The following is a 144,179-nucleotide window of genomic DNA, read 5'->3' as shown; positions in this document are numbered from 1 at the left end:
GTACCAAAATTAAATAAATATTCAACTTCTTTATAAACTATCCATAGGCCAATCTTTCTGCAAGGGGACCCCTGAGTGAGACATTGTACTAATAACAGTATATAAATATGCACATATATACATATACGTTCATAGCCAAATTAATAATGTTAAAAGTAAATTTAGACTCATGAGAGTTCAAATAGCCACATTATAATCAGTGTGTAATTATAAGGGAGCTCTGAGATTAAGGTAAAAGTCTCATCAGAAACTTCATTTTTTTATGTATATTGATTTTATTTTAAATTTTATTTTTAAATTTTATTTTTAATTTATATATTCACTTTACATCCCAATCATAGCCCTCTCCCTCTTGTTTCCTCCCTCCCACACTTTTATCCTTATCCCTCCTTCCCTTGTCCTCAGAAAAGGGGACCAACCTACCAACCCACCCCAACACATCAAGCTGCATCAGGACTGAGCTCCTCCTCATCCACTGAGGCCAGGCAAGGCAGCCCGGTTAGGGAAAAGTGATCAAAAGCAAGCAATAGAGTCCACATCATAGAAAGCACCCGCTCAACTTTCTAGGGGACCCACATGAAGATCAAACTGCCTACCAGTTACACATGTGTCGGAGACTTAACTAAGGGAATCATGCCTTAGAAAGAAGAGCAGATGATTGATCAGCCCAAAAGAATCTCCTAACCCAAAAGATTCATCTTAGCTGAGCCATAGCTTTTTCTTTAAAAACCCATTTGGTAGGCTTTCAGAAATTTCTGCCATGGACCAGCAGCACTGACATCAGCTCACAGATGTGAAGGGGATCGCTGCCTCCCGGCCAATGTCTTAGTGTCTCTCCTACAGGATAAGCAATATACCCACTAAGATGGAACAACCTGAACCACTGAAAGCTTCATGCTCTAAATGCCTCTTGATCTGTAAATGTTGTCTTCCTGATGTATATATAGTCCTATAAAAGGCCAAAAGAAAATGCGCCCCTACTGCTGTCAGAGCAAGGCAGTGTCTTGTCTGTCCTACGGGAACCATTAAAATGGTCAACCTGTACTTCTCTTTCTAGAATATTTACTACGTGTCACGACAAGAATTCCGCTGTAGGCTGTAGGCAAAAACATTCTATCATTCACAGTTAGTCCTGGAGAAGGTAAAAGGGGATCAGAGTCCCGAGATTGTATTTACAATTGGAAATCGTGACCTGGCATACAGTAGGAAGCAGTGTAATTGCTTATGCGTGACTATTGCAAACACTTTAAAGTGTGTATGGAAGCTCTAACTGGCTATCTCTGGGGTGCCCAGAGATTTCTGTATCTTAGAAATGTTGTAAATAACTCAAATCCAATCTTCTCCCAGATAAACTCTATGACCACAAAGTTTTTTAGAGCCCAACAATATTTAATGTCTGATGAAATTAGTAACGTTTATAATATCTCAGTGGGGGGGGGGGGGCACTAGAGAGATGGCTCAACAGTGAAAAGAACTGACTGACTGCCCTTGCAAAAAAATCCAGGTTCAATTCACAGCACTCACATGGCAGCTCACAACTATCTGTAACTCCAGTTCTAGGAAATCCGATGCCCTGTTCTAGCCTCTGCAGGCACTGTAAACACACAGTACATGGACACACATGATGGCAAAAACAACCTTATGCATTGAATAAAAAATTAACTCAGCTGGAGGAGTTGGTGTGCTAAGTGAGGAATTACATACTTGCAGACCGAGGTCTGCATGGCACACAGCCTAAAACAGACATATAGAGGGCACAGAAAAGGCAAAAGACAGAACAAAGCAATTTTTGCCCCTGTAGATGTATTGCTTCCTTTCCTATCATCACCCTCCCAAAGCATAGTTTGACCCAGTGACCCAAGTGTAGGCAAAATCTAGAAAAGTCTATCGGCTGCTCCAAATTGGCAAGAATTACAGTATTTGTGAAATCCAGTCCCGTAATACCCTTGAATTTGCTGAAAAAAAAAAATGGTCCTTTCAAGAAGTCCTCTGACTCATCAAACATCTTAGGTGCTCATGAACCATCGCTGTTTATAGAAAACTACATGTTTAGGCAGGTGTGACTGAAAATTCTTCCTTGTAAGGACAAATCTAATTCCTTGCAACCTGTTGTTTAAAGGTGTGTTGGCTACTGTTGGCTGTCTGCTTGACTGCATCTGGGAGCAACTAAACCCAAGCAACTGGACACACGTGTGAAGGATTTTCTTGATCAGGTAATTTGAGATGAGAAGGCCCACCTTAAATCTGGACCACACCTGCTGGTGGAAGCCCACATAAAACGACCTGTAAAAAGGAAGCTTCTGCTTTTTGTCTGCTTTCCTTCATCCTCATCTTCCCTTTCCCCCAGCTTCACCTCTCCTGATGCTGAGGCAGTCCTTTGCTGGTATTAGAACATACCTCTTCAAGATTGCAAGGTAGACCAGTTTGTTTTGAGGGTTTTTTGTTTGTTTGTTTGTTTTGTTTTGTGTTGTGTTGTTTTGTTGTTATTCGAGACAGAGTTTCTCCATGTAGCCTTGGCTGTCCTGGACTAGCTTTGTAGACCAGGCTGGCCTCAAACTCACAGAGATCCACCTGCCTCTGCCTCCCCAAGTGCTGGGGCTCAAGACATCCAGCTTTGTGAGCTGAACAACTACAAGATTTTTGGCCTTTCTGTTAGGAGAGAGCCATTGTTGGACTGGTCAGACCACAGCCTGTAAGCTGCTCTAATAAATTTTCGTTCCATAGACTTAGATTCGGTCTATCAGTCTGTTCCTCTAGAGAGCCCTGTCCAATACACCAGTTGTATCCCTTGAAACCATGTAGAATAAATCTACATTCCTTCTCTTAGCAGCCCTTCTAATATTTAAAGATGATTATCTTAACCTTTAAAGCCTTCTTATGAGCTATACAATACTATCTGTAAATACCCAAATATCATTTCCCTATTGGTTTCCAGTTTCTCCTCAATTGTTGTGTTCTGGTTGCTATATTTATTTTAGGTTGTGTTCTCTGAAACTGAACACCTGACAAGAGCAAAAGAATGGGATCCTCCCTCTATTGTAGATATGTTACCTAAGACTGTGTTTGTTTGTTTGTTTGGGTGGGTGGGTGGGTGGTTAAATCAATGTGAAGCTGATATAATCCTTTTGAAATAACAAAACCAAAATTCAAAACTTTCATCACCAAGTAATGTGGTCAAACTAACATCTAGACTTTGCCTATCCCCCATCCAAAGCCCATTGGAGCATAGAAGAGGCACCAAAAAATGAATGTTTCTGTTTTATTGTTGTTGTTAATTTGTTTGTTTATTTCCTTGATGGTGCCATACATGCACATGATGAGTTTTGATCCCTCATGACCCCTATTATCTTATCTCATCCTCCCTCCTTTCTTCCCAACAAGTTCTTCATGCCATTTTGTGGATGTGACTCACTGAGCATGTGCTACTTACTGGTGCATAGGCAACTTATCAGTGGTTATACTGCTGATGGAAATAGCACCTCCTTTCCTGGCCACTGTTTGCTGTCAATAGTTCCTCAAAGAGTTGCAGGAACTCATGAGCCCTCTCTCCTTCCATGTTGAAAAGTAAGTGGGCACAATGTTATGCCAGTAGCTACAGGTCAGTAATTCATACATCCATCATCCATGCTGCGTCCAGAAGAACTGTTCAGCAGCGGTCTTCTCCAATCTTCAATCCTATAATCTTTCCACCCCCTCTTCTTCAATGTTTCCTGAGCCTCAGTGGTAGATATTGTGATCTAAATGTCCCTTTCAGGGCTGAATACTCCACAGTCACACATTATGATTATCTGCACTTTGTGAGTCTCTGTGCTAGCCACCATCCACTACAAAAACAAGCCACTCTAATAAGGGCTGAGAGATGTATTAATCCATGAGTGTAAGGACAAGTATTTTGAGGGCAGTCTGAAAGCACATTCATTCAGGGAAATGATAGTAGAAGGATCTCTCACAGGACACATGACCACCCACCACTCAGCCACAAGGTATGAGTTTTTCCCCTATGGAGCAGGGCTTAAATTCAATTATATTTGCTTAACTCCATGACAGCCATGTTGCTATTGCACCAATGGGCTTGCCAGGCTGCTTGTTATTGTAGTTTACAGGGTTCTCAGCTGAATAAAATTGTTGATGCCTTAACCTTTCATGTAGGATACCTGTATTCAATTTTTATTGTCCTTATTATATTTTGGTAAACTTATAAGATAATAGGTTTCCATATGAGTTTTTCAAACATTCTTAGTGCTATATTCCCCCACCCCCCACACTTTACCCTTCTTCCCTACCCTCATCCCCTCCTGCCTTAAACCTTTGTCCCCTGCCCATTATTCTCATTCTGCCTCCATAATAACTGTGTTCTGCCACATGCTCTCTTAAGGTCTTCCTGCCCTCTACCCCCACAGTAGCCTCTTCCTCGCTTCCTGGCTTCTACAGATCTCCAATTTAAACCCACAGGTCTACGTACTTGAAGCTAGGATGTGGGTACAATAAATAATGTGTGACATTTGTCTTTTTAGGCATGGGTTGTGTCGCTCGGTATAATTTTCTCCAGCTCTACCTGTATACCTGAATTTTTCACTTTTATTTACAGCTAAATAAAATTGCCTTGCATAATGTACCACGTCCCAATTATCCATTAATCAGGTGCTAGAACTATAGAATGATTCCATTTCATGCCTCTTGTGAATAGAGCAGCAACGGAGTAGACATACAAGTGTCTCTATAGTGGTGTGTGAGTCCTTTAGCACATGCCCAGCAATGGTATATCTGTATCATGTGGTAGACATATTTCTAGCTTTTCTAGAACACCTCTACACTGGTTTCCCTAGTGGTTATATCAGTTTTCACTTCATCAAGAGAAAGTAAGGTCCATCTTTCTCCCATATCCTCGTTAACATACATTGTCATTTCTTTTTATTTTTTTTTTTTTTAAATCACTTTATTTGCTCAAAGTTCTTTTTAAAAGCTCCAGACCAAAACTGGTCAGCTTAAACTAGTATGTAACTTAGCAAGTTAACTATGCAAGCTTTTATCCCTGGAAAAGAATATATGATGTGCTAAACGATTGCCTAGCGTATCTTTTCTAGTTAACGGTAAAATGTAAGGAAGAATGCAGGCCTGTCATTAGAATCATCTGGAATGAATCAGACCTACACTGATGAACCGCAGTCATCCCAAGGTACCTCAGCTTCCTGCCTAGAAATGAAGGTACACTCTCACTCTTGCAATGACCTTCTATGAAGTGTCTGACACAATGCCTGTGAATAGGAAGAAGATAACTAAGGGTTGGCATATTCTCCTACAGTGCAGATTACTCCAGCTTATACCTCATCTCCATTAGTAGAAAGAAACTTACATTTGCTTGTCTTTATGGGGCACTCCTGGAAAGGTTGAAGTCTGACATTCCCAGATAGCCTTTGAGCTCGGTCTATAACAGGGGACTCCCTTTTTCAGTGGGGTTCTCTCTTTGCCTGTTGTAAGGAGTATAACATAGACCTCAGGGAAGATTACAGGCCCTACACTTTCCTGGTAGAACCTGTTCAGCAAGTACCTGGGCAGGCCTAGAAACACCCCCTACTCTATAGTAGGGAGATTCTAGCCTTAAGCAAATGACCTTTAATCATACCTAGAAGTTCTTTCCTCACCCCTAACATAATTAAGTATTGTGTTTTCCTCCTTGTGATAGGACACTGTGCTACTGCATGTAAATGACATACTGTATCACCGTGTGTAGATTAAGTATCCTGGCACTCCTAGCTCCAGCAAATCAGACACATTCGCCCTCAAACCCCTCCCCATTGCCCAAGGTTTACAAACAAAACTAGGCAGGTTGGCATGCTAGCTCTCTGATGCTCATGCCATTCTTCCACCATGACCATCCGAGCCTCCATTTATTCCAGGGAAGAACCGCTGTTGAATGCCTGAGGCTTGCCTGCTGACAAAGGCAGTCAAGTGAGTGATGGCAGAGCTGCCTTGGCAGCTGCTTAAGCCTGCTCCATCACTGCTGGCTTGGTGCTGACCACCTTCCTTCCAGCTAGTTTTGGGCTTCCACCCATTTACCCTGCCTTGGTTAGCACGTCAGCTTAATGATGAGCTGTAAAAACCCTTTTGGTATCATTATGAGTTGCTGAGTCTCCATTGCAATCTAATACCAGCAACTTCACTATAAAAGAGCTAAACTGTAACTCACCACCTCCTGTGAGCACAAGCCTTACCCTAAAGGACTCTAGCCATTCCTGAGAGAAATGGGACCATTGACCTTGAGGTCCCTCCATTTTTTTTTTTTTTTTTTTTTTTGGCCCAGAAGCAAGCAGCTCTTGGATGCAGAAGCCTGGCCACCAACCAGATGTTGAACGACAGTTTTCATACTCTACATGTTCCCAACTTCTAGCCTGAGTAGATAGCCACATTTTTTTTCTTGAATACTGATATGAGCATCTAGCTTCAAACTTGATTGCGAATCATTTAGAAATAATCAGATTTCCATTCTGGCCTCTCACTTTCACAGGGGATGTTTGAAAATTCCAAGTCATAAGTATCTAAGATTATCTATTACAGATCAGGGAAAAACAATTGCCCTGCCCTCCTCAGGTGCCAGACAAGCACACAGAACTGATGCACCAGGTCTAATCTATTTGGGAAATAGGTTGACATTGACATTTCTTATATTTTTAATGTTGACCCAATTTTAAGCTCTATTTCTCTCCTTAAGTAATGGTATTTCAAGACACAGCTATAGCAGGAAGGTTCAGACAAGGCTGATGGGAAAGGCGGCATCTAATATATCCAATTTCTGGCACATGCTTCAGCAAGCTAGAGGAAAATTTTGTGGGTCTCCAGTGTACATCCTGAGCAGTAAAATTAAGACAGTCAGTCCACTCCCACACTGCTTTAGACAGACTAAGGTAATTGTTAACCATTATAGCTTTAGCAACTTGAATGGGAGAAGATGAGAATTCTGATGAAGATTTATTTACTGCAAAGCATCCCAAATATCTCATTAGCCTGTTTTTCATTTTGTAAACTTTCCTTTCATTAGAAGTATCATGCTCTGCACTTCAGGACAAAGCAATACTGACTCTGGGCTGGCACAACGGAACAGAAGGAGAAAGTTATGTCTGAACTTCACTTCTGGGTATCACAGGCCAACCTGAGTTTCTTCATCTGAAAAGTGAAGACAATTGCCTCTGAATACTGAGGTCAGATGTAGGATTTAGGTAGCCTGTTTTGATTCTTCAAGGCTCATATTGTCATCTCCAAAACAAAGACCATTAGCAGAATAAATTTTCCACAGATTGTGCTGAGTATTAAATGAGTAAATACATGCAAAGTGATTAGAAGTAATTGGATTAACTGCTCCATAAGTATTTGTTGCCACCATCATCATCACTATATATTTAATGGCACATATAAAGGGCGCCTTCCGTAGCATCATAAGAAGTAATCAGTACGGTTGGGAAAAACGTCTCTGCTCACAACCAGAAACTTTGCACTAGGATCCAAGAAAATTATAAGATGCAATAAACATATTCTATTATACAAACAGGGAGTCTGGACTTCAAGAAAGGGATCATATAGAGCAAACTTCTTTCCACAGTCAATCAGACAGATAGAGAGAGCTGTTTCCCCCAAAATTTGAATAGTTAACACATAAAAATCCCAAAACTCCTGAAAACTGACCACGGCATTTTTGTCCCCATGTTTTTCTGCTTCTTAAAATCAACTGCCTACAAATAAGTTGCACACTACTGACTAGTGTCTGCTCATCCTTGCAGTGTCTGTGGGCTCAGGGTAATTGGAGAAGGTGATGCATTGAATGCATAGGATGCCTCCCCCAACAAATCTTCCTCGGAGTCCCAGTTCATACTGGGACATTTCATCTCCATCTTAAAACAGCAGTGTGCCTCTGAATTTCACTCACTGATTTGAATTAAGCAAGCTCTGGCTCCCCTGGATAATTTTTTTTTAATTAAAAAGAGATTCTAGGACTGGAGAGATGGAACAATGGTTAAGAACATTGGCTGTTCTTCCAGAGGACCTCAGTTCAGTTCCAAGCACCCACATGGCAGCTCACAACTGCCTGTAACTGCAGTTCCAGAAGATCCAACCCCTCAGACAGACATGCAGGCAGAACACCAATGCACATAAAATAAGAATAAATAACCAAAAATTTAAATAGATTCTTCTCTCATATAATACATCCCGATCACAGTTTCCCCTGCTTCTACTCCTCCCAGCTACACACACACACACACACACACACACAAATACACCCTCTCCTCCAGATAAATTCCCCCTCCATTTTCAATTAAGAGAAGAACAGGCTTCCCAGAGACAACACCCAAACAGAACAAAATAAGATACAATAAGACAAAACAAAAGCCCTCATATTGAGACTGAACGAGGCAACCCAATAGGAGGAAAAGAGTCCCAAGCGAAGGCAAAAGAGTCAGAGACAAACCTGCTCCCACTGTTAGGAGTCCCACAAAAACACCAAGCTAACAACCATAACACATATACAGAGGATCTAGGGCCAACTCATGCAGGCCCCGTGCTTGCCATTTGAGTCTTTATGAGCCCACGTGAGCCCTGCCTAGTTGATTCAGTCGACCAAGTTCTTCTGGTGTCCTCAATCCCTCCAACTCCTACAATCTTTCCTTCCCCCCCCCCCCACTTCCAAAGGGTTTCCAGATCTCCAAAAGGAGGGGCCTTATAGAGACCTCTGATTTAGACTCTCCACACAATGTCTGGCTGTGGTCTACACCCACTTCCATCTGCTGCCAGAGGGAGCCTCTCTGACAACTATGAGAACAGCAGAATATCATTAGGAATCATGTCACTGATTTTTTTTTTTTTTTTTTTTTTTTTGTCCAGCCATGTTTGGTTCTTACCTGAGGTCTCTGGGATATGCATTGTTCCTGGTGATCCAGGTGGTCTAGGGCATGGACTCCCTCTCATGGCATAGGCCTCAAGTTAAAGCAAACATTGGTTGTCCACTCCCACAAATTCTGTGCCACCTTTGCCCCAACACATTTTTTCAAGCAGGACAGGTTGTAGGTGGAGGGTTTTGTGGCTGAGGTGGTGTCCATGTTTCTTTTTCCATAGCCTGCAGAGTACTCTCTTATGCCAAAAAGACTAGAACATGGTGGTGAAGGCTCCATGCAGGCACCAGCTCAATCTCTCTATGCTCGGTAAGCTGTGTGGAAGTTGTCCTTGGCAATAGGCCCTGCTGTCAGTTTTCAGAGAGTAAACTTTTGTTTTAGCAACAGCCTAAGTTGTTTGAGGATTTCCATGGGATCCCTTTGGCAAACCACTCAACCAAATGCTACGCAGTCCCATCACTTGGAAGCTTTGCCTGGCTACAAATATGGCCAATTCAAACTCTATAACCTTCATTACTAGGAGTCCTCAATAGTGTCACCCTTATAGATCCCAGGAAGTGTCCACATCATCCCCAGCCCCCAAATTCCACCTGTCTCTCTCCATACTCACTCCCTCCATTTCCCACATACACACACTTGATCCTTCCCACACTCACCCACAGCTCCTCCCAGTCCACCTGCAAAACTTATTCTAATTCCTTCTCCCATCGAGGTCCATGTGCCCCAACCCCCAGAGTCCTATTCTTTATCTAACTTTTCTGGGTCTGTAGATTGCAGATTGGTTATCATTTACCTAATAGCTAATGTCCACTTTTAAGTCAATATATACAATATTTGTCTTCCTGAATATGGGTTAATTCACTCATAATGATGTTTTTTTCTAGTTGTGTCCATTTGCTTGTAAATGTCATGTCATTTTTGACAGCTGAGTAGTACTCCACTGTGTAAATGTACATATTTTCTTCATCTATTCTTCAGTTGAGGGACATCTAGATTGTTTCTAGCTTCTGGCTATTATGAGTAAAGCTGCCATGAGCATGGTTGAGCAAGTGTCATTATGGTAAGATGGAGCATCCTTTGAGTATATACCCAAGAATGGTATATCTGGGTCTTGAGGTACATTAATACTCATCTTTGTGAAGAAAAACCAATTGATTTTCACAGTAGTTGTAGAAGTTGGTACTCCCACAAGCAATGGAAGAATGTCCCCCTTGCTCCACATCCTTACTAGCATGAGCTGTCACTTATGTTATTCATCTTAGCCATTCTGATTAGTGTAAGTCAGAATCTCAAAGTAGTCTTGATTTTCATTTCCTTGGTGCTTAAGAATGCTGAACATTTCTTTTATGTGTTTCTCGGCCATTTGTTATTCTTCTATTGAGAATTCCCTGTTTAATTCCTCACCCCATTTTAATTGCACTATGTGGTTTTTTTTATATCTAATTTCTTGAGTTCTTTATGTGTCTTGGATATTAGACCTCTATCAGATATGGAGTTGGTGATAATATTTTTCCATTCTGTGGGTTCTCTGTCTGATTCATGATGTCCTTTAAAGCTTTTCAGTTACATGAGGTCCCATTTGTTAATAATTGATCTTAGTGCCTGTGCTTTCAGTGTTCTGTTCAGAAAGTTGTCTCTGAACAGAAAGTTGAATTTACACCCTGGACTTCAATGTGATTCCATTGATCAGTGTGTCTCTTTTTATACCAATACCATGTGGTTTTTATTACTATAACTCTGTAGTGCAATTTGAAATTAGGGTTGGGACTTCAGGAAGTTCTTTTACATTTCAGGATTGTTTTAGCTATCTTTGGTTTTTGTTTTTTCCACATGAAGTTGAGAATTACCCTTTCAAGATATATTTTAAAAAGTGTTGGAATTTGAATGGGATTTCATTGAATATATAGATTGCTTTTGGCCATTTTTCTTATGCTAATTCTATTGCTCCATGAGCATGGGAAATCATTCCATCTTCTGATATCTCCTTTGATTTCTTTCTTCAAAGACTTTCTTGAAATTTTTGCATACCAATTTTTTCACTTGTTTGGTTGTGGCTATCATGAAGCGTGTTGTTTCCCTCATTTCTTCTCAGACCACTTGTCCTTTGTATACAGGAGGGCTACTAATTGTTTTGAGTTAATCTTGTAGCCAACTATTTTGTGGAAAGTATTCATCAGCTGTAGGGGTTACCTCATAGAACTTTCAGGGTCACTTATATATACTATCATACCATCTGCAAAAAGCAATACTTTGACTTCTTCCTTTCTTGATCGCCTCTTGGATGTACTTACTTCTTTTTGTTCTCGAGCTTTCAGGTGTATTGTTTAGTTGTTAGTATAAGATCCAATTTTTTTATGTAGAGATTTAGTACTATGAACTTTCCTCTTAGCAGCATTTTCATTGTGTTCCATAAGTTTGGGTGTTTTGTGCATTCATTTCTTTAAATTCTAGAAAGTCTTTAATTTCTATCTTAACCCATTTTTTTCACTCAGTAAAGAATTGTTCAGTTTCCAGAGTTTGTAAGCATTTTATTGCTTGTATCTATTGAGACTTGCTTTATGTTTGAGTATGTGGTCAATTTTGGAGAAATTTCTGTGAGGTGCTGCTGATAAGAAGGTACGTTCTGTTATATTTGAGTGGAGAGTGTGTGTGTGTGTGTGTGTATGTATGTATGTATGAGTGTATGTGTCTGTATGTGTGTCTGTGTGTACGTGTTAGTTTCACTTGGCTTACAATGTCAGTTGGCTCTAGAATTTATCTGTTTAGTTTTCATCTGGATGGTCTGTCTGTACACTGGTGAGAGTGGGATACTGAAGTCTCTTGCTTTCAGTGTGTGGGTCAATGTATGATTTAAACTATAGTAGTATTTATTTTACAAAAGTGGGTACCCATGTGTTTGGGTATAGATATTAAGAATTGAGATGTCATCTTGAAGGACTTTTCCTTTGATGAATTATGTAGTGTTCTTCTCGGTCATTTTTTTTATTAATTTTGTTTTGAAGACTGATTTGTTAGATATCAAAATGGCTATATCAGCTTGTTTCTTAAGTCCATTTACTTGGAATATCTTTTTCCTACCCTTTATCCTAAGACAATGTCTATACTTTATGTTGATGTATAGTTCTTGCATGCAGCAAAAGAATGGAACCTGTTTTCACATCTATTCTTTTAATCTGTGTCTTTTTATTGGAGAATTGTGGCCATTGATACTGAGAAACATCAATGACCAATGATCATAAATTCCTGTTATGTTGTTGGTAGTAGTGAGAAACAGACAGACACAGAGAGGAGGAGAGCTTTTCTTCTTTCATTTTTGCTGGCATGAGATTATTTATTTTCTATATTTTTCTCTTCTTTTTTAAATATCTTATTTATTATAATTTGTTCACATTATATCACGATTGTTAAGCTCTTGCTCTTATCTTCCCATTGCTACCCTCCCTCCCTCTTCTGTCCTATTCCCGTCCCCTAGACTTCTGATGGGGGTGGCCTCCTCTGCCAGTCTAGCCATGGCCTATCAGGCCTCATCAGGATAGCCTGCATCCCCTTCATCTGTGTGCCCACAAGCCAATTCTACCAAGGAGGAATGATCAAATCATGAGCACCAGAATGCATGTCAGAGGTTCACCAGCAGTCCCACCCCCACACCCCTCACCCATAGAGAATTAGCTGTCTGTCGGCTATATCTGAACAGGGACTAGGTTCTCTGCATGCATTTTCCTTGGTTGGTACATCAGTTTGTGCAGGCATCCCTGTGTCCAGATGGTCTCCCTGTGGATCTCCTGACCCCTCCAGGTCCTTCCATCCCCCTACTCTTCCCTACAACTCTTATTGATCTGCCCAGAATCTATATTCGAGTTCCAGTATCTGTCCCAATCTCCCGCGGGGTGGACTCTCTCAGAGAACATCTATGTTTGGCTAATATTGACTTACAAGTGCATATATACCATGCATGTCTTTCTGGATCTCAGTTACCTCATTCAGGATAATTTTTTCTACTTCCATCCATTTTTCTGCAAATTTCAAGATTTTCTTGATTTTAATAGCTGAATAGTATTCCATTGTGTAAAAGTACTACAGTTTCTTTATGCATTCTTAGGTTGAGGGACATCTAGGTTGTTTCCAGATTTTTCCTATTATGAATAAAGCTGCTATGACCATAGTTGAGTAAATGTCCTTGTTGTATGGTAGAGTGTGATCAGGAGTGGTATGGCTGAGCCTTGGGGTAACACTATTCCCACTTTTCTGAGGAAGTACTTGATTGACTTCCAAAGTGGTTGTGAAAGTTTGCACTCCCACCAGCAATGGAGGAGTATATTTTCTATGTTTTTATGGGTGTAGTCAACTTCCTTCAGTTGGAGTTTTCCTTCCAGCAACTGCAGTAGATCTGGATCTGTAGATAAATATTCTTTAAACCTCCTATATTCTCCATCTATCATGATTGAAAGTTTTGCTGGCTCTACTAATTTGGTCTGGCATCTTTGATCTCTTAGTCTATAGTAAATCTGTGCATGCCCTTCTGGCTTTTAGAGTCTTCAGTGAGAAGTCAAATGAAATTGTAAAAGGTCTGACATTTCACATTACTTCCTCTTTTCCCTTTGCAGCTTATATTATTCTTATTTTGTTCTTTATGTTTAATGTTTCAATTAATGTTTCTTATCCAGTATATTTGGTGGTATGTAAGCATCTTATACTTTAGGTTAAAATTTTTTTCTTCTACACTTTTGTGAAAAATATTTTCTGGGCCTTTGAGGTGGCATTCTTCTCCTTCCACTATTCCTATTGTTCTTGGGTTTGGTCTTTCATAGTGTCTCAGATTACCAGGATATTTTGTGTCAGGAATTTTTTCGATTTAAATTTTTCTTTGACCGATGTATCCATTTCTTCTATCATATTGTCAATGCCTGAGAGATTCTCTCTTCCATCTCTTATATTCTGTTGGTACAGCATGTCTTGTTACTGTTTGAATTCCTAAATTTTTCATTTCCAGAATTCCCTCTGATTTTGTTTTCTCTATTACTTCCATTTCCATTTTCAGGTTTTAAATAGTTTTATTTATTTCCTTCAATTGTTTGATTGGTTTTTCTTGGCTTTCCTTAAATTATTTATTAATTTTCTCCAATTGTTTGTGTTTTTCTGGCTTTCTTTGGGGAATTTACTCATTTTCTTCCAATTTTTGCTTTTGTTTTCCTGGATTTCTTTAAAGGATTTGTTAATTTTCTCTTTAAGGACCTCCATCATATTGATATAGTTGGCTGTGAGGTCTCTTTCTTTTGCTTCAGCTATAGTAGAATACTCATGGCCTGCTGTGGCAGTAAAGCTCACCTCTGGTGAAGACATATTACCCTAGTTCATATTGGCTGTGTTCTAAGCCTGGCATCTAGGCATCTGGTTTTAGGGTGATTATAGGTCTTGGTGCTGATTTTTGGCTTTGTCTATATTGGGTGGGTGATTTGTTCCTTGGTTTCTCTTTCCTCTCTGAATATTCAATATGTTGGCTGTATGTTGCTCGTTTTACTGGCCTGATTAGTGTGTTTATGAGAAATTCTTGCATATGTGAGAGGCTAGGGAAAGGGAAAGGGAGGTCAGGGGGAGATGCTCAGTTGCAACACCATGAACAACCCTGAGAATTGGGTCTTAGGGAGTAGAGGTAAGTGGATAAGGCCCTTGAGCAGCCTACCTTGTCATCTGGTAGGTGTGGCTTGTGATTGAGCAGAGGGTGTCTGCCCGAGTTAGAGGCTGGGATACAATGATGAGGCAGGAAGGGAAGAGCAGGCAGGAATGGTCCGTGGTGTCCACAGGAAGTGTGGACAGGAAGGAGAAAAAGTTGGAGCTGTTGTTCTGTTGCAATGCTAGGGTTGGGTCTGGGGTAACAGAGAGAGTCCCCTTGGATAATTTTAAATATCTCCTTTCATAGCCCCCTTTAAGTTTATTTTTGTATAATTACGAGGTAAATGAGTTCCATATTTAGCCCTCTTTAGTTGATTTGATGTTGCTTACTACCAGAGAGAAATAGTCTGCCCATCTTCTTATTGGAAAGACATAAATGTTCTAGCCTGTTTCTGTCATTTTCTTTCTTCCTCACACAGAGACAGATCTGACCTAAGAAATTTTGTTTTTCAAAGCAAATTTCGCTTCATGAGCTAAGAAGAAAAGAAACTCAATTAACAAAAGAAACGGAATTCAAAAATGGAAAAATAAAAAAGGAAAATACATTAGTTCTAAGTTGAGCACAAAGTATTGATATTTTTTCCAATGGGCCCCTCCAGCAGACCCATGGAGAAATGAAGCTAAAGTCAGTTTGCATGAGAACAAAGGAAAGACAGGGAAGACACCACACTTCGCATTTTCCCAGCTTTGTTCATGTGTTATCTACTCTCACAGGCTCAGATCTTGATACTAAAAAGGGAAACACCTGTGTAATCTAAAACTAAAGAGAAAATAGGCTGAAACCCTGCTTCAGACTGGCTCACATCAAGAACTCGAAGAAGGAAATAAAAGACAGAGACAGACATGATAGCCATGGAACTTACCAACTACTGGCTACCGCCTGAAAGTAAAAGCTGTATTCCTTCTGAGGGCAGCCAGCCTGATAGCATGAGGCTTGAAACAGGAGAATGAACCAAAAAAAAAAAAAAAAAAAAAATCATGAATTAGCGGGCGTTTGGTAGAACTAGGAATCACATTCGAGACAACCCCTGGGGGAGTCCACTGGAGTGCATAATGAGAACACGGCTTATAATGACCAGAGCAATCAGAATCTAAAAATATGTTATTACCATTGCTATGATCCTCTCAAGCTCTAAGCTCATATGACCTGGGAAAGGATATCTCCATTAGAAATACTCCCACCTCAATGATAAAAGAAAGAAAGAAGTAGGACATGACTGCTCCCAGGTACGGTGGAGGAGAAGGGTTATTGTAGGTCTGAGGCAGAGCCTAGCCAAAGGCAGAGACACACACATGGCAGAGTCCAGGCTGAACAAGACCTTGAGCTGGGCCATGTAGAGGGAATGAGAAGCGGAGAGAGGAGAGCCAGGAGAGTAAAGGGTAAACAAAAAGACCAATCAAAATGGCTAGATTATTTTTTAAATTTTATTTTGTTATTAATTTATTCAGATTACAACTCAATTGTTGTATTCCCCTGCTTTTCCCTCCCTCCCGCTTTCACCCTACTCCCCTCCCCTAGGTCTATGACCAATGGGGACCTCCTCCCCCACTATATGGTCATAGGCTATCAAGTCTCATCTTGGTAGCCTGCTTATTCTTTCTTTGAGTGCCATCAGGCCTCCCCACCAAGGGGAAGTGGTCAAATATGGGAAACCAGAGTTTATGTCAGAGTCAGTCCCAGCTCTCTACATAACTGTGGAGAATGCCCTGTCCATTGGCTAGATGAGAGTAGGGGTTTGATGTTTACTACCTGTATTGTCCTTGATTAGTGCAAAAAAAAAAAAAAATTGACTAGATTATATAGAGAAGAGCAGCTGAGGAAAAGGCAATTCAACCCCTATGCTGGAGAAGTTTAGGGTAGGGGCCATTATGTGTCAACCAAACTGTGTTAACAGGGAGGAACTGAGTAATGCTGGGAGAAGTTGCAGCCAAGTCTGTTTTGATAGGCACCTCAGTTAGGCATCTGTTTTACCACGTTCTTTTCTTCCTTTGTAATTTAAACTTCGCTACAGTGTTGCAAAGAGGATCTCTAGTGCTATCCAGACTAACTCTGCTCTTTTTGTAGTTGCTTGGGGAAGGCAGATGGCTTTGATTCTTGGTACTTAGAGTTTAGTTATTGAAATTATTGTACTGCTGAGATTCCCGATTGAAGAGTGTTAAGAAGTTGATACTGAATTGCCTGTTTTCTCATTTGGTTTCTCTGCAGTTGATCACACAGACTTCAGAAAGACTAAGTCAGGCTTATAGGTAAAGTGGGCCTGGGACAGAATCTCTGTGTAAACGCGTTGTAAGTGTTATAATATTCATAAAGAAGGAGAGCTGCTTTGGAGTATTAAAAAATCCTCATTATTATCAACCTTGACCTCAGTTCCTTTATAAATTAAAAATGATCTTGCAAATAATTTCTCTTTATATCTACCCCTACCCTGCATTCTCATGAGGGTCAAAACAGATTGTTTGAAAGCTTTTTTTTTCCCCTTTAAGGAATCATAAATAAATGATTGCTTGGTCCACTGGAAAAATAGAAACAAGTTTGTGGATGTGCTAAGACAGATTACTGCTTCCCTAGATGTTGGTATTCAAATCAATTAACTTACCCAGTGTGCAATTCTAGTCCTTCATTCTTCTGTCGTCACATGAAATAAGAGGGAAAAAATAAGATAGCCCAAACCCATCCAGTTAGTCTGCTAGCAGTCACAGCTCATATTAAAGGTTGCTGTGTACTAGAATCCAAAGTCATGATTTCTCTCAGAAAACAAAGGAAATATACATGAATACAAAATTGCTTTTGTTCCTTTTCTTGTCAATGCCACCAACTTAGTGAGATGTGGCCACACACAGAAAAGCATGATGAAAAAGAGGCTTTTGGTGAACATAGAAAGAAAGAAATTAGATTAGAGTCTGTGGATGGTGATGACAAAAGTGGAACCTCCTTTTAAAGCCCACTTCCTTGGCAGGTTCATGCTAACAGAAGCCCCACCTCCAAAGTATGTTTTCGTATCACTTAGAGAAGTGGTTCTCAACCTCTGGGTCACAATCAGGGATCTCATATCAGGTATCTCGTATATCATATATTTATATTATAATTCATAATAGTAGCAAAATTACAGTTACGAAGTAGCAATGAAATAATTTTATGGTTGGGAATCACCACAACATGAGGAACTGTATTTAAGAGTCAGCATTAGAAAGGTTGAGAACCACTGACCTAGAGGAAGTGATGCTGAGGTAATGTGAATAAATTTTGAATAACTTGGCTTAATATGTTATGCAACTAAAAAAAAAATCCCTCAAGCCTATGAATCTTCACAAAGCAATTGTTACCTGCTTTTGGGTTTGGCATTCTCTCTTCAGTTACAGATGAATAACCTCTTCAACCTAGTTGGGGTTTTGTTTGTTTGTTTGTTTGTTTTGTTTGTTTTTGTTGTTGTTGTTGTTTGGTTGGTTTTTTGTTACTCTGGGAACCAGGATCATTCTAAAAACATAGTTCCCCATTTCAGACTTCTCTTTCTTATCTCAGTTAGAACACAAATTGCATTTCAAGAATGGTATGGGGGGGGCAGGGCAGGGGGAGGGGCGGAAGATGGGGAGGAGGAGAGTACCTTTGAACCCCTAGGAATACCTCCAAGAAGATGCTTAAGCCCTGTGCGTGGGGCTCTTCTACCATTAGCCTGGACAACAGAAAACCTAGCAAGAATCAGTTGCCTCCCCTCAATTAATGTTTTTCTACGTACTTGCCATCTCCCAATGAGAACAACCCCTGCTGTCATTTTTGTGCTCCCACAAAATGTGTTCAGCTCCTCTTTTCTGAGGAATAGGGAAAAGGGGATAGGGAGAAGAGGGAAGAAGGGTGGGGCCGGGAGGAGAGGAAGGAGGGGCTACAATCAAGATGTCAAATTAATTAATTAATTAATTTAAAAAGAAGAACCAAATCAAGTTTACTGATGTTTGACCTGCTATGGTTTCAAAGCAATTTCTATTAAAGGACTGATTTGTTAATTGACTATTTGATTGATTGATTGAACAAGTCCTGCAAATGAAAGCACCTTGTAAACCTCCGAACACTAGACAAATGTAAGACATTATTAGGTGTAATTCCATGAATTAGCTTGGAACATGAGGTAATTAGGCAATTATTCAAAGTCAAAAGGTAATGGACCTTGTAAATGGTCTTATTTCATAGCATCCTGGGCTTTTATTTATTTGTTTAAGCCAGACAGATGCCACAATTTAAACATCCTAAAATAACCACACTCAAACACAGACTGTACAATAAATATAGTGACAATATTTTGTTAGTTAATTTAGTGTTTACATTCAGAGGCACTGTGATGGAATGATGGCCATAATTTAACGTCCTCCTTTGGTACAGGATAGTTGATGAGAACATCAGTAGTACTAAAGCCAAGAAAAAAAAATCAGTGAAGGGGTTCTTTTGTCTTTAACTGTTGCCGAGTATGTCAGGATACCCAAAGAAAATAAATGGATTGAGGTTTTTTTTTTTCTATTAGTTAATATAATAGAATTGTTACATAGTGTCTTCATACTGGATAAGTCCAACATGGGTGTGGGTTTACAAAAGTGTCTTGACAGAAATATTATAAATCAGGCCGAGAAACATCGTTGTAAGACAGATACACACCTTCCCAGGATCACAGATCTAGAGACAGAGAACTATCTGACAAGTGGAGAAGATCAAAACAGATGTCATAGAGGAGATGTACTCCTTAATAAAGGGTAAAGCTTGGCAAAATGTCAACCCAAGAGTAAAACTAGAAGAGAGTAGGAACTTCAGGGAGGCAAGATACATACAAATTATCTTAAAGGTAAGACGAACTACCATGGTTGGCATTGTTCTTCATTTGCATAGTGTCAACATCATCATTCCTCCCTTGACACTGGCAAACCCATTTGAGATTACCTGCATTTAATGTAATATTGCACTGATTTTATTATTTTAAATCTATCTCCTCTTTAATGGCTACAACAAATGTCTTGAGGTAATGTGTCAAATACTACATCTGGATAATATCCCTGAGAATCTATTCAAACATTGAAATATATTTTGAGTGAACTATAATTACATTTTCTTCAGTTTTTATTACAATTCAAATAAAGTCCCAGGCCATTCTGAAAGTGATTTGTGCCTAACAAGGTGAAGGACAGTGGAGCGCCTTACCCCAAAGGGGATTAACAGGATTGTTTGAACTGAAAGGAACTCAAAAGCAAAAGACTTCTACATCCCTTTCATGGTGGTTTGAATAGGTATGGTCCCACAGACTCATGCATTTGAATGCTTGGCCATAGGGAGGGGCAGTGTTAGGAAGTGTGGCCTTGGTGGAGGAAGTGTATTGCTGTGGAAGTGGCTTTGAGGACATAAATGCTCAAGCTATGCCCAGTCTCCTGTTGTTGCTTTTGGATGAAGATGTAGGGCTCTCAGCTCCTTCTCCAGCACCATGTCTGCCTGCATGCTGCCGTGCTTCCTGCCATGACAGTAATGGACTAAACCTCTGAAACTGTAAGCCAGTCCCTATTACGTGTTTTCCTTTATATGAGGTGCCATGATCATGGTGTCTTTTCACAGCAATAAAACCCTAATGAAGACACTCTTTCTAAACATTTTGCTAAAAGGAGGATGTAAATTTGTATAATTTCATTACCAAGATGGTTTCAGATCATTGGAGATACTCCAAAAATGTGCTAACAAAGAGCTTTACCAACTGTTCTATACTACCATTAATTTCCCACATAATTATGTTCTCAAATTTTGTTGTTCCTAGAAGCTTAGGTCCTTTTTTTTTGTTGTTGGTTTGTTTATCTTGCTATGTCCCTAAATTATTGTTGAGTGGGCTATATGAACTTTTAGTTGTTTTTCATTTCCTGAGTTTCTCTGCATCTACTTGAAACATCCATGTTAAATTTCTTCATTGTTTTCTTTTTATTAGTCTGTTTTTGTTATGAAGGTCCAAGTCAATAACTAAAGAGAATAGGAGGAAATTTGTTTTTCCTCCCCTATTAAAGGAAAACACAAATTTTTATAGGGTCACATCTTACTAATGTGCAAAGCTTATACTTGCTAAACTCTGCTGCCTACACTTAGCTTCTTTATATTTTAATATCTGAAAAAATGTACACAAGTGTGCAGCATTTCTTAAATCCATCTAATTCTAAAGTATCTTTTTGATCTGTAGTAGAAATAAAGAGTTGGTTTGATAGAATGTAGAAATTGACATTCTACAAGATATTTATAGGTATTTCTTTTTAAAAATGGCAAAAGATAAAATATCAAAGTAATTAAGCAAGTTTTTGTTTTATCAACAGAGATTTTAGTCTTGAATATGTTCTTGCAAATTGTAAAACTCCAAAGAAAAATACTTACATTTCCATAATTATTTTACAATTAAATATTGTATCCCTCCTAATTCTAAGAATGTTGTTTCAATATGTATCATTTTACAAAGAGATAGCTAAATACCTGCCAAAATAAAGGGTTATGCCTGAGTGGGGAGATGGCTCATCAGAGACATGGCTCAGTGAGAAAAGTACATGCTGTGCCCCTCTGGCCTCTTCTTCTACAGAGTTCCCTGAGCCCTGTGGGGAAGGATTTGATGAAAGCATCCTGTTTAGGGCTGAGAGTTCCAAGGTCATTTACTCTCTATATGACGTCTTCCTGTGGGTTTCCGTATTTGTTCCCCTCTGCTGAAGGGGGAAGGTTCTGTGATGATAACTGACCACGACACTGATCTGTGAGCATAGAAGAATGTCCTTAGGGGCCATTTTATTGCTCCATTCCTTTAGCAAAACAGTAGTATCTGGTTTTTTCTCTAGGTCCCTGGCCTATCTAGTCTCAGGTTCTTGGCCACATGAGCAGTGTTGGGCATAGGTTTCATCTCATGAAGTGCACATTAAATCCAATCAGATACTCGTTGGTTGTTCCCACAAGCTCTATGCCACTATTGCATTAGCATATCTTGTAGGCAGGACACCACTGAAGGTCACTGGGTTTAGGACTGGGTTGCTGTTTATGTTTCTCCTTTGGTAGCATGCAGAGAACTTTCCTGTACCAAAGACACTAGCATGTGTAGGATGAAGGCTGTAGGTAAGTACCATGTCAGCGTCTCCATGGTCAACGAGTTGTGTAGATGTTGTGTTGGACCCTAGAGTCCACTCGGGTAGGGGGTCGTCCCGAGAGACCCCTCTAGGACCACAGTGTTGATGCAAAAGCACAAGGTTTATTGCTGATGCGCGTCAGAGGGCCTCAGCACTCACTCACTCGGGAGGGAGGCACACCGAGTCACTGTTACAGACTGCTTTTAAAGTCTAAAACCCGCAAAGGTTAGGAGGGGCTGCGTGCCCTATGTTAGGATTGGCTCTGGTGGTCGCTAAGGGTGCTTGTCTAAATGTTATTGGCTATTGCAGGGGTCATTGGTCTTGGGGGCTATTCGTGGCAGGGAGGGGTGTTGGGAAGTTTCCAGAGAATTTCCAGATGGTACTTTTCTGAGAATTGTTTACCTTAGTTGAAATTGTTTATCTCGGTTGGCCACCTTGATCTCAGAAACTGAAACTGGCCTTCAATTCTTTCTGGGTCACTTTCATAAGCTTGTCTGGGTCACATTCCCAGGCTGAGGCTGAGGAAGAGAGAGCCTTACAGTTGTCTTTAGCAATAAGGTGACACCATTCATTTTTGGAGTGTAACTAACAGCTGTCACAATAGCCTGGGTTGTTTGTGGGTTTCCATGGAACCTCTTTGGACAATAACTCAATTAAATGCATCACATTTCTGGTACTGGAAGGTTTGTTTGGTGATGAGAAACGCCCATTTGGGGCTTTGTCTCCCCTGTTATTTGGATATATCAGTTAAATTTCTATCATATATGGATATAATTTTGGAAGCTTTTACAGAAATAGGTTTCCACACAACACCTTAAATGGCCCTTACTTTTAGCTCCCTGTTTTCCCTCCCTCACTCCCTTCTTCCTTCCCCTTCCCTATTTAGTCCCCCTGTTCCAGCCTCCCCAGTCATCTGTAAGCATCCATTCTATTTCCCCTTCCTAGGGAGATCCATTCCTTCCCGCTCCCAGTTCCTTATACTGACCTCTGAGATTATATGGATTATTGTCTGCTTATCAATGACTTAACAGCTAACATCCAATTACAAGTGAATGCATACCATATTTGTCTTTCTGGGTTGAGATTTACTCACTCAGACTGACTTTTCTTTCCTAGCTCCATCCATTTACCTCCAGATTACATGATTTTACTTTTTAATTGATGAGTTGTATAAGCATTGTATAAGCGTACCATATTTTCTTCATTCATTCTTCTGTTGAGGCACATCTAGATTGTTTCTAATTTCTGGATATTATGAATGAAGCATCAATGAATGCAGTTGAGCAAGGGTCTCTGTAGTAAGATGTAGAGTCCTTTGGATATATAACCAAGAGTGGTGTAGCTAGATCTTGAGGTAGGTTGATTCTTAGCTTTCTGAGAGGCCACAACATTAATTTCCATAGTGGTTATACAAGTTTGCTCTCTCCCAGCAGTGGATGAGTGTTCTGCTTACTCTGCATGCTCACCAACATGAGCTCCCATTTGTTTTATTGGTCTTAGCCACTCTTTTTTTTTTTTTTAACTTTTCTATTTAAATCATTTGTTCAGATTACACCTCAGTTGTTATCCCCTCACTTATATCTTCCTGTTCCCCCTCCCTCCCTCTTTCACACTAGGCCTGTGACAGAAGGGAACCTCTTTCCCCTCCCCTAGGCCTGTGACAGAAGGGGACCCCCTTCTCCACCATATAATCACATCCGGATAGCCTGCTTCCCCTTCCTCTTTATGACCCTAGGCCTCTTCACCAAAGGGAAGTGGTCAAATAGAAGGCACCAGAGTTCATGTCAGAGTCAGTCTCTGCTCTCCCCACAACTGTGGAGAATGAGTTGTCCACTGGCTAGATCTGAATAGGGGATCTAGATTTACTGCATGCATTGTCCTTGGTTGGTACAGTAGTTTGAGCTGACCCTCCTTTCCCCTGCCCCCGGATCCAGATCTGCTAGCCTTGATGGTCTTCTTATAGGTCTTAGGCATTCTGATGGGTGTAAAATGAAATCTCAAAGTAGCACCTTTTTAAAAGGTGGAGGAAAATACTTATAGTAAGAATGCTTCATTTCTCCTACCAATTATTTGATATAAGTCTCTTAAATCTATTAATAAAAATATTACTTTAGGCTAGGAGGTTCTTATTGTAGAAATAGATTATCAGACCCTCTGCTTTTTTCTTCCCAGTCCTTTCCAGCCACAAGAACAGGTTTTTCTGCCTCTTTCCTACACCTGATTGCCAGTAGGCACACTGTTTCCATGGATTAAAGGTCTGCCAGAATTGAAAATATGTAAGATAGACAGAAACCATGGGATGCCTAATTGAGTGCCCGGACTTGACTCCTCTACTAATGAAAGAATTCAATTTTAGTGAGACCAAGACATGTCCCAGTAAACTAAGAGTACTCCCAGGCACATAACATGCCATGAGAAATGAAAGCAGGAGTATTCCTGAAATGAGCTGCTTATTATATAGAATGCAGAAAAATTGGGTACAGTGTTGAGATACCAAAGGGAGGGAGACAGTCCCCAACCTCAAGTAGACCCATAAGAAAAGTACAGAAGAAAATCTTCCAGGTAGAACTCCAGGAAGCCAAGTTCCCTGGAAAGAACTCTCAAATCTAAATTGAGAATGTGAGTGAGGGGCAGGATGGGGAAAGGAAAAGCCTTCAGATACTAATGCTTATTTGATCCGTGTCTTGGTTACTTTCTATTGTTGTGACAAAATGCCATGACCAATGAAACATAAAAGAAAACATTTAATTAGGAGCTTATGGATCCAGAGGGTTAGAGACCACGGCCACCATGTTAGGGAGCATGGCAGCAGACAGGCAGGCATGGCATTGGAGTATCAGCTGAGAGCTCACATCTATATGCATAAGCACAATACACAGAAAGCTACGTGGGAATGGTATGGGTTTTCAAACCTCAAAAGCTGAACGATACCCCTCTTTCAACAAACCATACTTCCAATACCTTCTCAAACAGTTTCCACCAACTGGAGACTAAGTAGTCAAATATATGACCCTCTGGGGTCATTATCTTTCAAACCACCACAATACCTATGAAAGAAAAAATGCAAGAAGGCAACAGTTAGGAAGAGGTGCATTAAGCTGAAGTGTGGCTAACCCACCATATTTCACCAAACCCAGGGGGAACTTCCTGAGGAAAAACTGCTGTTGGCCTAGCATTGAGCAGATATGATCTGCCCAAGTGTCTCCTGCCATATGCCACAACTACCTGGAGTATTCCTTTTTTTAAAAGAATGAAATGAAATAAAATAAAATAAAAAATAAATTGTAGCCTTTGTTCCAAAGTTGAGGCTGATTCAAATTATGATGCGTTTCATGGCTCTCAGAATGACAAGGTATTCATTGAAAGGAGCCTGCAGCCATGCAGCTCCAGGATCATGGCTCCTACCACAGTACAGGTCTCAGTTCTGCTATCATAGAGCTAGAATTACTACCAGAAACTTCCCAGACCCTCCTACAAACACACTAACACTAGAGTCTCATTGCATGAGACAAATGAAACACCTAATTTATTTGGTCCTCTGTATTGGAATTTCAGTTCACTGTGCTTCTTTGAATTGTTGACCCAGATTCTTTCCACTTGAGACTCCTTAATAGTAATTTGAGTGTCTGCAGAGACGCAGTCATTGTTCTGGGCTGAGAGCATTCTGGTCAATGAAGAAGCACCACAGGAGTAATATGGCCACCAGTCAAATACAAACACTGGCTTCTTTAGGAAATTCAATAGTGACAACAACTTGAATAATTGCCTACCAAAACAGAAATAGCAGAGTGGACCATGGTCTGTTCAAAAGGGCTAGTACATGGGTGCAAAGACTGTTTATAGAAACATTAGCAATATAGTTCTATTGTAAATTCTTAACTGGTTGTAATGCAAGTGTTTGTCTTAGGAAGCATATGGACTTCAAACTTCTGCCACATGAAATGAATGCAGTAAGTATGTACTAGGGCAAATATTTGTAACAGAGGAACCTATTGTACATAATGATTTACACAGGTCATACAGAAGTTGACATCCAGGTTGATGTGATGTAGTAACTTAGATATTAACAACAACAGGAAGCCAATACCACATTTGGCAAAGAACTGGAAGTGCAGAGCATAGGCAACTCCATCATGCTCCAAAGCCTGAACCAATGATGAACTGATCCTGTGTGAGCTGGAGCATGGGATCTGTTCACCTGCTATGATGGACTGATCCTGTGTGAGCTGGAGCATGGGATATGCTCACCTGCTGTGATGGACTGATCCTGTGTGAGCTGGAGCATGGGATATATTCACCTGCTGTGATGGACTGATCCTGTGTGAGCTGGAGCATGGGATCTGTTCACCTGCTATGATGGACTGATCCTGTGTGAGCTGGAGCATGGGATATGCTCACCTGCTGTGATGGACTGATCCTGTGTGAGCTGGAGCATGGGATATGCTCACCTGCTATAAGAGAATCACTCAAGGCAAAACAGAGGAAGGGAGAATACCCTGGCTTCTCTTTCTCCTTACCCCACTCACTACCACCCCCATCACCAATGTCTTCCTCTAGTTAAACTAGTCCCACGGGCAGAGGCCATGGAGGAAAGCTGCTTACTCGCTTGCTCCTCCAGTCCCCAGGGGTTGCACTGTCCACAGTGAACTGGACCCTCCCACATCAATCATTAATCAAGAAAATTTCACACAGACTCATCTCCTGTAGGCTAATCTTACAGAAGCATCTTCTCAACTGAGATTTCCTCTTCCCAGATATGTCTAGGTTTGTGTCAAATTGACAAAACCAACCAGCACACAGAGGGAACCTCGCATAGAAGTGTGGTGCATAAAACCTTCATAGGTCAGTTATACCATGAAAGAATACCACAGGTAAAAGACAATAAAGGGGTATTTTATTTTATTTACTTTACTTTATTTTATAGGCGTGTCCTACTATGGTCTAAAACAGAGGAATCCATGTTTTAGTTTCAGTATCATGTCATATGGAGGTAAAAACAACATATAAGAAAATTTCTTGAACTAAAAATGACTATGCCTACAGAAGACCTATGATTGGCATATAAATATGAAATTTTATTCAGATATAAGGCAAGTACATACCAACATACATGTATACATAATCTATGTGTTAAGTGAGTATGACATGATTGTGGCTGAACTATATAGTTTGAAACTATACAGTTAATAAAACTAATTTCCTTCACATCTGCTATGCAATGTCTGGGGGCAGCAACATACACAACAGAAGCTAACTTACATGTATGTTGTTATTTAATTATTGTTAACTTGTTTTTTGTTTGTTTGTTTGTTTTTCAAGACAGGGTTCCTCTGTGTAGCCTTGGCTGTCCTGGACTCACTTTGTAGACCAGGTTGGCCTCAGACTCACAGAGATCCGCCTTCCTCTGCCTCCCGAGTGATTATTGTTAACTTAATCAAAAGCTTCAAGCAAATTCAATCTGAGAGTTAGGGAACACCGATGAGCTGAGAGCTACTTGGTGGCCACCAGGCACACAAAGAGTCTTTTTAGTTGTAGTAGTCTCTCCCAATGTCTGTGGTGCCTGGGACTATGCAGAAAGCTCCCAAAAGGCTCAAGAAGGTTGTGCATCTGTCACACTGATCATGTCAATGTGGTCAATTCCATCAGGCTACTGGGTGTTGACACCTGGTTAGGAAGTTGCTACAGACTGGATGCTAAAAGTAATCCAAAGTTCCAGATGTTAAAGCCTTGGTCTACAGCGTGTGGCACCATTGGGAAATTGTAGACCTTTAAGAAGTGATGCCTACAGGGAGGTTTGGGGTAGGTCTTCAAAAAAAATTGTAGATCCTTGGTATCTTTCTCTCTTTCACTTCAGGCCATGAGGTTAAAGCACTACTGCCACATGATATACTGCATTCCTATAGGCCCCAAACAACAGTCCAGTGGACAGTGGACTGAAACTGCCAAAGAGCCAAAACAAACCTTTCCTCTCCTTAAATTGGTTGTCTTGGGACACTGTGTAACACAGAAATTCTTTGGGTCAAGATCCCTGTGTCATATAACAATTCCCAAAAGTACTTAGAAATGGTGGAATGAATTCTGTGGAGGAGAAGGATGTATTCCTCTCCAGTTATAGGAGGAACTGGGTTTCTAACTGAGGTGCCTGGTTGTCAATAAGAACTAAGCCAAAAGGAAAGCCCCTACCTGATCCCGCCCCTCCCTGATCCCGCCCCTCCCTGATCCCAGCCCCTTGTGGTTTTCTTTTTGTTGTTGTTGCTTGTTTGTTTTATTAATTTATTCATATTACATCTAAATTGTTATCCTATCCCTTGTATCCTCCCATTCCTCCATCCCTCCCATTTTCTCCTTACTCCCCTCCCCTATGACTGTGACTAAGGGGGACTTCCTCTCCCTGTATATACTCATAGGGTATCAAGTCTCTTCTTGGTAGCCTCCTTTCCTCCCTCTGAGTGCCACCAGGCCTCCCCATCCAGGGGACATGGTCAAATATGGAGCACCAGAGTATGTGTGAAAGTCATACCCCACTCTCCACTCAACTGTGGAGAAGGTCCTGTCCATTGGCTAGATCTGAGTGAGGATTCGATGTTTACTGCACGTATTGCCCTTGGCTGGTGCCATAGTTTGAGCAGGACCCCTGGGTGGTTTTCTTGAGAAGCCACACTGATGCTGCACTGTAGGTCACTGTGGGGAATGGCAAACCCTGGCTCCCCCTTGTGTGTGTGTCCTCCCCTTCATTCCCACTTTCACACAGGAGATGGCATGGTAAGCGCAGCCCCAGGAAACCTTGAGCACTCAAAACTAAAGCAGCCAGCAAACAACATTTCCTTTATGCCTTAAAAAAAAATTCTCCTATGCCCCCCCCCACCAGTGTAAGAATTTAGGGATGAGTGAACAAGAACTACCATTGGGAAATCTCATCTGAGAGAGAACTTTTAGTCAAAAGAATACATTTATCTAAGGCAACCTGCAGGTCTGCCTTGTTTACACTTAACATTTTAATAGTTGGAAGGTTAAGGTTGGGGAGCAAGAATCGTCGCTACTCATCTAGAAGCAATTGATTATGTTTTTGTGATCTTTCTTCTCCTGGGAGTATTTAAGGGGGTCTGTTATAATGTCAAGCCCTGATCTTTTTCTTGAAAGGAGGCAGAAGACATAAGAATTAACTCAATAGAATGACACTGTGGCACAAGAAAGCCAGCCTACCCATCTGCCCGCAGGGGAGATGAGTACAGACAAGGCTGAAAAGGACACAAGGCATTTGAGGACTCCAATTTGATGAAAAGCTCGTTCTGCAGAAAAATAAAGGCAGATTCTGAAGGTCCTTCAGGCGATGGCTTCCTACCACAGGCCGGAGTGCTGCAGATGCTTTCTCCTGGCGATGGCTTCCTACCACAGGCCGGAGTGCTGCAGATGCTTTCTCCTGGCGATGCCTTCCTACCACAGGCCGGAGTGCTGCAGATGCTTTCTCCTGGCCATTCTTTACCTCCCATTCACATCCCCTTCTCCGCAGGATACAGATAATTAACCATCACGTGGGGGCTGAGGCTCTTGAAATCATCCTTTAGTGTTTCCTCCAACTGACAAGTTAACAAGATTCTGCGGTGTTCTAAACCAACTCAGCGTAAGGGCCAGAAAACTCATACACTGTTGATAATCTTTCTGTCCTTAAATGTGTCGTCTTCAATCCTGTGCTCCCATTTAAATAGCCAATTCTATACGAATTATGCCTTTGGAGAAAGTGATTTCCAATTTGAGGGGTAACAGGGCACTTTAAGGCAATTGATCTCAGAGGGAGCAAAATAGCTCAGGGCCCAGAGGTTTTTAAAAGCAAAAGCAACTGCTGAGGCAGCCTTGAGCACTCAGTTCCAGTGTGAATACAAGGAAGAATGCCTCCATAGGAAAAAAAAAAAGAACATGGGGAGGGAAATGGGAGCGCAGCATCCAAAAGTACCTAACCACCCATCTTTATTCAGAACCTGAAGTTAAAGTAACATAATCTCAGAAATCAGAGGGGGAGAGTGGGGTTATCAGACCCAGCTTTCCCAACCTAGGCTTGAAGTTTTGTACAATCAGATGTTCTCAGCTCTATGGGCCCCATTGGATTCACCTTGGAAGCTTTTCAAAGAGAAACCTGATGTATGTTTCCTGGCCAGATCAATTAAACAAAAATATCTGAGAGAAGGGGCAAGCTCTGAGCAGTTTGAAAACCTTTGTCAGGTGATCTCAGTGTGGCAGGAGGCTGAGAGCCCACGAGACTCCAGCAGCTGGATCTGATCAGATTTGGCATCTCCAAGGACAGACATCTTCATGGTAATCCACTTTCAGAACATTTTGATTATTTTAAAGCTTTGCTTTACTCTTAAAGTATAGTCAAATCTTTTTATTCAAAGCTGGAGCCCTCATTCTTAGCACAGTTCCAAATCCTATACCTACAGGAATGGCTTAAGTTGGAGTCTGGACTTAGAGGTATCACTCCCACCTAGCACAATGAGTTCCCCAGCTTTCTAGATGTTTCCTTTAGACAAGATGGACTTGAGGCAGGGTTTTTCTGTGTGTCCTCAACTGACCTTAAACTCGTTTTGTAGCCCAAATTCACCGCATATTCACAGCAATTCTCATGACTGGGCCTCCCAAGAGCTGGGGATTGCAGGCCTGAGCTACCACAGGCAGTCAGCTGTTTCCTTTAAAGAGCCCTCTGAGGCATTTGTTGTGAACTTAAATTGACCCCGCCCCTTTCCTTTATATGCCATTAGTAAGCACACACCCTCTGCCCATTCGTCCTGCCTCGGGTAACTAAGGAACAGAGGACTGTCAGAACTTGTTGTATCATCTTTGTCTGCCGGCTTCTCTAAGTCCATTGGACCGTTCACTTAGGAATGGCTCAGAAAGCAAAGGCTGTATGTAGCAGCAGGAGTGTCAAGACCGACTTTTGGCTGAATGGTGGTAAATGATGGGCAGTCACTACTCGACCATCTGGTGATGTGACTCAGAAATCGCCTGTGCTCAACACATGCCATCTCCAGAAAGGGGTACCGAGGGGAGATACCCAGATGGGTCCCTGGGATGGTCTCACCTCAACACAGATAGAGAAAAACAGAGGAAAATGAACTTAACAGGTAAGGATTTCTTTTTACGTTTCAGAGAACTGTGTGGGAAACGGGGTAATAACAGGCACCTGTAATTTCCACACAGGAGCGGGGAGGGCAGAAAGATCTCAATTTTGAGGTCAGCCTGGGCTACTGGGAAAGACTATGTCTCAAAAAAAAAAATACTTTTAAAAACTCAAGTCATTAAATTAAAAGATGAAAGACTACTAGGGAGGACGCAGATGAAATGAAAAGCATAAAAATAAGAGAAAATAGCCTTTGTGTGTATGTCTGCGCCAGTTGTCCTGTGCACACCAATTTAGTCCATCAGCCAGCTTCCGTGGGCTACCTAATTAAAAGGGAAGATGGCGGATGGCTTCAGGAGTAAAAGCTAAGACAGGGGAAGAAGTTGCCTTCGAGCCTAAAACGGATACTATAATTTATATTTTTATCTTCTCTTTGGGTATCTGTTGGCAAAGGTGAGGTACTCAGGTTATTGGTCTACACTGGCCCCACCTCTTATGCTACTCATTAATGCTTTTGTTTTCCCAGTGTGTATGTATTTTGGGGGGGCCACAGGAACATGGGTCCTTGTGTACCACCACACACCTGTGGGGCTGAGAGGACAGTTTACAGGGACTCGGTTCTGTCTTTGCACCATTCGAGGCCTGGGAATCAAACTCAGGTCCTCAAGCTTGGCAGCAAGCGCCTTTGTCTGCTGAACCCCCTCGCTGGCCCCATGTACATTTTACATACCCGTAGCACACTAGCACGCACCTCCCTCTTCACAGATAAGAACGTAAATCCTATTATTTGCATATGTTCTTATGAAATTTTGCGTGTATTTTTTACGTCTTGTTTTCCCAGCGTTTGTCCTTTCCACTGAGATTGGTTTTGTTTTGTCACTTGGTTCTCTCAGGGTCCTGGATGCTAACCCCTTGCTGGCATTAGAAACTTGATCTATAGTTTGTTAACATCCTAATCTTTCTAACAGTGTTCCCTGGAAGTAATAGAAATCAACTTTTTTCTATAGATGTCACATTTGAATTTTTATTTAATAAATCCTTCCTGCCTTAAGGTCAGAAAGCTAATGCTTCACTTTATTTCCAATTCACTCTTTGTTTTGACATTCATATTTATAACTTTAATCCATCTGGAATCTACCTTTATACCAGGTATAACAAGCTCAACATTCTCTCTGTGTTGATCCTGTTGGGTTTTTTTTTTGTTGTTGTTGTTGTTTTGTTTTGTTTTTTTATTGCATCTTTTCCTGCTGTCTTTTTCTCTACCCTATGGGTCAGGGTGCCACCTCACTGTATTTTTTCCAGTCTTTGTTTGTTTGTTTGTTTGTTTTGTTTTGTTTTGTTTTTCATGGGGAGGGCATTGTTGGCTGGTTAGTTGGTTGATTTTTCAAAACAGGGTTTCAATGTGTAGCCCTGTTAGCAGGCCAAGACACCCTGTGGACCAGGCTGGCATGGAACTGAGATATCAACCTTGCTCTGCCTCCAAAGTGCTGGGATTAGAGGCATGCACCACCATCACCCAACCTTATTTTCTTCCAATCTGTATATGAGGTTTTCCTTGGCTCTGCTCTCCATCACTGATCTGTTTGTCTCTTTTGTACCAGTGTAACACTGTTTTCCACCACAATTTTGTAGGATGCCTTAGCATTTGCCAGGTCATGATACCCCAATTCTCTTTTCCAAGATTGATTTGTTGCATTAATAGAAAGTAGAGTTGTAGTTACAGTAACAGCTACAGTGCTGTAGTTACACTAACAGCTACAGTGCTGTAGTTACAGTTAACAATACTTTACTACATCCACATCTCTACTGGGAGAGTGAATATCATATGTTTATTGTTTGAAATAGTTGCCTTGCTGGCCACAATAGAACACACTTGTGATTTTAGATGCCTGCAAACTGAGACTGAGGGAACAGGTGAGTTCAAAACCAATAAAGATTTGCCAAGACACTGCCTCAAGGATTAGTGGAAGAGAGAGAGAGAGAGAGAGAGAGAGAGAGAGAGAGAGAGAGAGAGAGACAGACAGACAGACAGACAGACAGACAGACAGACAGACAGACAGACATTTTAAATCACTTTAAAAATGACTGGCTTACTATTTGTGAACTTCCATTTTCCTATGTGAACTTCTGTTTTTGTTTTTCAAGACAGGGTTTCTCTGTGTAGCCTTGGCTGTCCTGGACTCACTTTGTAGACCAGGCTGACCTCGAACTCATAGCAATCCACCTGCCTTCGCCTCCCGAGTGGTGCACCACCACACCCAGCTTTCCTATGTGAATTTTAAAGCAGACATCAAGTTCACAAAAAAAGAAATCTAACTTTAAAAAGTGTAGATTAAACTAAAGTTACTATATATTAACTTAGAATCACACACAGACACACACGCATGCATGCGCGCGTGCGCACACACACACACACACACACACACACACACACACACTCCTTCCTGTCTTGTCTTGCCCAAGGAGCATCTTTCCATGTATTAAGTGTATTTGCAATTCTGTTAGTTACAGCTTGCACTTGTATTTCACGGGGTTCCTGTTCATGTTTGAATGAGTTAAGCTCAGTCTGTCTTGAAGGATTTCCTGGATAGGGATGCAGAAATGATGCCGGTTTTATGGAAGCCCCTCTCTGGTTAGTGTAAGACTTTCCCCAACACATTAACATCATGCAGCATCCAACACCAGCTATTAACAAGACAGCTAGCTACTCCAACTGCCCACTCTCCTGTCTCCTCAGGGTCCCCTGCTACCTGTATCTGTCCCCCATCTGCTTTATGTCCCAGTTCTGCAGCAGCTTGCCCCATCCCAGAACTAGTCACCCAACACCAAAGCACCTAAGAGCCAACATGTTTTTTTTTTTTTTTTTTTCTTAGCCAGTTAATGCTCAGTTTCTTTTTTGGCAGCCAGTACCTGCAGGCAGCAGATTTCAATTGACATAGAAGAGAGGTTTGAGGCAGACATTAGGAGGGCGTGTCTGCCAAATACCTGTGACGTCACTCCAGCCAATCAAGCATTCACTCAGCCTGATCAGAGAAAAGTGGTAGCCTTGCTGTCTAGAGACCAATACAGTGTCCTCTATAGGTATTTCATATCTGTCATTTGGAGATTGTCTGTCTCTGAGTGTCTTGTTTAATCTCACAGTCTCACCTGTCCGTGCCCCAGTTTCCTGTAGACAAGAACTGTTAGGGTAATAGTCATTCACTGCCTTCCGCCGGAGATATGTAAAGACAGCAGCGTAGGTCCTCAGGCAGGAACATGGGGCACACCCGATCTTCTTCTAGGTCACATGGGGTGAAGGGAGCAGGCTGGCACCCTGTGGCACACTTAGGCACAGTGTTTCTAGGCTTCATGGAGCAGCCAGTACCCAGGAAGTCTCCCGCCCTGGCTGAGGACTTCCCCTGCGTGTGCTCTGAAGATCGTATTTATCACTCCAGATTCACAACTCTTTCTTGAAAGTTAAGTAGAATTTTCAGTGAGACACTCTAAGGAGGGGAAGTTGTTAAACAGCATTTCAATTTATTTAGCATTTATAGTTCTGGTCAATGTTTGCTTAGTTGTTGCTAGAAAAATATTGAGCCTATAAACGAGGGAGTGTTTGATTGTGAATTGATGACATGCCCAAAAGTTTCAAAGTTGCTTAGCGCAGACTTCCCGAGAGCTGCAGTATGCTGCCACCTTGTGGTAGCTGTCCACTGTGGTTTGAAAATTAACTGCTTGTAGACCAACTGGCGGGCTCAAGATCACCCAGAGTTCAGTCTGGTGAGCACCTATTCTGTTGTCTGATGCTGCAGGATTAGGCCAAAGAAATGCCTGCTGCCTTTAAGATTTCTACAGAGGTGACCCGCTGTTGTCTTCAGAAAAGGCCAACTTGAGCCCACCACTTTTTGAGGACAGGGAAAGAAAAGAGCATCAATCCCAAACCATTAAATTCACGTTATCACGCCGTGGTTCTTTTTAATTATTCTTATTGTTTTGGTATTTGTTTGGCCATTCTCTTTCTGCATTGCATTTAATTTTATTCCCCTTCCCCTCTCTTGTGTTACAAGTGTGTTGATCTTGTCAAACAGCATTTAGTTTTGCCAATCAGCTTTTCTTACGTCACAGTTGTATTGTATAACTTCTAGCACTGATTTCAAACATCTTTACCCCCAAAAGACTCTCTTCCCGTCAGCCCTCACCTATCATTTCCTTCTTTCTCACAGCCACTGTCAACCACTAACCTTCCTTCTGCCTGACTAGATACTTCTACTGTATCCTAGACAGTTCATAGAATTGAGATCATACAGTATGTGGCCTTTTTAAAGGCAAGCACCTTCACTTAAAATGGCATCTCATGCTTCATGCATGTTGTAGAGTATGCCAGTGCTGCTTTCATCTGTGGAGACTGGATATCCCACAGTTGGCTTGCCTGTCCTTACAGAAGCAGCCATCAGTGGGGCTGTCGGTGAGCTCCATGCCCTTGAGTCTATTGTTAGGGGTCTAAGGGCTGAGTTGTGGTGTGAATGCAAGTTTTGCTTTTTGAAAACTATCCAACCTTTCCACAGAGATTGTTCCATTTAACATTTCTACCAAGAAGAGACTTGATACCCTATGAGCATTACAGGGGGAGGAGGTCCCCCTCAGTCACAGTCATAGGGGAGGGGAGTAAGGGGAAAGTGGGAGGGAGGGAGGAATGGGAGGATACAAGGGATGGGATAACAATTTAAATGTAATATGAATAAATTAATAGAATATATATTGAGAAAAAACTGTTTCTAGCAGCAAAATGAAACGGGTGTGCAGTGACACCTCTTCGCGCTTTTTTTCTGCCCTTACCTGTCCTGATTTGTAGTGAAAGATAGCATTTTTCACATGGTTATTGGCATCCATTATCACCTCTGGAGAAATTTGTCTGCTTTAATTTAATTTAATTTAACAATAAATCTTTATGATTTATTTATGTTATAAACATGAGGCTTTTACTACATGTACTATTTGCAAGTATTTCCCAGTGTGATCTGTTTTGTTTTTATTTTCCTGATAATATCTTTTGAAGAACCTTTTCTTTTCTTGTATAAAATTTAGTTACCTGAAGCTGGAATGTTGGCTCATGACTCCAGTAAGCACCAGGCACAATAAATGAAACGTGAGGGGGGAACCTTTAAAGTTAAAAAAAAAAAAGTCTAATTATGTAGTTCTTTTATTACTTGTGCTTTATGTCTCAAATACAAGAAACCACACCTTATTTCTTTTTTTGTTTGTCTGCTAAAATATATATATATATATTTTCATACCATATGCCATCAGTATACAAAGCCATTTATATCTATCTATTTGCAACAAGGAAACTAAAGATTAAGAAAATGATTTCATTTTTAATAATATCACAAAAAAAATAATATCACAAAAACAAAGTACTCAGGAATAAATTTAACTAAATAGTAGGTCTCGTATAGCAAAAACTACAAAACATTATTGAAACCCTAAGTCAGTGCAAGACTTTTTTAATTTTTTTAAATTTTGAGACGGGGTCGTGCTCTGTAGTTTTATCTGTTCTGGAACTAACAGTGTAGATCGAACAGACCTTAAACTCATAGAGATACTGACTGCCCCTCCCCCATCTCTGCCTCCCAAGTGCTTGGATTCAAAGCGTGAAAAAACATCATCCTTCCTTCATCCTTCATCCTTCCTTCCTTCCTTCCTTCCCTCCCTCCTTTCCTCCTTCCTTCCTTTTAATCATTCTTCCTTTTCTTCCTTCTTTCCTTCCCTCATTCCTTCCTTTTGGCTTTTTGAGACAGGATTTCTCTGTGTAGTACAGCACTAGCTGTCCTGGATTTGTTTTGTAGACCAGGCTGGCCTGCCTCTGCTTCCCTGAGGAAAGACATTTCTTGTTCATAGATTGGAAGACATGTTAAGATGTAAATATTTCTCAAAATAGCACATACAGTCAATGGAATATCTACCAAAATGTTGGCTACAATCCTTGTAGATATGAATGAAATGAAATCCTGAAATTCAGGTGGAAACCTAAGAGACCTAGAACAATAAAATCTTGAAAATGGGCAAAGTTGGAGGACGCACATTCCTGTTTCCTCCATTTACTGGAGAACTACAGGATTCAAGGCCTGCACTAGCAGAAGAATTAGTTGATGGATCAATGGGGTAGAAGTAAGTAATAACTAGACACATCATTGACATTTTGGGATAAGCCTACAAAGATAAACAGGGAAAACAGTATGGAAGGAACTGTTTCCACATACAAAAGAATGAAGTTGAGGAGCTGGAGAGATGGCTCAGAGGTTAAGAGAACTGACTGCTCATCCAGAGGTCCTGAGTTCAATTCCCAGCAACCACATGGTGGCTCACAACCATCTATGTTGTGATCTGATGCCCTCTTCTGGCCTGCAGGTGTACATGCAGGCAGAGCACTGTATACATAATAATAAATAAATAAATCTTTTTTTAAAAGAGTGAAGTTGAACTCATACTTTATATTTTATGCAAAATTAGCATAGGTAAAACTATAAATCACTTAGAGATAGCATAAAGAAACTAAGATGTGTGTGCCATTTGTTTTGTCCTATTCTGGTTTGTTTGCTTTCATATATTACTATTGTTGATGTTGTTGTTGTTGTTGTTGTTAATTGTTTTAGATGCCTGCTTATATGAGAGGAAGAAAGGTTGCAGATATAGGGAGGTGGGGAAGTTGGGGAGGATCTGGGAGGAGCTGAGGGAGTTGCAAAACTCTTCTGTTAGCACCAGTAGGTTTAGTTGAGTTTTTAATTAAAAAAGAAGTACCTCATTTCCTCTTTGATTCCTCCTTCTAATTTCTCCCACAGGCCCCTTGCTCTCTCTCAAATTCATAGGCTCTTATAGATAGATAGATAGATAGATAGATAGATAGATAGATAACTAGATAGATAGATAGATAGATGATAAAAGATAGCAAACTAGGTAGGTAGATAGACAGACAGACAGGCAGACAGATATCATGTATGTAAAACATATATTCATAAATACAACCTACTAGTTCTCCCTCTCCAAGAAGTTATTAGCTACATGCAGTGCTTTGTTAGGGAGTGGGACCTGTGACATTTTCTCCTTCTGCCTTAATATCCAATTGCTCCAGTCTTGTTTATGCAGCCATCTCTAGGACAGGCTTTTTACAAAGGACTTTCTGGTGTTATAGGTCTTAGAATCTTTCCAACCCCTTTTCTATGATGTTCCCTGAGCCACAGATGCAGGAGCTTTAATACAGGTATCTCTATTAGGAGTTGGCTCCCCCACAATCCACCGATCTTAATTACTTCATAATTTCTTTATGCTTTGCTTTTAAAGGTTACTTAATATCATGCAACTTAGTCCCTATACACATGTTATTTTCACTATCCTTTGGCTCAATTTCTCATTTTATGGCCATATTTTATTGATCCTCTGGCTTTTATCAAGGCCTAACACACATCCCCTGCTTTACAAATGTGAGCTCTTGAAAGGAATGAGTGTTTAAGCATAGATTTAACTAAGGCGCTAACTCTTTAACCAGATTAATTGATGTTATGATTTGATGGTAAAGTGCCACCCACAGGATCATGTATTTAAACACTTGGTCCCTGACTGATGATTCTATCTGGGCAGGTTGTGAAACCTTTGGGACATGGACCCTAACTGAAAGACACAAGGCCATATAGACAAGAGTAGGGACTTACAGCTGGTCTACTTCCAGTACAAAGCCTCTGTTTTCTGATCTGGACTATAAGACAGGTCCTGCTACCCACTCACATCACCACAGACAGACTCTCAGCTGCCATCCCTGCAGCCAAAATAAATGCTTCCTTCCCTACATGATTTCTTCCTAGGTATTTGATCAGTGACCAAATAAAAGATGATTAACACAGTTATATATTTCAGAGCATTACTATTCATAGTTTTTGACCTTTTTACCACATTTGCTTTTTTTTTTAAACTCTATTTGTATTTTTAATTGATATTTTGTGGTAATTATACATATTTTATTATAGCATTTCAATGTGTGCATACAGTCTATAAAAAATTAAATCAGTAGTTAGCATGTCCATCACCTCAGATGTTTATAATTTCTTTGAGGAAGGAATAGTCAAACCCCTTCCTACATCCATTTGAAATATTTAGCTAATTTTTGTCAACCGTGATTATCCTACGTTGCTCCTCTTTCTCTGGAACTTCATGCTGTACCTTTTCACCATCCACTCTTCCTCTCTCTTTCCTACCTTCTTCCCTGCTCTGGTTCCCACTACTCTCCTCTCTGTTTCTATAAGATGAAATTTTATCTTCCACATGTAGGAATTAAGGTGTGGTATTTATCTCTGTGTGTCTGACTTATTTCACTTAATACTTTTCAGCTTTATCCATACTTCTCGAAGTAATAGGTTTTCATTCTTTTTAAAGATGAATAATATTCTTCAGTATATATACCATACTCATTAATTGATGGACAAAGTGTCTCCTGTAGGTTGGCTATTGTAAATAATGTGCTAATAAATGTGCCAGTTGGTTTTTATTGTCACCTTGACATAATCTACAGTCACCTAGGAAAGGGGAACCTCAGTTGAAGGATTGCTTCAGTCAAATTGCCCTGTTACTATGTCTTTGAGGAATTGTTGTGATTGATGATTGATGTGAAAGGGCCCAGCTCACTTCCATCAGCACCACCCCAAACAGGTGGGGCCTGGGCTGTGTAAGAGAGCAAGCTGGAGAGTGAGCCAGTAAGCAGAATTTCCTCCATGCCATCTGCTTCAGCTCCTGCTTGATTTCATACCTTCAGTGATGGACTGTGGCCTGAAAATACAGAATGAAACGAACTCCTTCCTGCCCAAGTTGCTTTCCATCAGAGTGTTTTATCGCAGCAACCAAAAACAAACTAGAGTAGTCAGCATTCTAGTGGCCATATTTCTCCAAGACATTGATTTCATTTCCTTTGAATATATATTTGTGGTTATAGAAGTGCTGGACCACAAGATTGCTTTGTTCTTAAGGAACTTGCCTGGTGCTTTTTGTAGTGTAGTAACTATAATAATTTACATTTGTACCAACAGTTGGAATTACCCCTTCTGCGGCAACTCACCAGAACTTGCTATGTTTCTCTTTGTGGTACTAGCTATTCTGACTGGGTAAGATAATTCCTTGCTGTATTTTACTTATCTTTCACTGCTAACTAGTGATGGAAGGTATTTTTTATATATTTGTTGGCCACATTATATCATCTTGAGTAATGACTGTTGTGTTCATATCAACTAATATCTTCAAATTAGAGGTAGGTGTGTGTCTCTGTCTGTCTGTCTGTGTGTGTGTGTGTGTGTGTGTGTGTGAGAGAGAGAGAGAGAGAGAGAGAGAGAGAGAGAGAGAGAGAGAGAGAGAGAGAGTTGTTTCCTACATCTTACCTTCCAACATCTTAGATATAAGTACAGTATCTTCCTCCACTGGGAATGATGATTTGTTTGGCTAGTCTGCAGTAGGAAGAAGTAACATTTCCTAATCAGATGACTGTGTAGCTTTCCTTATTTGCTGTTATAGCTACCTGTTTATTTCTGCCTATGTGTAGTTAACCATATATAATATATAACCCTATGTGTATTACATAACTACATATTTAAAACATTATTATAATATGATGTTTTTTATCTGTGGATCTACATCCCATAGGGCTAAGAACTTTAAAAACATGTCTATGTTTGTTAAGAGCTAGCCATGTTTTCTAAATACATTTCTGTTTACAGTTTGTTGCTTCACATTTATTTCCCAAAGATACTTCTAAATGGACTTTCATCTTGGAGTCCTGAAGTTTCATTTGTTAAAAAGTGCATTAACATAAAAGAATCCTAACTAGAACTCAAAAGATGATATATTACATCCTTTTTTCTATACATTTAAGAGCAGAAAGCACATGTTTTATTTAAAGGACTACGGCTTATAAAAGGAGTATATGGAAATCAGATTTGTTTTTTCTAAAATATGTAATTGAAGTAGTAAGTCATGGAGTAGATATATAAAAAACTGAGTAATCTTTTTGTAGTCTGTCCAACTTTTCTTCATTTTTGTTGTTTGTTTGTTTTGGGTTGGGGGTTGTTGTTTTGTTTTGTTTTATGTGACAGGGTCTTGCTATGAAGCCCTGGCTGGCCTGGAAATCGCTATGTAGGCCAAGCTAACTTCAAATTCACAGAGATCCTCCTGCATCTGCCTCCTGGGTGCTAGGATTCTAACTTCCCTTTCCAAACATTTTGAGTAGTCACCATTTCAAACCATTCATGATAAAGAAACAATTGGATTAAAATGATATTCAGCAGATGGTCATTAGCTCAGCAAGTAATATAGCCAAGAGGGAAGGAAAAGAACACCAAGATCATCCTGTCTCTGTCTCTGTCTCTGTCTCTGTCTCTGTCTCTGTCTCTCTCTCTCTGTCTCTCTCTCTCTGTCTCTCTCTCTCTCTCTCTCTCTCTGTCTCTCTCTCTCTGTCTCTCTCTGTCTCTCTCTCTCTCTCTCTCTCTCTCTCTCTCTCTCTCTCTCCTCTCTCTCTCTCTCTCCCCCCCCCCGTATGTGTATAAATATGGACATGTACATGCATATGTACACATATGTGTATGGAGGGTCTTAAGACAACTTTTAAGAGTCCTTTCTTTGCTCCAATCTTGTGTTTTGACACAGAATCTCTCTTGTTTTGGACAGACTCTGTACTGTAGGCTGGCTAGCCTATGTGTTCCTGGGAGATCTCTCCCATCTCTGTTCACCAGTTCTAAGTTGGAATGCTGGGGTTACAGATGTGTTCCTCATGCAGACTTTTTAATGTGGGCCCAGAGGGTTGAACTCAGGTTGTCATGCTTGTGCAATGATTTCCCTACATGAAAGACTTCAAGTAAATAGAACTAGAATGCAGTTTGGATCTGCTACAACCTATACACTAAATTTTTTTTCCTAAGATTTTGCAGCTGTATCCTACAAGCCCAGGAACATTAGAAGGAATATGCCTTTGCATTAAGAATATCAAGGGCTATGGGCAAAACATTCCCAAAAATTACTTGTGTGTGCCAGCAAGGACAGCCATCTTTAATATAGGCTATGTGTGGATCCCAGTCTTCATGCAGATCAGCCCTGCTCACTTTGTTTTAAAGCACATTTACTAGAAGACTAATTTGTTTTCATGACCTGTTCAAATAAAGAAAGCAGAGAGAACAATATAATCAACTATCATATTATACAAGTCAGCGTGCATTCTATAACATAGATCTTTTGCCTTGTTTTTGTTTTTCAAGATAGGGTTTCTCTGCGCACAAATATCATGAGATTTGATTTTGAAATTGATTATAGTAACGGCAATTATAAGTATCAAGAACTATTCAAGGGAAATCAAAACCCACACTAAAACAATCTTTTTCCACTTCCTGACCCTTGTCCCTATGAACCAGAGATCACAATAGCAGTTTTTCATGTCATTAGCTATGTGCCAGATTAGGGTTAGAATCAAAGACAGTGCTCATGAGAAACACTGCCTGCAATGTTACAGGGAAATGTCTGTTTCAAAAGAAACCTAAATGACCTAGATAATCTGCATTTAGGCTGAGGGAGGTGTCACTGAATCTGAGAGTACATCAAACTGACACCCTTCTTTCACTACTTTGGCAATGCTTGATTATGCTCTTAGGTAAGAATAAATGCTGATATAAAGTGTGAGTGGCTGCAGAAAAATACAGTTCTGGAATCTCTGAGTGAATTCTTTTCATATGAAAATGTTGGATCCCTAAGGACCTATTTTGCACACCGTAGCTGTTTAATAATGTCACACCCTTCTCTTCCTACTCCCTAAATGTCCTCAATTTAGAAGACTGCACATAAGTTAGGTTTGAGAATGCTGAGATTCTATTCTGTGTGACCTTGAGAAAATTACCTGCATGACTCAGATTGTCATTTAGGAAACACTGCTGGTTACATAAGAAAGCTTCCTGCAGTACTCCTGCACCAAACACAAGAACTATGTGCCAGTTCCTTTTAAATTGGAACTAAAAAGATGAACTTTTTCGAGTCAGAGACTAAACATAAGGCAAAGGGGAGTTCCATGTCCTCAAGGTCCCATGCACTCTCTAAACTTGCTTTTGCCCCAGATTTTTTGTTTTTGCCTGTTCCTAGGTCTTGTGGATTTCTTGTACAAAATTAAAATCTGAAATCAAATACTTAGGCCAGCCCTAAGTGAGCAACCTTTGAAATGTTGACAACTAATTAGCAAAGCTGTAAGCATAGCTGGGCAGCTCTTGTTCAGTTCACATGAGCTTTGGGCTTCAGCAAAAAGGGGACAGAGGGAGGAAGAGAGGCTAAGGAGAAGAAAACCATGCCCAGGAATGGACGCACCTACCAGAGTTCTGGTACTCATTATAGAGTCAATGCCTGACGCCCCGGCTTTCCCAAACCATGGCTATAAAGGGAACATAATTATACTTAACAGAAGCCACCTGCATTCTGAAGTCATCTTAAATTTAAAGCTCGTGGGAGACTTAATTAAATTTAATGAAAACCATGGCTTCTAAACAAAGATGTATTGTAGTCCCCTCATAGTTATTTCTGAGGAAATTAAGTAGCAACCATGAAGACTCGCCTGAGTTCTCACAGTTAACACCCAGATCTATAAATAAGACACTGCTCTCTCCTATTCATTAGCTAATAACATTGTCAAACTACTCACCTGTTCCTTTAGGAAGAAAGCAAGCCGTCACTAGACAGGGAAAAAAGAAAGGAGGAGAAATAAGATGTTATTCTGAGTGTGAAACAGGGTTATCAGCCTGACTCCCTTCCCATCTCTGGAGCCTTCAACCACCACTCCCTCCTTTTCTGAAAGAACTGTGTATTATTCTCCATGAGTGTAAGTGTCCATTTTATGTCAATAAGCAGTGACATCTATGGAGCTTGAACAAGCCATCGTTTGTAACCAGGCAAGGCCTCAAGTGGAGGGAATGAGATACCAACCCAACTACAAAACCTCCAACCTATAGTTTGTCCTGCCTATAGGGTGTTCTGGCACCAGCATCTATCATAAGCATCATCAGAGAGGCATCCTTTAGCAACTGATGAGAGCAGAGGCAGAGTCCCACAGCCAAATATTAGTCAGAGCTCAGAGAGTCCCTCGAATGAGGGAGAGGAAGGACCAGAGGAGCCAGAGGGGTCAAGAACACCACAAGAATACAACTCGCAGAGTCAACTGACTGGGACTCATGGGGGCTCACAGATATCAAAGAGTTTGTAGGGTGTGACCTAGGTCATCTGCACATATGTGTTAGCTTGGTGTTCTTGTGAGATTCCTAACAGTGGGAGCAGGAGCTGTACACTTTTGGAAGCCTGTTCCTCCTACTGGGTTACCTCGTCCAGCCTTGATGTAAGAATATGTGTGTGGTCTTACTGTAGCTTGTTATGCAGTATTTGGCTGATGTCCCTGGTAGGCCTGCTCTTTTCTGGGGGAGGAAGAGTGGAGGAGGGTGGATCTGGGGGAAAGAGGAGGTAGAGGGGAGAGATTCAGTGAAGGGGGAAGGGGAAACTGCAGCGGGAATGTGGAACATGGGAGAAGAATAAATAAAAAAGGAAAAAAGTGATGTCTAAATCACAGCATTGAGAATATGTGGCTCAGAGTGCTCTCATGGTAACTGTGATTGGCAATTCATTGGTCAGTAAATACAGTGGTGACCCTCCTGGTGCATTTCAGGAGGCTGTGGTGATACAGGGCAGAGTAACTAACCCTCACTAGGGTGGAGCTGACAAGGAAATAAAGTGGCCTAACCTGTATCCACAAAGACAGTACAAAAGTCAAAGACAGAATTCTCAAACATTACATTGCATCACAGTCCCCTGGAGAGCTTGTTAAAGCATATTTCTGGACCTTACCCCGCCCCCAAGTTTCTGATTCAGTAGGTCTGGAGTGAAGCCTGAAACCTCTCCTTTCTAACAAGTTCCCAGGAGATGTTGGTGCAACCAGCTCAGGAACTCTATTTTAGAACCACTGGTCTAAAATAACAGTCTCAGAAGTTTAGGAAACTGATGCACTATTTAGAAAGTTGTTGGCTATTGGACAAATCTAACCCAAAAAGACATCGAGAAAACTATGACAAGAAATAAAGTGAATAATGGTTGAGCCCCAGAGATCTGCCCCACAGAGGAAGGCCCTTTGCCAGCATAGGCCTAACGTCTTGCCCTGGAAACAATATGGGCAAAGATGAGAAGAATCCCATTGGCATGATCTAACTGTTGGAGTCAGGCCAGGACCAGGCCCCTTAGGCAAAGCAGGAAAAAGGTTGGGTTGCAGAAGGGCCCTAAGTTAAGGAAATATCAGAGAGAGGGAGGGAGAGAGAGGGGGGCAGGGAGGGGAGGAAAGGAGGGAGGGAGGGAGGGCCACAAGGTGAGAAAATGTCTCCTACCTAGAAGAACCAGAGCTATCTACAGGTACACTACAATGTACATTTCCTCCTTTGGCATTGGAGCTTTAGTAGAACACAGCTTCATCACTCAGAGGTAAACCCGTGTCCTTGGGGCTCCAGGTCTTGGCAATTCAGAGTATCTTAATCACTGAAGTCTACTTTCATGCACCTACGTTCAGATCACTGTCCAATGCTATCTTTATGAAACATGAAGCACAAGACATTGAGGCAGTGTTATCAGATTTCCATATTCCTTCGCCTCTGACTCTTAACTTGATGAGATGGAACCAAAGACCCAACAAGAGAATGCATCCAGGTATCACTCCAGTTGTCCAGAAAGCTGAGTCTTAGCCATTCTTGATACATCATATTCCCTTGTGGAATGTATTTAAGTCAACTCTATAAGACAGAAAAGCTTTATTCTCCCCTGTTTTATTAACTAAAAACCAAAGTCACCGGGCACGGTGGGGCACACCTGTAATCCCAGCACTCAGAGAGGCAAAAGCAGGCAGATCTCTATGAGTTTGAGGCCTGCCTGGTCTACAAACTGAGTTCAGGACAGCCAAGGCTAACCTTGTCTGGAAAAAACAAAAATAAAAACAAAGTCAATAGATGATACCCGGTACCACATCAGCACAGCACTGAGTTTCTTAACACAACACTGTGCTTTCCAAGGGCAGTCAACCCCCACCGCCTCAGGACCAATGAAGTTCTCCAGCATTGGTGGCAAGCATGCACAAGTTGACAACCACTTGTCAGGTGTGTCAACAAAGGGATTAATACATTCATTGGATGGACTTCATGCATATGATTCTATTGACCTGTGGCTTTAGAATCCCCAAAACTACAACAATACAAATCCCAGGTATAGTTCTTGCCCAAAGAGATCTTTACAAAAGAATTGTCTTTAACCTTCTTTTTTTTAACTTTTCTTTTCCTACTTAACTAAACGCTTTAAAAACAACTGTCCTTTAGACGTCAGTTCTATACTCCTTACTATAAAATCTTACACTTTTATAAAATCATTAACAATTCTGCTTGTAAAATTAATTTGGTTTTGGAGAACATTTATACTATTTTGAAAAATAAACTGGATGGATTAGTTTACATCCCCATCCATCAGTGTATCAGAGCTCTTCGTGTTCCGCACTCTCAGAAGTATATAGTCTTTGTATCAGTGATCCCAACTGGGGCTATGGTATCTATCATTTTAATCTGCATTTCCATGATAATAAGTGCTTGTTTATATGTTTATTGGCCATTAGTATTTTCTAGCCAGTTTACATTGAATCACTTGTGTTTTATTAAGTTATTGTGTTTATTACATATTCTGCAAGCTAGACATCTGTCAGATGATCAGTTGTATATGATTGGCCATCTTTCAGCATTTGATTGCTGTGGAGAAGTCTTCTATTTTTGTTATAATGCCATTTGTCAACTTTTATGTTTATTTTCTATATGTATTTGGGGGATTTATTCATAAAATCACTGCCTAGCCCAATGTCATCAAGTGTTTCCCCTAAATTTTCCTCTCATAATTTCATGTTTCCTGTTTTGGTCCATTTTTAATTGATTTATGTGTAGCACTACAGAGCGAGTCAAATTTCAATGTTTTTATGGATACCCATTTTCACAGCTCCATTTATTAAAGAAACTGTCCTATCTCCAATGCATGTTTCCAGCACCTTTGATGAGAATTTGCTGGCTAAAAACACATGTCCCTATTTCTGGAATCCATATTCTGTTGGGCTATGTATCTGTTTTTATGCCAGCATCATGGTGCTTTGATTGCTATGGCTCTATATTTCAGTGATGTCTCCAACTTTGTTCTTTTTGCTAAATATTACTTTGCCTATTCATGGTCCATTCTGTTTCCTTGTGAATCCTAGAATCATTTTTTTCTAGTTCTGTGATGTCATTGTTACTAGAATGGCTAATGCATTGAGTCTTTGTATAGCTTTGAGTATATGGGCATTACTCTTCTTCCAATCCATGAACTTGGAAGATCATTCCACCTTTTTGTACTTTCCTCACTCTCTTTCCTCAATGTGTTGTAATTTGCATGGTATACATCTTTCATTTAGTAACTTAAAGCTATTTCTTGGGTTCCTTCAGTGGCTACTTGAATGGGAATGCTTTTATGATTTCTGTTTCAGCAAATTTCTGACTGTATGAAGAAAAGCTAATAATTTGTGTGATGGCTTTTTTCATGTAACTACTACATGTCTGTAATTTGTTTTCATTGACTTTTTTAGTAAGAGCAGAATCATCTGAATTTTCTTTCCATCTTATTTTCATGTCTTTCATTTCTTTCTCTTGGGAAGTTGCTCTGGCTTAAACCTCTACTATGATATTGACCAAGAACAATGAGAGTCAACCTCATTCTACTGTTCCAGCACATGCACAGAATCTTTCTGCTCTTCCTCGGTCAGTGCAGTGCTTTGGTCAGGGTCTTCACAGTCGGCCTTGTGAGTTTGAAGTGTGACCCTTCTCTATATAATATGTTCAGAGATTTTTAATCAGGAAGAAATGTTGGAATTTAACAAATGATTTTCTCCATCAACTCAGATGATAATACAACTTTGTATACTTAATTTTATTGATAAAAGTGCTCCACTTACATTGCTTTTCATATATTGAACCATTCTTGTATCCCTGGAATGAAAATATCTTGGCCATTGGTTATGACCGATTTGGAGTGCTGTTGAATATGATATGTTAATATTTTGTTAAGAATTTTTACATCTATTGCTGTCTTAGTTATTGACCTATAGTTTCCTTTTTCTTATGTTCTTCAGTTTGGGTGCAGAATGCTTGCCTTACACAATAAATTTGGAAGGGTTCTGTCTCTTTTCATCCTATGGAATAGTTTGAGAGAAATCAGCATTTCTTCTTTTCTTAAAGTGTGGTAAAAATCCAGCACTGAAAGAATATGACTCTGACCTTTTCCTTGTTGGGAGACTTTAATTACTGACTCAATTTCATTACTATTTATTGGTATATTTAGGGTTTTTGTGTCTTTTTGATTCAAGTTTTATTGATAATCAGCATCTAGAAAACTCTTTCATTTCTTCTAGATTTTACAAAATAGTATATAGTTTTCCATAATATCTTCTAATTTTGTATTTTTGCTAATTATAATATCTCATTTCTCATATTAATATTATTTATTTGGAAAGTGGTTTCCTTGTTTTATCAGTCAGTATACTTAGATAGTTGCCAATTTTTACTTATCTTTTATAAAAACCAACTTCTTTTATTTATCTTTTGGTCTTTTAGCCTCTTTTATTTACTTTTTCTCTGATGCTGATATTTCTTTATCTAATTTTGTATATCATTTATCCATGATAATAGTTATGTTGTTTATTTCAGTCCTTCAAAAATTTTGGTGTTTTTGCTTTTTTGTTTTTCAAGACAGGGTATCTCTGTGTAACAGAGCCCCAGCTGTCCTGGACTCAGTCTGTCGACTAGGCTTGCCTCAAACTCACAGAGATCCACCTGCCTCTGCATCCCAATTACTGGCACTAAAAGCATGCATCACCACATCCAGCTGAGTTCATCAGTGTTTATGTATAAGCACTCTTGCTAAAAAGTTTCTTTTTAGCATCTTATATTTCTTTTTCATAGTTTAAAAATTTCTTTAATTTGCATTCTGGTTTACTTGATTACCTATTATATATCCAAAAATGTGCTGCCAGGCACCAGGAATTTGTATATATTTTCAAATTTCTTTCTTTCTTTCTTTCTTTCTTTCTTTTTTTTTTTTTTTTTTTTTTTTTTGTCTTTTCATTTTAGTCCATTGTAATCATAGCAATACATAAAATATTATTTCAATTTGAATTAATAGGCCTATGGGTATTTACTTGTTTTCTAAGATTGGATGCTCTAACATTAATTAGTAAAGGTCTACACTCATTATGGTTCTTGTTGAATTGATCCTTTGATGACATACAATGACCTCTTTGTCTTTTCTTCCAACTTTGTCTTAAACTCTTGTCCTGTGGGATAGAAGTAAAGCTACACCCATACACTCCATGGTCACATTTATTTGGAGTGAATTTCAGTATGCTGTGGAGCCTTATTTTTTATTTAATTCTTCTAGTTTGTATCTTTTGATAACCTTAACTAGTCAGTTTACATCTCAGGTAATTAATAGGTAAGAATTCTTTCCACCCGTGTTTTACCTCACTTACAGCAATTTTGAACGTTTTTCCTTATTCATTTTTGAGGTTTAATGAGTTACCGTTTGGATGATGGTTGATTCTAATTCTGTTTTATGTCTTCTCTTCTGGTTGAATTTACAGTTCATACTATTAATGATTTTTTCCCCCTGGGTGTAAAACTCCCGTAAGCATCTTTATCATTATTGTTGTGTTGTGTATGTGCGAGTGTGAATGGCATATGCAGTGTGCACACATGCTGGTGGGGATACAGACACTAGTGCATATGTAAAGTCTGGAGGTTGGGGTAGGTTGCCATTTTGTATCACTCTCCACCTTATTTTGTTTTTATTTTTCATTGTATTATTTCTTTGTCTGTTGCCTGTGTGAGTTTATCTCACTTGTTTTATTGAACATAAGACCCACTATAGACCCTTTTATCATTATGTTTTTATTATTTAAAAACAATTGTTAAATTTAAATATATTTTTATAATATTCTTTCCCTCTTCCAAATCCTTCCAGATCCTGTCCCCTCCCTACTCACCCATCCTTAGGTTCTTTTACAAAAAAGCAAACAAACAAAACCACAATACAACAAAACCCTCCAAAACTAGGAAAACAAAACCACATCAAAAAAGGAAAACCAAACCGTAACCAAATACGCACACACACACACACACACACACACACACACACACACACACACACACACACGTACATAGAGGTTATTATATGTTGGTCAGCTACTTCTGAACATGAGCAGCCTGTCCAGGAGTGGTTAATGTTCCCATGGTCACTATATTTTGAGACTAGTTCTCTCACTGAACATGGAACTTACAAATTCTGATTCATCTAGACTGGATGGCCAGGCAACACCCCCCCAAATCACACTCATATCATCCCCCACCCCACCCCACACACACACATCACTCCAAGTCTGGGATTACAGGTGCATGTCACCAAGCCCAGCTTCTCATAGAGGTACTGGGAACCCTACCCTGTCTTTTCACGCTTGCCCTGCATACCCTTTGCCCACCAAGCCATTGCCCTAGGCCTCTTGTAAGCAGCTTTCATAAGGTTGATCTGGATCTCAAAGCTTCATTCAACTTTTTAAAAATTTTATTAATTTATTCATATTACATCTCAATGGTTATCCCCTCCCTTGTATCCTCCCACTCCTCCCTCCCTCCTTTTTTCCCCTTACTCCCCTCCCCTATGACTGTGACTGAGGGGGACTTCCTCCCCCTGTATATGCTCATAGAGTGAGTTAACCCAGAAGCAGAAAGAGTCCTGTTTTCTGTTTTCTTGTTTGCCTATTCACTTGGTTTCCAGTGTTTGTGCTCATATAATGTGCATGGAGGCCCCTATTAGGCAGTGGAAATTTCCTTCAGAATGATCCCCACAAGTTCTACTACTAGCAAGGGCCTCTGGCCTTGGCAACACCAGAAATGGAGGAGCCTGATGCAAGTACCTGGTGACCAGTCAGGAGTATGAGCTGAGGTGCTATATGCAAAGAAGCAGTGATGGAGAACCAAGTCTCCCCTCTGTAGTGTTCCCACCCAGGACTGACATTGGTGCATTCTGAGACAGTATGGAGACAAAGCAACTGTGCAAATACAGTAACCACAGGAAATTCAGTATTTCTCTCTGTTGCTTCAGTAGCAGAGCATGCCTGGGAATGGGATGTTAGGTGGATCGAAGCAAAGTTCTTCTTTCAGATGGACATGCAGGTCTGGAGATGGATCAGTAGTCAAGGAACTCACCTCACTTGCTGCCACTGTAGTGGACAGCTAAAAGTAGGACCTTGGGCAGAGCTGGGCAAAGTCGCAGTCTTCCCTCACTTAGACTTGTGTGTCTGGAGCTAGGACAATAGCCAGAGCCTCCGAGATGCTTACATTCTCTTCCGCACTCTCCTTTTGGAGGGCCGGGGCTTGCAACCATGGTTTTCCCTTTATTGTCCTTCAGAAGCAGGCAACTGAGTGTGTCTCAGTGGGGAGGAGTTTTGGGAACTGCACAAGTTTTCCTTTTCCATTCCTGACACTAGTATGAGTCCACACAGAGCTATTCTGACATTTGGTCTCAGGGCTATAACACCCTGATCTGGTTCTTGAGGGTAGCACCCTACATTCACTGCCATGTTGCAGAACACATCTCTGCTGGGCCAAACTGACTTCATGGAGAAATCTATTCAATGAGCCTTTGTACAATGTCTGGGGTCCCAGAGACGAGGATGTTCAGGGTTCAGAGATGAGAATGTGCTACAGAATAATATATATTGACACTTTCTTCTCGTCATAGTTCTCTGCTACAGAGGGCTCATTGTGCAGTGATGTCAAATTCCCTTTCTAGTTGCTTATTAAGTAGAATGTAAGTCCGGGAGGCCTATACTTTGCAGTAGCAATGGTTGCTAAGAACCATATTGACACTATTTGCTTGAATTATCTCATTTACCGTTCCCTGCAAAGGAACATCCATTTCCCCAGATGTTGGCACTGGGCTTCAGGTCCCAGGGTATTAGGCATATCTTAGTTAGTTGTCCAGATTTCTGAGTTTCCCATGGGCTCACTCCCTCCCTCAATGATTGTCAGCATTTTCCCCCCACAGTCTTATACCTCAGAATACAGCTGGGCACTGCTTCTTCTTTGGGAAGAATAGACAAGTGTGGGCAACCTCTGAATATTGCTTTGTCTTTGGAACCTGAGACTTTTTAATGCCTAACTGATAAAGCCGCAGATCTACATATAGCAGCTCAGTATTTGTGATATTATCATCTCTCTTGTAAAATAGGTAAAGAAAATGAAAATGAGATTTCACATAGAACTTGGAGTTAGCAAACTATCCTTTGGGTCTTTCCATGTTAATTTATAGCAGTGATAACCTAATTAAAACCAGGAGAGAAATTTTCTTTGTCAGCTACAAGATTTTTATCACTAAAATACCAAAAGCATATTAGTTTGAATATGCAATGAGGAGAAGGGTGAAGATCTGGAAGAGGAACACCTCTGATGTGTCACGAAAACATGCTTAATGGATCCTTAATACACAGAGAAAGCATTACCTGTGTAGAGCTAGGGTGCGTATTTACTTTATAAAGAAAGCCAGGAATTAAGAATGTCAAACTTGAAGAAGCATGTCTGGCCAGAGTGGTTGCATAATAGTGGTGGTCTCCCTTTTCACTTTTCATTAGAGCAGTGCTTCTCAGCCTTCCTGATGTTGCAACCCTTTTATATAGTTCCTCATGAAGTGGTGATCTCCCAACCATAAAATTATTTTTGCTGCTACTTCATAGCTGTGATTTTGTTCATACAGCTGTTATGAACTGTAAATATCTGTGTTTTCCAATGGTTTGGCCCCCATAGGGGTCGCAACCCACAGGTTGAAAACTGCTGAGTGGGTGTTCTGTAAACTCCGGAGTCACTGAGCTCCACCAGCTCTCAGCAACAGTAATGGCTACTGAAAGCCACACTCATCTTAGCTAAAGAGCCAACTCTAAGGCAAGATCAAGATGGAAAGCCATGTTTGGAAATACTGCTTGATATGCCTTAGAACAGAACCAATGGAAGCCTGGTAGCCTTGGCCTTGACCTGTCCCTCTTTCCTTTCCCAGCACACCCACAACATTGCACTTCTCAAAATTAAACTACCATTAGGAAACCGGAGTTTCTTTTTTAATTGTCAATTATAAGAACAAAAAAGTTCTTATCTGAGGAAATATATTTAACTCCTGGGGAGATACCCACTAAGTAACTCTAAAATTCCAACTAGTACATGAGAAGATACTGAGAACTTAGAGTAATAATTCTAATTTGCTTATAAGACACTTTCTACTAGAGATAATGGTCTTTAAGAAGTACCAATAAAAAGAAGTTAAAAAAAAAATAAGAAGTACAATAAAACTGGACTTATTCATTGAGTGTTATCATCTATTTAAAATTGTATGTTTTCTTTATTCACATTTAAATCTGCTATGCAATACATTAGTTTAATTAAGTATTCAGTCAATTAAATTATCAACGGTCTTAAAAAGTGCTATTTAAGAAACAACATGGGAGGCTAGAGAGATGGCTCAGTGTTTAAGAACATTGGATGCTCTTGTGAAGGATCCAAAACCACCATCTCCACATACTCCACACACATGCACACTGCACGCACACACACACACACACACACACACACACACACACACACACACACACGCGCACACACATATTCTCTCTCTCTCTCTCTCTCTCTCTCTCTCTCTCTCTCTCTCTCTCTCTCTCTCTCTCACACACACACACACACACACACACACACACACACACACACACACACACAGAAAAAGGAGAGGAAATAGCCCCCAAATTAAGTTGATGCATGAAGCCTAAGGGGGATGTGCTTTGTTCCTGTCTTAACCCATCCAAATAGGCTGGTGTACTCTCTAACAGGAGAAAGAGGGAGGGATAGAGAGAGACAGAGACAGAGACAGAGACAGAGACAGAGACAGAGACAGAGACAGAGACAGAAAGAGAGCCAAGCTGGAGACACAGAGGGAGACAGAGCCTGGGGTAGTGTGTAATAAGCCAGAGAGGACAGTATATATCAAACTCCCTCTAATCTCCCAGTCCTGTATCTTCTAGGGGGACTACTTCCTTGTCCAGATGTCCACCTCACTAGGATCACATTTTTGGTCAACAACAGCCACTCTGTGATAAGAAGATTATGGTATTCTTGTTTTGCTTTTCTTGAGAATCATTCATATGAGTCTTATGGGCACATTATAATAACTTTGCACCTACATGCACTATATAATAATCAAGAGTAAGCTGGGTGTGGTGGTGCAGGCCTTTAATCCCAACACTCAGGAGGCAGAGGCAGGCAGGTCACTGTGAGTTCAAGGCCAGCCTAGTGTATAAAGTGAGTCTAAGACAGGCAAGCCTACACAGAGAAACCCTGTCTTGAAGAAAACAAAAAATAAAAATAAAATAAATAATCAAGAGTAGTGAACATGTATCTCTAAAAATGGCAATTTTCCATATTCGTGTGTACACTCACATGTATACATGCATGTGTGCCTATTTGCATGCATGTGTGTGCCTGTGGAGGCCTCAGGTTGTTGTCAAGAATCATTTGTTTGTTCTTGCACCTTATTTAATGAGGCCAGGGTCTCCCAGTCAGACCCAGAGTTTGCCTACATGGCTAGTCTCGCCAGTCAGCCTGCTCTGAGAATCTCTCTCCACCATCTAGGATGGAATTACAGGCAACTGCCATACCACCCAGTGTTCACATGGGTTCTAGGGATCAGAATTCTTAACCCACATGGTTATGCATCAAGTTAACAGTTGTGCCCCCTTCTGGGATGTGTGTGTGTGTGTGTGTGTGTGTGTGTGTTAGAAACTTGGGACTCTTCCGGTAATTTTGAAATGCCGTATAGCTAGCAGTACCTTACAATGACATGGAAGCTGAACAGTTCCTCCTCTCATTTTTGATGCTCACTATTCCACTCTGTTCTTCTGTAATATCAGCTTATTAGTTCCTACCAACAAGTGAAGGGTGTGATCTGTGCCATTTGTTTGGTTACCTGTCTTCATGCCATGTCATTTTACTGATGCAGATGATACAGTGTATCCCTCCTTTTCTTAGATCACTTTTTTATTCATAAAAACATGTTCATTTTACTCAATAGGGGCTTAAAAGGGGCAGTCATTATATTCAGCGTATGGCCTTAGCAAACCAGCAAGTCAACAAGGAAGCAAAGAAATAACAAAACCTAAAAAAAAAAAAAAAAAAAAAAAAAAAAAAAGTAAAACCAAAACCCAAAGCAAACAAACTCAAACCAAAAACCAATGAAAATCATTAAGCTAAATAACATTTTCTTGCTGCAGATTTAGCAGCACAGACCTACAGCTTTTGGTTGGCCTTGGAAACACGGTAGAAAGCCCAGACTATCACTGTTCATAGCAGAATATGAATACATACGTGTGTGTCACGTTTTCTACACTCAACGAGGCACTGTAGGTCGTACTGTAATAAACTGGCAGTGCAGATATCATCTTGATATGATTTTATCTCATCTGGATACCTAGTAGTGAAAAATTGGAAATCACAAGGCAGTTCTACATTTAGATTTAATTGACTGTCCAGTTCTCCAAAGTGACTGTACTTATGTCTATTCCCTAGTGTGTTGAGCTTTCTCCACATCCTACCAGCATTCGTTGGAGTTTATTTGGTGGTAGCCGTTCTTGCTGAGGTAGATAGTACATCATTGTAGTTTTGATTTATAATTCCCTGATAGTTGGTGATACTGAATATTTTCTCATATTATGTTAGCTATTTGCATGTAATTTTCCTATCTGTTCAGATCACTAATATATTTTAACTCAATTTTTTTTGTTCAGTTTTTCAGTTCCTTTTATTTTTGGATGATTCTCTTGTCAGGTGACAAGTGTAAAAGTCTTTTTTTTTTTTTTCATTCTATAGAATGCCTTTTAGCTGTTTAATATTTGCTGTGCAGATGTTTCTGAGTTATATATAGTCCCGTGTCTAGTTTTTGTTGCGTGAATATGCCTTTAAGGCCTATCTAGAAAGATTATTGCATATATTAATGCCTGAGGTGTTTCCCATGTTTCTTATAGTAATTTCTTAGTTTCACATAGAATGTTTAGAACTTTGCTCCATTTTTCAGTTGATTTTTGTGTATAACATAAAGAAGGCATATTATTCCACTTTTCTGTACACATGCACCCATATGCCTCCCCGCAAAAAAAACCTTGTCCACTTTCAATAGAAATAAGATGATCGTGGAGATCTTGTTAAAGGTTAGCTGGCCATCTGTGTGTGGACTAATCTCCGGGCTCTCTGTTAAGTTCCATTTGTCTGTGTGTCGCGTTCTATTACTTGCAGTTCCATGAGTATTCTCACACTGCTAGCTGTATCTTTACACTCAGTGTTACTTCAGCTGTTATGATGGTTACTCTTAATTTCATGGAACTGAGAGAAATTAATAAAGGCCACTTCTGCATGCATTTGTGAAACTGTTTCCAGAACGAATTTGATCACAAAGTCTCTGAACTAATGCTATTGAGAAGTGCTAAGCAGCCTCTCAAGTGGGCAGTGTTGCCTGGGTGGGAGCAATCCTAACAGGGTAGGAGAGTGAACACAACTGCCCTTGAGGAGGCCGTCTTTATGGGAGCATGCTTCTGCACTTGCCACCTCATCTGCCTACTAGGAACTTTTATGTAGTTCCCACAATTCTCTCACTGCACCCCACTATGTGTACCAGGAACAAAATCACGCTGCACACCTGCTCTTCTCCCGCTTCAGTTTTGACGTCCTAGGAAGGACTATATGAACAGTGCCCAGGAAAAACACTGCATCCTAAGTCTCTAATAAACCTTGACTGTAGACAAAAGTAATAAACAAGAAATAGAAGTCACATAGGTTCACTAACACGCTTATATATTGCTTATTGGAGACTGTAAGAACTCACGGTGCACTCAGTATTAAATAATTCTAAAATGTTAAGGGACGCAAGACTAATAATATGCTTCCTTATCTGGATATTAGTTCTCTGACCTTTAAGACTGACAGGGAGGTAGATAAGACACCAAAACACAACTTCCCAAAGACAAGGATGGAGCATCTAGGGTATATAATCAACACTTTCATTAACGCACAGTGGTATTTGACTTGATAAGCTACTGCTACTGGGACTCCACTGAGCTTCCTCCAAGCTCACCATGAGCAGGAATTTAGTATAATTGCCAAGAGCCGCCCTGTTCAGGGAGCTCACTAGGCATGTGGGCTGTCTAGGAGGTGATCTGGTGTTTGCAAGGTCTTATACCACGATGTACCCCAAAACTGCTTCCAGCCTCTGACATGCTGTCAGGAGCCATTGATTTGGTAAAGTCCAGGAGGCATGAGAGATCTCTGGAGGTGATCCGATATTTGCAAGGTCTGTATTGTGATGCACCCCAGAACTGCTTCCAACCTCTGACTACCCTGTCAATTGTGCACTACTGCATCTCTCTGAAATCTGGCATTAGAGCCGGGCATGGTGGTGCATGCCTTTAATCCCAGCACCCAGGGAGGCAGAGGCAGGTGAATCACTGTGAGTCTAAGGCCAGCTTGGTCTACAAAGTGAGTCCAGGATAGCCAGGACTACATTCATGGCCAGCCCCATCTACAAAGCGAGTCCAGAGAGAAATGAAGGAGAACAAAGGAGAAAAGGAAGGAGAACAAGAGAGAAATGAAGGGGAACAGAGGAGAAAATGAGGGAGAACAGAGGAGAAAAGATTGAGCAGCTTAACTTCAGTTGAAGTTAAGACGCCTGACTTCATCCACCTTTTCTCCTGATCCTCTTCTCTTGAACGTATGTGTGTGAGTGGTTTATTTTCTCTCTCTCTTACTTCTTATTTCTCTATAGATTAGCAAATAAGTTAGCAGACTCAGGGCTATCAGCCTTCTATGGCTAATAAGCCTAAGTTTACACCAACTTATTGGAGAGGCCTATCTACAGATCAAAGAGCCTCCTTTTACGACCCCCATGCAGTTTCTAGCCAGAAGCTGCTTTTACAGCCTCAGCCATAGGAAAAAAGATGGTCAGTTTAAGTTCTCCTCAGCTGCAGTACAGCCAGTCCCTAGAGAAGAAACCTTGGGCTCTTTTCCCATTCCTTCCTTTTTCTTCTTTCAATCCTGATCAGTTGCCTGAGCCATCAGCTCTGGTCATCCAAGAGATAAAGTGAACTAGAAGGGCATCCGCCATCCAACCCCAGAGAAACTACCCTGGACCCTCTCCAGAGCACCAGCCGGGCATTAACATATAATAAAGGCCAGCATTGTAAGACTGCCTTTATTAAAATTAAATTGGCAAAGAGCGGGATACTCTGCACTACAGTTTTTAGTCTGTGGGACCCATTTCCTCAGCTGCAGTGAGGACAACAGACTGTGAGCCTACATCAGGAATCTCTTTGCTGTTTGGCTCAAGGTCACACGGCCTCTTCAAGGCAAACCATAATCAATTACTTGTTGCCTCAGGGTATCTCTTGAAGAATATCTCAGCCTCAGAGCTGCCTTCAAAGAAAAGCTGAGGCTGTGTGACTTCCTTTGCACCAAGCCCATTTCCCCTGACAGATGAAGAGCCACATCAGCTTTCTACTTCTGAAATCTCCACTGCAAAATCTAATTTTCTAAGAGTCAGCAAAGGAATTCTGAGTGCAACAAAACTGAAGCTTGTTCCAGCCCAGCCCAACACCCACACAATCCCTTGTCCCTCTGCAGACAAGCCACCAAAGCACACTCCCAGGCACACTGCATCAAGGGAACTGTAGGGAGAAACAGCAGTGTGATCATGCGTGCTAGAGACTCTCTGTAATTTCGGGCTACTAATGAAGTAAAAATGTCCTATCTTTGGTGGATTTTAAAACATGGTGAAAATATATAGTTTCATGCTGAGGGATTCAAAGAATTATCTGAGAGCGCGAAGACTTTGTTCTTAAGCACAGCACTGTTCCAACAGTGGAAAGTGAGGCACATACTAGGAAATTCATGAAATACAGGGTATCAATGAAGAGAAAAGAAATAAGCAGACAAGTATTAACGTGGCTTTTATGCATTCAATTTTCCTTTCAACAAACCAACGCTATTACAAATTCTAAAGAAACCAGACTTGGTTGAAAATTTTTTATTAGATACAGATCTATGAACAGAACAATTACTTGCTAGCTAGATTACAGTTCCTTGTAAAAATAATATGTGAAAATTTTAGTAGAAAATGAAAAGACAAAAATTATCTGAAATCTGAAAATGTTAAGTGATTTCTGCTGCGTCTTGCTCCTGATCACTTCACAGAACGCTGGAGCACAGTTGGGTAGACAGTATTTAATTACTCCATTTTTATTAAGAGCACAGTGGGCCCTTCAGAGGTTGGCATAGTCTTTAAGAATCATCTGAAGTTTCTGGCTCAGCATGATGTTCCCTCTGGCCTTCAGTCTGCCACTGAAGAAAGCCTGTAAGCAGGAGGAGAGAGCACCAACGTTACCTTTACACTTGATTCTCTTTCAGAGACAGCTGTTCAGAATGACAGCACCTGAGTTAGTAACTAGACAAGGAAGGCAGCTTCAGTCTAGCTAGAAGAGTTTAACAGTTATAGACAGCTCACATAATTTTAGCTGTCTAAGAGAAAAGAGTCCTGCATGTTTAGAAAAACCATAGACCAAATTATCTGACTTGACAGGCCTGGCAATTCCATTTGAATCTACTCTTGTGGCTTCACTCTATTATTGCGTGTGGATTTGAGGATACATGGATACTGCATTCTTTCTTAATACTATTCCACTCAGAAAATGAAAAAGAAGACTGAAGATGCTAATTACGTCTCCACCACACAGCGGCCATAAAATGTTAAAATAAGATAGCTCCACATGTGGAGCACGGGTGACAGTGCAGGAACACTGGGGCTAAGCCCAGGCCCCGCCACTTATTAGCAATGTGAACCTGGGCAAACCACTTAAGCTATCTGAAGCTCCAGCCCCTACATCTCTGAGAACTCAGAAGAGCAGCACTGGAGTGACACACCTTGTCATGTGATGCACAGGGTGTGTGGTGAGAGTGTATGACAGCAAGCAGAAGGCTGACATGCTAAATGAATTCTGTAAACCCTCCACATTTTAACATTTCTAAGTCTCTTGATAGAATCTAGGTTTGTCTACATGTAAAAAACATTATCTGCAAAATCAAACATTTTAGTTCTCTCCTGTCCTCTATGTATATCTTTAAAAAAAAAAAAAGGTTTGAAATTAAAATACAATTACATCATTTCTTCCTTTCCTCTCTCTATCTAGTACACCATTTGCTCTCTCTTTCTCTCAATTTTATGAACTCTATTTCTTTAACTTTTGTTACACTCATGCACATATACACATAGCGTCTACTCCTAAATATATAAATACAACCTGCTCAGTCCATATACTGCTACTTGTATGTATGTTTTCAGGGCTGGCCACTTGGTATTGGAAAACCAATCTGGGGGCTTTTCCCAAGCTAACACTATTTCTCCCACTCTCGGCATCCCTACGTTGTCTGTAGCTCTTTGTGTGGGAGGAGGACCTGTGAGGGTGCCCTGTCCATGCTTGCATGTCTATTAGTATCCTCCTTCAAGTTTTTGTTTAGGAGCAGTATGGATGAGACTTCATAAGTATTTTTTTCTGGTGCTCAAGTGTTCTATCTAACATTTCTATTACTTAGGAGTGGAGAGTAACAGCTACATACTGCTCATGACCTTAAGTGCTCTCAGCTGTCCCCATTCTGTATGATATCATCCATGGGTCTGTCATATGCACCCTTTATTGTGCTGGAGTTTGGTCCTTCAATATCTAATATGATCATGGCTTATATCATGAAAGGTGTGTTGAATTTTATCAAACAGTTTCTAATGCATTTATACAGATGGTCATATGATTTCCCCTTCATTCTATTGACACGATATAATAGCATATATTGAATCATTCTTACATCTCTGAGGTAAAATAAATGAGATTATTGTGAATGACTTCCTTTGCCTGTGTGTGTGTGTGTGTGTGTGTGTGCTCACTCAGATGCACACAGAAGCTGTTAAGCTTGCTTTGCTAGTGTTTTTTGTGGAGAACTATTCTATGTTTATCTGGGACAATGATGTATATACGTGTGTCCTTGTAAGGTTTGAGTAACAGAGTGGTTCTGTCCTCCCTGAATGACTATAAAGGACTCTTGCCCTTGCAAGTACTGGTCTTAGTTTTTGTTTAAAAGGAGGGTAAAAGTCAGTACTAAAGCCATCTGGACCTGGTGTTTTCACTTTTAGAAATCTTATTGATGATTAACATTTATTGTGTAGCTTAATACTTGGTCTAGTTTAAAGAAGGTTTTATATGCTGGTAAGTACAAAGTGTATTCTGAACCTGTTGGGTGGTTTTTTAAGTGTTAAGTCATTTGATCTGTTGCAGAGTTTAACTCTGATTTTGTTTTGAATGAATGATCTATCTACTCATCGTTGCATGGGGTATAGAACTTTCCCATTATTTATTGTATTGAAGCCTATTATTCCCTTTAGTCTAACAGCATTTGTTTTTTTAAAATTTGGTACTCCAATATTATTCATTCATTTATAATCACCCCATCCTTCTAGTGAATTGGCCTATGGTCACTGTGCAGTGAGCTTCATCTGTTTTTATCTTCTTTTTCAGATACAAATATAGCTACACAATTTTCACTCAGCATTTCTATTTACTTTGGAATGTCATCTTCTAATTTTTCTTTCAGTTCATTTGGGATTTTCCTTAGTAAAATAAGAGTCTTGTAGGCAGAACATTGTTGAACCTTGTTTTTTAATTCATTCAATAAGTCCACATCTTTTAGTGGGTGAAGTACAACCATTCATATTTGGTAACTACTGAAAGGTATAGGCTTAAGTTTGTGATCTGTTTTTTTAACCTGTTTTCTTCTAGTTTTCAATTCTCTGCTCATTTTTCCCTTTCTATCATTTTACAGTTTGGTAGTTAACTGTACTGACAATGATTTTATTCTTTTATATGTCTGCTCTTCTAAAAGGACTTACCTTTCCTAACGCCTCATGCTCTCTCCTTTCTATTTCTAGGAGTGCACTCTCTTAGACACCTCTGCGCTGCTGCTGTAGTAGGTCCTTGGTCTCCTTCCTGCTGCTTACCTCTGAAGGAAAGCTTTACTTGAGTTCATAACCTTAGTTGTCCTTGAAATGCATCCTTTCATGCTCTCCTGCTCTCTTCTGTCAATGTAATGAGGCTCTTGAGGACTTCCATGTGATCAGGCTCTTTCTCAGATGTAAAGCATCCTCCTTTGCCCTGTACTTTGACAGTCTGACTATGTCACAGTGAATGTTTTTTCTGATCACATTCATTTGGGAACTCTATGAGTTCTGTATCTGGATGTCCATGTGTTGCCCAACATTAGGGAAAATTTCAACTACAAATGCACACTGAATAGTTCCTATGTCTGTAACCTTAACTCCTTCCTAAGTAAACTCGTGCAGGTGTCTGATATTCTCATGTGTCTCACACATACTGAGTCTCCTAATTCTTAATTTTTTTCTCTGTCTAAACGTGGCATTTTGAAAGACCTATCTTCAAACTAATATTGTTTTGTCTACTTGATCAAGTTAGGCCTTTTGACTAAAGTTTTTATCTGTATTATTGAGCTCTTTGTTTTCCAAGATGTCTTCCTATTTGCAGAATATCTCCTTTATAGCCTGTACATCTTCCTAATTTCATCCAACCATAATATTTTGTGCTCTTTATATAAAAGATTGGTTGGTTGATTTATTATGTACATGTGTGTATACATGCATGAGTTTACGTGTGCAGGGCCCTGAAGCTGAGTCTGGGTCCACTCCGAGAGTGGAGAGTGCCCTTAACCACTCACCTCACCAACTGCATCTACGTGAGCATCCTTAGAACCTTTACTAAAGGGTTGCCATGCTCAGGAGGTGGCATAGAAGAGCATCTGTGATCTCATCTTGAGATTTAAGCTGTGTGGTAGAATTGATACAACTCCTACGTTCACAGGATGGTCTTCCTAGAAACCAAATATCTCCTGAAAACATGTCTTAGGATACTGGTTTGTTAAGCAATTTTGAGTTTGGCACCACAGGCTCCTGTAAATTCTTTTGACCCTGACTAGTGTTTAGGCAGTAAAACAGCCTCATCAAAGCCCGACTATCTCTACAAATTATGCAGAAGTTGGAAGACTCAAGCAGTTCAGACAGGTGTGGCCTGGACAGCAAAGTGGGTGCACACGGGTGGTAATAATGGGAGCACTAACTTCTATAGAGTTGGCACTAACTGTTATACTGGCTCTGTTACTTGAAAGATTCTCTGCAGCTGGCTGCTGTAAGAGTGATGAGGAGCCTGAAGCACTTGCTGTCTGATGGACACTGGTACAAATCCAAGTGTTCCACAGGGAGAGACATTAGGTTGTATTCACATGCAGTTTGTCAGAATACCGTAGTGGAGCAACTGACACAGGAGGCCCACAAGGTGTGGCAGCAACAAGATACAATTCCCTCCTCTCTTGTTGTAGATGCACAAACCCAACAACCCCTACTTGTACACCCTGGGAAAGGAAACAGCAGCCCGGGTTGGTTTTGTTATTCCCAATTCTCTCAGCGGTAGTCCTCACCAGGGACTGAGTGAAAGATGCATTTCTCCAAAAGTTTCAAATTCTGAGATAGCACGTAAATAAATGTATAGCTTTTAAACAGGTTTTCTTCAATTCTTCCATCTCATGACTTTCTCAACTATGTGGAAGCTGTTTCTTCATCCCTGTGTATTCAAACACTTTCTCAACTATGTGGAAGCTGTTTCTTCATCCCTGTGTATTCAAACACTTGTCTGAGCCCATTCACTGTAAGAACCAGATAAGATTCTTGGGATTTCAGCAATATAACCACAAACTGAAAATAACTAAATTTTCTCCTCTAAGCAAATTACTACTTTAGTGCCTTCAATCTTGTTTGAAAATAGATAAGAGATTCAGAATGATATCAACAAATGTCACAGAAGGCACTTCTGACTTAGTGATGATTTCCACTGACATTCCTTGGAATGCTTCAACTTTGGTAACATAGTGACTTAATAGTCAGCTTTATCATGGCTGACTGCCACTAATACAAAACTCTGACTCCTAAAATGTTTCAAAAATTGAAACTTCCTGAGAAATGCAAATCAAAGTTTGGTTGGTTTGGGGGGGGGTTGTTGTTGTTGTTGTTATTTGTTTTCTGTTTTAATTTTTGGAGCACTTCAAATTTCTAATTTTTGGATTAGGGATCCTAAGCCAATAAAATCTGTGAAAATATTCCAAAATCCTCTAACTGAAAGTTTAAAACACTTCAAGTAAGGAATACTTAATTTATATCACAGAAAGTTTTATACCTCAAATTGTATATTCAAAATGCTTAGTGTGGGTTGTATATTGTTTTAATAAATGGTAAAAAAGAATTAGACCCCCTAAAAATATTTTGAAAAATATTAACTCAAGTAGTAAATTTTAAAATGACTTGCTAATGAGACTATAAGTATTAACTTAATAATAAAAAATTTAAGAACATTACCTTCTGAGGGTCAAGCTTGCCCAGGACCACTTCCATGAAATCCTCATCAGAAATGATGATAGTGACATCAGCAGAGCCTTTTGTGGGGCCTTGGTACACTTCTCCAGAGCCACTCTTCAGGTCGATGGCTAGGAAAACAAGAAAACAATGTGTGACACTTTTTCCTCAAAAATATAGCACAAAAAGTGAACCAAAATGGAAACTCTTATAGTTAGGCAATAGTGGTGTATTCTATACTTATTCTTCTTTTAGAACTCGTACTTTCTTTCATTTAGGAATTTTCTGTTGTCATTGTTGGTTGAACTCACAGCCATCTTTCTGTAGTGTGCACCATCAGGTGGAGCTTATAAATCTTTTTTAGATGCTACTTTTTATAAAAATCTTCAAAACAGTTAATTAATAATAGTTTTTTCTTAATGAAGAATTCCGTATGATAGAAATGCTCATATAAATGTGAATTAAATGTAGAACAAGTTGCTAAAGGGAGGTAGAGTTGTTGGGATGTATATACCTACGGCCTTTAAACTACAGTCAGCAAAGAATTTTAGTACAGGAACATGTGGTGCTGCCTGGAGGACATGGCGTGCGCACCCTTCTAACACCCGGGTGCGTCAAAGGCTCTGCCCCCTGACCAGCGAGAGTCTAACACTAACCCTGAAAAACACCCCTGTTATTCCCAAACCAGCCATGATGTATGATAATTCTATTCCTAATATTTTATCATTTGATCATGTGTTTCCTCTTCCACATCCTTACCCACCCACATCATGGTTCTTCTCTCTCAAAAAAAAAAAAAAAAAAAAAAAAGACAAAGAAATAAACACAATACAAATAAAAGCCAAAACAAAGCAAATAGCACATGGCACTCACACACACCAGTAGAGAGTTAATTTTGTTTTGACCTGCCCTGGAGTGTGGCTAATGTGCCCAATGACAATCTATTGGAAAATGTTGACTTTCCATTCCTCAGCAATGGCAAATGGCAAATGGCATCTTGAGTTGAGCATTTCTGTGACTTTGAGGCCAGCCTGGTCTATGTAGTAAGTTTCAGGACAGCCAAGGCTATGTAGAAAGCCTATCTCCAAACAAACGATAAAAAAGGTAGGGGTGGGACTTTGTATCCACTTCCCCTTGTCCATGTTGGGACACTGTCTGGTTTGAACCTGTACAAGCCTTTGTGCATGCTGCCAGTCTCTGTGTGTTCATATGCACATCAGCCCTGTTGTGTCTGAAAGACACTGTTTCTTTGGAGTCATCCATTTTCACCACCTCCTCTGATGCCTGAGGGAGGGTGTTTGATGACATCATCTCATTAGGACTGAGTGCTCCAGAGACTCTCATTCTCCATGTAGTGTCTAGTTGCAGGTCTCTGTGTTAACTACCATCTACTGAAAGAAGAAGCTATAATGTTTGCTTGGTTGTTTGGCTAACTAGCTTCTCTTCCATTATCAATTTTTTTTTTACAGGAACATTAACTGTCCCAGAAACAAGCTTAGCAGCTGTGGGGTGGGGTGGGGGTTGGGGGGACGGACGGACGGACTATTTAACAGTTTACCTCCGCTGCTTTCTGTACAGCACTTACAGAGTTTTGTTGAAGGTCCATGGAGGAAGGCTGAGCTGTCTCCCTAGGTTAGATATCATGCATACACTTTCAGTGTCACCGCATGAATGTGCTTTTTCTTTCTCTGCTGCAGCTGTATCAACCCTCATAGAGGATGTAAAGACCTCCCAACTCTCATAAGGATACCTGTAAGGTCTCACTACTCTACTACAGAAATGGCAGCGTTACTGTGTTTACCAGTGATTATATATATAGTTCAGAAGATTTTTACCTTGAACTTAACTGCCTTTACAGAGAAGGAGCAAGGTAAAATAACAAAAGGAGCTACAGAAGAAAAAAATGTGCTGTTTTTGCCTCCTATGCCTAGGGTGGCAAAGTCCTTGAGCACACAAACCTGTCTTGTCACCTAATACCATATACTTTTTTGAATAGAAAGGACTGTTTAGTGAGTGAATGAAAACACATGAGAAAGAAAGCGTTCTAGGCATCAAACAGCTAGCAACAACAACAACAACAACAACAACAAAAAACCTGTTTCACCCAGCAGCCTAGGCTGTCCTCAAACTCTTGGGTTATCCCCTTACTTCTGCCTCCCAAGTGCTAGTATTACTGAAGGGAGCCACCACTCCCTACTAAAATAAAAGATATATTTAGAAGAAAATAAGAGACAGCAAGGGCACATACTTTGCTACTATTCTGGCCAAAAGTTCATAAGCCTAATCAGGAATAATATGAAATAAATACAAACTTACTGATACGTCAAAGTAACAAGTAAGACAGGCAAATGCATCCAGGCTCCAGCAGCCTGTGAATACCGAGTGCAGTGTGAGCAGCCCAGACCCAGAGTACTGCTCTCCTCTCCTACAGTTGCTACTATTCCTGTTATCATTCCTTTGGTTTAAATGACACTATTGGGACAAATGGTGACACACTGATAAGGTGGTAAAGTAGATAATGACAGTGTATCAGTGTTAACTTCCTGACACAGATAACTACTGTGTGTCAGAGAATGTCTTGGTTCTTGGAATAACAGAGTAGCCTTTACCCTTACAATACCAAGTCTCCAAGTTACTCTAAAGTACATATACCTTTACAAAATGGGATACAAATGTTAACACTCTGAACTGTTACTTCTCTTTACAATCTTTGCCCTTTTATCTCTATGTCAGAATTTATTGTTAACAAGAATTTGCAAACAGTGTTAGAACACCCTGCATACAGAGGGCTGATGGCCTGTGGGGTGGCGCTGTTCTCTCAGCATGCAGTCAGGAATTGTCCTGTCCCGCGGGTCGGAACAGTCCTGGGCAGCAGCAGCCATCACTATTGGGGAAATCCTTGACTGACAACCGGATACCAGATTCTTTCCACAGACAAGCTGTTTTCTTGAAATTCATGAGACATTTCTGAATCTCAACCCAAAATTTGGAATCAGCAGCTTTAAATCTTTGTGTCTAAGCCTAGTGTGTTGGCACGTGCCTATACCCCTACCACTTGTAAAGCTGAGGTAGGAGAGCTTCTGGTGTGAGGCCAGCCTTGGCTGTAAATCAAGAACTTTCCTCAAAAGATAAAACAATTTATGTTTAGCCTGGAGAATCTTAAAGGATTTCTGATTTTTCTTCAGAAGATGAATTCCAAATCAGAGCTTATAGATGGCTAATGGCTTCCTAAGAAGCTTGGATTCTCAGGCACAGTGGTGCACACCTATTATCTCAGTACTCAGGGAAGCAGGGGCAGGTGGATCTCTGAGTTTCAGGCCAGCATGGTCTACAAAGAGAGTCCAGGACAGCCAAGGCAACACAGAGACACTCTGTCCCAAAAAATAAACAAAAAACAAAACAAAGAAGTGTGGATTCTCATTGGCAAGGAATACAGATCTCAAATTCCTACACTTTCTTCCACGTGGTGACAGTTATGAACACTAACATTCAAAGAGCATGCCTGTCCAGTCACTGTCATGCAGTGCACAAGAGACACCTGGATTCAGTCCAGATGTGTAGTTAGCTCAGTACATTTAATCACAACAATTATTAAAATTCAACTATTTCATCAAGCAATATTAAAACAAAAACACATTGTATCTGTATGATCTTGATTTATAGGTGGAATTTTTATACATGTTCATATAATGTAAAAATTATAGATAGGTGATTGGAAAGAAACCTACCTGCTCCAAGCCATTTGCTTAAACCTATCATTCTAAGGAATACGGAACACATTCTGTTCAGCAACATAATGTCTTTAAGACATATAAGTACTCACATACAGCTTCAATAGTTTGAATGAATCCCATAACTATAAAATATTTAAGCAACAAATAAATTATTTGGGAAAGTGTATTACGTGCTTAGCATTACAATAAATTAATATAGTTGAAGCCTGTAAGCCAAATTCTATATGAACAGGAAAGGCAGGCAATCCTCCACAATTAAAGTTTCATTCCGTTTTCTTCCTGCATTAATTATCAAGGTTGCAAAGCTAATGAGATCTGACTGTACTTTCTAATGCTCTGCTCACAGCTCTCACTTAGCCACAAGGCCCACAATCTAGGCCAAACCTTGACTGGCCATAATTCTGGCATCACAGTTCATCATCTGCTTTCTACAAACTCCTCCTTCTTTCCGATTTTGCAGTTCCAGCAATGAATCACCATTCCCAAGAGTAAAAACCCAAAACCTCAGTTTCCCCAGACATCTTAATCCAGACATAAACAGTGCTCAAGGAGGTCAGTTCTAGCTTAGCAATAGTTTCATGTCAGTCTTCTCCCTGTCCCCCTCAGTATCATGACTTTAACTTGGTCTTTCTTTCTTCCAGTTTTTTCATACTCATAGTTTCCAACCCAGTAGGGGCCATGGCACATAAATTCTGAACTAGCCACTGAATGAGCCGGTCTTCCCATTTTCTGAAGCTAAGCTCATCTTTTCTAGGCCTCTTAGCATCTGTGTTCCACGTGCACACATCAGGTCTATAATCCTGTATCAATTTTCAGCCTGGATGTGTTTTGGAATTAAGCATTGTTCTGACTTCAGTTACTTTGATTTAGAAAAGACCCCTAATAGTGCAACACTGTATAAACAAATATGTTATTTCTCTACTCTGACACTAGATGAGTTAAATACAGACAATAACACCACAGAAGCTGGGGTCAGGTTTTGTCAGCAGTGAGTTATAAGGATGGGAAAGTTTTCTACCTTCAGATCTTTCTGTTGCTGAATTTCAGATCAGAGTAACTGCTTTAATTTTCAGCCACAAATGATTCTGTAAGCTACCTGAGCCTCTTGTTGGGAACGGAACCCAGGGCCTCAGGCATAGCAGCCCTAAGTCTCTTATTCTGCCCTCTTTCATTTCCTCTAAAACTGTTAGTGTTACACACAACAGCAGAGTGGGATCCAAATATTTACTAGGCAGTTGGGGATGGTTTTAGAAATTAATAATAAATATGATCCTTTCTGGTAAATAGTTTCAATGGTACATTTCACCACTAAAGAAAATGACAGGCACCAGTCCTACATTTACTGAATAGAAAACAAGCAGCATCCCTCTACACTGGGACTCCTCTATGGCTTCCAGCATTTACAGCCTGAGCTGCAGACCTGACTAGCCGCCACAGTGCAGGCCTTTCTCAGTTAAAGCCATGTTAGATGAAAAGAGACACATTAACCAGAAATGACCAAAGTATAGGACAAGGGTATCAGGACAAGCAAGGGTCTGTTCCAAGGGAACTCAAGAGACTTCTTTGTCCACATGTTGTCCATTTTTACCTTTTCGACCCAATCAAAGATCCCTAGAAAAGTAAAGGATCAAGATGTCCTTTATTCAAAGGATGAGATAGCCAACTACATAGACCCTGGGAATGACTGTGTGTCCGGGCATTCAGTTCCAATCTACTATAATAAAATGACACTAAGAACAGTCACTGTCCTTGAAGGAAGACAGGTGTGAGCTCAGCCCCTAGCTTAAGGAAGCCTCCAGCTATGAATATTGTATTACTAAACACTGCACCCGTGGTATGAAGGTGAAGGTGTGAGGCAGATCACCTTCTTTCCTGAAAGCACTGCATCCAGGCCCTCTATTTGACTTAGTATAATAGCCAGGAGCTTTACCTCACCCCTCCAACTGGCTTTAGGTTCTCTCAGCCCTGCTAGGCAATGGCAATATTGCCCTCGCTGAGGGCCCTGTCACTATCTATCAATATGTGATTGGCATCAGAAGTGGCAAACTCTAGGGCACAGCTATGACTCCTCTGCGTCTATAATCAACACCAACAACGTCTCACCTGATATCAGCACTACCTCTAGATATAGACTTAATTTGATTTGAAAAGATTCCTCCAATATACAAATACTCTGCCCAGAAACATGTACTGTCAGGGAGGACAAGGAAAAGGTAGGCGTGGCCTGGGGTCTTTATTTTGCAATATGAACGACCCATCAGCCCCTACACTTGCTCAGGGACAATGACACCACACCCTGCCTGTATGCCCGCCTCCATTCCCTGTACCGTTTCTGGTGTGCCATGATATGAGCACAGGTGGGCTACTTACCAACAATGCTAAACAAACAATATTTGGTACTTCAGCGTTTGAAAAAAAAACATGATAAAAACTGTTGGAGGGCAGGAAAGGGGGGATTAAAGGCAAGATATTCATTAAGATAGTCTTTAAATATCTATTCTATATCAATGAGCAGCACAGAGGGCTGCCAAAAGGGATACTTTGTACCATACTTGAAGCCAACAGAGGTTTCACTGCAGCTACACACTGTGGTTTAGCTCCGTGACATGAAGACTGGAGGAAAACAAGCAGTAGAACTGCAAACAGTTTCACAGCTGAGAGTCAAATAAAGCTGACTGACAAAGGCAGTGTGGCCACAGGCAAAGGTGAGCCTTTGCTGGGCAATTTAGAGCCCTGCCACTGCTTGCTTCGCTAGGTAAGGATGTGAGAGATGAGAAGATAGACATAAGCTGCACAGAACTGATGGCAGGCAGCAATTAGCAAGGTTCCAATATTCTCGGTTTTTTCTAGTGGAAACAATGGGGAAACTTTTTGTGCTAACAACAGGTAACTTTCAGATACAAGCACACTGCCTTCAAGATGAAATCTTACTTGGATATTAACCACTTATATTGTACTGCGAGAAATTGGACTGCTTGCCTTGGTCAGCCACTTGTCCTCAGTATGAGCTCGTGCAGTTTACATTGCCTGCTTTGAGACTCATCCTTTTCTCCCCTTTTCTTGTGCTTGCAGCACTCACTCCTTTCTTTCACCAGTATCGTCAATAAACCTAAGCTCTACACCTCAGCTGTTAATGTACCTTCTTGAGAAGGGGAAAGTTGGTTTTCACCAAAGAAAAAATGGAAGAGGGGGAGACAGCATGCCATAGCAGCTACGCACTGTTAACCTACGACGCGAGCTCTGAAATCTGGAGGCACACTGAAATCTGGCGAATGCCCACACCTAACTCTTCTGCTTTCCTTCTCCTTTCTCCACCAACTTGTTGTAAGCACAAATGCTTTCCACAAGGAAAACCAACAGATTACCTGTGGTATTTTTTAAGAGATACATAGTTACTTTCCTTTTTATGCTAACATAGAACATGTTTTATATAGTGGGCATATTGCTGCCTAAAAGAAACAGCAAATGTTAAAGAACAAAAAGTAGAAAAAAGTTATGTGTGGCAATTGTTTAGTTGAATAGCAAAACTGTATGACTTTTCAAGGTACCCCCATAGGTGCTATTTTTTTTCTCCAGTGCTGGAGATCAAACTCAAGGCCTTCTGCAGGGCATGAAGCACTCTACCATGTAGTATCATGTGCTTTCTCAATAGCCATCTAGTAAAAACACAAACACACACATTTCATTAAGGAATCGGCACCGGCACATACCTGCATGGTCTGTAATACAAACTCCTAGTTTAATGAAGGCCCCACGCATCAGCTACTCTCTGTCATGAACACAGTCTCCTACATTCTACACTTAACTGTACACTGTTACTGCTTCTGGAGGATTACCACCAGGACTACATTGAACCTAAAGGTTAGACAGGTCTAGAGTCTAAGCAAATCCTAGGCTGCCTTCAGACTCCCAGAGGATTGCAGGGCTTTTGTTTGTTTTCTAAGATTTATTTATTTCCATGTTTAATGTGTACTGGATAAATGTATGGGGCCAGGGGGTGAGGGGCATAGGCAATGCCACAGCACCTGTGTGGGAAAAGTCCTTTTTTAAAATTCCCTGTAAGCTGCTTTTCCTGTGTTACTATGAAAATGCTAGACTCTCATGGAAAATATTCTGTTTCCTTGGTCTTCCAGGACAAAAGCTAAAAGTAACCAAAACGTTCCACGGAGCATTCACTGAGAAGCCTGATTTCTCCCATAATCCTACAGAACAGAATCAAGGTGAGGCCACAGTGCAGAAGCAAGAGATCTGGAAACATGTTTCACTCTTTTTAATCTTCCAATTTTCCTTTCTTCAGAAAGTGGTACTGAGGGTAATCATTGCAGGCATCGCTGACAGAGAGGGTGTATGCCAAGTGTACTGATTTAGATATCACAACAGAAGCATGGGGTCGCAGCAGCTGTGTCTACGTGCTAGGCCTACACAAGTCAACAGGCAGCAGTGGGTGGGGTGTTCTTATGGGGTCCTAGCCCTCCCTGAGCAGCTTATGGATGCTGAGAGTCATGTCTTCAGCTGTCAGCCAGTAAGAAGTGCAGCACTGGGTGGATAGTCCCACACAGGCTCACGTGCACAGGTTAAAGTCAGTGGGTCTCAAAACACGAGACACACGTGTGGAAAAGGAACTGGTAGGAGAGACGAGCAGTTAACAGGTTGGGTGGAGGAGTAATTAGAATGTTGTGTGTGTGTGTGTGTGTGTGTGTGTGTGTGTGTGTGTATGCCTGTCAAATGAAATATTTCATTTAAGAAAAAAAACCATGCCTTTGAATGTCCTAATGTCCTAAGACCTATTAGTTCTCCAGAAAAACAACAAAAAACAGCTATGTAAGTCAGATTTACCTGTTTTCAAAGGGACTACTATCAATTGTAAAGCACACCTTATCTCCACTAAAAGTTACCTTAGAGTAATATAAAGTCAGGAATGTTACTCACTCCACTTGGCCGCAACATTCCCGCCTTTCGTGATGTGCCATTCAAATACAGCATTCACTTTCTTAACCACTTCATGTCCAACGTCCTTAAGGCGGCGACCTATTTCCCCAAACACGAGAGCGCTCTGAAGCTCTCCACCCTGACAAGGAGAGGAAATCTTATTTGAAAACTTCATAAACAAATGATTACAAATACATCCATAAAAGAGATTTCTATTCTAATCATAAATAACACAGCTAAACTATTTTCTTCACACTAGGCTTATTTCACATTTTCCTTATATTATGCTACCCCAAACTGGTTTACGCAACTAGAAAACTTTTGGGGGGGTGGCAGGGCATAATTTTAAAATATTTTGGTGCAGGAGTAAAGTGCCTCCTGAATAAGCATGAGGTCCTGACTTGCGTCCCAAGCACCCGTGTTAAAAGCTGGGTGTGTGGGCGCATGGCATAGCCTTGCACTGCGAAACAGACCAAGCTGCTTAAGGGGTGCCAGGGAAGCCAATCAGGCTGAAATGGTGAGCTCCAGGTTCAGTGAGGGACCTTGTCTCAAAAATGAGCCTGATTTTTGATCACTCTGCCCTGTCCCTTGCCAGGCCTCAGGGGAAGAGGATATGCTCAGTCTTCACACGACTGGGTAGGGGGCTCCCTTTTCTGGGGGCTCCCTTTTCTGAGGATAAGAGAGCAAGGGTAGGGGAAGAGGGAGGAAGGGGAGAAGCACTGAGGAAGACATCTGGCATCAGGCTCTACCTGAGTGCTACTCAGGCCAGCGCAGCAAACCACCCACCTACACACACACACACACACACACACAATTTAAAAAATATTAAGTAAACGGTATACCTATGTCTGTCTAACTTCTCAAAAACACTGAGCAAATAATCAAGTTCTATGATCTTCATTTTTTGTTTATGAAACCGAAGTAAATTCCATGAAGCTTTTAATTTTTCTGGCTACTGGACTTCATAGGCTTTGATCTTAGATTATTCTTATAAGACATTAATTTTTGTTAGTTATCTAATGACATGGTTTATGAAAGAAAAAGATCATGGGTATAAAAGTATCAACATTATTAATTTAATATTTTGGACATAGAATACAAATATTTTTATCAAAAACTTAAACCTTACTAAAACATAAATACTTTAATAAATAAATGTCATCTTCATATCTGATACAAACCTTTAAATCAAATACTTTTAAAGATTTCTCATAAAAACTGAGTTATTTGCTCTTAAAACAAGCAAGTATTTCCTCTTAAAAGTATCCCAATATTCTGCAAAGATTTAAAAAACCCTAAATTGTCAAAATATTTTTCATTCCAATGAGTTTTAAATTTGTGTCATTTCTTCAAAAGCCTTTTCATAGCTAAAAGTAGTAGCCTGAACAGTCTTGAGGTGACATTAAGACTCACACACAGAAGTGACTGGGTGCCAGCCTCTGCGGCCTACCTCAGAAGGAGTCTGAGCTGACACTCCGGATGTAGGCACAAGATCCACATATGCATTTGAAATGACAATGTCTCCAGTCTCTTGGACCTGAGGAGTAGAAGTGGAGTAGGATAGAAATACCGTTTACTCTCATCAGTTACAGTCCAGTGTGAAATGCGAGTCAGTTTAAGGAAACCTTGTACTTTTCTTTGAAATGAAAACCAAACAAGCAAACAAAAACAAAAACAAAACAAAACAACCTATTTTTGAAAGGTTAATAATGTAAATAATAAAGTAATAAACATGAAGATTTCCTGAACTAATACAATTAATACAATTGTTAATACAATTGTTATTAAGCCTGTATAGAGAATCAACTGATGGCCTCTAAAAAAGGGAAAAATGAAAAAGAAAACCTATAACCAGGTCCCATCTTCCAAAAACTAACTAAAGGAACTAGGGAGATGGCTCAGTGGTTGAGAGCACTTTCTGCTGCTCTTCCTGAGACCCCCAGCTCAGGACTTCCCAGCACTTGAGGCTGTGCACAATCAGCTGCAACCTGAGCTCCAGGCACTCCAATCCCTCAGGAGAAGACTCAATCTGAGGGATCTGACCCCTCAGGCCATTGTGCACACATGCACTCACATGTACCTACTTATACACAAAAGTGCACACCTACACAGAATTTAAAAACAATAAAAATAAATGTACTAATTTAAATGATCTAGGATAGTGCCTGGGCACTGGTATTTTGGAGATTTCCTTTTCCCAAGGCCAAGTGTATTTTGAGGGGAACTAGAGTAAGCCATCAACTGTTGAAAAGAGTAGAAGGTGTGTCATAATACTCCATATGCAGCAAATCTGTTCTATTAATCCAGGCCAAAACTGGCTAAGACAGATGGTAGTATCCGTAAAGTCAGATTTCAAGTCAGAAGTATACATAGCATGAAGTAAATATCTAAATAGCCATTTATGACAGTCACTAAAGAAGCTCTCAGCCCCATATTTCAAACAATGCCAGTAACCATTCTTCCATAAGAATAACACTACAGGCCAGGCTTGTACTCCCAGCACCCAAAAGGCTCAAACAAGAGAACTGCAAGATAAGAGCGAGCCTGCACTGAAAAATAAAAAAAAAAAAAAATAAAAAATAAATACAATAAGTTTCCAGAAGTTAAGGTAGCAATTGTTACATTTTGATTTTAACTACTCTCCTTTGAGTACCTCCTTTCATACTTGAGAGGAGGGGAAAATACCTTCCCATCAATTTGTTCTTTAAAAAATTATAGACAGTGAAAATCACAGACACAATTAATGAAAGAACAAAATACACTTTAGCAAATTGCTTTTTTAAAGTACATGAACATAGCATTCTGAAATATTTGTTTAAAATGTTTCTTAAAATGCAGTGGGAAGGAGGGAGTCAAGGCAGGAGTCTTGTATATGCCCGTAGTTACAGAGAAGGAGTAAGTGCTCTGAAAAGGGAACACATTTCCAGAGTCATTTAAAATGGGAAAAAAATCCATTATATTTAGGTGTTATTTCTCAGCTGTTTAAATTCACAGAAACTGCACATGTACTGTTCAAGCTAGGATTGCATGAAAATAAAAACCTGTAACATATCACATGGTGTCATGCTCTAACACTTTTGGATTAATATTCTTTTGTCTTTTCTTCCTTCCTCCATTTCTTCTTCTTCCTCCCTCTCTTCCTTCTTTCCTTCTTCCTCCCTCCCTCCCTGGTCCTAGAGATTGAACCCAGGGCCTAGTACAAAGCAGACAGTTGCTCTTTCACTGAACTGCATTCCCAGCCCATTTGTGCATGCTGATTTTAAATAAGACTCTGAATTCTAGGGCTGAGGCTGTACAGTATTTGCCTAGCATGGGCAATGCCCTGGGTTCAATCCCTCATACCCATCCCCTGACTCTACTGCAAACATTTTATGCAAAACAATTAGAAAATGAGAGTTGAAGAACAGGAAGCAAAAGTCTTAAACAAAATAAGGTTTCAGAGAAAAGCAGAGAGTGTGCATTTCTAACTGGGAATGGTACATGTGTGCAATGCCAATGCTTTGAAGGCAGAGGCAGGAGAATTGCAAGTTCTAATAGGCAGCCTGGGCTACAGAATAAGACTCTATTTTTTTTTTTTTTTTTTTTTTTTTTTTATGACAGAGACTGCCTAAGGATAAGGCAGAACTTATACTGAGGCCTTGAACACAAGAGAAACCTGTCAAGTAAAGCAAATGATAACCCTGAAGCATAAAAATGTTGCCAGCAGCAGGAAGGCATTAATACTAAAGCAGAATCCTGCCAACATGCCACTTCCTGGAGGAACAAACAATATGACAAAAAGCAGCCCTGGGACTGAAGCCTTAGAGCCACATGCAGCTGGGTCTGCACACCTGTTCAAAAGCTGTCTGTGTGGCTGGCCATCAGCAGTCACTGCCAACATCAAGGTTTTCTGAAGAACCTAGGTTTTCTTATCTTTGAGTGCAGTTGTGAATGAACATTGCTATACAAGACAACAGTGTTGACGTGTCTATAAACAAAAGTTCACTGTCCCTGTTGGAGTACTTACGCCTGATCCATGTAATACATAGTAACCAACAGAAGGCTGTTAGCTGCTTAGCTGTGGCAACAAAAGTTGTTAGTAAGGAGACAATGCATGCCCTGTAGCGCTTTCTGGAGCATCACTAAGTCTCCCTAAAAACTACTTAAATCAGCAGACACACCTTTATTGGTTTGACAATCGTGTATTAGGCCAGGTTCTACGTACAGATGGTAGTTTATATGTTTCTGTCTGGGAGAAAACTGAAGGCTACAACTTCACTGTTCTCTAGAACATAAGTAGCTCTGTGTCTAACTTAGCAAAAATTCATTTAGAACGCCTTCCCTATTAGACTAGGTAAACTGCTGTTCCAATTCTCCTGAGCTGAGCTGCATGATCTTTCATTAGTGAAAGAAAAAAATTTAGAGGTACATGAGGAATCTTAGTTTCAACTAAAAGTCAGCATTAACTTTAAAAGTACCCCCAAGGTTCTCCCTCAAATAGACCTATTAGTAATCACCAAAATGCTAGGAGAGAACAAAATGACGGTGTGTGGTGAAGGGGGCCACACCGCACAAACTGCCAGCTCTGTGACAGTGTGTGGTGAAGGGGGCCACACCGCACAAACTGCCAGCTCTGTGACAGTGTGTGGTGAAGGGGGCCACACAGCACATACTGCCAGCTCTGTGACAGTGTGTGGTGAAGGGGGCCACACAGCACATACTGCCAGCTCTGATTCATACCTTGGTTTGAAAATGAATTCTGTCTCCTTCCTTCCACATCTCAGTTTGTAAAGTTTGTCCTGGATACACTGGTTTAGCAAAACGAACCTATTAAAATAAGAGTTTTAGCATTAAAAATGTTTTTAAATGAAACTCTTCTACTTGGAAGGAAAATTTCTAAGGTTACCATAAGAGGGAAAAGGTATGTATTTAAATACATTAAGCTTAATAGAAGATACCAAAAATATAGAGAATTAATAAAGGATGTGTGTTCTAGTTCTTTTCTCCCAAAACAGGAGAATCAGGGCTGGGAACACAGCTTGCTGGCAGAGTGCTTGCCTAGCATATGTGAAGCCCTAATTTCAATTCTCAACACTGGGAAAAAGAAAAGAAAAAGGCAGCATCAGTAAGCAGCATTTGCTCAAGACAAAGCAAAAACCAAAACCATCATCCTACCAGGCAGTGATACAGGCAGCCACCAGAACAGTTAAAGAGTTCAAAGTGGCACCCATTCATCAGGGGCTAACGGCGCCAGTGGCTACACAGAGCAAAACACTTGCACATTTTAGAACAGGATCATGGTGAATCTATACACATATTACTGAATGTTTTAAAAAATTGTGATTGCGGGAAAATAATGAGTGTAACTAAGAACCAGACTTCAAAAAATGTATCTTTACTCTTGCATGGAGGATAAATTAATAAATATTTTCTAGGCTATTTAACATGGCCATATGTGCCTTTCAAGTATACATCTTTTGCTTAGACAAAAATATTATAGGCGGAAACATTCTCCTTTGCTGTTAACATTTCTATCCTGAAATTACCTCATAAGCACACACTACAAACACTAAGTCCTGTCAGTTTTTGTTAAACAGCTTTTGTTAAGACAAATGTTGTGCTTCAAAAGTATGTATGCTAAAGTCAGGCAGTGGTGGCCCATGCCTTTAATCCTAGCGGTCAGGTAGATCTCTGAGTTTGAGGCCAGCCTGGTCTACAGAGTGAGTTCCAGGACAGCCAGAGCTACACAGAGAAACCATGTCTCAACCCCCCCCCCACCTTTACCCCCGCAAAGTATGCAAGAGACAAATACCTTAATCGCCTTGAATCTGGACACATCATTATCTGCAAACTGCTGTAAAACATGCCTTGCAGAATATCCAAAGGTACACAATCCGTGTAATATGGGCTTCTCAAAACCTACGAAAATTTAGATAATTCTTATACATGAAAAGTGCTCTATCTAAGTATATATTTAATTCAGCATTTTACTGTTTTTTAAACTGCAATAGCATGAATTATGAACTGTACTATGTATAAAGAAACAGAACACGCCAGGAGAGATGGCACCATATTTATCACAGCACATGGGAGACAGAGGTAAGCAGAGCTCTCTAAGACCAAGGCCACCTGGCCTACATAGCAAGTTCCAGGCTAGCCAGGGCTACATATTGAGACTGATCCTCTTTGAAAGAAAGAGAAGAACAGAAACAAATAAACAAACAAAGAAATTTTCTGTAAATAGTACTTCCTAGGTAAAAGTTATGGAATAAACAACAAAAAGCATTTTTTGCAAAAGCATGAAATAACTGCACAAGGGATAGGAACACAAAGGACTTTATCATTTCATTTTGTTTGAAACAAACCACAGTGGGTAATTACATATATCTTTCTATCCTTTCAACCTTTTGTTCTTCCCTTAATGACCTCACCTTTCACAATAGCTCATGTTCCTCCCCAAAGTTTTACATAAGACCCACAGCTCCACCACCTAAATTTCAAGAGAACCACATACCATCTTCTGAATACTCCCTCCCTTTCTACTGCCTTTGTGAACTCCCTTGTAAACGCTACTCCAATCACCAGTCATAAGCAGCGCTTTAGGCGTATGTACTTTTGGTTAACGGAGCTATATCTTTCAGTGACTCACATCATGTACAACTCACCGGCAATGCTAGCGAAGCTAGGGTCGATGTGTAAGGGATTCCAGTCTCCACTGAGGCGGTACAACGCAGCCTGCAGAGAAAATCACCCCTGTACTCGGCGTTTTTTCAGAAAGCAGTAAGTGCAGAACAAGAAGCATGACGAGCTATTGGTTAAAATGCATAACCTACATAACCCGGACTGTGGTCTAAAAGATAGCTAACTATTACAAAAACAAGATTATTCGTAACTAAGGTTTTGGGGGCTTTCAAGACAGGGTTTTTCTGTGTAGCCTTGGCTGTCCTGGACTCGCTTTGTAGACCAGGCTGGCCTCGAACTCACAGAGATCCACCTGCCTCTGCCTCCCAAAGTGCTGAGATTAAAGGCGTGCACAACCACACCCGGCCAACTAAGTTTTAATAAGGTATTTTTCCTAAAATCAGTGGAGTGAGGGATAAGGTAATAAAGAAGGGAAGAGCTGCACACCACTGTCTAAGGGCAAACTCACACAATGTGGGCAAGTAAAGGGTTACAGTCTTTTTCAGCCAATCAAAATCTATGCCAATTTTCTTCTTCTTTTTTTTTTTTTCTTTTTATTTTTTATTTAAAGTTTATAACATAATACTGGACAGATAAAGGTCAAAGACTTCTCATGGACTTTCATTTTTCTGGCCCACTAAATCCTGAATATTAGCTCATGCATACAACCAAACCAAACAGCTTGCCAATATGACTTGGTGATTCCAAGCTCAGATTTTCACACTAATTTACAAAGTATGGCAAGAGAGCAGGAAAATATAGGTAAGGACAGGGAAAGCCATCATACTTTCTAGTGTTTAAACTGTGCAGTTTTCAAACTAGAGTGCTCGCCAGAGTTAGGGAAGAAATTCACAAGGCAGCTGGGTATCTAACAGTCTTTGTATCAGCTTGTTACAGTCAGTGTCAGATCTGCCTCAAGATCTTTTCCTTAACAAGCCTCATTTTGAGAAAATTTTCACTTTTCAGTGGCTCAGAATTCTTTCTTGTAGTTATGTTCTTCTAAACACAAGATTCTGTGTAATAGAAAATTAAACAGTTAATTTTCAAAAGCAATATACAAAAGTAAACCCTAGGAAAATATACACTATCATGTATATGGTGGAAAAAAAAGACCCATCTCAGGGCCACAAAGGGAAGTCGTCAGACTTAAGCTGTGTTCACATCCACTGCCACTGCTAAGCAAGTCTCTTCACCAGGCTTAGCCTCGGGTTTCTCACTGGGAGAAAACAAATGAGAAGGCAAGAGGGGTTCACTTTCAAAGAACTACTGGAGACACTAGATGAGATAAAGCTCATGGGCATTGCCTCAGTGATTTCTACATCTTTTTACATGATTTTAGCAACAATGCAAGTCAACAGAGCCTTTGATCAGTACTTGACTAGAACTCTGTCTACACACAGAGGACGGGAAATGCACATGACTGCAGATGGGAGCCCCAGGAAGAGCTCTCTTTTGGAGAACAGGATCAAACAAAAATATCCCCAAAAGAGCTGCCTGGTGAACAAAAAGCACCATGAAGGAATTTGTGATCTTAAAAGATATAGAAAGCTAAAAAACCTTTTCAAAATAAAACGCCTCCCTGTGGTACTCCAAAACCACCATCGATTAAGGAAATAGCAAAGAGCACTGTGCCAGCTCCACACTAACACTCCTGGGAGCCATGCCATCAGCCACATGAACCGTGTGCACAGAGGTAAACAGATTGTCAACGTTGTTCCCACTGCTGCTCAGCTGTCTCCCTATCCTGGACACTGGGTCTCCTGTGTCTCACTCCCAACCACCATCTATTCAGCCTTTCCATTCTTGCCCTTATTTTCATTTTCTTTTTAGATTTATTTTTACTGTATCTGTATGGGTGCTTTACTGCATGTATTTCTGTGCACTACATGCATACCTAGTGCCCACATAGACCAGAAGAAGGTGTTGGATCTTCAGGAGTTTAAAATGGTTGTGAGCTACCACAAGTATGCTGGAATTGAACCTGGGTCCTCTGCAGAAGCAGACAGTGCTCTTGAGCCCTGAGCCATCTCTCTCCAGCCACCTTCATTTTCTTTTTCATTGTTCTTTTTCTTCCTCAGTTTCTCAACTTATTACTAGCTCATGTTTCAGTTTTTAATTGCTATCTTTCACCTCCCACATGGTCTTAACAGTAGGGCATCTGTGCATCCCTTTTATGGTACCCATGGGGGATGCATCCCTTGTACTTTCTCGGAGCATCTAGCATTGTGTGTCACTTCTGCCCTTCCCTAGCCTACTCACATTTTTACACTTGGTTATTTCAATCCTTTTATCAATGTTTCTTAGTCACCTCTTAGTTAGATGAAGTGCCTCTTTCATGTGGAATTTTTTTTTTTGAAGAACAGTTGGGTTGATAGAAACTTTCATTTCTTGAAAATGGTGTTCCATTTCTGCCCTGCTCTGGAGGAATTAGATGCCCAGCTAATTATCCCCCTTGGAAAGTTAATTCACCATTGTCTTTCAGGCCCTCAAGGTTATTTTCTTCATCTTTAAAGTCTAAAGATTTTTACCAGGATTCCTCTCAGTGCTCTACTAATCAACAATTAGCATTTCTGGAAGCTTATGTAAGTGACCCAGATAGTTCTACCAAGCATTGGTGGTATTTTCAATTTTCAGTCCCATAAAGGGATAGCCTAAATATGAAAGGGCCCTCAAAAAGAAGACCTGGTTTTGAGGTCATATCTGCTCTCAATTTAGCATAGTAGTGATTTTAATAAAGAATTATGTTTCAATGGAAAGTATAATATACTCAATAATAACAGAAACCCTAACGGTATAATTAGCATTAGACATGTATCTGGTGAACTAGTTTGTTTCTCATTCTCCTCAAATATAATGCCTGACATTAAGAACACTACAGTTCAGTCTGTTTACATCACTGCACAGAAATCTTTACTCTTCATGAACATTTGTTTTCCTTGTACATGCCAAGCCAGCTACCAACTCTCCTATGGACACTTCAACAGCATATCCAAGAAGTGACATTTGTAGGGCTAAAAGGAAACAGTTGCCAGTTTGCTTACTGAAGTTTGTGATTTAATGGCACAATTCTTTCACCTTTTTGTAAAGATCTGCTCATGCGCATTGTCTTCCCTCACTCCCCAATGGTCATATGACTTCATCTTTCATGCGCCATGCTTTTCTTTTTGCCTACACTCTGCTATCATTCCTTCCCAATTGCTTCCCTGCCAAACCGCAAGCCCCACACCTCTGAGGAGGGCGCATCCATGCACCACCTTTCTGCAAAGCCAATCACTATTTGCAAGCCTTTCTGCGTATCATTCCAAAGGTAGACCCTTCTCCAAGAACATATTCTACAAATCAAAGCCTGATCTTTAATTTTTCACCGCTTGGAAAAAGATGTCTGAGTTACTCCATGAAAGACACACAAAGGTATAGGATGTGCAAACTGTAGCCGAGCAGTATCGCTGGCTGGGTGTGTTAGCACTTCTCACCTGATTCAGGGAGGTGGGGTCTCTCAGCACAGCATCAGCAGGTCGTTTTGGTACAGGTAAAGCTGCCTGAAATCAAAACACATTGTGTCAACTTAAACATAATCTGATTCTCTTACAAAATTGACATCTAATAAACAACCATGTGTCAATATAATAAACTATGCAAACTGGATAAAAAGGTTTTAAAAAATATTTTCGGGGGGGGGTTGATTTTTGTTGATTTAGATTTTTTTTCCAAGACAGGGGTTCTCTGTGTAACCCTGGCTGTCCTGGACTCTCTTAATAGACCACCAGGCTGGCCTCACACTCAGAGATCCACCTTCCTTTGCCTCCCCAGGTGCTTGGATTATATGCATGCACTACTGTGCCAGGCAACTCCTAGCTTTTTATAAATTACAATTTGCTAAAATGACTCTTTTCAATGTAAAAAGATGATGACAACTCTCTAAGAGTTAAGCAATTTACACATTTTAATTTGCCATGTTAACTAATACATTTTATCAACTTGTTAAAGTTCAATATTTATTATTAATTATGTGGGGAGGAATACATAGGAATGTAAGTGCACTTGCAGGCCAGAGACATCAGATTGTTATACTGTATTGTATTCAAACAGTTACATCAATTTTTTAAAGTTATTTTTATAGACATAAAATATTAATTGTGCCCTGCCCTGAGGACAAGGGAGTAGGCCCTGATCCAGGGCTCTGAGCGAACCTCACCCCAACATCTACCCCATGTATGAGCTGCTGGAACACATGAAGGGGCTGGACCTGCAGAGTCAAAGATTAAGAATCTCCTTGACACACAGCAACAACGGAATATCTGACAGCAGTCCCAGTGAGGATCCGGTAACGATAGTGTAGGCCTCCAACCACACCCATGACTCGAAGCAATGAACATTTGAAAATAAACATATGTGGTACACTACAGCTTCTGTGACAGATTTTTTGTTTGTCTGTTTTATTTTACTGGGGGGAGGAGAGGGATTTTGGTGCATGATGTATAAATCATAGACATTGAATAAAAGTATAAAAAATATTAATTGTGTCACCATTATATACATTTTTTTTACAATAAAGTCAGCTTTTTTAGAGTATTGATCATTTTTTATTATGAAATGCTAAGCTTGGATATTATCAAATCTATCCCACAAGTCCCAAAAAACAATCGTAAAAGGCCAGGGAAAAAGCTACTTCTACAGTAAGAGGAAGGAGGGGAAGTGGGGAGGAAAGCCACCACAGAAAGACTCATTCAGAAACTCGGAAGGCAGTCTTGTAGAAGAATGAAGAAAGCTAGGTGCAGTGGCTCATCCCTACAACCCAGCACCCTGAAAGCTGAGGCAGGAGGACTGCTACAAGTTTGAAGTCAACTACTCTATAGAACTAGACTTCATCTTTATTAAATAAAAAAATAAAAATTTAAAAAAGATGCTTTTGCTGGGGACTGAAGTTTGGTTTCCAGCACCCACTATGGCCAAGAGAAGTCTGATGCCTCTGTTTCCCCTAAACACCTGCACATACCCACACACATATGCATATAATTAAAAATACTTTTTAAAAAGGAAAATAAACACCAGTCAGTAGACAGGAAAGAGATGACGGAAAGAGTGCAATGGGCATGAACCAGCCAGTTGGACAAATACAGTAGGGTGGGTAAGGGTCAAATAACCTTTACTAAGAATATGAGATTCCCATACATACAAATGATTGATGTCTCAGGTTATGCAAATGTTTCTGCCTTACACATTGAACACATATACTGAATTGCTATAATATGCCCCATAAAGATGTACAAATATTATACCTCAAAAAAGTCTTACTTTGAGTTTTTCTGATGTCCGTTTTCCACCAAAGCCCCCAGAGCCAACAGCAAAGATAGAGAACTGATTATAGCATATAAGTTCCTTCCCAGAATAAGAATAAACTATAAAAAAAGCAAAAGAGAACAAACAAATTATTATAATTCCTTTAATGGTTTCAAAAGTAAAATACGACCAGTGCAAACCAGCATTTACGTGAGTGTGGGAGTTTGCAAAGCTTTACGGCACTGTGTTCCTCTCCAGTTCCTGAAGGCAGGAGGAAGTGGTTCCCCAGCCCTTCTCATGAACAGTGGGGGTTTCATCTCTTCAATCCCCCAACTACTATCTGTATCTCAATTTTTACCTCCTGCAAACATTTCAGACAATTCCTCTAGAAAGTTCAAGCTACCACCCTCAAACTCTGACAGAGGAAGAGCATGGGACCTAAAGAGAGAGTGGCCCTGGGATGAGGAGAAAGGAGCCGCCCAGGGGATGCCATCCTGCCTGTTTGCTTCACCATGCTATCCCTAGAAAGAAGAGTTCCCAGTACAAAACAAGGTCCCTGCTGCTTCAGCCACCTGAGTGCTGAGGTCACTATCATGTGCAGCCATCCCCGGCTTTTAATGCATGACTTACAGAGTGTTTAGCAAGAGCAACCACATGAAAGTCAAGAAGCACTGGCACAGGCTCTAGTATTTACCACAGAAACGGCACATCAGGAGGGTGGGCATTACCCTGGTCCTAGTAACTTCTGTTCCTTTTCTTCTTAAACCTAAGTTTTCATACTGTGTCTTTATGTTTAATTACTAGCACTTTATTAACCCAAAACTTACTATAAAATTCTATAAGTTTTTTTCCTACCACTATAAACTGGAATAAGCTTTTTCCTACCTCAGATAAAAATGTGGCTATGGTGTTTGAACCATATTATGAGTTCAACAGTCTAGAAACCCAACTGCAATCTAAAATAATCAAGTTCCAAATAGCTAGCACAGAAAAGAGTGTTAGTAACACTGCCCAGCTGCACCTACTCCACCACAGTCAGCATAGCATCTCCTGTGCTCTGCGCAAGGCCATGTCTGGGCTTTAGTTCTGTTGTTTCAGCCCATTGATGTGACCCACCTGCCCTAGCCGTAGCCCAAGATCTCCCCTCCTCCTTTATTTTTCTTAACCCATGAATGCTTACTTTACTTTCTTTCAAATTATAAAATAAATACAAACTTCTGGATCAATCTCATGTTAAAGTATGCTATGTGAAGAGTTGAAGAGTCTATGAATCTAACGGCACTATGAGAAGAGTTTAAAATGTGGTACCATCCACAACGATCACTACGCCAGATCCTTTATCGAGGACGTCAGCAACAACTGCTTCACATTTCAGTTCTCCTAAAATCAAAGTGAGACAAAGAATCACATTAAGACACCAAGGAACTTACCATGGTTTCTGCTTGCTTCAGCAAAGTTTAAAAATTAGTTTTAAATATTTTCTCTAATTCACTACTAAAATGAAATTGTTTATGCAGAATACTTAAACAGCTAAATTTGAAACATGAATATTTCTGATATAAAAATCTGAAACATAGGCCAGGCATGGTGGCACACGCCTTTAATCTCAGCACTCACTCTGGAGGCAGAGGCTGGTGGATCACTGTGAGTTCGAGGCCAGCCTGGTCTACAAAATGAGTTCAGGAAAGCCAAGGCTACACAGGGAAACTCTGTCTCAAAAAAACAAACAAAAAAATCTGAAACACCAGTATTTCTGATATATTTTTTAAATAATCATTTCCAATGTCAGTGACTCCTCTTGGAAGGTCTGTCTCCTAAATATTAGGTAAGTACCAAATCCTTTGCCCCATTCCTCCTCAAATCTCTATGGCTTCTAAGTAGTCTTTTCTGAACTTTTTATTCCTCATTCCTCATTTAACTGATTAAACTCAGTGGGTGACAAAACCAAAGCAAACACAAAAATAAACAGCAGTGGTGGGGAGCCCTGTGGAAGGAAGGCAGCTGGGAAGAGTGGGAGAAAGAAACAGGGAGAGTGAGTAGATTTCCAGAAAGTGTTATATACAAATAAGAAAAAAATATTTTTTTAAAGCTGCTTTTTTCCTTTTTCTACACAACTGGGATTACCAAGCTATATGCAGACCACACAAGGTGAGCATCAGTGTTGACTCGCAGAAAGCAAATCCATGCTAATTCTTAAATGTGCAGAGGCAGGTACATTTCTACTTAACTAAAAAGTCTGCAGTTAGCTATGTGGGTACTTAATAGGAACACAGCACACACTTTTGCATCTAAGGTCCAGGACTATGGCTGCAGCGAGGCAAAAGTCCCTCCAGAAATAGATGGAAGCAGAGGACACCACCAAGAAGGTGAGGAACAAGGCCAAAGATCATCCTGAGTGAAGTAACGCACATCCAGAAAGACATTCATGGTATATACTCATTTATAAGTGGAGTTTAGCCATATAGAACAGGATAACCAGGCTATAATCCACAGACCCAAAGAAGCTACATAATAAGAAGGATGCATGGGAGGATGCTTGGATCTCACTCAGCAGTATAAACAGAACAGACAGCAGAAGCAGTTAAAGAGAACAGGGTAAGAGAAGGAACACATAAAGAAAGGAGAGTTGATATCAGACCTGGGGAGAGCAGGTGAGGGAGGACAGAGGGCTTACAGAGAAAGGAGAAACCTTGGGCGGGGGCTTCTCTGTGACAGGCTGGAGACCTGTGACAGAGTAGGCTCCTGGGAGAATACAAGGGTAACTCTAGCTGAGACTCTGAGCAGCGGGGGTCACAAACTCCAAGTGGAAAGAGGGAAACACCAACCCACCCACAAAAACTTCAACCCAAAACTTACCCTGCCTAGTGGATATGCAGGGACAAAAATAAAGCAGAGATTGAGGAAGTATCTAACCAATGCCTGGCCCAAAGTGAGACCCACTCAATGGGATCGAGGCAACCCCTGAAACTGTTAACGATACTCTGCTATACTCGCAGGTGAGAGCCTAGCATAGCTTTCCTCTGAGTGGCTCCACCCAGTAGCTGATGGAAACAGATGCAGAGACACACAGTTAAACATTGAGTGGAGCACAGAGAGCCTGTGGAAGAGTAGGGGGAATGACAAAGACTCAAAAGGGACAGGAACCCCACAAAAAAAAAAAAAAACCAACAGAAACAACTAATGAGGTCCCAGAAGGGATTGTGGAGACTGAAGCACCAACCAAGGACCATGCAGGGGCTGGACCTAGGCTCCCTACACAGATGTAACAGATGGGCAGCTAGGTTGTCATATGGGTCCTCTGGTAAGGGAAAGGGGGGCTGACTCCGACACGGACTCTGTTGCCTGTTTTTCGATCCCTTTCCCCTAGTGGGGCTGGCTTGCCAGGATGCTCTCTGTCCTGATTCAACTTGATATCCTGGGGTGGGGGTGGGAGTTCCCCTTCTCTGAGGGGTAGGGGAAGGGAGATAGGGGAATCAGGGAGGGAGGGTGAGACCCAGAAAAGAGGAGGCAGGGGGCTATGACTGAGGTGTAAAGTGAATAATTAATAATTTTTTTTAAAAAAGGAAAATTCCTTGAATGTGGTGGTACACACCTTTAATCCCAGCACTAGGGAGGCAGAGGCAGGAGGATCACTATAAGTTCGAAGCTAGCCTGGTCTATAAAGTGAGTCTAGGGCAGCCACGGCTACACAGAGAAACCCTGTCTCAAAAAAAAACCAAAATTTAAAAAAAAACCTATATAACACAGAGACACACTGAAGACAAATTCTCACAAGAAATACAACTTGAGGCTAAAAATATAAAAGAAATAAAAAAAATTTATCCATACCTTCCTATTCAAAGCGATGTAAAATTACAATCATTGAGTATACACCTAATCTCTCTTCGTATTATAAAATCCTAGGACAATATTTAGTACACATCTACTTACATTAACAATGACTCCCCAAATGAACCCACTAGATAAGCTACACATGAAACATGCAAGGACCTTCATGAAGCAACACCACACATGCACAAGATCTAGGACTTGGGTGCAGAATTTGTATGTCACTAAAATAGCAGGTAGTATAAAAGCTCAGATTATTCTGAAATTCATCAGGTTAAAGAAACAAAAGCATCATCTGGGCAGTGGTGGCGCACACCTTTAATCCCAGAACTCAGGAAGCAGAGGAAGGTGGATCTCTGTGAGTTTGAAGCCAGCCTGGTCTACAGAGAGAGTTCCAGGACAGCCAAGGCAACACAGAGAAACCCTGTCTCAAACTCCCTCCCAAAAAATAGAAAAACGCATCTAGTGCCTGATATTTGTTCTGCTGTGGGAATGGTAAGTATCCCATAGTGACCATTTATTCTGAAATATACTGAAACAAAGTTATGCTTTTAAAGCAGCTATGAAGCCCTAAGTTTTAGTAATATATCAAGGTTTAAGAAGAAGCTAAGGTGGAGTTCTAGCTACTTGCTGACCTTAACATTATATAACGTTGGCGGAACTGTGGCTCTGTTCCAGGAAACCATGTCTGAGTGTTTTGTGGATGGCTTTCCTTGTGGGACACTCCTGTATGCCTGGCAAGGACTGCTGTGATAGAACCTGATTTTACTGGGACTGGCCATCGGGTGGTCCCCTTCCTCCAGCATAACACTAGTATGCTCTTGGTAGCTTTTTCTCTCACTATGTCTGTAATGAGTGCAGCAATGACTTGACAGAAATCTCTTAATAACTCTGAGGTGGGTTTATTAGAAACACATGACAGGGTGGAGGCGATGATTCCTGAAGCACCTCAAAACCCAGGGAAGTTTCAAGAAAGACAAAATAGAGATCATACAATCTCTTGACGCACACAATTGTTCTCAGAAAAGCACATAATATCCTCTGACTCTGAAAACAGCCCTTGCAAGAATGGATCAGAGAAGTTAGTGAGTGTACATGAACACGAGGACATTAGTTCAGGAACAAAAAACTCGTCTATGTAGGTACCAGAAGCTCAGGCAGACAGAAAACAGGAGGGGCTGGTCAAGAGTCAACCAGCTCTTGTACCAACAGATTAAACGTCCTTATCTTGGCTATGGTCATGCAGGATTGAAAGATAGATACTAGCAGAGGAGATTTAGATAAATACGTGTAAAATTCATGACATAGGCTGTTTAGGATAGGAGTTTAAGATACAATGTGCTAACCACAATGACCACAGAGATGTGCTGAACTATTAGGTCATAAGGTTAAATATCTGCCTGAGGAAAATAAAGTGTATGGGAAGGAAACTTGTAAAAACAAACAAAACAAAACAAAAAAACACAATTTTTTGGAGAATCATTGTCTAGTTTCTTGAAGCATATTTAACAAAATAAAATTGGAAGGACATGCTTTGTGACTTTGAAATGAAATACATACAAAGGTGCTCGAGCTATTCAGGGGCCATCTCCTTAACAGCAGGTGGTGGTCATCTCCTTCATTACTCTCATATCACATCTCCGTCCTGGGGACCTTTGACCCCATCAGAGATGAGCTCCTACATAATGTAGGGCCAGGGAACCGGAGAATGCAGGGTGGAGCCCACTCAGAGCAAGAGTGGGGTCCAGGTGTATCCAAATTCCAGAAATCTCTTCCTGAGATCAGCAAGAGTAGGACCACTCCCTCTCTGGAGCAGGCCTGCATGTCAGGGAGCACAGAGCCCTGTGTTCCCTACCCTTACCTTCCTGAGGAGGTCATGCAGCCTGGCAGCCAGGTTAAGCTTCCTGTCCCCTTATAAGGTAAAGTCCAGTAGCACCTGGAATTCCTCCTTATGCAAATTAGGCATCCTCAGCACCCTGGCCCCAGCCAATGATGTATATTCACCCCAATAGCCCTTACTGCCCCTCAAAGGTTTAAATAGCCATTGTTCCCTCCAATTAAAGGACCTGTCTCATGAAAGCCTGTCTCTCAAGAAGTCTGTTTCTCCTGCTAACCAGATATCTTTCACCTCCCTGCTGTGAAGGGCAGGGACACAGAACCCAAAAGACAATATCATGTGAAATGATGCTAAATCCTCCTTTGTTTTTAACCATCTTAATTATATACCCATCAACAAACATTCTGACATCAAAATAAATACATAAAACGGCTGTGATAGAATAGAAACATGAGGCTTTGTGCATGTTCTTTCTCATCTGCAGATCTTAGCTCTGAATCCTTAATGTGAGGATACAACATATAATCACCACCACAGAGGCTAGGAGGTATAAAGGAGTAACTGAGGGGGAGGAGTGGAATGATACAGGTGATATGAAGTGGGAAACAGAATAATGAGGAAGAGGTTTCAACTGGGAAGGAGAGAGAGAGAGGAGGGAGAGAGGCCAACATAAAAAGGAAGAGAATTATCCTGTCCCAGGGATGAGACCCCTTAGCAGCTGTCCAATAAGAGTGGTCAGCCCTGAAACCATATACACACAAACCATAAAAACTAACTCAGCAGATTATATTTATATTGCATATACACATACGTAACAATAACCAAAGAAAAATGCTATCAACTTGGCAGTGGGGAAGCATGGGAGAAGTTCAAGGAAGGGTAGCTGTGAAGGACTGGAGAGATGAGAGGAATGGGTGGGAAGTGATGTGTTTAAATTAAATACATATTTTAAGAGAAAAATGTGGGGCTGGAGATATAGTTCAGTAAGCACAGAGCTGCCTACCATGCAAAGCCCCTTGGCTCCATCCTGAGTACCACAGAAACCTGGTGTAGGGTCTCAAGCCTCAATCCCAGTAATCAGAGAGGAGGAGGATGGTCAGAAGGTCAAGATCATCCTATGCTAGAAAAAAAGTTGGAGACCACCCTGGGCCATAAGAGACCTCATGTCAAAAAGTATAAATAGACAGATGGATAGATAAATAGATAGATCAGCAAGCTTTGGTGAACAACCAAAGTATTACTTAGAAAAGAAAAAAATATTAGGTAGGTTTGTTTTCTTCTCTCCAGAAGGAATAAGAAAAAATGATAAGTGCTGCATCTTTCTGCATTGTTTGTTTTAATGCCAATCAATATCAGGATAAAAAACCACAGGAACTATAACTGACACACAATCATAATAGCACATTATGTCAACACAGATGAACTGATGGCATTAAATTAACAGTTTTACTGTGAGTGGAAGACAATTAAGGGTCAGTCCTGGCTATACTGACACACATATGAAACATATACTGACACATATGGCCCATATGTCAACAGAGATGAACTAGTGGTATTAAATCTACAGTTTTACTGTGACTAGAAGACAATTAAGGGTCAGTAGAGGTACTGACTAGCATCATCTCCTTTAAGGTTATACGTGGAAGCTTCTGATATGTTGGGTTGGTCCATGCTGGTTTCACACAATGAGATGGCTTGGGAGGTTAATAAGAAAATTAAAGCACAGTACTAGCCAATTGTTCATATAAACTCACCTGATCGAGGAAGTGGCTTATACAACTCCAAGTACTGCTCCCCATGAAGAACCTATGTTACAACAAATGCAATTTTATTAGCTAACTTTCTTGAACCCATTTATATCTGTGAAGACTGCTAAACACAGGTGACATTTTACTATCCACACACCTCATCAGTACTCTTCTTGTGCCATCTATCTCAGTGTACTTTTTGCTTCCTAATCACATAATGTAGAAATAATTAGTACACCAGCATAAAGACAAAGAGAAGACCTGGGATCCTTATTGACTATATAACATTTACCAATGGAGTTATTCAATGATGTTCTGTTCTAGGCTTATAATAATGCAGTAAGTATCTGCTCAGTAAAAATTAACCAACGGGCCAGGGCCGGTAACTTCAATTAACACAAATGGAATAAAGATGACTCCGCTAACACAAAGATAAACATTGCAAACATATCTAAAGGCAGAAACATTAATGTCAGCATTCCCTTTATGCATATCTCAAAGCACAGAAACCAAGCACACTGTAAGGAAAAAGCAAAGTAAGCTCAGTGTAGCGCAGCAGCACACACAGGCCAACCTGAGCACCATCCCTCTGCCTACTACAGCAGGACAGCTTTCCAGTCTTCCCCCAAACCCAGAGGAGAACAAGAGGGGAGGGCGCAGGGGTGATAGGAAACAAACTAAGGAGTGCCTTCCTCGCTGTACCATGCTGCCATGACCCCCAAGCTGGGAAAACTGAGAAACGGATTTGCAGATGCCTGTCACTCCTGGTCACAGAATGTAAACATCTTATCTTATTCAGCATGTAACACAGGAGAGAGATTAAGAAAGTATAGTGCCCAGTACAGGTTCCCACGCCTTCTTCCTTCCAGTGTTATCAAATAGTCTAAGAAAATGAGTTCCCATCTACTGAGATAGAAAAGCCATTAGCAAGGGGTGATCAGTTAGTTCAGCTAGACAGAAATCTGCACATAGCTGGGAGTCCACTGTCTACTCATGGCTGTTATAAGAAGGGAGCCTTGTGGCAATAAGGATTTCAGCTTATAGTCTTTTTGCCCCATAAGATTTCTTTCTTTAAAAAAAGACTGATCCTTGAGAGTTTCATATCATGTGCTATGACCATGTGCATTCCTCTGCCCTTCCAGATTCGCCTCCCATCCCGTCATCACCCAACTGTATGTCTTTTTACTTTAGGCCCAACAAGACCAGTTTGTGCTGTCCACATTCTTGAATGTGTGGTCTTCAGTTGAAACCTGGTTAATTTAGAGAAAACAGTCTCTTCTCCCAGCAGCTCACAATTGTCAATAGTTCCATGGCTAGGGGTAGGAAGGAATATGTGCCTCGCTTCCCTTCAGCTGGTGCTCTTGATGTACAGGGGCAATCTGTGGCCCTTTAAGCTAAGGAATGACATGAGCCAGATGTGTCCACCCTCTGACTCTGTCCTCCTGTGTGGAAAAAGGCGTGAGAGCCAAATGCAAAACGCAAGCTTAGAGACGTTACTTGCAATTACAGTAACAAGTAAATAGCAGAGAGAGAATTAACAGCATCATGCCAGGATTACAGGACTACATATAAGTATTTTCTTCTTGGAATTTTACACTAACTCTCCCCTCTTTTATTCAGGAAAAGAAAAATCAAAAGATATACTTAATCATAATTCCTAAGCCAACACCATAGATTTTACTTTAATAGAGATAATTTATATATTTATATAATATATGTGTATGTTCATATTATATATAAATTGCTTATATATATATATATATATATATATATATATATATATAGTTGTACCTAGTAATACAGTATGTGGCATTTATCAACAACATTTAAAGAAACAAACAAACAAACAAAAAGCCAATTTAAAGTTTCCTTGTAAGCATACCTTTGCAAAGTTGATTGACAGCCCAGGAATCTCTGCTAGTCCTCCACCCATAATGGACTTCTGTGCGACAATAACTCCAAAGGTAGGCAAACAGGAGAAGTCAGCACTCCCTTCATAAACAAACTTCAAATCCTTTGGATTTTTGACTGAAGCTCCTACCCCAAGGGCATACATAATACTCTCCAGTTCCGTATAAGAAGAAGAAAACGAAGGAAACTTATGGCCAATAGCACCAGCCTAAGAGAAACACAGGAAAACTATTACTCTCTGTGGGAGCATCTGCTGGCCCTACTCCAAGTCCTAACCATAAACTAACAATATTCTCAAGCTTAAAAATCAGATTCTTAGCTGACAACTACAGCTTCTTGGCTCACAGAATACCAAGGGGATGTAATAAATTATTTCTTTCTTGTCTACTACACTTCCCCCCTTTATTGAAAATAGTTTTTTCCCTCTTACACTATATCGTGATTACAGTTTCCCTTCCCTTTACTCTTCCCAGTTCTTCCCCACCTCCCCTCCCATCTGGACCCACTCCATTTTGTCTCCCATTAGAAAATAATGGGAGGCACAGGGTAGCAGTGGCACAGGCTTTTAATTCCAGAATTCAGGAGGCAGAGGGAGGTGGATCGCTGAGTTCGAGGCCAGCCTAGTCTACAGAGTAAGTTCCAGAACAGCCAGGTCTACACAGAGAAACCCTGTCCTGGAAAACCAAGAAGAAAGAAAGAAAGAAAGAAAGAAAGAAAGAAAGAAAGGAAGAAAGGAAGGAAGGAGAAAAGAAAGGAGGAAGGAAGAAAGAGCAAGGAACAGGCTTCTAAGGGATATTAAAAGAAAATGATAAAAATAAAGTAAAAACTAACACATTTGAACAGGAAGAAAAAAAAAAAGGAAAAGGCCCAAGAAACAGATGTAGAGACTGGTACCCATTCATTAAAAACACTAAACTGGAAGCCATAATATATATGTAAAGGACCTGTAGACCTGTAGGCTAAAAAGATATGTGTGTGTGCATGTGTGTATGTGTATATGTATATATTATAAAGATATATAAAGATACAGATATCCTGACCTGACATTGCATCCATCAAACAGTACGCTGAGCAATGCCACAGAGCTAGAACCCTCCTGTTACTGTTCCTCCTATGACGGCAGGCACGTGACTGACAACCATGCCAGCATTCTCTAATGCAGTTTATCAATGCTTCCCCTAAAAGATCTGGCCTAGAGCATAAAATGAAGAAAGGAAAAGAATCATTAAAATAAGCATCCTTTCACAAGAACTTAGAAAACTGTCCCTGAAGGAGGGGTTACCAACGGCAAGGGAAATCAAAGACACTTGTCAAACTGAAGAAAAACAACAAAAAAGAAAGTTATCTTTTAATGTTAAGCTCATGTTTGTTCAATCAATCTACATTTAGTTTACAATAAATCATTTATTTATTTTTAATTAAGGGTTTAAAAATAATTTTGTTAAAATGTTTCAGAGTTGTTTAAATTTCAAAATGTTATTGATTCAGGCATTTTCAGCACAGAGGCTATGCTCTCTGGTTGGCAGGAGAAAGGGGAACACAACTAAGAACCTGTAGCACAGACTCCCCACAAGCCATTGGTGCTGTCACCCCAAAAATTGTCAAAAAATTCAAATCAATTTCAAGAGCTTTTAAAGTTAGTCATGACGAGGCAGGGAAGGTAGATGGGCAGAATGAGGATGGCACATGAGGAGACTGACGACACGAGCAGGACACACAGTCACTGGACACCACGTCATCACAGGTCCTTTTCATCAGCAGTAGAGATACCAGCTTTGTTCCTCTCCCATTAAGTGTCTCCCTTGGTTACTATTCAAATAGCAAGGAGGCTGTGGGCTAGCCAACACAGGCGCTGGCCAGCTAACGTGATTCGCCACCACCCCAAAGAAAGGCTATCAAAATGACATGCAAAACCATACCCCTGAAAACAGAGAAAAGCCTTCAGCTTCTACACTATCACAAATGCCAGGGGCAGAAGCTGAGCTGGTACCTTTCACTCTCCTAGCCCACTCACACACTAAGAAGAGCTTTAGAAAACAATACCCAAAGCCCTTCCCTCCTTTCCTTGCAATACAGTCCTCCATCAAAGCAAAAAAAGCATGGCACCGCCCAAAAAAATATGAGAGGAAAAGATCAAAGAAAAGTTGAAAAGAAGAAAAGAGTTATCTGGACAGCTTCAGAGTTGACTTCAAGTCACATGCTCATGGTCACCATGAATTCTTTATATGTGAAACTCAGCCTTATTGCAAAAACAATCATAAACAGTTTATGAACACATACCACGTATTTTCTCCATGATGAACAACAGAGTAACTACTTCCAAAAGGCTAAAGGGATGGAGAGAGGGAGGAAGGGATGGAGAGAGGGAGGGAGAGGGAGAGGGAGGGAGGGAGGCAGGGACTGTAGAAAGGTGAGCTTCAGTATTTCCTCTACTTACAAATCCTGATGTGGCCGTAGATGCTGTGTGACTGGTGTGATTTTGTGAGATTGCTCCTGAATCTACTTTATGTAAAACTTCAATTATACCACTCGTTGACTCTACAGTTAAAAAGATAAGAAAGAATAGGGATTTGTTGTAAAACCTGAGTTAGGGAAACTGAAATAAGTGAGAGAAGAACTGCAGCACACTTCCGCTGACCTCCCACCCCAGGGGGTGGTCTCACACCCATGCTTACTGAACTACATGAATTAATACAAAACAAAAAAAGGATATGAATTTGAGAATAAGGTAAAGGTAAGAGGATAGAAAGCAGATATGGGAGCAGTTAGAGGAAACAGTAGAGTGAATATGATTAAAATACATTGTATCTCATTTAGAGTCCAATAGCAAAATAAAAGGATACAGAGGGTCCTAGAAATCTACAAGTAGAACAATATGATAGGCAGATTTGGGCCCAGGGGTCCCGCTCAAACTAAGGCACCAGCCAAGGACAATACAGGAGGTAAACTTTAAACCCCTTCCCAGATCTAGCCAATGGTCAGAATATTCTCCACAGTTGAGTGGAGAGTGTGATATGACTTTCTCACGTACTCTGGTGCCTCACATTTGACCATGTCCCCTGGAGGGGGAGACCTGGTGGCACTCAGAGGAAGGACAGCAGGTAGCCAAGAAGAGACTTGATACCCTATGAGAATATACAGGGGGAGGTAATCCCCCCCAGGAACAGTCATAGGGGAGGGGAATAATGGGAAAATGGGGGGGGGGAGGAATGGGAGGATACAAGGGATGGGATAAACATTGAGATGTAACAAGAATAAATTAAAAAAAAAAGAGAGAGAGAATAAGAAAATAAAATAAAATAAAATAAAATACATTGTATACATATACAACATTTTCAAAGAATTATTTTAAAATATTACATTTTTAAAGGATTCCAAATAAGCTGGATTGTACTGGGTGGTACAGTGCTTTCCCAGTATGCCCAAGGACCTGAATTCCATCCTCAGCAACACAAAAAGATAAACACATGTAAAACAGTCTCTTTATCAAAGGAGCTTGACATGCAGTTAGGCCATACATCCTTTAACAAGACAGTACGGAGATGTTCACATGGTAGGAGTTCAGCTAACAGAAGAACACAGCCCAGAATATCTGGGAATATCTTGCTCAACATTTGGGGTCTGAATTTTCCTAAAGGAAAAGAAGACCTAAAATTATATAGAGGTGGCAAAAGGACGAGGAGGTGGAATAGAAGAGAGCAGCAAAAACAATGTGCTGGATCAGTCCACATCTATAACTAAGCAACAGAGCTAAGCCTAAGCACAAAACAGAAGGGACTTAGGGCACCAGAGAAAACTGCATCAGAATACGCGCATGTGGGTGGGGGCTGGAGAGATGGCTCAGAGGGTAAGAGTGTGTGCTGCTCTTACAGAAGCCTGAGTTCAGTCCCCAGCACCCACACCAGGAAGGTAACAACCTGTAAATCCAGCTCCACGACATCTGACATCCTCTTCTGAACTCCACAGGCACCTGCACTCACATGTACAGACCCACACAAAACACACATAAATAAACACACACAATTAAAAATAAATGTAAAATGAAAAGAGCATATGGCTAGCAAAACACAGCACACCATCGGGAAGAAAGTGCATGCAGCACAAATGAGGACACAGTGCACTCCCCAGTCATCCCCCAGCAGACACACCAACCAAACACACACGACTTCAGTGTCAAGAGTCCCGGCACCTGGAGGAGCAGAAATCCCTGGGTCTGAACCAGTACAGATGAAACTGCACATAGAGAAGGCAGCTTGTCAGCTCTGCTCCCTAGCCAGGAGCCATGGCTTGGGCCTCTACCTTGAATGGTCTGCGGCTTGCTGGCGTTGCTGAAGTCACAGATCTTCTCCCAGTTGGCCCTCACTGCCTCGGGAGTCATCGGCTGATTCCGCTGTCTGACGATGGCACCAAGGGTCCTCTCCCAGCGCACTAGTTATGGAACGAGAACATGAGACTGAGCACACAGCTTAAAGTCAGGGCAGAAGATGCTTAAGAGCCCATCTTCAAGATAAAGGAAAATCACAGAGAAAAGAATACGTTTTTCTTTTAAAAGCTTATTAGCAGAAAGGCAGGTTTTTAGAGAAAGATCTGCAGCTGAAGGACAAGGGAAGTGAGCAGGAGCAGAGCAAAAGAGCATAAATGGATGAAAATGCTGTACCCGTTAAGTAACACAAAATTAAATTACATTAAAAATAACCTTAGTTAAAGATATAGCTGCAGCTGAAGGGAAAACTCTAACTCTGTTGAGAACTCCCAACAGTAGAGTCTCTTGCTGCACCTGAAGACTCGGCTACATATGGTCATGTCAAGGGCTCCACTTACAGCCACAGACTACCGTGCAAACGGTACTTTACTCTCCTTGTTTATAGAGGAAGACACAGGACAATGCACTGCTGCTGCGAATTGAAAACCAGAAGTGACAGCAAGCAGAGGTTCCAGTTACAAAACCTAGACTACATGGCCACCAGCAACCCTCCTTCAGCCTTCGGTGGCTCACCCTCCCCTCCCACAGCCCCACCAGAACCATGCAGGTCACAAGAAGAACTGCTGCTTTTAAGGTCTTTTGAGAAAATCAACATTGTTTTCTTTTTTTAAACATTCCATGGTTATTCTACTAATAACATTCTACCAATAACATTTAAACATGATAACTGGGCATTGCTGAACATTCAATTTAAGACATCTTAAAGGAATGAAAAAGGTACCAGTTTCTAGATTTTTTTCCCCCTATAAGTATATGTAGCTGTTACCGCAACAGATACCTTGCTATTTTAAATGTGTGCCATTCAGATATGTAAATGCTTGAGAAATATGTCACTTTATGTTTAACTAGACTGAAGTCATTAATGCATGTGTGTGTGTGTGTGTGTGTGTGTGTGTGTGTGTGTGTGTGTGTGTGTTTACTCTACAATATGTGTAACAATACCCTCCAGTGATATCAGTCTTCCAAGTAACTCAGTTGATCCTATGAATGATTGTGGTACCGGCAGACAACTAGAAGCAAGCTGAGCTCCTGACTTTTTCACACTTTTAATGCTATGAAGCAACTACCACACCTGGAACTCAGAAGGTTTCAGAGGGCACACAGCAAAGGAATTCACTGTTGGAGGGAAGCAATCCCCACAGATCAGCTGCAGGTTCTGCCCCAGAAAGCTGGGCCCTGCATTCTCTGTCTCCCCAGGTCATACATTCTAAAGGGAAGAAAACTATAGCCTGTCCACCACGAGCAGGATCCTCCCATCTTTCAGACAGCTCTCTCTCTCTCACTGTCCAGATGAAACACAAGAAGCATGTGAGATACTAGAACCATTGGAGGAAAAACGTCAACAGAAAAAAAAAATCTAGTGTCTGAAGAGAATAAGACAGAGAGAACACGATAAACCAAGCAGCTATAGAACAGCACAGGCCCTTAAAAGTACAGAGGCCTGCAGAGTAATTCCCATGCTTTAGTGCCTTTATCAGGAACAGTGCTCAAGGCGGGGTATGTACACACTAGTGATCAGACATCTGACAAGCTCCTCCCCCATCTCTAATGGCTAGACAGGGTATAACGTCAAAAAAAAATCTATCACAACCCAAAACCCAACAGAGACTTACATTTTCCAATCCATCCTGCTCCAACCTAACAAAAAGAAGGAAAAACATATCATCTAAAGTAAATCATTATGAGAACGAAAGTCTTAATTATGAGGGGTACTAGGACGCTAGATGACAAGGAACAAAGCATTATAGATCCGTGCAAACCCTGACTTCAAGCCTTTGTAATGCTGATGGCATCAAAGCAGAAGTCTGCGGCTGACATAGCAGAGGACCACATTCTAATCTTTACAGGAAAAGATGTGTTTTATTTCTGCAGGAGTTTAGTGATCGTTCTGGCAAACCTTAGAGAGGATGAGAGTCGGATTAAAGAAACTCATACTTTCCCACACTACTACTGGCCAGAACCTACTGGAATTTCACATGCGTAACAGAAGAAATACATCAAAGGAGACACCTTAATAACTCTATGACCAACATTAAGACTTTTTACCAACTTTTGCTTTTACTATACTCACACCTTTTTAATATATCGAATTAAGGGTGGGTTGATAAGCTGTGGCTTTGACCACAGACAAGGGCAATAGGGAATTGGGGAAAGAAAAATTGTCAAGAAGGCAACTTAAAACTTCCAAACATTGGCCTTTCAATGAACAATCCTTAAACTACTTGTCACTGGTTTCTTAAAAACAAACCAGCACAGGGCACCTTTCTGACTGACCCAAAGCTTTAAGGTAAGCTACAAACATGGCGGATACTCCTCCTAAAACATACATTCTAAATTTGGGACCACATGGAACCACCTTAACTGACCACAACAGAACACAACATGGTTATGTCTTCCTTTGCTAGCTGAAGAGAAAGGGCATTTTTCCTGCCCAATGCTCATGGTGGGCACAACAGTTTCCCTGCCCACCTCAGCAAACACAGTGAGTAGGCCTTCTCACAGCAGCTGGTTCTTCACTCATTCCCACATGCCTGACTTGCTTTTCTTGCAGAGTGCACTTCATTTCTTGACTTCTGTATCACTAAAATCTTTCCAAACCTTTCCTCTGGTTTCCATTTAGTTCTTTCAGAAGGTGTTCAAGGGTCAGCATCTCTAACTTGGACCACCTCACCTGACTAAGATGTTCCTCCAGCTATCTGGTAACAGTATCACCTTTAACTCGGGGGCCAAAGCCACGGCACCAGCTGGAATAATCTGCATCTAGCACTAGCAACTCCAGGAACCCATCAGAACTTTGCAAAACATACTTTCAAGTTTAAACTCAGGTTAGTACATATATTTCCTACTATATTTTATCAATTCTGTACGCCAAATGTTCGTCCTTTAAAAAAAAAAGTCACCGGGTGGTGGTGGCACACTCCTTTAAACCCAGCACTTGGGAAGCAGAGGCAAGAAGATCTCTGTGAGTTCTAGGCCAGCCTGGTCTACAAAGTGAGTGTCCAGGACAGCCAAGGGTACACAGAGAAACCCTGTCTTGAAAAAAAAAAAACCGCAACATAATAAAAGAAAATAACAATGTAAGAAGATATATATATATATTGTTATTTTCCATATATATATGCACGCACAACCTCAGTTTTATGACAATAGAGATAAGGATGTATAAAACTGTCCATCTAAAAAAACAATCTATGTAAAATGCACACCTAATAAACTGGAAAGATATAAAAACATCAACAGTTCTCTGGATAGTAATGTGTGGTTTTTATTTTCTGCTGTTCACATTCCTGTGTATTTAAGATTTCCACAAAGATGACATATATGTTGTACAGTTAATAATAATATAATTATAAATAAATAAGCAATATTTTGATTTCTAACTAGATAAAAAGAGGTCAGACCAAATTCCAAACTCTAAGTGGCTCAGTATCATTCATTTTTTTATTCTGTAAAATAAGAGTACAAAGTTCCTTCTACATCTAATTTCTACAATTCACATTCAGTTGGCATGATTAGAAAGGTGGAAGCACAAAGCTGTGTTCAAATATATAGAGATATTGTTTCTTAATGCAGTCATCAGCTTTTAATTCAAATGAAACTTGCTAATAATATATTATTTCAAACTAAGAAATATTTTGAATGTTACAGTCTATATATGATAGGTTCACTATTCCCAGAATATCAAAAATGGGGTAAAGAGAGGTCTAGTATATAACACTTTAGTTTAAAATAAGGAAATCAAACACAAATAGATATACAAAAATATGTAAATTATCTGAGATGGTGACAGAGTTGGCTTTGCACAGGCCTAAAATTTAATTCCTAGTAGTACAAATGATTCTAACAAATAGTGGAATCACGTGTAGCTTCTGTCTTACAACAGATATTGAAAGCCTCATAATGAGGGGGGGGAAGCATAAAAGCTAACTGCTGAATTTAAAATAGAATTTATTAACCTGTCATACTCAAAGCATAAATTCTACTATATTTATAGTTAAAGTTGCAGGAAGGAAATACTAGGCTCCCGTGCCAAGGGTTTTAAATGATTTATAGTTGTCACAAAGACCCCAAGAAAACTAAAGCTCTGCAGGGTTAATTTACACAATAGCCCTGAGAGAAGCCAGTGTGTCAAATCCTGGCCTACTTGACACTAAACATCTGCTTTATCATCCAGCTTCTAAAACCAATAGGCTTTCTATAATTTACTAAACATATCAAATCAGCCAGATTGCAATTAGGGAAAAATACTAAGAATGGACAGCTTTGAAAAAGAATTTTAATATTAATCTGACTTTCTAATTATAATAATAATGGATCCACATTTATTTGTTTAAAACAAGGTCTTCCTATGGAGCCCAGCACATCCTACACCTCAACGTCCAGAGTGCTGGGATAACAGTATACACCTCCCTCCCTGGTTTAACACTTGTTCCGTAATAGCATATGCATAACATTTTACAAATCCAAATATAAGCACTTGGAAAATATTAATGTATAAACTTCTTAAAATTTAATTATATAAACAATGCTTTAGGAGAAAAATAAAGTTCTAAATACCTCAAATAAGCCACCATTTTCCTCACAGCTCTCATGGCAAAGCCAAAGTACCAGAGGCGCCACATAATCTGGCTTCAGAGCTTCAACAAGATCTTGAAACAAACAGAAGACCATTTACAAGCAAGAACACATACAAGTTTCATAAATTATTTTACTTTCTGACAATATTTTACATAATCAGAGACTTTTAAGACAAATGGGAACAAAATTAAATAGTGATAATGAATCTAAGCATACAAGGTTTTACAACTCTTTCATGCTAACACTGAGAAACCCTAACACACTCTCAAGCTTCTCCAATCACAGGTAGCACAGGTGCCTTTTAGTGATTGGGCAGCTGCCTGGGCAAGGACTGTGAGCAAAATAAGATATAATTGACAATCTTAGGTGCCACTCGTTCTCTGGGAAGAAAGGAGTTGATTCCGTCCTCCAGGGAAGTGAGGGAAGGAACTTGAGGCAGCCACTGACACAGAGGCCACGGAGGAGTGCTCCTTACTGGCTTGTTCCTCATGGCTTGCTCAACTGCTTTCTTATACCATCCAGGACAGCCTGTCCAGGAGTGGCACAGCCCACTACAGGGTGTGTCCATCAATATCAATCATTGATCAAGAAATGCCCTACAATCCAATCTGGTGGGGGCATTTTCTCAATTGAGTTTTGCTCTTCCCAAATTATTCTACCCTGTGTCAAGTTAACATAAAAACTACCTAGCATAATAGTTTTATTACAACTAAAAAAAAAGGAAGCAATCAAGATGTCCTCATAAGTAAATTAATAAACAAACTGTGGTACTCCCAGACCATGGAATGTACCCAAACAATACATGATTTCAAGCTCCCCCGCCAAAAGGCATCCAAAGGAAAGAGGGAGATACAAGTGAAGCACAGTGAGTTCAGTATGATTCTGTAAAAGTGCACACACAGAAGTTTTACAGTTGTATTGCACAGCACAAAGTGAGTCCTAATGCAACTATAAACCTTGGCCAACAACAATAAATCAGTCCGGTTCCTCAGTTATAACATGCACACAGGTGTTATCAGAAACCAGGAAAGGACAACATAAGAGAACTCGGTATACTCTGCCCAATTTTCCTATAGAGCAAACTCCTCTCAAAGTGTGTTATAGCCCATGTTCATGCTATGCATTTCATGTTATGTATTATGTGATCTATATCAATAATCTACTATTATAAGTTACTGTGTTATATTTATTATAAAATAGTAAGAATGTTATTTTTCTGTCTACAGAGATATGTGTGTATATCTAACTATGCAGAGAAAAGGGGTGAAAGTTTACTTCCATGAGGAGAAATTGATGGTCACTTTTCATCCTTTCCACTGCACTCTTTAAGTTTTTCAACAACAGCCTTAAATTACACAAAATGCTTTTGAAATTGGAAAAAATTTTTTCTTTAAAGTGAAGTGAAGCTCATTCCACACCCACTGTGACAGACCTGCAGAATCTAAGTGTGCTTACCTTCCGGCATCACAGTCTGAGTCATCCGTGACCCAGCATTGGGGGCAATGGTGTTACAATGAATGTTGCTCTTCCTGCCTTCAATTGCCAGAGTATTGCAGAGACCCAGAATGCCCAGCTTGGCGGCACCATAATTTGCCTGGCCAAAGTTGCCATATATTCCAGAAGCTGAGGAAGTCATGAGGATCCTAATGGAAAACAGCATTGACATCATCTCTCCATGTGTTGTTGACATTGCAACCCTAGCTCTATTTGGATGCTGTGGTGCCTGTCAAAAGCAACTCTGTACACTGTCCTTCCCTTCTCACAGCTGTCATTTATATAATTAGAATAATGTTGATATAAAATTCAGCTGTTGGATTTAAGTACATAGAATCTCTGGTCAGAGCCAAATGGATTTAAATATAACAATGTTTATATGTTATCTATCAAAATAACAATATTTATAAACACAAACTAGCAACATGTAAATTAAAATTTTAGCAAGAAGTATTTAATCAAGCAGTTGTAATTCTTCAATGGTCATCACTTTGCTGCTCTATTTCTTATATAACACAACCCAACATCATTCTACTTAAACAAAAACAAAAATAAATAAATAAATCATTGATAATACCAAGATAAAATAGGAGTCTCAAAAAAAAAAAAAATCAGCATCATTAGCAATTTGCTTCTACAATTGTCTGAAGCCTTAACGGCAGGGCTGACTCTAACACCACAGAGGACAGTAAAAGGGAACAGCACAAATATAAGTATAAATGAGTTACATTGTGCAGGAATAAAGAGAAGTCCTATTCCCAAAGAGTTTGCAGAGACCTGCTCATGGCGGGCTGGCATCAGAAGAAACGGGCACTCATCTCTGTCTAGTTGGTTTCCGAGCATACCAACTAACATTCTGGTGTTTGCACTGCTTTCTAAAATTGTTATGTAGCAGTTTTCCTACAAAATTAAAATCTTCCAGCTTGAAACGAGTTTCATTAAGCCACAGAATGATTACAGTGGCGAAGGAATAGGATGTTCTAAGGGGAGGTAAAGCATTCTGTACTGCAGGGAAGCTCAGTAAGCTCAGTAAGAATGTAAACTATGCAAAGACTTCAGGCAGTCCCTGAGACAGGCAGGATTCCTAGACTCCCTTCTTCCTAGGTGTATGTAAGTAGTCAGGACAGCTGCTAAAAGATGAAGGCACCCTTAGCCACGCTGAGCTGTCTGGGAGAGGCTCCACTGAGCCACCTAGAAAGACATCCTCTAACCAGCTGAGCTTCCTGCCGGCTGTGCAGCACGCTCCAAACGCCCAGGTCTGGTGAGCTGTCACCCACACTGAGGTGGGATTTTGGTGATGCAGCTGTCTCTGAGTCATTGCTGCTCCTGTTAGTAGTCCCTCAACCATATTACTGGAACTAATGCCAATAAAGCTCACTACTTTGTTTTGCTAAGCTGAACTTTAGTATCTGTACTTTTGTCTGTTGTTGGTTCCCTTTCTGAGAAACAGACTTCAATTCACATCTTGTCTCCCCAAGAACACTTTCATACAACAAAAGCAATAAAGGCTCATGGGAAATGTATTAATAATGAAAAGCATGTGGTGAAAGAAAAATAAAAACCTAGTACGTATGTGCTAAACTGCACTTTAAATTCTCCACACGTGTGAGAGTACTTGTCCCAGCCCCAAACAACCAGTTCACAGCACTTGTGTGAACATTCTCTCTGCTGACTACAGGCAACTCTACCTTCCATAACTCTGTTTCTTCATATGATCCCACGCTGCCCGAGTCACCTGGAAGGAGCCTCGCAAATGAACTCTCTGAATTATATCTAAAAGAGAAATTATCTTTATTATATATTTTGTTAAAAGTTTGGTGTGTCTTAGAATGAAAACACAAACGTTCACTTTATATCAGGCGTTTATAGCATCTATTGTCACACCCAAGCATCCACTTCTGCTTTTGTTACAATTACGCTACCAATCAACAATTCGTGCCCATACCGATGAGCTTTTCCTATAATTTAGTTATTATAATCCTTGTTAATATAACCCGAGGACGGGGGAGAGTTGAGTCAGTCCTTTCGCATCTCTACTTGAATGTGTACCAGACTACACACACTTACCCAAACCAACCTCAGACCACCCTCCCTTAATAAATGAGTACAGAGATTTACTTACCTGGCAAGTGCTTGTCACATGACCATGGGAGCCTGAGCTAGAGTCCCAGAAGCCATGTGAGAGATAGGCTTGGGGGTAAATGTGTGCACTCTCAGAGCTGGTGAGGTGACACAGAAGCCATGCTAGGGTTAGGCATGGGGGCAAATGTGTATACTCCCAGAGCTGGTGAGGCAACACAGTCCCTGGGACTTCCTAACCAACAAGATTAGCTTAATTAGTGGGCTCCAGACCAGTAAGAGGCCCTTTCTCAAAGGAGGTAGGTGGCATTCATGAGGATGACACCCTAGGTTGTCTCTGGCATATAAATGTATATGCATACCCACTCCACACATACATGAACTGTTACACATGTGTTAAAAGCAAATATCTAAATAAATACACATGAATTTTACATATATAAATAACAAAACATAAGTACATCACATAGCTCATCATAAGGGAATACTTATAAAATACTCATTATTATCTCTATTTTTGCCAAGATTTAAAAATGATTTAGAGAGGTACATTTTCAAAGACTGCAATCCAATAAGTGGACCACTTAGGGAACACTTTAGAAAAACCCTAGATTGAGTGATGTCCGATTTTTGACCATTCTTACTTTCTTGGTTTTACTCTAGAACTCAAAAAAAAAAAAGGTTTTCATACAAATATACAAATATTAGATGAAAGGAAAGGTAAATGCAAAAATAAAGCAAGACCAATGGGGAATCAGGAGCAGGAACTAGGAGAGAGCCTCTTCCTTTACGCCTTCTGGTCTCCGCTTCCCTGCCCAGCTGTCCCGAGGGAGAACTGAAAGCCTTCCTCTGCTTGGCTCTTAGTCCTGAGGATACGCTGCCTCTTCTAAAAGTTCTTGGGACTGCAGCCGCACTCTTAGCAATGATGTAATTGTCCCATCCCAGCTGCTATGCCTGCTCCTATCTCAGCCATCGGTTTGTTTACTTTCAATGACCAATGAAAACAACCACAAACAGGAACAAAGGAAAAATAAACTACAAATGTGCTTTCATTGTTTATAAACTCAACCTTGGAAACACAGGTAGGGAAAATGAAAAAAATATTTCCTATTTATTATAAGCTTCAGATTAACACCCAAATTTTGTCCTAACCTCTTCTTAAGATCTTTGTTTTTAATGTGTAGTGCCTTAGACTCTTCTACATCCTGCTTTTCTCGTGGACACACACACACACACCTACCTATATAAAACATGATACAAGCTATTAGAAAGAGTTAATACTAAGACACAAAATTGTTTTCAGTAATTTCTGCAAATGTCTTAACTATTTTTCAACAAATGTTTTAAAAATAGGATACGTCTAACTATATAAATCATTTTCAATAGAGTAAATGTATTTATATTAGCAGTATCAAATAGAAAATATTTCCTTACTTGTATAAATGTACTAAATATTAAAAATACAAAATGGGTAGTTACATCCCAAAGGAGCATGAAAACCTGCTTACCCCAGTCTTCATCACTTATCCGAGAGAAGGAACGATCCCTCAGGATTCTAAAATATAGATAGAATGTATGGTCAGAGTGAAAGGGAAACATACAGCAGTAAACACAGGTTTTAATACTTTACTAAAAACGAAAACACAGAAAAACTCACCCAGCATTGTTGACCACAACATCTGCAATATAAAAAAGTTACATAAATGAAAGCAAGCATGTTAATTTGCAGTTGCTTACAACTCACATTTATTTAAAAAAAAAAAAAAAACTATTTTCAAAGCCCCAGAAAAACTAAATATAATAAGAATGCTGTTAAAAAAAAAAAAAAAAAAAAAAAAAAAAAAACTTTATACCTATAGCAAAAAAAAAAAAAGACTAACTTACAAAAGCACAAAAAGATATGTCATATCTTTAAATATTTAAATCTCCTTTCTTCTACCAAAATTCTTGTAGCTCAAAAAGCTACTACACCCTCTTGAGTTCTGAGTACTCAGAACCAAACATAAGCCATCTTTGTACTCAAAATCTACCCAGAAAGTTAAAAGTTCTCTCCTTGCTCCTCAACCATCAAAAGATAAAAAAAATTCCAGAAGCCACTAGAATAAGGATAGGGATTCAGACCTGCAGTCCAGTCACTTGAGAGGTGAGGTCAGGAGGCTCATGTGATGAAAGCCAGTGTCAGCCTGCACTATGTATACCCTCACTTAAAAAAAAAAAAAATAGGGGCTGGAGAGATGGCTCAGAGGTTAAGAGCACTGACTGCTCTTCCAGAGGTTCTGAGTTCAATTCCCAGAAACTACATGGTGACTCATAACCATCTACAGTGTGATCTGATGCCCTCTTCTGGCCTGCACGTGTACATGCAGGCAGAGCACTGTACACATAATAATAAATCTTAAAAATTAAAAAAAAAAAAAAATAAGGAATTCCAAACAAGTCCACTGAAGCCAGAAGCTAATGCTCTTTTGATAAATCTTTATAATCTTACTATGCAAAGATTCAGCCACTGGACTCTATGCCTATGCTTATCTTCTGCCTTTGCACTCTGTGGTTCTGTTCCTGTCAGATGGCACGTGACCACAGCTGTTATGACTCACCCTAACCAAACTAGAACAACAAGTACGTTAGACTAAACAAAGAAGAGCCTTATTGTGCTGGATAGTTTTATGTGAACTTGGCACAAGCTAAAGTCAGTCTGAAATGAGGGAACCTCAGTTAAGAAAATTCCTCATAAGATCAAATTAGTCAAGCCTGTAGGGCATTTTCTTAATTAGTGATTGATGAGGGAGGGCCCAGCCCATTGTGGGTGAGCAAGCCATAAGGAGCAAACCAGTGAGCAGCTCTCTTCTGTGGCCTCTGCATCAGCCTCTGCCTCCAAGTCCCTGCCCTGTTCTAGTTCCTGCCCTGACTTCCTTCAAGGATGGACAGTGATATGGAAGAGTAAACCAAATAAACCTCTTCTTCTCCAATGTACTTTGTGATCATGTTTCATCTCAGCAATAGAAACCCTGACTAAGACATTTATCATACACATTTCTTCTACATTTATAAGACATCAAATCATTAAACCCAAATGAACATAATTATTTTTTAATGAACTGGGTCCATTATTGCCAAAATACTGATTTACCTCAGAAATGTATTTGATACTTAATTGAATTATAATTAAAAAGGGCAAGGAGCTTATACTCACAAAGTTTTTTAATCACTTAAGATGCAAAAAATCAAAAAAATAAGCTAAATACATATATGTCAATAAGATCATCACTTCAAGTCCATTATGACATAAAACAGGTTAAATAAAATATTTGAATTATAAAACAAACCCAACAATGTAATTAGCAAGAGAGAATTGTTTACTAAACAAATGTCAATTCAAAACTATTATATTAGGAAGCTGGAAAGTGCCTCTTTAGGGTCATGTTATAACTTTCATTGCCACTTTGACCGAACCTACAATCACCTGAGAAGAAAGTCTCACTGAAGGATTGTCTACATTGAGGTAACCTATGGGCATGTCTGTGGAGGACTACTTAAGTCAAGACCTGGGCCACTGTGGATGGCTCCATTCCCTAGGCAAGGTTTTCTAAACTATAAGAATGGGGGAATGAAGCTGAGTACAAGCAAGCAAGCAACATGCACTGACTGATGATGATGTGACTGGATTTTGAATTCCTGTCATAACCTCCCCACAATGGTAGACTATATCCAGGATCTGCAAGTCAAAATAATCCCTTTCTCCTCAAGTTGTTCTTCTTGGGGATATTTTACCACAGAAACAGAAATGGAACTTAAAGAAACCATAAATGCAAACAAACATCACCTATTCTGCCAAAAGTGTCCAGTGCTGTCTTCACCAGCTTCTCTCCTGCTTCAACTGAATCTGAAAGAGAATTGGGGACAAAACTTGAATACTCTGCCTCACAAATCTCTTTCTGTGGCTCAGAGCACATAAGTGATACTATCACCCAACAGAATTAAACTTAAAAGGCACATAACAATCAACACAGAGTCTAAAAGTACCAAAGAAATGTTTATGCCGGACAATTCATTAACCAGCAAAATAAGGGTAGAATAGGGTGAATGAGAAACGCTGACAAGAGCCTCTAATCCCAGCACTCAGGAGGCAGAGGCAGAAGGACCTCTGAGTTTGAGGCCAGCCTGGTCTACAGATCAAAATTCAGGACACCCAGGGCTACACAGAGAAACCATGTCTCTAAAATCCAAACTGAGAAATGCTGACAAAGACTTAACTGTTGGCTATTCATGCCTTACCTGACATGGACTCCCCTTGTAAACTTTGTATACTTTGAGGGAAGGTACGCCTGCCTGAGGAGCTCCAGCACCGAGGCGGGGCCATCCACTTCAAGTTTTGCCTATGTTTCAAGTTTTGCATCCTATGTGAGGTAGCCCAAATCTAAAAAGACATGGGTGGTATTTCATCCACTCACTTGTAAGTGGCTATTAGCCAAAAAGTACAGGATAGCCACGCTTATTTACACGTCCTGTATGCCTTACACTCACACCCGAAGGTAATTTCACGTAGTTTCTACTGTGCCTATTTGGAACTGACCACACTCTGTCAGGTGAGGTCAGTTGTGAAATAGTCTACATCTGACTCCATGTTAGCACTCAACAAGCTGCAGGCTGTTCAGCACTTGGAATTTAGACTTTCTCATCATCAGTGCTCACTGCTAAAAATGCAGACTTCCAGCGTAAGCCTGGAGGCGCATCCAGGTGAGCCTGTAAGGGCTGTACCAGGTCCAATAGCCTCAACAGCTTCCTGAGCCTTGCCTGCCCAGCCCTTCCAATGGCTGCTGAGCTTCTAACCCAGAAAAGCCTTAGCATTTGGAAAACTGGAAGGGCTGTTGCCCTAATTACAGTATAATGCTGACTTATTTCTCAAGGATTACTAACATGAACAGTTTTCCTCAGTAAAATGAGAGTAAACAGTTTGTCTGTCAAATACCATAATTGGCGACTGCTTTCCCGCCTTTCCTTCTTATTTCCTCCACAACCTTGTCTGCGGCCGAGGAGCCTTTACCAACTCCCTTGAAGTCTCCTCCTAAGTCATTCACTGCAATACAAAAACAAGCAAGTATGTTAGATATTAAATTCAAATTACTGGTGTATTTCTCCAGTGTGCCCATCTCCTCCCTCCATTATTGGCAATCTTACTAAACACGAGGTAAACTGTGTGTTATCACAGGCCTCTTGGCTGAGACGTAGCTCTGCTGTAGAGTCCTTGCCTCACTTGTGTGAGGCCCAGATTCATCTCCAGCACCAAGAAAGCAAAGGTTTCAAAAAACAGCAAAAAATCCTTAAGAATTTATGAATTCTTTACGTCACTATGCTTTTCCACTCCAGGAATGGAAAGGGATGTGACTTAACCCCTTTTGAATACAGCAACTGGAGGCGGGGATGAGTGGGGTAAGGGTGTGGAAAAAAAAATCACTTCAAGAATAAATATACAAGAAAACAATGCAGAGGTTTCTGGAAACTTTAGAACAAATACACAAAGTGGGCCTAAAAATAACCTAATGATGACTAGGGATGGGAGGTGGGGGGAGCATGGAAGAAAGGTTAAGACCACACATGACTGATTGGATTGATACATGCTGTATGTGTGTATATAAATAGCGTGCTGAGCCCCATAAATACACACAATTAAGTATGTTAATAAAATTAAAAATTAAGAAAACCACCAGCAATCCATTTGAAATCATTTAGCCAAAAGAACTAAAGTTAAGAGAAAAAACAACCAGTCTACAAAGTGAGTCCAAGAAAGCTAAGGCTACACAGAGAAACCCTGTCTCAGAGAAAGAAAAAAAAAAAAGTTAAAAAAAAAAAAAAAAAGCACAACAGAAACTCTCTTCAGATATTGCAGAGCCACTAGCACTGCAGCGCCATTCACAGCAGCTGAGGTATAGACGCAACCCAACATCCACGTCTGGCAAATGGACAAAGGAAGTAAACCCTAAGGGCACTGTGCTAGGTGAAGTAAGGCAACCAGAGATGGAGAAGAACTAAACGGATCCCCTCACATGTGGTTTTTAGATTAGTCAGATTCATAGACTCACAGAATAGAAAGACAGTTGCCACAAACTGGAAAAAATTGGACCTGGGTAATGTTAATAGGCCTGAAGTTTCAATTATGGAAGATGAATATTTACATAGGCTTACTATGTAACATAGTGCCTATTTGTACTGTAAACTTAAAGCTGATGTCAGCACTCCCATTGTATTCTTGCTACAAAAAATACAAACTATAAAGTAACTTCCCTATGGCCAAAAAAAGTATTTAATGTAGGTGTGCATGCATAAATGTATATATATATACTTATATATGTGTATGTATACATATATATATACATATATATTATGTAACTTCAAAACACTAAGCAGAGAAAAATATTTGTAAAATTTTCCCAAAACACAATGTCATAATCTAGCATTCAGGAAAACATCTATTAAAAGAGATCACAAATTATATCTGAAACTAATGGTTTTGGTCACTAGTTTATACCATGATTTCACCTATGTTTAACAAGTAAACACACAAAGTTTCCATACACTCACTCACACAGTTGCTAACACCAACTATACACTGGCTATTTTCAGAGAAAATCTACATGGGGACAGTGCTGGCCCTCGGTTTCTAACTTACTGAAAGTTAAGTGAACAATGAAAGGCGTTAGCGTAAAGGGTACATCATGCCAAAGTAACCAGGTACTAGGGACAGATGACAAATGCAACTGGCACAATAATTCAAGGGAAATTTTATAAAATGCCTTCCAAACACTAATGAAACATACAGAGCAATGCCAAGTAACTTAGAGTAAAACTATTTGGGGTCAAGATTATATTGTGAGTGGGCCATTTCTGTAGGGCTACCACATGATTTTGAAGAGTATAAACCTAACAAATGCTTACTACAAATAGTGAGAGGATACACACTACAATTAATATTAATGAGTTTGATTTGGGGGTTTTTTTGGAGTTTTTTTGTTTTTGTTTTCTGAATAAAAATGTTTCTTTTAATTGAAGTGAGGGTTCAAGGTGTAGTATATGACTAAGGAGATAAAGGGACGACAGAGGGAAAAAGCCAACACTTAGCCACATGTTAAAATAGCCACAATAAAAATGTTTTAAGTCCTTTTCTTTTGTTCTTTTTAAAGAAATCTGTTTTCCTAAATTTAGGCAAGAATATGTCTTCCTAATCAAGTAATATTACCAGTCTTGATAAAAATTAAAACTTTCTGTAAAGACACAAATCATATACAGATTTACATTACCTCTCAAAACATGGAAAGGGGCATGAGATATAATATGAATAAATTAATAAAATATTTTTAAAAATATGGAAAGGGGATGATTCTTCAAAATCTAAATTCTATTAATTGTTCTTCCCCAATCCATTATTCAAATGACAAAAACCAACCAGCTAAAAATAATAAAAATTTTAAGACAAGCAAGAGTTTTGATGACTCTTTTTAAATTAATTTTACATTTATAATTAAAATATAGTTATACCACTCCCCTCTTCCCTTTCCTCATTCTTTAAAAAAAATAAAGTAAATTAGCACAAGAACTTCCAAGACCAAACTGATAAATACAGCTTTTAAGTGGAGAGAGAACAGTTCCACTGTGTAATGAAACACTGCTCCCAAGTGGAGAAGTCAGAAAGTACAAATTCATTCGATCACCAGCTCTCAATCCAGGGCTACAAACACCCTGTTCACATGTTGGATGGCTTGGATAGCAATAATTTTAAAATGTATCTGTAATCTAATATGAAAGGAACTGCCGGTACCCACACTATGTAGTATGGCGGCCACGCCGATGCATGATAAAAGTTCCAGATGCAAAGGTAACAAACCAAGAAGTGTATATTAATGTATGGTTCCCATCTCTTAAGGATTATACACTGATGCATTTAAGGGATGAAAATACGGTCTGCACATTAACCCAGACTCTTAGACTACGTTAAATACAATTTTTGGTCTAGAAGCAGGACTTCCTACTACAAGGGCACTTTGTTCCCGTCACACACAAGCTACTCAGCCTTAAAAATAAACAATCTTTTCTACTCAGAAAATCTGAGGAGGCTGGAGAGATGGCTCAGAGGTTAAGAGTACTGCCTGCTCTTCCAAAGATCCTGAGTTCAATTCCCAGAAAAGGGGACACGGGGGGGGGGGGGGGGGCGAGCACGTTTGCTTGAGGAAAATACAGAGGAAAGGATACAGCACGCACTCCTCTAGAGTGCATGCCATGCATGAGGAAATCATGGCAGCTCAGATAGTGTTCTCAGCTGGACCAATCACAGGTTTCTAAAATGTGATTGATATATTTGTAAATTCTCCATTTAAAAATTCCTCTCAAGGGCCAGGTGTCCTGGCATGTGCTTGTAATGCTAGCACACGGGAGACAGAGGAAAGAGCACCAAGCGTTTCAAAGTCCACAGTGAATTCTAAACCAACCTGGACTACATCAGGCCCCAAAAAATAAGATCAGCTCACATTCTGGAAGGTTTTTGTTTTTGTTTGTTTCTTAAGCAAATTATTTTCCTCTTTTCTTGTCATTTTAAATACATAAGTAAGCTAGCTGGGCAGTCTATTCAGGGTTGTAGAAGTTTTGTTCTGTTTGTTGGGTTGGAGGAGGGTGCCCTCTCTCTCTCTCTCTCTCTCTCTCTCTCTCTCTCTCTCTCTCTCTCTCTCTCTCTTTCTCTGTCTCTCTCTCTCTCTCTCTCTCTCTCTCTCTCTCTCTCTCTATCTCCTCTCTCTCCCTCTCTCTCTCTCTCTCTCTCTCTCTCTCTCTCTCTCTCTCTCTCTCTCTCTCACACACACACACACACAGCACTCCACAATCCACTTCTCACAGTGTTGTCTATTATGTCTGTCAGTCTGGAGCACAGTCATACATTCTAGCCCTTGTTTTAACTCACATTGCTTTGCACACTACTGAGTGATCACTTTACTCTCATGAGCTGTTAGTCATTAATAGCCTCTACCCCTTTGCCTGCTTACCTCACCACATTTGGGGATGTTTCTCTAGTATCTTTGGGTTGGTTGCCTGGTTGGGTTTTTTGTTATTGTTAGTTTGGTTTTTGGTTTTCTTCAAGACAGGGTTTCTCTGGCTGCCCTGGGACTTGCTCTGTAGACCAGGCTGGCCTATCAAATGTTGAGAAGAAAAGGTCCTACCTGAGTGTATCATAGCATTGTTTTTAAGTGTTTTGTGTAAACCTTATAGGAAACTCTGGATTTATCCATAATTATTCCATCTGCTGAGCAAGCCATGGTTCTTGGAAATGGGTTTTCTCATTCCTTCTCTGTGCTTTGTCCTGGCACTTTATGATTCCTCAGAGGCAGCTAATAAGAAGTGTTGAGAAACATGAGCCAGACATAGTGATGCACATCTGTAATCACAGCGCTTGGGAGGCTGAGGCAAGAAAATCTAAGATCAGAGGCCAGCCTGGGCTACAAAGATGAGGACTACATCAGCATGGACTATGAAATTTTGTCTCAAAAGATAAACAGACAAAAAGGAGGGGAAGGGAGGGAAAGGGAGGGGAGGGGAAGGGAGGGGAGAGAAATATGCCTTGGTTTCCTATTATCAGGGCCACTAAACCAGAACTGAAGAAATAAAAATACAGCACATTTTTGTGCTGTGTGTGTTTGCATGGGATTTATGTACAGGCAGATGAGCATCTGCCCAGGTGTGTAGATGTCAGATGTCAACCTTTGATGTGGTTGCCCATCTTCCTTAGTTTTGAGACAGGGTCTCTCCTTGGCCTAGCACTCACTGACTGGGTTAGGCTAACTGGCTGAGGAGTCTCAGGTATCTGAATGGTTAGCTTCCCAAGTGCTGGGATTGCAGGCCCCTGAGCCACTATGCCCAGCATTCTCTTTCAACGTGGTTTCTGGGACTCTAACTTTTGACCTCATGCTTACACAGCGAGCATTTTTACCAACTTTGCCATCTCTCCAGGACCAGCTCACTTTTACTTTGCATAACTTTTGCCTTTCTCCCAGTTCTAAAAAGCACCGGCTGTAAAGCATTCAGTTTTGCCTTCAATTTCATGACGATTCTCCAGCTGTTTACTGAGCTCCCTCCCAGCTTGGATCCAGTGCCCTGCCAGGTATGTCACGCTATAAACTTCAGGTTTGTAGTGAGAAGCTGCCAGACTTTCTGATGAACTCTCTATTCCCCTTTCCGTCCTTTGTGTCACTTTGTACCTACACTGCTGAACGCTTGCCTCCGATGGATCCTTACACTGCTTCACTGCCTCTAGAGCCACAGTCCAAGGTGGCTATTACAGTCTTAGTACCTTGCTCAAATCTGTAGTGAGTTTCCTGTTACTCATTAGCCACCGCTGAAGATGTCATATAGTCTAGGCTCACTCCAGTGCTTTTGTTAATCACAAGTTGCCTTTCCACTATAGCTTATACAGAAATTTCTTCTAACTCTCCACCCACCTAGTAAGAGTACTACTGATGCAATTTAAAGAGCGCTGCATAACGTACACATATTCATGTTCACCTAACATTCAAAGGATTTGTCACCAAGTCATATCCAGTTCCACTGACAATCGAGATGAAAGCCAGCAAGATGACTCAGTGGGTAAAGGAACTTATTACCAAGCCTGACAACGGAGGTTCGATTCCCAGGACTCACATTGGAGAAGCAAAGAACTACCTCCTACAAGCTGTCCTCTGAACTCTACATGTACATTATGGCATGCACACTCCCACCCTACACACATACAAACTGATGATGATGATGACGACGACGATGACGATGATGTAATTTGAAAATTGTTTTAAAAAGAATCACTCTGGGGCTACAGACAAAGCTCAGTGGAAAAGCACTTTCCCAGCATACATAAAATTCAATTCCCAGAAAAGGAGAAAGGTCATTTCCTTCAGCTGGAGATGGAACAGTAGAAACAGTGTGTATGCAGCAGGCACAAGACTTGGGTTTAGTCCCTAAGACTACCCACAGCCCCAAACAGCATTTCATTAACTTCACAAGAGCTCGGACCCATGGGCTCATGTGGAGGTGGAAGGGAAATCTGAAGGGAAGGATTCAGTTCTCTGACTTAAGTCCCCTCTACTAGATAGGTCCTGGGGAAGGAAGGAGGTCATGAGGCTCCTCTGAAAGGCCCTAAACCTGCTGAGCAAGCTCACTGGCCCCAAAAGTAATTTTAAATGTAAACTATCTGTAATCCCAACACTTAGGAGTGAAGGCAAGAGGATCAGGAGTTCAAAAGCAGGCTAGGTTATATGACAATAATACCTGCTTCAAAAGAGAGAGAAAAGAAAAATTAACAAGGTGTTATGTGTATGTTCACTGTGTGTATGTGTGCTTTGTGTGTGATGTGCACATATACATATTTACGTTACAGAAAGACAAGCTTCTACAAGGCATAGCCAGCAGTTGCTGAGGACCTTGTGAGGTTTCTTTTTTGTTTGTTTGTTTTGTTTTTCGAGACAGGGTCTCTCTGTGTAGCCTTGGCTTCCCCGGACTCGCTTTGTAGACCAGGCTGACCTTCAACTCACAGCAATCCACCTGCCCCTTCCTCCCAAGTGCTGAGATTAAAAAAAAGGCATGTGCCACCACCACCAGGCATGAAGCTTCTTAAACTACACCTGACTGCCAGAGAACAGAGTAGCAGAGTATTGTTCCCACTGTTTGTGGAAAAACAGTCCCCTTGGCTCAGGAGAAATCTTTTCTAGAATGGCTACAAATGTATCTAAATATGTGAAGGGCTCAGAAGGGAAGAGCTATTTGGAAAACAAACTCCTTGACTAGCTTTCTGACTTTATCTGCTCCTGCTGTTAAGAGCATGTGCCAAGCCTTCTTTAATCCCAGCATTTGGGAGACAGAGGCAGGCAGATCCTGTGTGTTTGAGGCCAGCCTGGTCTACAAAGCAAGGCCAAGACAGCTAAGACTACAAGAGGAGAAGCCCTGTCTCAAAAAAAAAAAAAAAAAAAAAAAAAAAAGACTGGGAAATTACTAAACATAACTTATCTTTTACCCTTCTGGTGATTAGAATGCCCAAAAATTATTCCATGATGAAGACTGGACTCTATTTCCTTACTGATGTCTTTTGGCCACACCCTCCAGAGGGGAGGAAGGCTAAGATTAAATGACAAACGGAGACAAAATACAAAGGAGAACTTCCTTCAACCCTGATCCCTTTAGATGGGTGCTATCTCATACAGGAGGGCAGAGTTTTGCTGACTCAATCCTCTTCAAAAGGCTACACCTCAGCACAACTGGGATCCAGTTTCAATAATGTCGGTCAAGCCTTAGCAATCCCTCTAACTGATTTTCTTTACCTCACCAGGAAGGAGGCAAGAAACTAAGGAGAAGAAAACTAAGCCAACCTCTTTCTGCTTATCTGTCCTCAGTGCTACCGTGCACCTGTGCAGGGAGAAGGTTCAGATCACATCCAAACAGGAACACGGAGCAGCAAGGGCTCATTTAAACTCTAAATCTAACATTCTGTTTCCTGTGGGGGAAGTAAACTGTTGGAGACCAAGAGTGAATGTACAATGGAGACTGATCACTCAAGGAGGATCAAGAGTTGAAGGCCATCCTTGACCACAGACTAAATTCTAGGCCAGCCTGGGCTACATATGACAGTGACAGAGAGAGAGGAAGAGGACAATCGAGAAGGGAGATATGTTTTCAACTTATGCCTGACCGCCATCTCAGAATGCTGCTGCGACTGCCTACTGCAAATCTAATAGAAATGTCCCCGTCTGCCAGCCTATTCCTCCCTCATTCTTCCCTGTCTTAGGAAATGAACACTACTGATTTCTCAGATACTCAACTCAAAAACCCTGGAGTCGTCCTTGACTTTTCTTTCCCTTACAATTCACACACATTCAGCAGATCCCACCCCACCTAATATACCTGGAGTTTAACCTCCATTCCTACCATCCTTTCTAAACCACCATCACTTCTTGCATAGATTTATGGTGTGTTTTTAATTACCATAACTAATTGACTAAAGCAGGCTACTTTATATAGCCGGGGCCCACTGAAACCTAATCTCCTCCAATGGTGCCACCTCAAAACACCATTATGAGACAAGGCTTCACCATTTTAACACACACACACATACACACACAGATGAAAAAGTTAATTATAAAAAGGCTTTTAAACAAGATTTCATGTTGACCAATGAATTCAGTCCAGTTCTGGCACACACTGTGTGTGCCTGGTACTTGGTGTGATGCTGGCTCCTTCATCTTTTCTCTATAAAGGTCTTCGACTTTTCACACAATTTAATTTCACTATAACCCTAGAGATGGGGGAAAGTAGCTACAAAGAGATTATGTAATTAGGCAATAGAAGCAAGATTTGAACTTTCACTTGCTTTCCAGGGCACAAGGGTCGAAACACTCTGCAGCCCACAGGAACTAAAGATCTGCTTTACCCATTATTATGTGAGTACAGCACAGAAAGGAAACTATGTCCATCTTAGTTCTTAAGAATGTAACATACCTCTCCAAGATGCTGCTTCCTTGGTGCAAAGGAACAAAACTTTCTGACTTTTCAACTAAAGTTCCTGCTAGAAGACCTCAATCTATCTTACATTCAAGCTCAAGCTAGAACTTTACTTGGAGAACTAGGTACAGCTCACCTCCCATTCAGTTCCCAGCACCTAGCTCAGACATGTGCACACCTTTACTGACACATGTAATGTGTACAAAACCAATGTGCACTGTTAGGATGTAAGTCCTATGCTCTGGGATTACAGGTGTGTGCTACCATATGAGGCTTAAAGCAAGGTTTGAAATTAAGTTTGTATCTTAACTAGAAAAGAAAATCTTATGCCCAAATTTAAATACCCCAAAATGTGAGCAGGAGAGATGGCTCAGAGGTTAAGAGCACTGACTACTCTTCCAGAGGTCCTGAGTTAAATTCCCAGTAACCACATGGTGGCTCACAACCATCTATAATGTGATCTGGTGCCCTCTTCTGGCATGTTGGTGTACATGCAGGCAGAACAGTGTCTACAGAATTAAATAAATCTTTTTTTAAATCCCAAGATACTTTATAATGTGGAATAGAAAACGTAGCATTTGTAATATGAAATTAGAAAATATCCTGAAATGATGCCCTTAGCTTCAGGCTTGGCTAAAGGACTTGGTCACAGAAATCAGAGTGGAAAAAGCATGCCACTTCTGAGCAGGAGATTCTACAGCCAACCAGCAGGTATCTCCAGTGTGTCATATAGGGTTTCTACCACAGTCCATCATCACAGGAAGTCAGGACAGAAACTCCAACAGCATGGGAACTTGAGAGGCAGGAGCTGGTGCAGAGATCATAGAGGAGAGCTGCTCCCGGCTTGTCCTCATGGCTTGCTCAGCCTGCTTTCTTATGGAACCCAGGACCACCAGCCTAGGGATGGCCCCACCCACAATGGACTGGGCCCTCCCCCATCAATCACTGATTAAGAAAATGCTTTACAGGCTTACCTACAACCCAATCTTATGGAGATTATTTTCTTAATTGAGGTTCCCTCCTCTCAGATGACTTTAGCTATATCAAGCTGACATAAAACAATCTGGCACACAGCACTATGTCGCCTCTGACCCAATTTCAATGGTCAAGGTAAGAGCTAATCTGCCACCTGGGATCACACCACAAGAACAGCTGAACAGTCATAAAGAAAAGAATATCTATCTATCTCAACAAGCCATTACGATGTTAGACCGTAAACTCACTGGAATCTAGCAATGATCCAGTCTTCGATGAGTTAGATCAGAGACAAGCTACTTTATTTCTTGAGGTCTTATACTTATTACCATCCTAAGCCAAACACAGGATATACGATGGCTCAGTCTTCCAGAACCAAGGTAAGCCAAACCGTCACGATGAACAAAAAATATTAACAAAAAGGTCAGTGCTATACATCGAAGCACTGAAGCAAGGTGTCTATGCATTGTTTTAAATGCTAAAAAAAAAAAAAAAAAAAAAAAAAAAAGAGCAGGGTGCTGCTTAATGAAGAACAAAATGCCTTGTGACCCATAAAGTTCCCAGGAACATCTCAGATGACAAAAGGGTAAGCAGCTGTCAAAAAGGTCAGCCGTTTCAAGCCTGGTGTGGTGGTGCACATCTGTGATCAACCCCAGCATTTGGGAGGTCGAGGCAGAAAGACTGCAAGGTGAATGCCAGGCAAGGTCAGCAACAAATCCCAGGACAGGCTGGGCTACAAAGAACTGTCTTGAAATTTAAGAGTGTGTAGGGTATGTGGGGAATGGGGGGAAGAGGGGGGGTGTCCATCTTTCTGTCTGTCTGTCTGTCTGTCTGTAGCTTCACAAAGCTTTAACACCTAACTAAAACCATGTTTTTTTTCTGCTGTGTTTAGCAAATACTTTAATTCTGCCTGCTTGGACTTTTAGCTAGGACTTACTAATATCACAGTAACCAAGGCAACAAGAGAATAAATAGACATTTTGTCCTTGTATATTTGGTCTCTTCTTTGAATTCAAACACTCACCATCTGAAATGAATATATTCAAAGGTTACAGGAACATAAGCACTGATGTATAGACACTTACGTCACTTTAGTGTACTTCCTTTAGAACTCTGAAAAAGAGCCTGACTGTAGACCCCAAGCTTGCCTGCTCTGAAATTACTTATGAAATAATATTTGCGATTTTGGGGTGAGTGATGTCTATGCAACTTTGTGTTTGGTTTGTTGTCCTGGGAATTTAGGGTTCGTTTGGGAGGCTTGTTTGTTTTCAATTTTGAGAGAAGTTCTCATGTAGCTTAAGCTGGCCTTGAACTCACTATGCTGCCTTGAACTTCTGATCTTCCTGTGTCCACCTCCTAACTGCTAGGATTACAAGAATCCCCATTACCCCTGGTTTGGAATAAGTTTACATACTATGTTCATACCTTAGTTAAAACAAAAAGGGACAAGAAAATCCTCATTCAGCCAACAATAAAAGCACCAGTGACCAAGATGTCCTCTTTCCAGAAGGAAATATTCTAGGGTCCTTTAGGAGTTAGGAAAGATCAAACAAGATGCGTGAAAATTCAAAAAGTGAGTAGAATTTCCACGATAAACACACAGGCTAAAGGTAAAGTACGAAGAACTTCATAGTACATGAAGACAGATGAAACATGTGTCTTCAGGCCTGGCCATGAAACACCCTCAAAAAGACCCAACAAAGGGAGACTAAAATATACAGCCTTGCCAAATCTCACAGTGTCCAAACTTTAGGCGGCCACTGCTAGCCAAGAGTTTTATCCTAGGAAATATGCCTCGAAGTATCATCCGGCCAGAGCTTCTGCCCTACACACCCCCTGCGCTAGCACTCACTCCCAACTTCCAAACACACGATGCCAGTCCTAACCACGCCCACGCGGGTATTCTTCAAACCCCCAGCATTCAATGTCTTAAGTTTTAAAAGGCCTTCCATTGAGACAGTTTTGGAAAAAGAAAAGAAAAGAAAAGAAAAAAAGTAACTTATAGTTATGGCTTCCTGTCTCCCTTCAACTTTCAACTATTTCTTACTTTGACCAATGTACTCACCTAGGGCTTCTCCTTTAATCTCTTATTAGAAGATGAGCCTGTACCTCAAAAAGTGAAGAATGTTTCTACCTCTTTATCAATTCTTCTAAATGAGAACATCTACAAAAGTAGCTTACTTTAGAAAGCAGGCCATGGTGGTGAACATCTGTAATCTCAGCAAGCCAAGGCTAAATAAGATTCTGCTTTAAAAAGAAAGTAATAGATATCCAACCTTTAGAAAGAAAAAGGTTAGCCTTAAACTAAAAATATCTCTGATAGAAGCACAAATTGTGGAATTAAATCTTAATTAAGTATGCCTCAGAAGGACAAAGGGCACTTGTGAAAACTGTAGTTTTGCTAACAGGTACTAATTAAAAGGAAAAATACAACTTACCAACAACTAATGCTCCTCTTTCTGCAAATGCCAGGGCATAAGCTCGACCCAATCCTAATCAGAAACAAAATAAACATAAAGTTGAAAAATGTAAGTGTAATTAGTTTAGTCCATGAAACTTGATTTCCATTTTGAAATAATAAGTCAACAAATTAGTTAAAAATAGTAGAAGATGGCATCTTCATTGGTACTCTCAGCGACCTCTCCACCCTCTGACTGCAAAAGTTAAAGTTAAAACCATGTTTTTCCACCCATTTCCCAGCATTCTCTCTGGCCTCCCCAGAATACCAAATATGACCTGGAGTCCACCACTAGATGCATTTGCATGAAATTTTAAAAGTATAAGGAGTCAGATACCACCTTACCCAGCCTCTGCTGCTTGCTGCGTAAGCAACTGCTTCTCTTCAAATGACCTCCGGACTTAAAAAAGCAAAACAAAACAAAAACAAAAAAAACTGCCTGAAGGGGCAACTTCTTGACCTATCTCCTAGTCCTTGAATGGCAGTCTCCATACCTCAGGTCCCTGATGTCCTAGGCTACTTGGACAATAACAGAGATCGAAGACAGCTCAAGGGTATGAGTTCCAAAACGTCACCTCAAAACCAAATGCTTCTGCTGAATTCTTTCTTATTCTAAAATATCTAGTGACTTCTATAACCTGTGCTGAACCTTGACTATGAAACTGTCACCTATAAAGCATTTTAACCCTGAATATATGAGGCTGACAAGTAGTGATAACCTTTTGGGGTAGAAGATTTCTCTCTGGCTTAAACTATTTTACCTTTTTTTTTTTTCCGATTTTAATTGACACATTTAATTGATAAGTGGAGAAGCTTAATAGGAAATTTATATCTAGGATAAATTGACAAACGTACAAATAAATATACAAGTGGAGGAAGGAAGACCAGGAGCTGAAAGCCAGCTTGGGCTTGATGACCTCCCGTCTCAACAATAACCACTGGTAAAGGAGAGCCCTTTTAAGTACAGGAGTGAGAGATCGATGGCTAATTAAGTCAGTACCATGCACACATGGTAAGAGGCCACTCATTGGTGTGAAACTAATGAAGAAATCTCACGGCCAAACATCTACCCGAGTGTGAGTTATTACGTTTTCTGTCCTTTAAAATTAGTCTTGCTTCAATCCCAATTCTCTGTTTTGAAATTAAAGCCTGGCAGCTTTCCCACCGGCTAGCTCACTTCAGAAATGTCTTTGTTCCCAAGTTCTCCTCTATTCCCATGTTATCTCTGTATCATCTCTCGCCCTTTCACACACATGAGTTGGCGACCTTTGCCACAATTCTGGTGAACTTTGGTGGGTAGCCCTCTCAAGTACTTGAATCATGACGCAGAAAAAAACAAACACTAAACGACTGACCATTCAAAGTCAAGGGGCTGGCATCTCAACTCCTTGGGTGGAATGCCAGGCCCAAGAAGTCTTTTTTAAGCCCACGTGTGACTTGACAGAGGCCTAAGCGTCCAAAGGCAGCAAAAGTCACAGTCTATGCCCACACACAGGAGAGAGGGCGAACTTTTACCCAGCTGCGCACCCGGCAACCAGGCTGGCATGTCCCCTGGGAAAAGCGTGGGCCTTAGAAGCTCCCCTCCCGGCTTGGCACCCCGGAGCACCTCCGGCTTGCCCAGTGGCCAGGTGTCCCCAGTGCCCCTCCGTGCCCGGCCCACGCATGTCCCTTCCCGATTCAGCACCAGCGCGCCGCAACCCGGTCATCCCGACTACAGGCCCGGTGCGAGGCTCACCTCCCCCGGCGCCTGTGACTAGGACCACACGTCCGTCGAACCTCAGCGGCGAAGCCATGAGTCTAGCCTGCACCACGCACACACTGGCAATGCCCCCGGTACACTTTGCAAGAACAGGACAGCGGGGCGGGGAGGGGAGGGGCGGGACACCAGCGAGTGACCTGCGGGTTTCGGGAAACTGGCCCCTGTGTTTTCAAGTGCGCCTGCGTGGGTCTGCCTAGGCATCATGGGAAATGTAGTCCAGTAGGAGTCCACTTAGTGGGGAAAATCTGTCCAAGAGACGTGGCTTGGTAATTCTTTTAGAAAAGAGCGCTGCCAATATCTGTGTGGCGAAATAGCTTATAACGCCCTCTACTTGTATATATTTCCCTATAGCTTCATCGTTCATTTAACGTGTTCTGAGTTCAGCCATTGACCCAGATAAACAGTTCTTGGCTTCCATGCGGGAGAAGCTTTTTGAAGTAGCGTCTGAAAAAGAAAGTTACCCTTCGCAGTGATCAAGATTTCTCAGAGTGTATCTCCTGGATCTACTATATGAAAACTACTCCGAAACTGTCAAAATACAGAATCCTGGACCCTATCGGCACTACCTCCTTCCCCAAACAGACACAGTGAACAAGGACAAAAACAAAACAAAACAGAAAAAAAAAAAAAGGCTGCTAAATGAGTTTAGTATTTACATGTTGGGAACATTGTCAGTCAGTCAGTCAGCAAATATTGAGCAGCTCGATCTTTGACACAAATTTACAGATGAGCAAAAAGGCTACTGAAGTTGTTGATAGTATCGTGCTTAACTTTTCTTTAGCACTGCAGCCTGACAGTACTCGCAAAGAAAGATAAAAGAAAGAACGACCGACCGGAGGAAGCGAAGCAGAGGCGAAGTGTTTAAATAACCAGGGGGGAGAGGGGGGCGGGAAGCTGGCGGGGGTGGGGCATTACTAGGCAGGGAGATACTGGCCAGGCTGGGATGGGAAGAGAACGGAGCCCCAAAACTAAACAGAGCTAGTTAGACCATATTTCAATGTATGAATTTCATGTAGAAAAAAAAAATGGTTCTGAGCAGGATTCCTCCAGAGAGTGGTTAGCATACACTTACTTACAGAAAGCTCACTTTGTCGTCTTTAAGGAGGCTTAGGTAGAGATGGGCAAGAACATGTAAAAGACCTGAGAAGAGTTAAAATAGGACAGAAGAGGAAATATTGAACAGGAAATTTTTGGGTGCATTTTGAACGGAGTGACTAGGTCCTTATGGCTTGCTGGAAGTGAGGAAGAAGCAACTGGAAGGCCGAGTCTTATAGCGCACACCATTCACCAGAACAAGCAGTGGAAAGATTCGCTCCTGAAGGAGACTCTGACCCCAGGCTGAGGCAGCTGTGTCTGGGGAAAGGAGGTGTATATTTGGGGGTAGGTGCCTAGCCAACAACTTAAGTTCTGAGATCCGGAAACATGGTCTCAGGCCTCCAGCAGAGCGAGAGGAGGAGCTGCCTAATGCAAACCTTCAGCTCCAAAGTTCATGTCCTTTCACCGACAGCTCAGAACTAAGCCAGCACTTTGTTCTCTGAGCCATCTTATCCACATCTGCTTATCACATCTGACCCTTGAATCCCCATGTTCACCAAAACCCAAGATCAGCTCAAAGAGCACACAGGACTCAAGATAAAAGGTGGGTGAGGGAACGCATCTCAACGGTGGAAGGCTTGCCTGGCACGAGTGATACCCTGGATTCAACATTAGAAAAAGAAAACAACAACAGCAAGAACAAAAAACACTAAGAAAATTAAAAGCTCAAAGCTTGTTTAAAAAATATATATGTGTATATGTGTGTGTGTGTGTGTGTGTGTATGTATATCCATATACAGCCAAATTTTCCAAACAGCCCAATTTCAATTGCCAAGATAATAAAGCTCTCTCCAGCTTGATCTACATAAAACAAAGTAACAGGATGCTAATTAACCCATTACTTGCCTGTTGTCCTGACCCAAATAGAAAAAACAGAGCCAGTGAAGGAAGTTAGGAGTGCCAAGGCTGGGGATGGAGCTGGTGGCACTTGCCTACTTGGCTCCAGGCTCTGCTTTATGCCCAGCACCCAGAGAAAGTAGTTAAGGAGGGAGGCAAGGAGGAAGTACAGCTCCCTCCAGCTCAGGACCTTGGGACCCTTGGGACTTCTAACCTCATGGGTTGAGCCTACCCTAGACCTCCGTCCCCAAGGCGCACCTGTCCACTCCTAGCCTGGTTGTCTATGTTCCTTACTGAGCACACAGGGCCCAGTGTGGGGTATTTGTAAACAGGAGCTTAAATTGAAGGGTAGAAGCAGGCCTAACTGTGGGGAACCTGACTCTGGCCTTAGCGCACAGTGGTAATTCTGAAACACTGTAGCGTGTGTAGCCTTGAGACCCTCTTGAGAAGCCTCTCCAGCTATGGCAGCAATGTGAAGGCAAACTTCCTCAAGCCAGCTTCAGTGAGGATTGCTTGATTTCATGTGCTGGTGTTTGAGGTAGCTCAGGTTCCAAAGTCACCACCGCAGAATATCTGTTTTGATTTTGTAATCTTTCTTGATTAATCCAGTAACCCTGCCACTCTGGTTGTTTTTTTTGTTTTTGTTTTTTTGTTTTTTTGTTTTTTTTTTTTGTTTTTTGTTTTTAGAATGGGTCTAACCATGTTATTCCCACTTTTAGAAATCAAAATGCAAAATCCACTCAGTTGTAACTTGTGAAGTGGTGCCTTCCAGATCACACCTGTTGGGGGTGGGGTGGGGCTTGGTATTCCACTTGCCAATCTCAATCTCAAAACCCAGTTCTGGCTATTTCTAGCTTGTCCTGGACTGTGACCAAATGAAGTAGGTAAGCAAAGGTGACCAACGAGGTAAGTCTACAAATAAATATGTCTGGAATATGGATGCCTAGATATTTAGAAATTACAACCATCAAAGTAGAATAAGGTGTCTGGTTTAATAACCTACAAAAGAGTTTCAGTATGTAAGTGTGGATTTTTCTATACATATATTTATATAGTCTACTTGTCTTGCCCTGGAGTCCTAGTCTTCTATGGAGAAGAAAAAGAGACCCATATATGCTAATTAAAAGCACATTGGTCCAGACATGGTTGTAAATGCCTTTAATCCCAGCTCCAGGAAGGTAGAGGCAAGTAGATCCTTATGAGCTTAAGGCTAGTCTGGTATACACAGAGAGTTCCAGGCCAGCCAGGACTGCATAATCAGACTCTGTTGGGGGAGGAAAAAAAAAAAAAGCAAGCACCTTATTTACTGTAAATAGATGACCTTTGGGATTTTTCTCTTTTCTGTCTTCCTCCGAACTGTACATTAACATAAAGGAAAAAACTTGGTAGAATAGAGACGTTCCTTAATACCACCCTTGATAAATAAAAGTTCTAGTTCATTCCCTCAGCAGTCCTCAACCCACCTGCACTTGGCTTCAGTTCTATTCTAGATAGACTCTAAATCATCCTTACATCACTATGTGGATCTAAATATTCTCCATACGTGCTGTAATTTATCTCTTAGTCTTTGCACTATTTTTAGCAATTTCTATATGAGTCAAATTATTACAATGTAAATTATTTTTGAAGTGCTAAGGATTAAACCCTGAGTCTTGCACAAGGTAGATGTTCTCTACCACTGAGCTAAACTCCCAGCCTCTTAAAATAGAATTTTTAGCCAGGGGTGGCGCTGCATGCCTTTAATCCCAGTCCTCAGGAGGCAGAGGCAGGCAGATCGTTGTGATTTCGAGGCCAGCCTGGTCTACAAAGCAAGTCCTGGACAGCCAGGACTTCAAAAGAAACCCTGCCTTAAAAGACCAAATTAAAAAAAAAACAGTTTATAAAAGAAAAATATATATATATACATATATATGTATATATGTGTATTGGCAAGTGGTGGAGCATGCCTTTAATCTCAGCTCTTCAAGGCAGAAGCAGGTGGATGGATCTCTGTGAGTTCGAGGCGAGCCTGGTCTATAAAGCAAGTCCAGGACAGTCAGGGTTGTTACACAGAGAAACCCTGTCTCAAAAAAACAAAAACAAAAAAAGCACACACACACACACACACACACACACACACACACACACACACACTCACACCTGTTGGTCCATATGTTATAAGAAAGGAAGTTGAAGGAAGAAGCCTTCAGGAGAGAGGTAGGAAGTGAAAGAGAAGTGGTGGGCTCTCGCTACACTTCCTTCATGGTGTTCCTACCCACTAGTAAATGAGCTTCATTCAGTGAACATCTCTGGCTCTCTCCGATCAGATGAATCTTTCCTCTTTGGGGAAAAATACTAAGTATGGCGGTCTATCAGGGGGTTGATGAGAAACATCTTCTGTTTACCGTCACCAAGGCTGTTGTTTTAACTGAAAATCCCAGATCGTGTTACTTTACCAACAAAGACTCAGGAAGCAGATGATGTGGTGGAAAACTTGCCAGCTCAGAGAGGCAGAGAAAGCACCCAGATGAACTTCCTACTCAGCTCACATCCCAGTGGAGAAGGCCTAGAAAGCTCACTAGCTCAACTGGCAGCCCAGGAGATAAAGGCCAAAAATCCCAAGGCCAAATGCTTACTAGATCAAGACCCAAAAAGCCAAAGTCCAAGGAGCTGAGGGGTTCAAGAGCTAGAGAGCTCAAGCTAAAGTCCCAAGCCCAAAGAAGCACCAAAGACAAAAGACCCTTCTACTTCTACATGCTGTCTTAAATACCCCTCAACTCAAAGTCCCTCCTACTCTTTAATCCCTGTCATCTGGTTTCTTGCTCTGCCTCTTGACCTAGGGTTATCTTTATTAAATCCTGTGTACAGATAGCTCTTGAATTAAAGGAATGTGTAAGGCACCCATCAGAATGGCTAAGATAAAAAACTCAAGTGACAGCACATGTTGGCAAGGATGTGGAGAAAGGGTAATACTCCTCCATTGCTGGTGGGAGCGCAAATTTGTACAACCACTTTAGAAATCAATCTGGCACTTTCTTAGAAAATTGGGAATAGTATTACCTCAAGACTCAGCTATACCACTCCTGGGCTTACACCCGAAAGATGCTCCACCATACAAAAAGGACATTTGCTCACCTGTGTTCATTGTATCCTTATTTGCCAGAATCTGGAAACAACCTAGATATCCCTCAACCAAAGAATGGATAAAGAAACTGTGGTACATTTACACTATAGAATACTACTCAGCTATTATAAACAAGGAAATCTTGAGATCTGCAGGCAAGTGGATGGAACTAGAAATGATCATCCTGAGTGAGGTAGCCCAGACCCAGAAAGACATGCATAGTATATACTAACTTATAAGTGGATATCAGCCCAATACAAATGTCCTCTGAAAGTCTGCACTCAGCAGGGGATAGGGACAGATGCTGGGACTCACTGCTGGACTCCAGGTGAGAGTGGTATAGAAAAATAAGGGGATGGAAGGCCCGAGGGTTCAGGAGCTCCACAAGGAGACCAGCAAGGCTGGCAGATCTGTTGAATCAACCAAGGACAATGAATGCAGTAAACCTAGACCTCCTGGTCAGATCTAGCCAATGGGCAGCTCATTCGCCATGGTTGTGGGGAAGCAGGGACTGCCTCTGACATGAACTCTGGTGTCCCCTGATTTGATCACTTCCCCTTGGTGGGAAGGCCCAGTGGCTCACAGGGAAGGCTATCCTGATGAGACCTGATAGGCTGTTGTCATATGGTGGAGGAAGAGGTCCTCTCCTGCCAGAGGTGTAGGGGAGGAGAATAGGGTAAAAGAGGAAGAGAGGGTAGGAACAGAAAGATACAAATGAGGGGATAACAATCGGGATGTAATCTGAATAAGTTATAATTTAACAAAAGAGAATACAGCCAATAAATAAATAAATAAATAAATAAATAAGGTGTGTATAAGGTGGCTGAACCACACTTTAATAACTTGTTTACAGGAAACAGAAAGTCCTTGGATTAAAGGTATGTTAAGGCTCAACCACAAGAAACCAGAATTTACAGTTCAATCTCAGGGATCACAATGGGATCAATGACATATTTTTATATTTCACAACTTCATGGATCACATTGAAACCAAGTAGACTGCAACATAAGGCTTAAAGTTTAGAAAAGTAGCTAACTTTCAAATTAAGTAAACCTTAGCTTCATCAAAATCCTTATCAAATCTATGGTTTAAAAAAAAATGAACATAGCATATTACACAAAGAGCATAATAGTTCCAGGCACACAATCATGGAAGATATCACTGAGGACAGACATCGGTAATGCCACCAAATTAGGCAGATGTCCCTGGAGCTGAAGAGGCTTTGTCAAGGTCAATGAATAAATAAATAAATAAATAAATAAATAAATAAATAAACAAACAAATAAATAAATACAGGAGTAGCATGGCTACAATTGATAAATGCGGGATAACATGCAGATTTTAAGATATGAAAAGACTTTTTTTTGTGGGCAAACCAGAAAGAATTTGGAAAACTAAGGCTGGAAACCAAAGAGGGGGGTGGGAATTTTAAAGGTCTAAAAGACTAATTATATTAATGAAAAAGGAGTTGATACTGTGGACGTAAATGAATGAAATTGTTAAGCCTGGAAAGGGAGGGAGAAAGGGCAGTGGGGAGGAGAGGGAAAAGAGAGAGCTGGGTCGGGGGCCGAATGCAAGAGAAAGTAAGGAATCCCCATATTTACCGTCTGTCTAGGAAACGGGCATCCCTGAGGAAGCGTGCGAGTGATCATGAATTGCATTGCACCTGTGCAAGGACCAGGAGACGATGGAGAGGACGCCAGCAGCATGTACCACGGAGAGCTGTCAATCATCAGCTGGGATGAAGAACTTTTCTAAACTTTAAACCTCGGTGACAGGAAACAGAAGACATCTCTCAACCCTCTCTCTGATCGACTGCGATACTTAGTATTTCTCCTCAAAGAGGAAAAATCAATCTGGTAGGAGAGAGCCAGAGAGGTTCGCTGAATGAAACACATTTACTATTGGGTAGGAACACCATGAAAGAAAAGTAACAAGAAGCCCCACTTCTCTTTCACTTCCTACATCTCTCCAGAGGGCTTCTTCCTTCTACATCCTTTCTTGTAACAAATGGACCAACCCGCTGCCAAGGCAGTTCCTCAGCTGGCGAGGCCCCAGCCGCCCCCCTTTTCCTAGTATGACAGCTTGGTCTACATTATCACGTAAACCATGAAGGGGCAGCCTGGCTGTACTTGACCCTGGGCCAGAGGATGGGCTTGATCGTTTTCCCCCTATGTGACTTATTTCCTGTGGTCTTACCTCTCCCATCTTCAGTTGAAGAACTTGGTGTGTGAAATAGAGACAGACTCCCACCGAATGGAGATATATTTGTGTGAAATGTGGTAACACGTGAGAGCTACCTTGGAACCAAAATATGAGGAATCAAGATGAAAACTGCCTTTCCCAGCTAGTTGAAACACGGAAGTCGCAGCTGACTTTCGGCTGAACTTTTTACATGCTGATCTCACATTTAGACCTCAGTAGCAGAGGTAAATAAGAAAATTGATTCATCAGGGAAAAATACAAGCTGCTCAAGAATTACACTGCATAAATCAGGGTCAAATCATGGATAGAAATGGAGATGTTAATCCCGGATGTGGTGGCACACGCCTTTAATCCCAGCACTCAGGAGGCAGAGGCAGGCGGATCGCTGTGAGTTCGAGGCCAGCCTGGTCTACAAAGTGAGTCCAGGACAGCCAAGGTTAAGACAGAGAGACCTTGTCTCAAAAAACCAAAAAAGAAAGAAAGAAAGAAAGAAAGAAAGGGAGATGTTTTTCCTAGAAGGTCACAAGAGACCCTCTAGGGAACACAGCAATAAAGAGATAGCTGTATCTTGCCAAAGTTTAGATGGGATTTCTCCTGAGACTCAGCCAGTACAATGAACATAACACAGTGTTTTGTTTGGCTGGTTTTTGTATTGGTGTTGCCCTTTTGGGTTCTTTGTTTTCTTTTGTTGGTAAGTGTCCTAGAACTTGCTATGTAGAGCAGGCTGACTTCAAACTCGTAGAGATCCTCATGCCTCAGCCTCTTGGTGCTGGGGTTAAAGGAATGAGCCACTATACCCAGCCAACATTGTGGTTTGGTTTTGGCTTTAAAAAAAAAAAAAAAAAAAAAAAAAAGTTATTTCTTAAGTTAGGGTCTCCTGTAGCCCAGGCTAGCTTCAAATTTGCTATGTAGCCAAGGATGACCTTGAACTCCTTCCTGAGTCTCCTGTACTTACCTCCCAAGTGTTGAGATTAAATTGGATCCTTCTTTATCTTATTTCATATTGATGAATACGTAATATGCACTGATCTGGCTATGGGGAGAAAAATTTTGCAGGAAACCATGTGTAGTGGCACAAGCCCATGATCCTAGCACTAGAGATGCTGAGCAGGAGGATTCTAAATTTGAACCACATAGGGGTTTTGAGAGCAGCTGAGACACATAATCACACCCTGTAGCTGAGGAAGAAGAGGAACAGGAGAAAGGAAGTTGTTTGTAGGAAAGAAACTTACATATCTTTTGGAGTGCAACATTTATGCCCTCTGCCCTTACTGGACCTTGAAGCCTAGTCCAAGTTTGGTAACAGTAGCTGCACCGCAGCTGAAATAGAGCCTTGGGGTTCTGCAGGGTATCAAAAGGGGGACACAGAAGTGTAATTAATCAGCTTATAAGAAAAAAAATATTTTCCAATGGAGTTTAGGTTCACTGACTCTGGTCAGCTAGCCACAGTAGACTGAAAATCCAACAAAGCCAAACAGGAAGCTTTTCCCTTTTCTACATCCCTAGATAGCCTTAAATCACTTTGCTGGCAACTGCTACGGATCGGGACTATGCTGCAGTCTGGCAATGTCTTTTATACTTTCAATAATGTCTGCTGCTGTGTTCTAAATATTGGAGCAGGCAACTGTGGCCGCATTATCCTGTGAATTATGTACCTTTGGCAAAAGTAAGATTCATGAGAGAATTACAGGTGATTTAATCTTATTTTAGAAGTTTGTTTCAGAGCAAGAGATATAGTGATGGCACTCAGTGCTTACCACTGTATAAAAGTAAAGCTTTTAACAGAAGACTATCTACCTAAGCCTCCCGAGCACAGGGACTGTAGTCCCTCACTACCACACCCATGTTAGTTACTTACAGATTTATTTAATATCAAACAGGAGGATTTTTAAAATAATCTTTCTTACTGATGATTTTTAACTTAATGCATTCACATCAAAGAAGACACACTGGTTTTAACCTTTTGAAATATATCAGGTTGCCCTTCTGACCCATCCTTTTGTCAGCACTAAGAAGGATCTCACATGTATTTGACTAGAATGTGTGCTTTGTTGTTTGGTCTTAGAACCTACATATGGTCGAGAGATCAAGCTTGTAGCTCATATTATTCCTTTCATCTAAGCTCTCAGTGATATCTTCCCTACTTGTACTCTAATTCTGGGCTATCTAAAACATCCTCCTGTTCATGTTATCTTTCTAAATATCCTCCTCTTTCCTTTTCCATCTTATATATTGTTTTGCCTCCTGCTGCCCATTTCTGATTCTCTGTTCAACAGAAGGGCAGGACCCAGAAAATACCCAAACCATCTTGAAAACCATGAGAAGCTTAGCAAGATTTCAAAAATCTCTCAATTTTTTCTGATTGTTGTTTTGCCTGAAAATATTGACTCTGGAAAGGGTGCCTTATGAGCTTATTTGGTGTCAAGATCTAATTCTTTGGGGCAAGACCTAAAATGCGTAGCCCTAAAACATGTTGAATTCATCAAAAGGGTGGACCACCATTTTCACAAACAGCACACCTGGAATTTTTATAGTTAGGCAACATGAGAACCCTGAAATCACTGTAGCAACCTAGATTCAAGGGCATGAAGGAACCCAAATTATTTAATCTGGAACATACAGAATCATTAAAATGTGAAAAAGCATTCTGTAAGAGGAATAAAGTTATTTTTACCTACCCCAGGTTGAAGCCCAACTCCTTTCTTTCTTCTTGTTTTTCATCTGTATAGAATTGGAAAAGCCTTTAATCTCATCCTAAATGATGTTCTTCATTAATTTCTCAGTAAAGGTTGATTTTCTGTATGAAGAGGGGTCAACAGTCTACTATGGAACAACACAATAACTACGATTTTACATCATATGTGACTGGTTATATTTATACTAAATTGTGTGTAGAGTTCATAGTGTAAACTATGAGTTTGATACTTCTCACCCAATTATCAATCTTAAAGAATCTTGGGACTAGAGAAGTGTGTTGGCTAGTTGTATGTCAACTTGTCACAGGCTGAAGTCATCTGGGAGAGAGAACCCTCAATTAAAAAAAAAATACTCCCATAAGGTCAGGCTGTAGGCAAACCTGTAACACATTTTCTCAATTAGTGATTGATGGGGGAGGACACAGCCCATTGTGAGTGGTTCTGTGCCCAGCTGGTGGTCCTGGGCTCTGTACAAAAGCAGGCCAAGCAAGCCAGGAGGTACAAGCCAGTGAGCAGCCCTCTTCCAGGGTCTCTGCACCAGACTCTAGATTTCTGCCCTCACTGATTTTGATGATGAACTTTCATATGGAACTGTAAGCAGAGCAAACCCCTTTCTCCCCAAATTGCTTTGGTCATGATGTTTCATCACAGCAATAGACAGTATGTGTAAAGATCCTGGGTTCAGTCCCCAGCATAGTGCATAAATAAATAATCTCTTCAACATTTAGATAGAACATTTGGCTTAGCAGGTATATGCCTGGTTTCCTGTTGATGTTTACCAAATTGTTTCCAAACCCAGGTAGCTTTAAATCACGAATAGTTATTATCATCTGTACCTACAGTTATCTTCGCATGGCTTAGATACCAATGTGTCAGGGTTCCACTTTTGCAGGGCCCACCTCAAGCCTACTTGTCTGGCCATAGGGAGACCTCGGTCTTTAGTAGTTATTGTCAATAAACAGCAGTTCCTTTCTATGTGGTCCTCTCCATAAGTCTATTCACGGCCTAGAAACTGGCTTTCTCAGAGCACATGAGAGACAGTGAGAGAAAGCACTCAAGACAGAAGTTACCGGTATTTCTTCAGAATACTTTTTTTTATTATTATTATATTTCTGGGTTAAGAAGATGGCTCAGTGGGTTAAGTGCTGACAGTGCAGGTATGAAACCTGAATTCAGAACCACAGAATCTACAAAAATCCAGAAGCAACAACAGGTACCTGTAACCTATAATATGACCCTGTGGTGAGATCGAAGGCACAGATGGGTGAATCCGCAGAAGCTGGCAGGCCACCTTGCTGGATACATAAAGTAGTAAACAATGAGAGATTGTCTCAAACAAGGTAGAAGGCAGAAACCAACACCTGAGACTGTGAGAGTGTCCTCTGATGCACACTGTGACATTCACACACCTTCATTCACTCACAGAAACATGCACACACACACACACACACACACACACACATCATATTATACACATATAAATCTTGTTTTTATTTCTTTAGTTGAGGGGATGAAATGAGAGCCATTCCCAAGCCTTTCTAGCTCTTTCTGAACTCCTGCTTGCTGGTGCAACTCAGCTGTTCTGGCTCAAACTCCTCTCCAAGGTGACTGATTCAAAGCAGCTTCTCTTGGGTTCTAACTGAATTGTTCTGCCTGACCTGAAACTAATTCTGGCATTATGTTTTAATCTCCTGGCTCTTTCTCATTCTCTGGATCATTCTGTCTTCCCCTGTCTCTAGCTTGTTCTCTCTGCAACCCATCTCTGTAAAACTGTGCTAGTAAAAACACTCTTGGTAAAAATCCCTCTCTTTCCCTCTCTGTTCTTTCATGCCCTGTTCTTATCAGAGTTGGGCTCATCCTATAGATGACTCATTTTGTCACATCTTCTTCTGATTCATCACTTTGTCTGTCCCTCAATTAGATGTCACTTTCAAACATGGATGCTTCCTTCTATAAGCAAATCTTACCTCCACTGTGTGGTATTAATGGCATGTACTAAGGGCGTGTCTGTATTCCAGCCAGATCATACTGTAATCCAGAGTGTGTCTGAATTCCAGCTGGATTACATAGACCTGGAAGGTCTTTGTCAGAGTAGCCATGTGCTGGATTAAAATTCCTCTACATATACACATAAGGATTAAAAAGAAAATACTCTCTGAAAGAATAGTGTTAGAGCAGAATTGTGTATAAAGCTGCAAACGCTTTCTTTACAGTTCTCTCTCTCTCTCTCTCTCACACACACACACACACACACACACACACACACACACTTCCAACTATCAACACCCTCCACTACTACAGTGGTACATCTGTTCAGTTGATGAACCCATATTTATATATCATCACCTCAAATCCACCCTTTCCATTAGAGTTTAATCTCTGGACTTTGATAAATGGTTAATAATATGTATCTGTCATGTCAAACAAAGTCATTTCAGCATCCATACCTATTCCTCTCTCCTGCCTTCCCGACTCCTTTGCAGCTGCTGATCTCATTGCTATCCCCACAGTCTGCCTTTTCCCAACTGTCATCCTGTCATCTCATCTGGCATCCAACCCTCACAGCCTTGTCAAATAGGCTTCTTTCACTTAGCATGTATTTAAGCTTCCTTTGAGTCCCTGCCCCCATGGCTTTGATAGCTCTTTCAGTGTGTATTGCTGTGTATTACTCTGATGTCTTAATGCATCACAGTGTAGAAAAATATCTCGTTTGCTTCTAGATTTTGGAAAACTACAGTGGTGTAATAACCTACTTTTATAAATGATATCCCATTAGTATTGTGATATACTGGGCACCGAAAGCAAATCAAGATCAGCCACAAAGACACCAGACATGAACAGCATGAGGGAACAATATTGGGGCAGATCCTTAAGTTTTTCCAGCATGAAAGGTGAGACAAATGCCAGTAGCCACCTTGACTTCAAGCTAGCACCAGCCAGCTAAAGAATTTTCTTATAGATCCTCTGCCTGAAATGGTCTCCTCTTAACAGATGCTCTTGACCCTACCCACTGAGAAGGTCCCTAAAGAAACATATAAATTTCAACCTCGCTGCCAGTTCATCTTCCTTTGTAAACAAAATCTATTTCTGGTGCATTTTCTTGAGATACACTACTCCCATTCAGAATTTCAACAGGGGACATCTCAAGTTATGTCATTATTTCTGTTCTTCCCTGTGTGCAACAGAGTGGAACCCAGAACTCGACAAATAGACAACTTCAAATATATTGCATGTGTATACAATGAAATATATAGGCACTAGGACATGCGTATGCATTCAGACGTCACATTTCAATTTTGCTATGTTGTTTGCCTTCTGCTGGAATGGAGGTGGAGAAATTTGGCGTTTTTGGTTTTACTGGATTCCTAACCCTAACCCACACATGTTGATCCAGCATTTGGTAAAGAAAATGTTTGTGTTGTTTTGTTTTTGCTTTCTTTCAGAACAAACCTAGGAATAGAACCCAGGGCTTTGTGGGTGCTAGGCAAGTGTTCTACTACTGAGCAACATGCCCAGACAAAAGGAAGTTTGTAAAACGATCTATTGAAGTTACATGCTTCTGTACAGCTTTTCACATCTGAGTTCCTGAACTCTCTGGAAATTGTATCTACATTTGGCATAGACTCTCTGCTTTTTGCCCCATCTGTATTCTGCTACTGAAGAACTAAAGGTGATTTAGCCAAACAAGCAAGTTTGTGTGTTGTGGGTGGCAGTGGCAGCACACCACCACAAGAGGGAGTAAAGAGCCACAGTAACAGCTCATTCGATGTGTGGACTTATTAATTCATCTGTATATTCACTTCTTACTTATTTGAAAAGCATCTTATTGTGTAGCTCACGGTGGCCTTGAACTCATGACAATTGTCCTTTCTCCGTATTGGGATTACAGGCATGAGCCACGACAACAGGTCAGGAAGAGGTGCTCAAGTTAGGCTCCACTAGACTGGAGAATACTAACAATTTCTGTCCCAACTCCTCTAGACCTCTTTCTCCTAATAATACAGAAGCCGAGGAAAGCTAGATCCCATACCTGTGCGTCCTGCTGAACAGAAGCTGGGAACAGCTTCTGCCACTATGTTGCCAGACTGACAAGGCAAAGGAACGAAGTTAATACTGATTTCCACAGCAAGGGGTTCTTGTCTCTAGGTGGAAGGCACCCTTCTCTGTTAGTCTCTGCTCTCTGATTTCCCCCAGAGTCCAAACCATTATTTTTGGAGGTTTTGTTTTGTTTTGTTGAGGTTTTGTTTTGTTTGTTTGTTTGTTTGTTTCAAGCCAGGGTTGTTTGTTTGTTTGTTTGTTTGAAGACAGGGTTTCTCTGTGTAGCCTTGGTTATCCTGGACTCATTTTGTAGACCAGGCTGGCCTTGAACTTACAGCGAGCCTCCTGCCTCTGACTTCCAAGTGCAAGTCAATTGCTTTATGAATTTGTCATCAAGCAATTAGATGACCAATGGTAACCATCAAAGGCCAACAGCAAGCTGTAGGCAGAGAAAGGTCAGGTTTAGAGCTTGGGAACCAGTTTCTTGAGTGGTATAAGGACTATTTTAGCAACGATACCCTGTCACTCTTGAGTCCTTTGTTCCTCAGGATGTCCTAAAAACAGCTACAATAAATGGTAACATATTATGCCCAAGAACCACACAGGGGCTTGGGGATTTGGTTTTTCATTATAGTGTAGCCTGGTAAAAGTATAGTTAATAGAGCCAAGTAGGATGAGTCTCCTCTGAAGAATTAGTCAGATGCTGCAGGCAAAAAAAGTAGTCAAAAAATATAAGGAGGAGTAACGCAATGGTACATGAGTGGTGACTGTGACCTACGATGGCTGCAATTCCTTAGGTCCTGGCTGATGCAGCCCAGTACAAATATCAAAAGTCTGGAACTTCATTTTCTGTTTTTGTTTTCTTTTGTGAGACAGTGTCTTACCTGGCTGGCTTCAAATACACCATCCTCCTGCCTCAGCATCCTGAATGCTTGAATTAAAGGCCTCCCCAACTAGATTTCACCTAGAACATGTCTTTAATGAGTTCAAGCACACCTACTGAATGAAAATATGAATTTCATTTGAACATTGCCAGAGGCGGAAAGTGGCCCAAGCATAGTGGAGGAGGAGAAGGCAGGCGTGGAAGCAAGCTGAAATCAAGAGGTCTTAGCGGAAGGAGGATTACAGGAAAAGCTGAATCTTTTTGGCATAAAGATATCTGGAGGGCAGAAGGAAGGAACGAGGCCTTGAGGCCCTGTACTGTATCGTGGGGGAACTTACTGCTCCCACACACCTGCCACACGCAGGTTCGAGGACTCCTAGTGCAGATTTCTGATTTGGAAAGTCTCATGGTGGCTGTCACAAACTCCTGGTCCTTAGACCTTTTGCCTCTAATGCCGCCTGCCTTTCACAGCACTCGTTACGGAAAACACAGGATGCCAGCTCACCATGAGCTTACATCCCTGTCACTTTATCAGCTCTGTTTCCTACCTCCAGACCTGTTATTTACAGCCCGCCTCCAAAGCTGGGGATTCCTGAGAGACGCCCAGGCCAGCTAGCCTTGTACTTGCGCTAAGTCAAGATCGGTCTTAGACGCTTCAGCAAAGAGGATAATCTGTCCTAGTGCCTCGTCATTTCCCATCTCTGAATCAAGCCAGATTAATAGGCATTTGGTCAGACTCGCTCTTAGGCTGCGTCGAGACTGGAAATAACCTTCACTGGCACGGTCGCTACAAGAACAGATTGTCTGGCATGCCGTGGGCTTCACAAATGACGTAGGTAAATGCTGAGCGGGCGACGTAGGTAAATGCTGAGCGGGCGACGTAGGTAAATGCTGAGCGGGCGATAATCAAGGCGAGCCCCTCAATCTCTTTCCAGGCCATTCCTCCATATCAGTGAGCCTCTCAGAACGATAATGAAGTATTTTATAAGCTACCGGTGACGTTGAGGCTTACTTTGGCTTCCGGTTCTGAAGGTTAAAGCCCAAGATCAGGTAGGCCAATTTGTTTTAGGTGTTGATGAGGGTCCCATTTCATGGTGGATGCACATGGTTGAACGCGCACAAGTGCTCACATCTCAAGCTAGAAGGGAAGCAGGGGTCGTATGGGTGCCACAGCTACTCTGGGCATGTTCCCAAAGATCTAAAGGCGTTTTTTAACATCCTCCCTCCTATGGATCCACAGCGCCACCATATTGCCACTCTGGAAAATAAACCTTTAACATATGGAACTTTGTGAAATGCTCATCCAAACCGTAGAAGTCACCTAATACAGCCAATCTAGAATTTTAAATACACTGCAAACAAGTCCTTTGGTGTCGCAGATTGCGACAGCCTTGATGTGCACGGCTAACAGGAGAATCACTTTTATCCAACTGCTCAGTACTGTTTCAGACTGTGCCCACATCTTTCATTGATTTCTGTTGTCACCAAGTCACCTTCATACACGCAGTCTCCAGCAGGCAAGCCAAAACAATGATAATCATTGACAAATGGCACAGAATGCACATTATAATCATCATCGTGACAAGGGAAACGTGAAGATTCTACAAAGCACAGTGGGAAGTGCTCCATTTTAATTCATTTAAAGCAAAATGTGTTATCAATAAGGGATTCACAGAGAATAAATATCATTTGCTTTAAAGTCATCCCTACATCCCATTAGAGCATTATCAATAAAATAAATAAAAGTTATTACCTTTCCTTACCATCCGGTTCATCGCAATACAACTGTGTGCAATAAAGTCAACTGTAAGTGCTTATTAGGAAAGGGCAGTTGTCCTCCCACAACAAGACATCTTCAAATGTATATGAAGCAGGCAGACAGAGCATAACAATTATTCTCAGGAAAGACATCCGAGCTCCTCAAAATGATTCAGTTCTGTCTCCATCGTCCATAACTTGCACTGGAAAATCTCACGACGAGCCTTGTGGATGACCCAGGGAGTCCTGAGTCCTGGAATCTAAGTCTCCTGTTGAGTTGAGACCTGCGACCTAACACACAAGAGCTGGAGGGCAGAGGCAAATCCTGCCGGACTGGATGTGCACAGGCTGGGGGAAGGGCATGAGCAGTTTGTGTAAGAGCTTGAAGGAGGAGTTCTGAACCCATACAGCCTGGGCTCTATAACTTAGGGGCTGGGAATCTCTCAACAATTCCTTCCTTCTAAGCCTAAATTTTCCCATCTATCAAATGATGTTTCTACCTCCTGGAGTTGTGGCCGAAACAAGATAGCGTTCTGCCATGCACAGAATTGGGGGTAGGGCTACTGATGAGTGTTGGGTTGGGTGGTTTTGGTTGTGTTTGTTTTTGCTTTTTCCATTTTCCAAATGTCTGGTGGGGGAAAAAATATTAGCCGAAACACGTCCATTAAGAGGGCTGTCATTAGCAATGGATTCCAGCCTTAAATCGAGCAAGGAGAATATAAACACTCAACCCTTCTTTGACAATCAGTGTCCTACTTTGCTTCCTATGCTGTGATAAACACCATGACCAAAAGAAAAAGACTGAAAGAAGGAAGGCTTTATTCCATCTTACAACCTAAAGTCCATCCCTGAAGGGAGGCAAGGCGGGGGGACTCGAAACAGGAGGAGGATCTAGAGGCAAGAATGAAGCAGAGGCCATGAAGGGTGCTGCTTACAGGCTTGCTCTCGAGGCTTGCTCCGCCTGCCCTCTTATCAAGCCCTGGACTAGCTGCCAACGATGACACGGGCACACGGTGGGCTCTGCACCCGCTCATGAGTCATCAATCAAGACATTGCCCCAGACTTGCTGCAGGTCAATCTGATAAAGGTCTTTTCTCAACTGATAGGATTAGAATGGTTTGAGTGTGACCTTGTTGGAGTAAGTGTATCACTGGGGATGGGCTTTGAGGTTTCAAAAGCCCATGCCAGGCCCAGAGCCCCCCTCTTTCTCTTCCTATGGGTCAGGACGTAGCTCTCAGCTACTGCATCGGTGACTGCCTGTGTGCTCCTTCCATTGATAATGGACTAAAAAAGCCCTCAGTTAAATCCTTTTATAAGCGTTGCTTTGCTCGTGGTGTCTGTTGTAGTTAGGGTTACAATTCTTGTGCTAAGACACCACAACCAAAGCAAGTTGGAAAGGATAGGGTTTATTTGGCTTCTGTATCACTGGAAGCAGGGACCTGGATTTAGGAGCTGACACAGAGGCCACAGAGGGGTACTGCTTACTGTCTTGTTCCCCACAGCTTGCTCAGCCTGCTTTCTTACAGAACCCAGGACCACCAGTCCAGGAGTGGCTCCACCCACAATGGGCTGAGCCCACTCACATCAACCACTAATTAAGAAAATGGCCCACAGGCTTTTCTACAGCCTGATCTTACAGAGGCATTTTTCTCAGTCGAGGTTCCCTCCTCTCTGATGACTCTAGTTTGTGTCAAGTTGACATAAAACTAGCCAGAACAGTGTCTCTTCAAAGCAGTAGAACAGTGACTAAGATGAGCATGATGATGATGGTGGTGGTGATGGTGATGGTGGTGTATTGAACAATCCCCAAGGAGGCTGATGTCAGCTAGGTCAAAGGTCATGACATGAGTGACTGGGTTTCTTTCTTC

At 40.9% G+C, this 144,179-nt stretch overlaps 1 protein-coding gene across 1 annotated transcript; it reads right to left on the bottom strand.

The window, feature by feature from the left end:
- Positions 1-58,980: 58,980 nt before the first annotated feature.
- On the bottom strand, positions 58,981-105,096 carry Hsd17b4 (hydroxysteroid 17-beta dehydrogenase 4). The gene is made up of 17 exons (XM_051163102.1): positions 104,869-105,096; positions 103,393-103,484; positions 100,449-100,473; positions 98,652-98,780; positions 96,790-96,890; positions 94,324-94,560; positions 92,448-92,499; positions 86,337-86,408; positions 85,044-85,147; positions 83,222-83,287; positions 79,733-79,802; positions 78,880-78,986; positions 77,808-77,894; positions 74,539-74,625; positions 73,089-73,227; positions 64,429-64,556; positions 58,981-59,320 (listed from the first exon to the last, which is right to left on the bottom strand). The coding sequence occupies exons 1-17, from the start codon at positions 105,080-105,082 to the stop codon at positions 59,231-59,233; spliced, it is 1,800 nt and encodes a 599-aa protein (XP_051019059.1). The 5' UTR covers positions 105,083-105,096; the 3' UTR covers positions 58,981-59,230.
- Between the last annotated feature and the right edge of the window lie 39,083 nt (positions 105,097-144,179).

Source organism: Acomys russatus, chromosome 20 (assembly GCF_903995435.1).
Source record: "Acomys russatus chromosome 20, mAcoRus1.1, whole genome shotgun sequence".
Classification (NCBI taxonomy): Eukaryota; Metazoa; Chordata; class Mammalia; order Rodentia; family Muridae; genus Acomys; species Acomys russatus.
The sequence above is the reverse complement of the archived record's forward strand: the minus strand, read 5'-3'. Positions and strand labels throughout refer to the sequence as shown.

What these genes read in the sequence shown, in the direction of transcription:
- Hsd17b4 (XM_051163102.1), bottom strand. Translation starts at nt 105,082, where the DNA reads ATGATGTCAATGCTGTTTTCCATTAGGATCCTCATGACTTCCTCAGCT. An exon ending in CAAGCCGCAGACCATTCAAG is followed by an intron (nt 96,891 to 98,651) that starts GTAGAGGCCCAA and finishes TTTTAACTGTAG; the next exon opens with AGTCAACGAGTGGTATAATT. An exon ending in TGTCAATCAACTTTGCAAAG is followed by an intron (nt 92,500 to 94,323) that starts GTATGCTTACAA and finishes GTTGTAACATAG; the next exon opens with GTTCTTCATGGGGAGCAGTA.